General features: G+C 38.8%; 1 protein-coding gene across 1 annotated transcript; it reads left to right on the top strand.

The window, feature by feature from the left end:
* The first annotated feature begins 22,889 nt into the window (after positions 1–22,889).
* Positions 22,890–102,494, top strand: PAFAH1B1 (platelet activating factor acetylhydrolase 1b regulatory subunit 1). Its single transcript, XM_060080704.1, has 11 exons — positions 22,890–23,279; positions 60,977–61,197; positions 85,666–85,750; positions 86,048–86,122; positions 87,032–87,238; positions 93,198–93,366; positions 95,132–95,234; positions 95,947–96,175; positions 97,564–97,665; positions 100,084–100,240; positions 101,153–102,494. Exons 2-11 carry the CDS (start codon positions 61,166–61,168, stop codon positions 101,224–101,226), a joined length of 1,233 nt encoding a protein of 410 aa, XP_059936687.1. The 5' UTR covers positions 22,890–23,279; positions 60,977–61,165; the 3' UTR covers positions 101,227–102,494.
* The last annotated feature ends 6,002 nt before the right edge of the window (positions 102,495–108,496 follow it).

Raw genomic sequence — 108,496 nt, 5'->3', positions numbered from 1 at the left:
CAGAGTACAATTCATACTTCCTCCAGGTATGAAGTGCTTTCCTTCACACATACCCGGCTCTCTAGTCTAAAGTTTATTTAGTTTATTTTCTTGGTTTTTCCAGGAAAATGACCATATAATCTACAAATAATGACTTTAGGGGGGATTTCATTACCAGATGGGCAAAGTGGCAAGAATTATAATATTTCATTGTTGGTGGAAATATGGATAAGTGGATGTTCTCAAACGCTCTGCCTGTAACTTGTTTAGTATTTCTGAAGGATAATTTGAGAGTTTCTGTGAAAAATTTTAAACTGTGTATCCTTTGACCTAGCAATTTCAATTCTAAAAGACTATCCTGCACAAGTGAACAAAGATATATGCATACAGCTATTCATCAAAGCATTTTTTTAACAGCAAAAAATTTTCAAACAACTTACAGTTCATCAGTAGGGTATGGTTAAATAAATTATAGTACATTTATGCTATGAAATACTGATGAAGCCATTAAAGAGAATAAGGTAAATCTCTAGCACCAACCTGGAAATCAGTCCATGCTATTTTGTTATGTTTAAAAAATATTTAGCGGGCCTCCCTGGTGGCGCAAGTGGTTGAGAGTCCGCCTGCCGATGCAGGGAACACGGGTTCGTGCCCCGGTCTGGGAGGATCCCATATGCCGCGGAGCGGCTGGGCCCGTGAGCCATGGCCGCTGGGCCTGCGCATCCGGAGCCTGTGCTCCGCAACGGGAGAGGCCACAACAGTGAGAGGCCCACATACCGCAAAAAAAAAAAAAAAAAAAGAAAAAAAAATATTTAGCAAGGTATTGATATATTATTTTTTTAATAAATTTATTTTTTTATTTTTTGGCTGCGTTGGGTCTTTGTTGCTGTGCGTGGGCTTTCTCTAGTTGCCATGAGCGGGGGGCCACTCTTCATTGCGGCGCGCCGGCTCCTCACTGCGGTGGCTTCTCGTTGCAGAGCATGATCTCTAGGCACATGGGCTTCAGTAGTTGTGGCATGTGGGCTCGGTAGTTGTGGCTTGTGGGTCTGGAGCACAGGCTCAGTAGTTGTGGTGCACGGGCTTAGTTGCTCTGTGGCATGTGCAATCTTCCTGGACCAGGGCTCGAACCCGTGTCCCCTGCATTGGCAGGCAGATTCTTAACCACTGCACTACCAGGGAAGTCCTAAGATATTAATAGATCATGGTCCCAATTTTATTTTTCAAAATCCAAGTATATAGCTCAGAAATATACATAGAAAAGGGTCTATTGAAGGTGATTACCTCTAAATAACAGAATTGACAGAATAATGAGTAACATTTACTTTTTTACCTTACACGTTGTTTAAATATTTTAGTGAGCATTTGTTCCTCTAAAAAAGGGGGAAATTAATTTGTCTCCTCTTTCTCTGTTTGTGTACATCTTTTCTTATCTTATTAAATTAGCTTATTTTTAAATTATTTATTTATTTATTTATTTTGGAACTTTAATTTTTATTTATTTATTTTTTGGCTGCACTGCGTGGCATATGGGATCTTAGTTCCCCAACCAAGGATGGAACCCACGCCCCCTGCAGTGGAAATACAGAGTCTTAACCACTGGGCTGCCAGGGAAGTCCCTGCATTAGCTTAGAATTTTAAGAACAGTTGTAACTAAAGTAGTAACAAATGACATCCTTGTCTTGTTCCAGACTTTAATAGTAATTTTTTTTTTTTGCGGTACGCGGGCCTCTCACTGCTGTGGCCTCTCCCGTTGCGGAGCACAGGCTCTGGACGCACAGGCTCAGCGGCCATGGCTCACGTGCCCAGCCGCTCTGCGGCATGTGGGATCTTCCCAGACCGGGGCACGAACCCACGTCCCCTGCATCTGCAGGCAGACTCTCAACCACTGCGCCACCAGGGAAGCCCTAATAGTAATTTCTTTAATATTTTTCAATTAATATTGGCTGTTGTTTTCTGACATTCTCATTCAATTGGATATTTTTACTGTGTTTGTTGAATTTTATTAAAGGCATCCACTGGGATGATCATATAGTTTTTCGTTTTAGTTCAATTAGTGTGATGAATTATATTAATACATCTTCAAATGTCAAACAAGTCTAACATCCCTAGAATAAATCATTCTTGGTCATAGTGTTATTATTTTAATGAGCTTTCTAGATTTGATATGCTAATGTTTTTATTGTGGTAAAAAACATATAACAGGGCTTCCCTGGTGGCGCAGTGGTTGAGAGTCCGCCTGCCAATGCAGGGGACACGGGTTCGTGCCCCGGTCCAGGAAGATCCCACATGCCGCGGAGCGGCTGGGCCCGTGAGCCATGGCCGCTGAGCCTGCGTGTCTGGAGCCTGTGCTCCGCAATGGGAGAGGCCTGCGTACCGCAAAAAACAAAAACAAAAACAAAAACATATAACAAAATTTCCATGTTAACCATTTTTAAGTATATAGTTCAAAAGTGTTAAGTATATTCACATTGTTGTGAAACAGACCTTCGGAACTTTTTTATTTTGCAAAACTTAAACTCTATATACCCATTAAGGTACTATTCTCCTTTTCTCCTTCCCCCTAGACCCTGGTAAACGCCATTCTACTTTCTGTTTTTATGAATTTGACTGTTTTAGGATGTTTGACAGTATTTGTGTTCTTGTGATTGGCTTATTTCACTTAGCACAATGTCCTCATGCTTCATCCATATTGTAGCATGTGACAGTATTTCCTTCCTTTATTAAGCCTGAATAATACATCATTGTATGTATATATCACATATTCTTTATTCATTCATCCTGCCATGGACATCTTGGTTGCTTCCACCTCTTGGCTATTGTGAATAGTGCTGCTGTGAACATGGGTGTGCAAATATCTCTTCAAGACCCTGTTTTCAATTTTTTCGGATACCCAGAAGTGGGATTTCTGGATCATATGGAACTTCTATTTTTAATTTTTTGAGGAACCACTATACTGTTTTCTATAGTGGTTGCACCATACAATCCCACCAACAGTGCACAATTTCCAGGTTCCAATTTTCCACAGCCTTGACAACACTTATTATTTCCTATTTTTTTTGTTTTTGATAGCAGCCATTCTAATAGGTGTGAGATGATATCTCATTGTGGTTTTGATTTGCATTTCTCTGATGATTAGTGATGTTGCCCATTTTTTCATATGCTTCTTGGCCATTTGTATATCATCTTTGGAGAATGTCTATGCAAGTCCTTTGTCCATTTTTAAATCAAGTTATCTGATTTTGTATTGCTGAGTTGTAGGAGTTCTTTATATATTTTGGATGTCAAACCCTTATCAAATATATGATTTGTAGATATTTTCTCCCATTTCATAGGTTAACTTTTCACTGTATATTTACAATTTTTAACTATATGGTATTGGCCTGTTTTTTTTTAATGTTATTTTTGACAAGCTTATTTGCTACTGTGGTTATACAAATATCATTGATATCTTTCCTTACTCCCACTTGCAATTCTTTCAATTGCAAGTCAAATTCAAACTAATTTAAGAAAAAATGGGGTGGGGAGGATTTAGTGGCTCACACTTCTAAATCTTAAAAAGGGAAGGTTTAGAAGTGCCCTCAAGCATGACTGGACCCAGGGTGTAGAGCCCATCAGGTTCTTTCTTCTCTTTATTTCTTGGCTCTGCCATTTTTCCTGTGTGAGGCTCATTGTCTAATATTGGCATTTGTCATGGACTGGAGCCACAGGCAGCTCTGGCCCCAGTCAGCACAGAGAGCACAAGAATACATTCTGCTATAACAAAATTCAGATAACATAGAAACTCAAAAGTAACTATTGTAAATCTGCTTTCCACAGCAGCTGAATTGCACAAATCCAGGGGGTGCCATTTCATCATAGTTTATGTGAAAGGCTATGCACTCCCCAGAGAAAAGTGTGTATTTGTATACCAAAGAGATCATCTTGTTTTTGCCTGTACAAATAGCCCTCGAATTTTACCATCCATATTAGATATAGTCTCTTGGGTTGTCAGCCAAAGGGTGGGCATGTGCATGACCCCAAGCTAGGCCGATCAAAACTCTCTTTCCCTGTAATTTGAATATTGGTTTGGAAAATGAAAGCATTATATGAGTGTGTTCATTCTAAGGGTGGTAACATGAGGAGCCTACCACAGGTTTGCTTCTTGCCGGCTCTCTAGGGCTGTTTCTGTTTTTTCTGAGACCTGATTCTTCACATTTTCCTTAAGTCTCTGGGGGATCCCTAATTACTCAATAAACTCTTCCTGTTGTTGTTTTCTTAAATTAGCCAATCAGTTTGTGTTGCTTGCCAGCAAAGAACCCTGACACACAAAACTGTATATTTATATACAGTATTTTTTTTGTGTTTGTTTTGCCATAAATGGGATTATACTATATGTACTGTCCTGCAACTTGATTTTTTTTTTCACATAATCATATGGCTGGTAGATTTCTCCATGTCAGTATTTCTATTTATCTACCTCAATCTTCTAGATCTCTTTCTTGGTGTGTGTGTGTATGTGTTTAAAAACTGGGGTCACTCTACACATATGGTTTGTTACCTTCTTTTTAAGTTGGTAAGCTATCTTAATCATATTTCTATGCTCATATATGGACATAAGTTATGAGTTTTAATGGCCGACTACTATGCCATTGCCTGAGTATAAATTAATCTATTTACCACTTCCTTAATGGTGACTATTGGGTTGTTTATAATTTTTTGATAGTATTAAAAAAAAAGGCAACAATGAACATCCTTGAATAGACACATGCTTGTGCATTTGTCCTGTTTTTCCTTAGGGTAAATGCCCAGAACTAGCCCTGCTCATTTACAGTTGTATACATTAAAATTTTTTTAAGTGATTAATTTTTAATAAATATATATGCACATGGTAAAAAGTTCAAACAAAACAAAATATTTAGAGTACCAAGTGGTGTTCATACTAGGAATGCAACACTGGTTTAACATTTAAAAAAGTAATCAATGTAATTCACCTCATTAGCAAAATAAAGGAGAAAATATGATCAAATCAATAGATTAAAAAAAAGCATTGATGGGGCTTTCCTGGTGGCGCAGTGGTTGAAAGTCCGCCTGCCTATGCAGGGGACACAGGTTCGTGCCCCGGTCCGGGAAGATCCCACATGCTGCAGAGCGGCTGGGCCCGTGAGCCATGGCCACTGAGCCTGCGCGTCCGAAGCCTGTGCTGTGCAACGGGAGAGGCCACGGCAGTGAGAGGCCCGCGTACCGCAAAAAAAAAAAAAAAAAAAGCATTGACAAAATTTGAAACTATATATTTATAATATTTTTTTTTTTTTTTTTTTTTTGCGGTACGTGGGCCTCTCACCGTTGCGGCCTCTCCCGTTGCGGAGCACGGGCTCCGGACGCGCAGGCCCAGCGGCCATGGCCCACGGGCCCAGCCGCTCCGCGGCACGTGGGATCCTCCCGGACCGGGGCACGAACCCGCGTCCCCTGCATCGGCAGGCGGACTCTCAACCACTGTGCCACCAGGGAAGCCCTATATTTATAATTTTGAAAAACCTCAGCAAATCAGAAACGGAAGGGAACTTTTTCAATCTGCTACAGAGCATCTAAAACAAACCTCAGTTGGGACTTCCCTGGTGCCACAGTGGTTAAGAATCCGCCTGCCAATGCAGGGGACACGGGTTCGAGCCCTGGACCGTGAAGATCCCACATGCCACGAAGCAACTAAGCCCGTGCGCCACAACTACTGAGCCTGTGCACCTAGAAGCCTGTGCTCTACAACAAGAGAAGCCACTGCAATGAGAAGCCCATGCGCCGCAACTTGAGAAAGCCCGTGTGCAGCAATGAAGACCCAACACAGCCAAAAATAAATAAATAAATAAATCTAAAGCAAACTTCAGCTGACATTGTACTTAATGGTGAACTATTTTCTCCTAATAGTGGAAACAAGGCATAATGATTAGACAGAAGAAGTAAAACTGTTATTATTTGCAGATGACATGATTGTGCATGTAGAAAACACTATGGAATCTACCCAAAAAAGCCCTATTAGAGCTAATACATGAATTAGCTAAATGAATGAACTAATAAATGAAGATCATAAAATACAAGGTCAATATACACAAATCAATTCTATTTCTGTATACTCACATTAAGCAATTGCAAAACAAAAACAGCCTTTACAACAGCGTCAAAAACACCATATGGAGGAAGAAATCTAATGAAAGATATGTAATTTCTTCTAACTGAAAACTACTGAGAGAAGTTAAAGAAGATACAAATATATAGAGAGATATGTACCATTTTAAATAGATTGGAAGGCTAAAATTAAGATATCAATTCTTCCAAATTTTAGGTATATATTTGATGAAATCCCAATCAAAATCCCAGCTAAGATTTATTTTATTTTTTTTAAATTTATTTATTTTATTTTTGGCTGCGTTGGGTTTTTGTTGCTGTGCGTGGGCTTTCTCTAGTTGCGGCGAGCAGGGGCCCCCCTTCATTGCGGTGTGCCAGCTTCTCATTGTGGTGGCTTCTCTTGTTGCGGAGCATGGGCTCTAGGTGCATGGGCTTCAGTAGTTGCAGCACACGGGCTCGGTAGCTGTGGCTCACAGGCTCTAGGGCGCAGGCTCAGCAGCTGTGGCACACAGGCCCAGTTGTTCCACGGCATGTGGGATCCTTCTGGACCAAGGCTCGAACCTGTGTCCCCCGCATTGGCAGGCAGATCCCCAAACACTGTACCACTAGGGAAGTCCCTAAGATTTATTTAAAATATGAGTCTACTCTATATAATTCTATGTCAAAATTTTGAAAATCTGATGAAGAGAGAAAAATATTTACGAAAAGAAAAAGAGACTCTAGGAAAAGATGAAAACCTAAAATACTGGGAATTCCCTGATGGTCCAGTGGTTAGGACTTAATGTTTTCATTGCCAGGGGCACAGGTTCAATCCCTGGTCAGGGAACTAAGATCCCACAAGCCGTGCAGCACAACCAAAAAACAAAACAAAACAAAACAAAATAAAAAAAACCTAAAACACCAATGATCACAGGAGAAATTGAGGTCCTTGTCAAAGAACTACTCAAAAAAGTGCTATGTACAGATAGCTTCATGAAAAAATTCTTTCTAACTTTCAAGGAATCAATCATTCCTGTGCTATGTTTAAATTTTTTCAAGTATAAAAATGTATGAGTTGGGTTGTCTCTTTATTGTTGGTTTGTAGAAGTTCTTAATATATTACTGGATATCCATGTATTAAAGTACAATCATGGGCTTCCCTGGTGGTGCAGTGGTTAAGAATCTGCCTGCCAATTCAGGGGACACGGGTTCGAGCCCTGGTCCAGGAAGATCGCACATGCGGTGGAGCAGCTAAACCCGTGTGCCACTACTGAGCCTGCACTCAAGAGCCCGCAAGCCACAGCTACTGAAGCCTGTGCACCTAGAGTCCATGCTCCGCAACAAGAGAAGCCACTGCAATGAGAAGCCCACGCACCACAACGAAGAGTAGCCCTGGCTCGCCGCGACTAGAGAAAGCCTGTGTGTAGCAACAAAGACCCTACGCAGCCAAAAATAAAATAAATTAAATAAAAATTTTTTAAAAAGTACAATCATGTAGTGGAACATTTACGATGGGTAGGAGCATAGGCACTATGGGTTGCCATTTCTCCAAATGTTTTGAAGAAGCCAATCTGAGAGAATGGATTGGACACACAGAAAGAGGCACTGACAAGAGGCTGAAGAGTGAATTCTGGAAAAACTCACATCTATCGTTCTAGTCCTTCATTCCTACCTTTTCTATGGTTGGTTATGCGAGCCAATACGTCCCTCTTTTTGCCTCAGTTATTTCAATTTGTATTTGTCCCTTGCAACCAGAAGAGTACTAGTATAACAGTTATTTGAAACGGTACTGTATGGCCCCAGCTGACATTTTGATTGCAGCCTTTTGAGAGACCCCAAGCCAGAACTGCCCAGACAACCTGCTTTCAAATTCCTGATTCACAGGAACTATAAGATAGTAATGTTTGTTTTAAAAAGATAATGTTGGGCTTCCCTGGTGGCGTAGTGGTTGGGAGTACGCCTGCCGATGCAGGGGACGTGGGTTCGTGCCCCGGTCCGGGAGTATCCCGCATGCTGCGGAAAGGCTGGGTCCGTGAGCCATGGCCGCTGAGCCTGAGCGTCCGGAGCCTGTGCTCCGCAACGGGAGAGGCCACAGCAGTGAGAGGCCCGTGTACCGCAAAAAAATAAATTAAAAAATAAATAAATAAATAAATAAAATAAAAAGATAATGTTGGGAAAAAAAAAAGAAAGAAAGAAAGATAATGTTGGGAGTTTCCTGGTGGCCTAGTGGTTAGAATTCCAGGCTTTTACTGCCGTGGCCTGAGTTCAATCCCTGGTCCTGGAACTGAGATCCCGCAAGCTATGCAGCACAGCCAAAAAATATATATATATGTTGTAGAAATTTGTCTATTGACATAGAAAGATAGTTATGATATATTGCTGAATTGAAAAAGCAGGCTACAAAACAGCATATGTGGTATGATTAAATTTTTTTAAAAATAAAATATATATGCAAATGTAACTATATAACTACAATGAAAAGCTCATGGATGGCACCGTGGTTAAGAATATGCCTGCCAATACAGGGGTCACGGGTACGATCCCTGGTCCAGGAAGATCCCACATGCCACAGAGCAACTAAGCCCGTGCGCCACAACTACCGAGCCCAGTTGCTGCAGATACTGAAGCCCGCGTGCCTAGAGCCTGTGCTCTGCAACAAGAGAAGCCACCGCAATGAGAAGCCCGCGCACCACAATGAAGAGTAGCCCCCGCTCGCCGCAACTAGAGAAAGCCCGTGCACAGCAACGAAGACCCAACACAGCCAAAAATAAAAACAAACAAACAAACAAAAAAGTTTATGGAAAGATAGATACCAAGACAGAAAAAGGTGTTGTCCCTGTGTGAGAGGGTTTATTTTCATGTTGCTTGTCTTTTTATTTGTTTACATGTTTGTTTCCTGATTATTCTGTAATGAATGAAAGATAATCTTTTTTTCAGAAAGAAATTGATAATGCTCAGTGTTTTAAGGGGGAGTGAAGCCACTGGCACTGCCTTTCTACAAAGTAACTTTACATGTGCATTAAGAGTCTTAAAAAAAGTATGCACTTTTTGGCTTAGTAATCCTAATCTTTGGATTAGAATAAGATATTTCCTGTCTTAAGGAAATAACTAGTGCAATGCAGCAAAGATTTATGTTCAAGAATTTTCATCATATTTTATGTTTTAATGAAATATTAGAAATAATCTTAATGCACAGTGAAAGAATAATTGTAATTCCAATCAGAGCATCTTGAGCTACAGTGACTGAGGAGTACTGGGCATTAATGCCCAGGGACCAGGGACATGACACATCCTTCATAAAAAAGGATTGTCCCAACTTTCATTTCTGGAAAAATGGAATAAGCGTACTTTTCCCTGTTCTTTCTAAGTACAACTGGAAACCCTGAACATTGTGAACAAACATAAGAAACACTTCCAGGGCTTCTCTGGTGGCACAGTGGTTGAGAGTCTGCCTGCCGATGCAGGGGACGCGGGTTCGTGCCCCGGTCGGGAAGGATCCCATATGCTGTGGGGCGGCTGGGCCCGTGAGCCATGGCCGCTGGGCCTGCGCATCCGGAGCCTGTGCTCCGTGGCAGGAGAGGCCACGGCAGTGAGAGGCCCATGTACCGCAAAAAAAAAAAAAGCACTTGACAAAATTCAATATCCTTTCATGAGAAAACACTCAACAAATTATGAATGAAAAGAAACTTCCTCAACATGGTAATGACCATAATGTAAAATCCACAGCTGACATCATACTCAGTGGTGAAAGACTAAAAGCTTTTCCCTTAAGATAAGGAAAAAGACAAGGATGCCTGCTTTCACTACTTCTATTTCAACTTAGGACCCGAAGTCTTAGCCAGAACAATTAGATAAGAAAAAGAAATAGAAAGCATTGAAATTGGACAGGAAAAAGTAAAAATATCTCTATTTGCAGATGATATGGTCTTAAATGTAGAAAACTCTAAAGATTATACATGCATGCATGTGCACGCACACACACACACACATGCAAACCTGTTAGAGCTAATAAGCTCAGCAAAGTTGCAGAAGAAAAAAATCAGTGCATTAAAATCAGTTGCATTCTATACACTAAAAGTTAACAACCAGAAAAGGAAATTAAGAAAACAATTCCAGGGCTTCCCTGGTGGCGCAGTGGTTAAGAATCTGCCTGCCAATGCAGGGGACATGGGTTCGAGCCCTGGTCCAGGAAGATCCCACATGCCTTGGAGCAACTAAACCCATGCACCACAACTACTGAGCCTGCGCTCTAGAGCCTGTGAGCCACAACTACTGAGCCCATGAGCCGCAATTACTGAAGCCTGCGTGCCTAGAGCAGGTGCTCTGCAACAAGAGAAGCCAGCGCAACGAGGAGCCTGCGCACCTCAACGAAGCATAGCCCCCGCTTGCCTCAACTAGAGAAAGCCCACGCACAACAACGAAGACACAACGCAGCCAAAAATAAATAAATAAATAAATTAAATTTAAAAAAAAGAAAACAGTTCCATTTACAATAACATCAAAAAGAATAAAATACTTAGGAATAAATTTAACCAAGGTGATGAAAGATTATAAGGAAAATTACAAAACATTGCTGAAAGAAATTAAACAAGACCTAAGTAAATGGAGAGACATCCCATATTCATGGATGGGAAGATTTAACATTGTTAAGATGACAATATTACCCAAAGTAATCTATAGATTCAATACAATCCTTATCAAAATTTCAATGGCATTTTCTGCAGATATAGAAAAACCTACCTAAAATTCATGTGGAATCTTAAAGAAACCCAAGTAGCCAAAAAAGAACAAAGTTGGAGGACTTGCTCTTCCTAATTTCAACACTTAGTACAAAGCCACTGTAATCAAAACTGTGGCACTAGTATAAGGACAGACATATAGACCAGTGGAATAGAAGAAAGAGTCCAGAAATAAACCCTTGCATACATGGTTAACTGATTTTCGTTGTGGGTGCCAAGATCATTCAATGGGGAAAGGACAGTCTTCAACAAATGGTGCTGGGAAAAACGGATATCCACCTGCAGAAGAATTAAGTTGGACCCTTACTTTATACCATATACAAAAATCAACTCAAGGGCTTCCCTGGTGGAGCAGTGGTTGGGAGTCCACCTGCCGACGCAGGGGACACGGTTTCATGCCCTGGTCCGGGAGGATCCCATGTGCCACGGAGTGGCTGGGCCTGTGAGCCATGGCCGCTGAGCCTGTGCATCCGGAGCCTGTGCTCCGCAACAGGAGAGACCACAATGGTGAAAGGCCCGCGTACCGCAAAAAAAAAAAAATCAAAATAGATCAAAGACCGTTTTGGATTGAGTGTTTTAAAATTTGAACTCAATATCCTTAATAGTTACAGGGCTATTAGAATTATTTCATATTGGGTGAACTGGAGTAGTTTGTGGGTTTTTTTTTTTTTTTTTTTTTTTAGCTAATTTGGCCTCTCACTGTTGTGGAGCACAGGCTCTGGACGCGCAGGCTCAGTGGCCATGGCTCACGGGCCCAGCCGCTCTGCGGCATGTGGGATCTTCCCGGACTGGGGCACGAACCCATGTCCCCTGCACTGGCAGGCAGACTCTCAACCACTGCGCCACCAGGGAAGCCCCGTTTGTGGTTTTTGAGGAACGGGTTCATTTCATCTATAAACTGTCGAATTTATGTGCATAGTATATTTCATAATGCTCCTTTATTATCTTTTTTATGTCTGCATTGTCTGTAGTTATATCCCCTTTTTCATTCCTAATATTGGTAAACTGTGTCTTCTCTCTCTCTTTTTTTTTTTTTTTTTTTGCGGTACGTGGGCCGCCTCTCACTGTTGTGGCCTCTCCCGTTGCGGAGCACAGGCTCCGGACGCGCAGGCCCCATGGCCAGGGCTCACGGGCCCAGCCGCTCGGCGGCATGTGGGATTTTCCCGGACTGGGGCACGAACCCGTGTCCCCTGCATCGGCAGGCAGACTCTCAACCACTGCGCCACCAGGGAAGCCCCTCTTCTCTCTTTTTTATAATTTAAAAACTTCCAAAAAAATATTTCCAGGCCCAGATGGAAATCAAACATTTAAAGAAAAATTAACACCAATTCTAGATAATCTCTTTCCTCAAATCCAAGGGGAGAAAACACTTACCAATTAGTTTTATGAAGCTAGTATTATCCTGATACCAAAACCAGAAAAGACAGTGTAAAAAAGAAAACTATAGACCAATATCCCTCATGAGTATATAACAAAAGTCCTTAACAAAATATTAACAAATAGAATTCAGCAATATATAAAAATAATTATAGGTCATGACCCAGTGGAATTTATTCCAGGCATGCAAGGCTGATTTAATATGTGAAAATCAATCAATGTAATCTACCATATTAACAGGTTAAAGAAGAAAAATCACATGATCATAACAATTGCTACAGAAAATCAATAAAGAAATACTCTGTCATGATAAAAACTCACAAAAATAGGAATAGAGGAGAACTTCTTCAACCTGAAAAAGTATCTGCGAAAACTCTACAGCTAACATTGAAAGTCTAAATGGGGAATTGCCTGGCGGTCCAGTGGTTAGGACATAGTGCTTTCACTGCCAGGTCCCAGGTTCAATCTCTGGTCAGGGAACTAAGATCCTGCAAGCCACATGGTGCAGCCAAGACAGACAGAAGGCAAGCAAGCAAGCAAGCAAGTCTGAATGTTTTCCTCCAAATACTGGGAACAAATTAAGAATGTCTGCTCTCATCACTCTTACTCAACATAGGGTTGGAAGGGCAACAGGCAAGAAGAAGAAATAAAAGGCACATAGATTGTAAAAGAAGAAATAAAAATGTCCTGATTTCAGATGACATGATTGTCTGCACAGAAAATACCAAGGATTCTCCAAAGAAAACCTCCTGGAATTGATCAGTGACTTTAGCAAATTTCAGGATAAATGATAAACACACAAAAATCAATTGTATTTCCATATACTAACAATGAACATGTGGTAACCAAAATAAAAAGTACAGTGCATGTATAATCACTCAAAAAACATGAAATACTTAGATGTAAATCTAACAAAATGTGTACAGAACTTATGTACTGAAAACTACAAACTGTTGATAGAAGAAAGACCTAAAGAGGAGAGACATATGGTATTCATTAATTGGAAGATTCAGTGTAGTAAAGATGTCTGTTCTCTTCAACTGATATACAGGCTTGATGCAACTATTGATACTATTAAATTCCATCAAGTTTTTGTGTAGTTATACACAAGATTTTTCTACAAGTTATATGGAAAGGCAGAGGAGCTAGAAGAGCTAAAACAATCTTGAAAAAGTAGAATCAAGTAGGAGGAATCACTCTTCTCAATGCTATGTTTTATCATATAACTGCAGTAATCAAGACTGTATACTGTTGATGGATTGGTGAAGAGATAGACACATAGATCAATGGGGTAGAATAAAGAACCCAGAAATAGACTCACACAAATATGCCCAACTGATTACTGACAAAGGTGGAAAAAACAATTCAGTGGAGGAAAGATAGCCTTTTCAATAAATGGTACTGGAGAAATTGGACATCCATAGTTAAAAAAAAAAAGATTCTCAACCTAAGTCTCACACAAAAATTAACTTGAAATGGATCGCAGATTTAAATGTAAAACTAGTAATATCAGAAAAGAAAAAACCAGGGGAAAATCTTTGAGATCTAGGGGTAAGCAGAGGTCTTGGATTTGACACCAAATATGACACCAAGTTTATAAAAGGGAATATTGATAAATTGAACTTCATCAGAATTAAAAACTTTTTTTTCTGTGAAAGATCCTGTTAAGAGCATGAAAATATAAGCTATGGACTGTGAGAAAATATTTGCAAACCACATGTCCAACAAAGGACTAGTATCTAGAATATAGGAAGAAATCTTAACATTCAACAATAAAAAACAAACAAACCAATTAGAAAGTAGGCAAAAGAGATGAGGAACCATTTTACTAAAAAGGATATACAGATGGCAAATAAGCCCATGAAAAGATGTTCAACATCATTAGCCATTAGGTAATGGCAAATTATAACCACAATGAGATATCACAAAAACTTATAAAAATGAGCTTCCCTGGTGGCACAGTGGTTGAGAATCTGCCTGCCAATGCAGGGTTCGAGCCCTGGTCTGGGAAGATCCCACATGCTGCAGAGCAGCTGGGCCCGTGAGCCACGACTACTGTGCCTGCGCTCTGGAGCCTGTGCTCTGCAACAAGAGAGGCCGCAATAGTGAGAGGCCCGCGTACCGCGATGAAGAGTGGCCCCGCTCGCCGCAACTAGAGAAAGCCCTCGCACAGAAATGAAGACCCAACACAGCCAAAAATAAATTAAAAAAAAAAAACTTATAAAATGGCTAAAATAAAAACTAGTGACAACTCCAAATGCTGGCAAGGATTTGGAAAAATGGATTGCTCATACATTGCTAGTAGGAATATAAAATAGTAGAGCCACTCTGGAAAACAGTCTGGCAGTTTTTTTTGAAACTAGACATGCAATACAGCAATTGCACTCCTGGGCAGTTATCCCAGTGAAATGAAAACAATGAAAATTAAGAGAAATGAAAACATGTTCACAGGAATACATAGACACAAATGTTCATAGCAGCTTAATTAGTAATCACACCAAACTGGAAACAACCAGATGCCCTTTAACAGGTGAATAGTTCAACTATGTTACCTCCATACCATGGAGTAGTACTCAGAAATAAAAAAGAATGAATTATTGAATACATACAACAATTTAGATCAATCTCCAGAGAATTATTCTTTTTATATATATATATTTATTTATTTATTCATTTATTTAATTTTTGGCCGCATTGGGTCTTCGCTGCTGCACGCAGGCTTTCTCTAGTTGCAGTGAGCGGGGGATACTCTTTGTTGCGGGGCGCAGGCTTCTCATTGTGGTGGCTTCTCTTGTTGCAGAGCACAGGCTCTAGGCGCGTGGGCTTCAGTAGTTGTGGCTCGCGGGCTCTAGAGCGCAGGCTCAGTAGTTGTAGCACACGGGCTTAGTTGCTCCGCGGCATGTGGGATCTTCCAGGATCAGGGCTCGAACCCGTGTCCCCTGCATTGGCAGGCGGATTCTTAACCACTGTGCCACCAGGGAAGCCCAGAGAATTATTCTGAGTGAGAAAAAACTCCAGTCTCAAAAGGACTGGATTATATACTACTTGATTCCATTTATGTAACATTCTTAAATTGACAGTTAAGGGAAGTAGCTGTGGCTAAAAAAGAACAACGTGGAGGATCCTCCCATTGATGGAAATGTATCAATGTCAATATCCTAGTTGTGACACTGTACTGTAGTTTTGCAAGATGTTACCATTGGAGTAAGGGGTAATGGTGTAAGGGATCTCTCTATTATTTCTTTTTTCTTTTCTTTTTTTTTTTTTGCGGTACGCGGGCTTCTCACTGTTGTGGCCTCTCCCGTTGCGGAGCACAGGCTCTGGATGCGCAGGCTCAGCGGCCACGGCTCACGGGCCCAGCCGCTCCGCGGCATGTGGGATCTTCTCGGACCGGGGCACGAACCCGTGTTCCCTGCATCGGCAGGCGGACTCTCAACCACTGCGCCACCAGGGAAGCCCTCTCTATTATTTCTTACAACTGTATGTCAATCTACAGTTATCTCAAGGTAAAAAGTTTAATAAAACTTTTTAAAAAAAGGATTGTTCCATCCAAAATGCCAAGTGTGGCCTTGGGAGAAACACTAAAACAAAAGGCTATTTAGCAACCATTAAAAATTGTGTTTCTGAAGAGTACTTAATGACATGGGAAATTGTTGATTTTTAACCTTCAACTAAAAACTATTAAGATTCAAAACTTCATTTAAACTAAGATCTTGATTTTGTGAAAAATATTGACTTAACATCTGCAAAAAAAAAGAAAGGTACATGTGATTTTTTTCACTGTGGTTATATCTGAATTATGGGATTACTTGAGACTTTTCATTTTCTTTTCATGGTTTCTGAATTTTCCAAAATTTTTGCTATGGCATGAGTCATAAATAAATGAAATAAGGAAATAAACATATATCTAGTGAGACGGAAAAGCCATTCTCTAAAATAAGCAGGTGGTAGTTTGTGGGCCAAACGGGCCTTCTGTCCTATATTAATTTCCTATCTCACCTGTCAGAGCGCTCCCACTAAACTGTTTGCAGTCCTAGAAGATGAATAGGTGTTTAAAACGAACTCCAATTTTATAAGGAAGAAGTTTGGAACAAAATTTTATATACTTTTATATATACATGTATCAAAAGTGATTGTAGGGAAAAGAATATTATTTTGTTTATCTAAGTACTGTGCACTGTAGTCCAGGAAGAAATAGAAAATTTTAGATATGCAGCCATAATCTATTCACCTTTAAAGAAGGAAAGAGTTAGTGTACTAAATTTTTTTTAAATGAAGAAATGAATCTCTTGTGAGTTCTTTTTTTTTTTTTTCGGTACGTGGGCCGCTCACTGTTGTGGCCTCTCCCTCTGCGGAGCACAGCCTCCGGACGCGCAGGCCCAGCGGCCATGGCTCACGGGCCCAGCTGCTATGCGACATGTGGGATCTTCCCAGACCGGGGCATGAACCCGTGTCCCCTGCATCGGCAGGCGGACTCTCAACCACTGCGCCACCAGAGAAGCCCTGTTGTGAGTTCTGAATGCTGTCAAAAATGCACAGTGAGATGCTGGTATAGTATGGCAGAGGGGGTGTCAATTTGTGCCCCAAAACTCTATTTCAAACAGGGAAGTTCTGTGTTTGTTTGTTTATATGCACATGGGCGTTCTGTACAGTATATTGTCTGAAAAAAAAAAAGGCTTTGGAAAAAACGAAAGTACAAAAGCCATGATTTAGGTTATGTCTTGATGTAACCTAGCATTAGTGGTTTCTTCTGGACCATCATTTGGAGACCTGGAATTCAGTCCTTCCTTTCTCTGAACAGTCAATAGGGGAAGAAGGGACAGTAGAAACAGCAACTGGGAGGGGGAAAGAGGACACTACTGAAGAGAGTCAGAAAAGTTCTCTTTGGAAGATGGTTTATGGTCTTGCACAAAGACAAATACAAGCAGCCCTTTAGCAAACAGGACAGACTAGTGATCAAGATACTCAAAACCTTCCAGTCCAGATTATCTTTCCAGTCTTAGAGCCCATACATTTCTCCCTTCTTCCCTCTCCAACCCTTCACTCTCTCCACATCCCTCTCTCACATGCATATACACTCCTTTTCATCTACCCTGGAATCACTTTTTTTTTTTTTTTTCTTTTTTTTGCGGTACGCGGGTCTCTCACTGTTGTGGCCTCTCCCGTTGCGGAGCACAGGCTCCAGACGTGCAGGCTCAGCAGCCATGGCTCACGGGCCCAGCCGCTCCGCAGCATGTGGGATCCTCCCGGACCGGGGCACAAACCCGTGTCCCCTACATCAGCAGGCGGACTCTCAACCACTGTGCCACCAGGGAATCCCCTGGAATCACTTCTTGTTTCCAGGACTTGCCTTCCACACTTACAATGTTATGCCTTTGCTTAAACCACTCTTTCCACTTGGATCACCTTTCTTCTAGACCTGTACTGTCCAGTAGGATAGCCACTAAGCCACATGGGCTACTAGAAATAGGGTTAGTGTGGATTGAGATATGCTGTAAGTGTAAGATACACACTGGATTTCAAAGAGTACAAAGAAAAGATAGAAATTAATTTCATCTCTTTTAATTTTTTAAAATGTGGCCACCACAAAATTTAAAAATATATATATATTGATATATATAAATGTATAAGGACATGTTACCTCAGCACTTGTGAATCCTAGTGTTTTAATCATAATTATACCAACTTCAGTGAATTTTTAGAGCAAATGTGTTTATTAGAACAGACTCTAGTCAAATCAATTATTTGATCAATTCTCTATTTTGCAGAGTAAAACCACTTCCAATTTTTCTATTTTCATTTTTATTTTAATGAAATTATTTTCACTGGGGAAACGGTCTTTCCTCTAATACTTTTACAGAGGAAGTTTGATTTACTTATCAGGGTTTTTCTTTCAGTCTCTCTAATTTTTTCTATTCCTGTGAGAACCCTTTCATGGCCATGATTTTCACCACATGCAATTTTCCTCGGTCAAATTTCACTGTGTGCAGTTTTAGCCATTGCTGCTTATATGCTATGCAAATCATTTCTACCAGTAATGTTCATTTTAATTGGATAAAAACCCAATTGTTTATATTAATTTTTAAACTTATTCATGAGAAAATAGTGGGGAGATCTCAAATAACCCAGGATAGTTTTATTGTCCAAGCTTGCTTAACTGCATTGCTTATCCAATTTCTCCAGAACTTCTGATCACTCCATGTCTTTGGTGAGGCAAAAATCAAAGGGCAGGGTCAAAATATCCTAAGGAATTATTGTTATTCCTTCAGGCGTAGTAATGGTATTGTGGTTATGTTTTTTAGAAAAGGCTTTTTTTTTTCTTTTAGAGATACATACTAAACTGTTAATGAATGAAATAGTGTGATATTTAGAATGTGCTTCAAAATAAGAAGGGGGAAATGAGTGAGAATATAAACGAAACAAGATTAGCCATAAGTTTATAATTGTCAAACCTGGTGATGGGTATATAAGCGTTCATTATATCACTCTGTCTTTTATATATTTGAAATTTTACACATTAAAAAGGTAAGATAATAGCATAATTATCTGTTTAAAGTCCTTAAGATCAAAAGACATAGTCAAAATGTGCTCTTTTTTTGGTCCTTACCTTTATCCACAGCTACTAAAATGAAGTCCAACTCCCTACTATGGTCTCAAGGTCCTGTACTATCTGATTCCAGCCTGTCTCTCTGATCTTCTCTCCTGCTTTCTTCTCTGGGCTATTCAGGGAATAAAATGTGAAGGGTGTCCCCCTGGGCCAGTGCAGTCAAGAGGCCTCCTTTCTCACCATCATTTCATTACACCTGCCTGGACTTTCTTTAATTTCCTGGGACACAGCAATCATTTTCCTGCCTCAGGGTCTTTGCACTTGTTCCTTAATCTAGAATCTCTTGGCTACTCAAGTCTCAGCTTAAATGTCACTCGTTCCTCAGAAATGTCTTCTTTTACCACACTCACTCATGTGGTCCTTCCTATTTTTCTCCATCTCAAAACCGTTTATTGCCTTCATAGCTTTGTCCCTTTTTTTCTGTCTTTCACCAGAATATAAACTCTATGAGCTCAGGGATTCTGTTTGTTTTATTCATTGTGTATACTGAGCACTCAGCACAGGGTCTGGTACCTAGAAGATACTCAATTAAATATTTGTTGAATGAATGAATGAAAACTCTAAACGTTTTTTGTTTGTTTGTTTGTTTTGTGTGGTACGCGGGCCTCTCACTGTTGTGGCCTCTCCCGTTGTGGAGCACAGGCCCCGGACGCGCAGGCTCAGCGGCCATGGCTCATGGGCCTAGCCACTCTGTGGCATGTGGGACCTTCCTGGACCGGGGCATGAATCCATGTCCCCTGCATCGGCAGGCGGACTCTCAACCACTGCCCCACCAGGGAAGCCCTCTAGCTGTTTTTAAAAGTCTGCTTTAAATCACCTCCTTCATAAAGCTTTGAGTCCTCTAGGTGAGAATTAATCTTTTACTTTACTGGGCATACAAACAGGCATAAAGGGGAAGAAAGCTTGTTTTACCCTTTGCCTGGTCTACTGAGGTAACATCTAGAATGAATCTGATACATCCTTTTGTATTGTTTCTTTATGTTAGCACTTTAAAAAATTATTTTCTATGTGTATATATATATATATATATATATATATATATGTATGTATATATGTATTTTTTTTAACGTTTCAGATTACAAGATGCTGCTTCTAAATATTTCTTCTATGTCCAGGCTGTGAGTTTCACCTCCTTTAATAGTCTGTAATTTGTTTCTATGGCCTCCCAATGTTCATGACACATGAGGGTGTCATGATGTTGAGATGAAGAATGACTGGTTTAGTTGGACTTGCCCTCACTGACATGTTCATGCTTTGGGGAAATGCAGGTACACAAATTATTTAGCCAAAATCTCCTAGAGTGAGTCTTGCTAGTTGGTTCATGGTTTTCTTTCAAATGGGACATTGATACACATAACTTGTATGCCTGAAAGCTACCTTCTCATCATTTGCTAATTGCTTTCTATCAGGTACACACATACAATGATGTATGTTTGCCTATAAACAGAGGACAGTTTCATTCTCAAAATAATATGTTAACATTTGTGCTCATTGTTAACAGATTTTTGCTCTGGAGCTACTTTTAGAAGATATTTTGTCCACTCCCCAATAGCAATATTTTTAGAGTGCTTCTTCCAGTCAGCTTATTTGCAGAATTGTTTAAACTAACACTAATTTTACTGCAGCAACTGAAACAAATGTTTCCATTTTGAAAATGTCTGCTGGAAAAATAAAGATTTGCAATTCAAATGAATGGGGAGATTGTTAGATTGTGTTAAGTAAAATCGATGTTTATACTTACTTTTTTTCAAGAAACATCACCCAAAATATTCATTATTAAATGTTTCCTGGGTGGATGTAGTAGGTTCTGTATAAGCCCTTATGAATTATGATTAATAGCCTAGATGTCCTAATTCTCCATTCTCAATAGACAAGTGTTTATTAAGATGGATCTTTCATTTTAGCAATTGAAAAGAAAGTGCACAGAACCAGAACACATCGCTCCATATGAAGTTAAGCACATAACACAGTTTTATTTCTTTTCAGAAAAATTATAATCCAGGGAGAAAGCTTTTATGCATTCCTCCCAAGGGAGTCTGTTGTCTTTTGAAGGATTGCTATAGAAATAAAACCTGATCTCAGTTTAATTCATAATTACCTAATACACATTTTAAAGTATTCTGAATACTTGAGTCTATGAGCTCAAGGTTTAGGGGGTTAGTGCTGTTTGTATTAAATCAGTGTTTATCAATGTGATTTTGATTTCTGGGCAATTTTGTTGGCTTTTAGAACATTGATTTAAGAAATAAGAACCGGGGCTTCCCTGGTGGCGCAGTGGTTGAGAGTCCACCTGCCGATGCAGGGGACACGGGTTCGTGCCCCGGTCCGGGAGGATCCCACATGCCGCGGAGCGGCTGGGCCCGTGAGAGCCATGGCCGCTGAGCCTGCGCGTCTGGAGCCTGTGCCCCGCAACGGGAGAGGCCACAACAGTGAGAGGCCCGCGTACCGCAAAAAAAAAAAAAAAAGAAATAAGAACCGATATACTCAGCTGATTAAATCTTAATAGTGTGATGTCAGGCAATAATAAATATTTTAAAAGGTAAAAATGAACCAACTCTTAGAACAGGGGATGTTAATCTATTTCATGTTTATTGACTGTTATGGACGTGGCACAGACCAAACTTCTGTCCTAACCCAGCTAGAGAATCCCAGAACTGTAAACCTGGAAAAAACATTCCAGAGACCTTCTGATTTCCTTCCCTGCCTTCATAAAGGAGAGAACCCAAACCCTCCAGGCAATTCACTCATATTCTTCTTGAACACCTGCAGGGTTAGAGACTTACAATCTTTCTTGATAAAAGGAAACTTGTTTTGGTATCAAGTAACAGTAATTGCTACATGAGTTACCTGTGAGTTACCAGTATATGGTAACCATGAATTACCATATACTGTACACATGCAGCATCTCCTCTCTAATTCTCACGAAAGCCTTACAAGTTACCTATTAGGTCTATTTTATAGAGAAACTGGGGCCAGAGAGAGTAATTTACCCAAGGTCACAGTTACACATACCCAAGTTCTCTCTCTCATTAACCCAGCTGCTTCTCAAAGGCAGTGTATGTATTTACCTACATAAAGGAAAGCAATAAAATCAATAAACACAAGCCTAAACCTATGTTTTAGGAAAAGAGTTTCCTTGGACAATACAAATTAGTGATGAGATAATCACACTAAACAACTCTTACTAAAAGGATATTCCACATTGGATAATTCAGAACCTCAAATCTGGCCGCTTTTAAATCAAATGTCTGTGTGCAAAACACTGACTACAAATCCCCAAGACCTGTCCTCAGTATTTCAACCCATAAATTAGCAAACACACACACACGCGCGCGCGCGCGAGCGCGCTCAAGCCTTGTAGGGATAAAGTTCCAGGTCTTTCTTTGGGCATCAGTTTCGAGACTTCCAGAGTCGCAGATGTGTGTGTGCATGCGTGTGTGTGACTAAGGAAAAGAATAGCCGAATCACATCTAAAAGCGAATCCTCCCAATTAGAAATCTATAATAAAAATGAAGATAATTAGGCATTCCATCAGCCTTTCAACCTCAACAGCTCTTCTCCCCAAGCCAAGGCAACCTTCTCCCCTCTCCTCCCCCCGCCCCCGGCCCCCGGGAAATAACCCCAAAGGCCGGAGGTAGAAGGGGCGACATCCTGGCCCGGGCTCCGCTTTCTGAAGCCTATCGGGGCCCGGAATCCACCGGGGCCAGCTGGTCTCTTCTGTTGGCCGGGGGAAGAGGGGAGAGCGCCGTTCGTGGCCAAGAGCAGGGCGGGGACGTGAAGAGAGCCGGAGTTCGTGAGGGGCCGCAGCAGTCAGACGAGGGTCTAGGAAAAGGGAGCCGAAAGCCTTTTCCCAGGTTACAGAGGCGTGCGGAGGGCGAGAAGAAGCGCCTCGCGCGCAAACTAGTCCGTCTACCCCTCGGTACCGCCAAGCCGCACCGGCAACCCGCCGCCTAAGCGGAAAGCAGCGCGGCTCAGGGCCCGGCCCAGGCCGGCGCATGCGCCGCAGCCCCTCTCCGCTCCGGGACCCCTCCCCTCCCCTCCCCTCCCCTCCCCTCCCCTCCCCTCCCCTCCCTCTTCCCCGCGGGTCTGGGGCGGCGGCGGCGGCGGCGCGGTGACGTCAGGGCGTTGGGGCAGCTCCTGTGACAGACGGAGCTGGAGCGGCGGGGCGGCGGCGGAGTCCGGCGGCCGAGATAGCGAGTGAGCGAGCGAACGAGCAGCGACCCCGGGGTCCAGGGAGCGAGAAGGAGAAGGAGGGGAGCGCTCGGGTGCGAGCGAGAGAAACCACGAGCGCCAGGCTTGGGCTCGAGCTCCGGAACGGCTGAGGAGCCCGCCCGCTCCCCTCCCCTCCCCCTCCCCGGGACAGGGCCCAGCGCGCCATCCTCCCCCTCCCTCCTTCCCTCCCTCCCTCCTTCCTCCCTTCCCTCTCCCTCTCCCCCTCCCCCGCTGGTGGATGGGAGTGAAGGACGGAAGAGGCCCTGCGGAGGCGGCGGTGCAGCGCTCCGGTAAGGCGGCAAGGGTCTGCGCCCTCCCCTCTGTCTTCTCCACCGCGCTCCGGCGGCTGCGGGCCGGGCCCGGCGGCCTGACGATGTGGCTGCGCCGGTCCCCTCCCTCCCATACTCCCCTCCCCCTGCCGCCGCCTCCTCCTTCTTCTTCTCTTCTCGCTCTCAAAATGGCGGCCGCGACGGCCGTTGAGTGAGAGACACGGGAGGAGGGGGGACAGGCCGGGGAGGGCGCTGCCCTCGCTCCCCTCCTCCCTGGCTCGGGTTCGGGGGCTGCCAGGGCCGCCGCGGCTCCACCCGCGGCCCTCCCTGGGAAGGGATCGCCCTCCTCCCTTGGTGACTTAGCAAGAAAAGTATTCTTGGGTAGGAAGGGCGTGGAGAGCAGGTCTCTCTCTGATCTTGGGGAAAGGGTTCGGCCCTCCTCTCCCCCGCCGCGGAAGGCGAGCTCCGCAGTCCCCACCCCACCCGCGGCTGGCGCTCAGGGACCAGGCTCAGCCCCAAGCCGCCTCGGCACCCACAGGCCTTAAGGCGTTCCGTCCCCCACCTGTCCTTAGGATGGGGTTGACCTGAGAATGATGGTCCAGCCCTTTCCTGGTCCCCCTGTGCAGTGGTCCAGCCTCTGCACCCACTGAGGAGGAGCGGCCCGACCCACCGAACCATCCGCAGCACCCACCCACCAAATCAGGCAGGATTTTCTTTTCTGCCACCGGCTCTTTCAACGGGAGTTGCCTTTTGACGTTATAGCACTGAGCTTCGAGGCCCTCAGCCATTCTCCTTCTAATCTAATCTCCCCACTCATTTAGGAAACGCAGTGCCTTCCGTAGCCTCCCAGGTGAGAAAATGCCTTTGAGGTGGTGGGCAAATTTTCACTCTATCTCTCTAGACAGAAGAGTGGAGAGGAGGAGGAGGTTTTCAATGTCTGAGACAAGACAGAAAGGTGCCTTGGCTTTATTTGTGATTCTGCCTTTCTTCGGTGACTTAGCAAGAAACTCCTTGGGAGCAGGGCAGGAGATTTTCTTTTGGGGTTGGGGTTTGGGTCCAATTTATATCAATCCTTTGGTAAAGAAATTGTGCTTTGGAAGCGAAGAACCAGATTTGTGGTTTCGTTCTCAATGGGCGATGTCATGCCAAGGTCCCCCCCTCCCCCTTTCCTTAAGAGGCAGTCGGGAGAGAATAAAGATATTACTGATGTTCCGACCTTTACTTTAACACACAGTCCTTGAGATTTATAACGTTTTAAAGGCTAAACAAAAAATTTGTGCCATTTTTGGTAATTCTGTTTTTGTTGGGAGGTGGGATCGTTTTGTGTGAATTTCATTTTGCGGCTAGGGCGGAGGAGACAGTGCTTGGGCCTTTCATACCAGTAATGTCATCCCTCCCCTTTTGCCACAGTAGTATTTGCTTGATTTTTTTTTTTTTTTTTTCTTCTGCAGCAAGCTTGATTGCTGCAGGGTCCAGTCTTTTAATCGGGAAAATTTCCTGGTTGGGTATGTCGGTAGTGATACAATGTTGAATATATTAAAAGCTGTTACTTAAATTCTGATTTGGGTCTAAGGCATTAGCTAGCTTTTAATCTCTCACGGGTATCTTTCAGGACACAGTTTTGCAAAATAATTGGCAGTTGCAAATTGCAGTTTTTATTAAAGCAGAAGAGTAATCAGTGTTTAGGGTGATTTATTCTTTCATGTTCTATTATAAATGATCATTGTTTGGATTGTTCACAAGGAGAGGATCTCCTAAATGAAACAAAGCTGTTATTTTTATAAATCAGAATGGAACTTAATTTTGCACAAAATATTTCTGTATATCTTGATTTTGTTGGAGTTAGCCCTATTTCGGTGCCTCTCCCACACCTTTTTAAAAAATGGGCTAATATTTGTGGTTGCTGTGAACAGCCATTGAGCCGAGGAGACTGGGTGGAGTAAGAGAGCAGAAGCTGTGAAATGCTAGATTGCCCTTTCATAGCATTTTTCTCTTGCTTATGTTTTGTAAGGTTATTTGATGCAAATTGGTACTACAACAAAGGCGTTTCTCTGTAGTAAATCTTAAAATCGCGTGTTTTTAGTTTCCACCTTTTTTGCAAGGTGCGTGGTTATTGAATGATTGGGGTAAAAAGCAATGTCCCTGCTCTAAAGCAAATACTTATTGTCTCTATGTATCTGTACATGTACATACATACACACATATATATACACACTTCTTAATGTTTTTTATTGTTTTAGTTAAGTAAGTGTAGATTAACGAATGCCAGAAATATTTGGCAAAAAATAGTAGGAATATTGCAAAAATCTAATGAGAACATTGCAGACGTTTTCTTTAACTTTAGTTTGCATTAAAACAGTAAATCTGATTTTTAAATAATGAACATCAAAGTGAGTAAGAAAGGATAAGATAATTTGTGTTAAATGCTCTTTATATAGACCCTTTCTCTTGTGTTGTCCTTTGGAAGAGACCTTTCAGTAAGGTACTACCGTAAGAGAGGGTAGGTCATTTTAATGTCTTGTATCAAGCATTCATGTGAATAGATGTTCTCAGAAGAATGTCAAATTCATGTTGTAAATGTGATTTTCATGGGTCTTATGACTTTGTCAGTGTATGATATATTTTTACATTTTTGTTATTTTTAATATGATTAGAAAGTAGAAGGGTTCATGTGGTGAGGAATGAGGTTAGTATGATAATTCACTGTGTTATGTGTCTAACATATCCCCACCCCTAGTATTTGTAGCTATAGAAGCATACTAAGAGATAAGATTTTTCAGTAGATTATTAGTTGATTAGGAGTTTAAAATAATTTGACTTAAATAAGAGAGCTTTTACTTCCAAATGTATATCTATGTGTGTTTCTGGTACATGTGGCAGAATCTTTTGCTTAATTTGGAGAGCAGTTTTTAAAATTCTTCATAATTCTATACTTATAAAACTTCTAATGAGATTGAGATGGGTTAATTTTTTAGTAGACTTACTTGGTATCTTTTTTTCCAGATACAATTACTCTGGTATATAAAAGATTTAGAGATGTTTTCTGGAAGGGAAAAATAAGTATCTGATAATTTTTGGTTTTCCAGCTAGAATATTCGTGTTTCATTGTCTGTATTTTTTCAGTGTAAATGTTGCTCCCTCTTATGCAATAAATAATACTGTATATATGACTTTACCTTATGGCTCATATTTTCAATGTCCAAGAAAAAATAGGACCTTACTTTTTGTTTATCTGTGGTTCATATTATTCAGAATTTTTCATCTTAATCTCAATAGGTAAGCCAGAGAAACTGTGGCAGTTGTCAGCATTAGGATGGAGATATCTTAAAAAACAAATCCAAAGCAAAATCTTAGGGCAATCAGGGTGAATTTTCCAATTTTTCCCATTGAGTTCTAAAGCAGTGAGTCATGCACTCTTTTGCCAAAGGGACTTGAGGCTCAGTTGGTTTTAAACCACGCCTGTCATGTCCGCTGTGGTCCTAAAAGAGATTTTTTTACTTGGTTGTAAGTTTCTGTTGTGAAAATATTTCGTTATGATGGGTAATCTGTTTTTATGCACTTTAGAGAGAGAGAAATAGCTAAAGTGGGAATTCTTTGCCACTTTTACTATACAACTTTTTTTTACTTTAAAAGTTGCTCTATTTAAAATAAAACTAAACAAAAACAAACAAAAAAATTGATGATAAAGGGACTTCTGAAAAGAAAAAGTAAACCTGTTCTCCTGAAGATGCTTAGCTGTAGAGTGAATCTTAGTTGCTGAAGTCCAAATGTTTTGAGAAATCTGTATTTCATGACGAAAGATGCCATATTACATAAGCCTAACAGGTAACTGCAGTGAAGGCTTTTTGAGTTGTTTTAGCTTTGTTGCTGGTTTGATATGGCATGTTGGCTAGTCATTTAAGTGGAACCTTAGTTTAACTTCTGCTGTGTGTATAATTTTTAACCTTGCCATGGCAGTTACAAATTTTAATTGATATTGGTGAAATGCTTTATAGTCATTGGATGCAGGTATCATAAGGGCTTATTATTTTGATTTATTGTTTTCTCTTTAAAAGTTGGTGGCTTTTAGTTGAAACTTACCTAGTTAGGATTGATTTGTGGATTTGTCAAGGATACTTCTGGAAAAGTATCCTCTAAAGTTATTGTCATCTAACATTGTTGTAAACGTTTTCCTAGAACTTTGTAAATATATTGAACATGGCATTTCATTTGTTCTGTCAGCTACTTTTTGAGATAGAATAGTATTTTTTATGGATGAGAGAACTAAAATTCAGAGAATTTCTTTTCCCAAGGTCACATGTTGGGTTAGTAGCTAGAATGAGGTAAATATTGTAGTCAGTGAATCACTTGGGTATTGCCTTGCATGATCAAACAAACATTCCTTTTTCTTTTGACAAAATGGACTCTTTTCATAACTATTTTTATGTTTGTTAATTTATTTTCTAAAATGGTGAAAACTGGCGACATTTATTGCCTGCATCATTTAAATTGGCATTTATTAACATGGTCTTATATTGTAACTATTTTGCTTGCATAAGGCGTTTGAATAGGGACTTGCAGAAAATGCCTAATACTGCTTTATAGTAATATTAATAAGTAAATAAATACTTGCTGCTTACATACAAGTAGTAGTAATAATAACAGTAAATCAGTATTAAATCTATTTAAATACATACAAGTGGTACTAATAAGTAAATAAATACTTTTTGCATTTGATTGAATATGGGATTATGTGAAAGGAAATGAGATATCCTATAGTTCTTTGTAGTGGCTAACTTCCAGTGATCTCTCTGGAATTAAGGTGAAGGAGGGAAAAGTGTTCATACTTCCTTTACAGAGATTTTATGTTGTCCCAGGAACAGGGTCATACTTATGACAGTTGTTTCAGGGCCACAAAACTCTCACCTATAAGAAATGAATTAACCCAACTGGATAAATTTCATTTGCGTTTCTGTTCTTTGCATTTTGATTAGCTGGTCCTTGAGTGCTTATGTGCTGACAAGAATTACTGACAGTTAACTGAGGCTGTTAAGAAATTTTCTGAGAGACTGTCTTTTGATAACAGTGAAATTAAGAATCTGGGAAATTTTTAAGGAATTTAATTGAAAGCTTATGTTATTAAGGATTTGCATGCTGTGGATTAATTCACTTTTAATCTGCGGCAAAGATAAAAGGATATGTTTTATGGTTTTAGTATTTGGTATGCATAAGGCATATATTTTATCTTTTCATCTTCCCTTCCATAGTTGTTTTTATTTTATCAAAAATATGCTGACTGCAGAAAAAGGGAAAGTGAAGATAAAAGAGTCAATTGTACTGGGAATTCCTTGGCGGTCCAGTGGTTAGGACTCTGCGCTTTCACTACCGAGGACCGACCTGGGTTTGATCCCTGGTGGGGGAACTAAGATCCAACAAGCCATGTGATGTGGCCAAAAAAAAAAAAAAGAGTCAATTGTATTGATTATTATTATTTTTTTTGGTTAACTTATTTTTTAAGGGTGGGAAAAAGCTATACATTTAACATTATCAGAGAAAATTAAATAAAGCTGTTGACTAAAACCAAAAATGAGTATTTTAGATTCTAATCCTAACTCCACAATTTATCAGCTGTGAGCCTTGAGCAATAAGCCTCAGTTTCCTAATCTATAAATGGATAACGTTGACAGTATGTAACTCGTAGGGCGGTTGCTATTATTGGATAAAAGGCCCTTCAGTAGATATTTTTTATTGTTAGAGACTTTTTTTTTTTTTTTGCTGTACGCGGGCCTCTCACTGTTGTGGCCTCTCCCGTTGCGGAGCACAGGCTCCGGACGCGCAGGCTCAGCGGCCATGGCTCACGGGCCCAGCCGCTCTGCGGCATGTGGGATCTTCCTGGACTGGGGCACGAACCCTTGTCCCCTGCATTGGCAGGCGGACTCTAAACCACTGCGCCACCAGGGAAGCCCGAGACTTTTTTTAAGGAAGAGAATTAACATACAATTTAATCATAAATAAGCAGTTATTAATACATTAATATAGCTCTTATAGTTTTAAATGTATTTCTTAAGAATTGGTATTAGGTATTCTTTCCCCTTTATCCATTATGTGTATCTGAAACCAGAGATGGCTTCAGAGTTTCTTAGTAGGGCAAGAAGCGCTATGTAAATCAATGCCAAATGGACTAATTCCTTTTTTTTAATATAAAATTATATTGCTCATAAGCATGTTATTTAAACTGCAAAGTACATTTATATCTTTATTTTAACAAAAATTTTGTTTGTACTTTTAAATATTAATTTAAATAATCCCCAACAGGTTTTCCTGTTTTTCTTTCTAAAAAAACCTTTTTATTTTGGAATAATTTTAGATTTGTAGTCAAGTTGTAAAGATAGTGCAGAGAGTTCTTGTGTATACCCTGCACCCAATTTCCTCCATTGTTAACATCTTACATTTCTGTGCTACATTTGTGAATCTTGGTATTTACTGTTAGCTAAACTCCAGACTTTATTTGGATTTCACTGTTTTTCCATTAATGGCCTCTTTCTGTTGCAGATTTAATCCAGGGTACCACGTTGCATTTGATTGTCTTTTATCCTCACTCTCCTCTGGTCTGTGATAGTTTCTCAGCCTTTCCTTGTTTTCCATGACTTTTACAGTCTTGAGGAGTCCTGGTCAGTTATTCTGTAAAATGTCCTCCACACTGGGTTTGTCTGGTGTTTTTTCATGATTAGATGGGTTATGGGTTTTTGGAAAAAATACCACAGAGGTGAAGTGCATTTCTCATCACATCATGTCAGAGGCTACATGATATTTCATCACTTGGTTAATGTAGTGTTTGCCAGTTTTCTCATAAAGTTATTATTTTACCTTTCTCTTACTTTATCCTTTGGAAGTGACTCCAGTTCCATGTCGGTGGTGGGGGTGTGTGTGGGGGAGTGTCTGTTTACATATATTATTTGGAGTTCTTCTGTAAGGCAGATTCACCTCCTCTTCCACATTTATTAAAACAATTTACATCTTTATTTTAACTATCAGGAAAATTTTGTTTAGAATTTTAAATATTATTAATTTAAATAACCCCCAATTTTTTCTAGCTTTTTAAAAAAATAAAATATTTTAACAGTGGTTTGGAGAATAAAGATCCGAGAAAGCCTTTGAAGGAGCTATGTTTAAGTGAATTATATATCCGTGTAGAAATTACTCTGAGAGTAAAGTTCAGTGTTGGGATTTTAGAGAAGAGCTCCACATTTGGGGGCTTGTTTGGAGGGAGACTGCTGTAATCTGAGAAGCAAAGCAAATGGGGTATCTTATTCATTGGTGCTGTGCTAGTATTTGAATCCTCCTTGTCTTCCCTTTCCCTCAAAAACTTGTAGCAGAAAAGAAAGTATTTTTGACCGATTGGACTCTTATTTTAAAAACAGAACTGGTAGCTCTATGTCCTGAAAGATATTCATTTTACACTAAGGAGAATTTATAACTTGAGTGCAAAGTAATTCTTGAGAATTGCAGTTATTACAGTTCTTTCAGTTGTTTTTTATATCTTGCCCTTCCATTGTATCACTTGTACAGAAAATATCATTGGGCTTCTTTTTTTTTTTTTTTTTTTTAGATGTTGGGGGTAGGAGTTTTTATTAATTAATTAATTTATTTTTGCTGTGTTGGGTCTTTGTTTCTGTGCGAGGGCTTTCTCTAGTTGTGGCAAGTGGGGCCGCTCTTCATCGTGGTGCGCGGGCCTCTCACTATCACGGCCTCTCTTGTCGTGGAGCACACGCTCCAGACGCGCAGGCTCAGTATTTGTGGCTCACGGGCCTAGTTGCTCTGCGGCATGTGGGATCTTCCCAGACCAGGGCTTGAACCCGTGTCCCCTGCATTAGCAGGCAGATTCTCAACCACTGCGCCACCAGGGAAGCCCTGGGCTTCTACTTTTAAAAAAACTTATTCAGTACCATTACATATTTTTGTTTCTCTTTTAAATTTTCATCAATTTTTCTGTCCAGCAAACATTTATTTAGATATATTATATTCTAAGCATTGGGGATACAAACATGATTATTGTCAGCCCTTGCCCTCAGAGATCTTAAAATTTATGAACACATATTTAGCATGCAAAGGTAGCATAATAGTGCTATAATCAAAATATGTACTTGGTGAGATGAGGGCCCAAAGTTTTCTCTTTTTTAAAAATATTTATTTATTTATTTTGGTTGCACCAGGTCTTAGTTGCAGCACGCAGGATCTTTAGTTGCGTTGTGCGGACTTCTTAGTTGCGGCATGCATGCGAGATCTAGTTCCCCAACAGGGATTGAGCCCCGGCCCTCTGCATTGGGAGTGAGGAGTCTTACCCATTGGACCACCAGGGAAGTCCTGAGGGCCCAGCGTTTTCAAGGAGGTCTTCACAAAGATGTTGGTTAAACATTTTTGAAGAAATCTTGTCATGTTGTTTGGGGAGTAATTTGTACCTAGTCTCATAAGTACACCTTGGTTAGTGAGGGAAGTTACATGTAGCTGTAGTTCAGTATGGCTGGAGTGATTGGTGAGTACAGAAGATGAGAACATTACCCTGATCTGGCCTGTAAAGTGGGTTGGCACATGGACCATCTTCGTTTGCAGACTTCATCTTAGACTCATGCAATAAAAAGCAATAAAAATTCCGTGGTGGGGGGCACCAGGGATATCTGCATTGTCAGTAAACTTCCTAGTTGAGAAGCTTACTGAAACCAGTTTTTACCCTTGAGGTGCCAGAGGATGATTTTAAGTTATGATAAGTGACATCATTAGATTTCCCTTTTAAAAAGGCAGCTGTCAGCATTGTGGAAGATGCAGCTGTGGAGTGGATGGAGGTAGATAGACTTGTGGAGACTATTTAAGAGGCAGTGCAGGTTGAAAGAATGGATTCGAAAGGGATTGAGTATGTATAAATTAGTAACCAGTTTGATATGGGAAGTAAGAGAAACCAGGAATGAGGTAGGTGAAGAATTCAGGTGTTTTTTGTTTTGGGCTGTTGAGCAGATATGGGTGTTTGGAAGGAGCAAGAAAGAGTTGAGGAGAACCAAGGTTGAGGGAAGTTTTTTTGGTTGTCGTTTGTGTGTGTTTTAACAGGATAACCGTTAGGTGTATTGGCGACTTGAAGTCTAAGATATTTGGTGTTTTCATGTTTTATATGTCTACCAGTGTAATTAATAGTAGAACATTTTTGTTTATTATTTCTTATGACGCATTAAAAATTCATTCTTTCATCAGAGTGTGTTCAGTGCACTCTGTTATAAGAACTGTGCTGAGGGGCTAGAAAGTACTCCAGACAGGGGACAGCAGTAGTCAAATCATAAAGGTCACAAAATGAGGAGAGGGAGGCAGGCATTACGAGGTGCTCAGTGTTACTGGAGTTTGAGCAAAGTGGGGCTTGGTTAGAAATAAGACTTGAAATGTGAGAAGGGACCAGATACTAGTCAAAGACCTTATAAACTGTGTTAAAGCATGTGGACTTCAGGAAATAGGGAGGCAGCATAGTGCAGTGAATAAGGGCCCCAATTGTGGAGCCCAGACGCCTGTGTGTTCAACTCTGCTGCTTACGTAGCTGTGTTACATTACACACACACACACACACACACACACACACACACACACACACAATATAAAAGCTCGTTATTTAAATTCTCATAGGTAGTTGTGAGGAGTAAATGAACACTTCTAAAACATTTAAAGCAGTGACTAGCATATAGTAAGTGCTATTTAAATATTTGTTAAATAAAAAATAGGGAGCCAATGAAGGGTTGTTTTTAAGTAAGGAAGAGATATGGCCGGATTGTATTTTATTTTTATTTTATTTTATTTTATTTTTTTTGCAGTATGTGGGCCTCTCACTGTTGTGGCCTCTCCCGTTGCAGAGCACAGGCTCCGGACGCACAGGCCCAGCAGCCATGGCTCACGGGCCCAGCCGCTCCGCGGCATGTGGGATCTTCCCAGGCCGGGGCACGAACCCGTGTCCCCTGCATCGGCAGGCGGACTCTCAACCACCGGATTGTATTTTAAATAGATGATTCTGGGGCTGAGTAGAAGATAGATGTTAATAGGCCAAGGCTAGGTTTAAGAAGACCTGTTGAAATTGGTCCAGTCCAGGTGAGAGATGATGGTGTGAACTGTGGTAGTACTGTTAAGGGTAGACAGAGAATAATTCAACAAATATTGAGGCGGTAAACTTGGCAGATCCAGGTAATTGATTGAATATAGAAGAAGAAAGAAAACAGTCAAGGTTGATTCCCACATAAGATATTATTTCTAACATTTTTAAAGCAGTATTCATTTAAAGTACTTTGGATCTTAGATGTCCTCTATGCTAGTTATATTTGAGGCTTTGGTGTATATTATGATGCTTCCATAAAAATGAGAACTAATGGCCTGAGATAGTTTTTAATTTCTCTAAATGTATAGGCCTTTGCTGTTTTTTTCAGTAGGTGGAGAGAAATTTCTCTTTAAAGATCCACTGTTATGTGGAAAACTCTCATTTAGCCCACGTCCAAAGAGCTAGAAAGCTTAAATATTAATTTTTTATGTTGTTTTTATATTAAGATTTGTGATTATAAAAATATAGCACCATAGTAATGCTGTAAAAATTTGAAGTGACTGCTGAATCACTAAAGAGGTTAAAATTTGTTAGTTCTATTATATCTAATTTTTTCATTGCTTATTCATATATGGTAAATAACTTTGATAGGCAGAATATTCATCACCTGTTCATTCCTTTGATAAATCTTAACTCCCCAAATCTAGATTTGTCAAATTTTAAGAATATTTTTTCTTGCCATTCAGTTTTATAAAAAGGGGAAAACTTGGTTGAAGTTAGAACTTTCTTGAATTTGAATTTTCTCTAGATTCTTAATGAAATAATTAAATGGATAGGAAATTCAGTGTCCTTATATAGTATTTTAAATCTGGGTCCTGGGTTGTAGTGGTGTACATAGTGTATGATTATTACGCTATTCAATTACGCTATTGCAGGGCTCATCAAATCTCCCCACTAAAGACAGTTGAGAGGGATGATATTTAAACTGAATCTTGAATGAATAATTGGAGTGGACATGGGAGAAGGTCATTTGAGGTAGAGGGAAGAGCAACATATACAGGTACAAAAGCATGAAAAACTTATGTGTATGCTGGAAAGTAGTTTGCAGAGGGCATTGTAAGGTACATGTGACTATGAGGCTGGAAAGGTACATATGAGCCAGATTGATAGAATTTACAAATTCTGTGTGGTTTGTAGGCAATTTGGAAGACACAATTTTAAGCAAAGGTGAGCATTATGATCAGATGTGTATTTAGGTAGTTTATGTAGGTGGCAGTGAGGAATACAGATTGGAGCTTGAAGGTCACTTAGGAGGCTTTTTCAGGAAAGAATGATTAGTGCTTGAAATAAGACAGTGACGATGAAGGTTGCTGATTGGAGAAAGGTTTAGGAGGTAGAATTGTGAATGAATAGTGTGTGATGAGGAGAGGGAAGTATTAGAAAACATCTCAGATTTGTGGCTTGGGTGTCTGGGTGGAATTGAGAAACTGGGCATCATTAGCCATCCATAGGAGAGATTAAGAGGAGGAATTATGTGTGGGATATTACGTAAAGTGCCAGATTAATTTTCCTGAACCACGTTTCTCAAGTCACTTTCTTGCCAAAAACCCATTGCCAGGTTTTTACTATATTTAATCAGCTTTGTATATGAATAAATGCAAAGGGTACCTTACTAGAAACATGGTATTTAATAGATGTTTGTTTAATCCTAAATGGACACTCAAGGTCTTTTCTTTAGTGTCCTAGCTCACTTGCTTATTCTTTTTCTTCTTGCCTGTCATGTATCCGATGATTCAGCCTTATGAGGATACTTTCTGTTCTTTATGGCATTTTCACTGTTTACCACTCCCTCCCTTCTCTTTTTCTCTGTGTATCTTCTGACCTGTGTATCCTTCAAATCTGCATACCAGGTTCTCCTTTTCCAGGAAACCTTACCTAATTTTTTTTTTTTAGCTGAAAGAAATTTTCTTTGAATTCATAATCTTAAGGTATCTACTATTTTTGTCTCTTGTTATAGCTTATATAAAACTTTATCTGATATATCAAGTGAGTTAATGTGTTTAAAGAGCCTAGAACAGTACCTTGCACATAGTACTCAGTAAATGGTGGTTGTTATTATGGTGATGTTAAGATGATTAAAACAAATTGATGTAATAGTAATAGGGCAGTCTGCCTTTACCTTCTGCCTTCTTGTGATGGCAAAACTGATTCGTTCTCTGTCCTTGGACACTAGGAAAGCAGTGTCTCTTTTACATTGATAATGTATGTAGAAGTGCAAAAGGTACTGTGCCGTATCATCTTCAAAGTGAAGTTATTCTCTTTGTACATCTTCACTATTCTAGAACTCTACTGAGGGAAGTAAGATGGTAGACAAGCCCTTAACACTGATTATCTCGTTAAGCTTCACCACAGTTGTTTGAGTAGGTGGTGGTGTTAGCTCCAGTTATATGTGGGCAAACAGGCTTAGGAAGTTTGAAGATTGCCCACGGTCAGTTTGTAGGTGGCCGAGTTGATATTTGAACTTCCACTATTTGACTCCAAAGTTCTACACAGTAGGACCTCAAAAGTGTAGGATTTATTCCTTCATTGCTTTCATATCATTTACATATTCAGCTTGTTTTAAGAGGGCCTATCATGGGACCTATACATAGGAAAGTACTTTTTGTTTTTTCTTCTAAATTTTATTTTACATATTTATAGTTTGTTTATTTTTGTTATGGAATATGTCAACCATGCAGGAGAAGTACCTGCAGTAATATAACAAAATATCCACATAACTACTACCTGAATTAACAGATGTTAATATTTTATCATATTTGCTTCAGAGTTTTTGTGGGGTTTTTATTTGTTTGTTTTTTAAAGAAATATGGCATTACAGTTAGAGTTGATATCCTCTTTCTAATCCTACCCCCCTCCCTGTTCCCAGTGGTAAAGTTCCTCCTAAAGTTTGTATATATTCTTTTGTTCTGTTTTTATACTTTTACTATACATATATGTATCTATAAACAATGTACAATAATGCTTAGAGTTTACATGAATGTTATACTGTATACTATTCTACAACTTGTTTTTTTCACCTAAGAAATGTTTTCTAGATGTATTGGTATATGTAGATCTAGTTTATTATGTTAAAGAATTTCTTATATATGATCGTACTATAGTTTATACCTACAGTACAGAAATAGGCCTTTAGATTGTTTTCAGATTTTCACTATTACAGACAGTGCTGCAGTGAACATGGGAAAGGTATCTGCAGATAAGATGATAAAATTTGTTTTTTGTTTTTCATTGCAGAGTTTATCTTAAGGTTAATTAAATATTTGTTCTTTAGTAATTTTTATGCTTTGAATTGAATAAATAGAATGAATAATATTGTTGACATCGATTTTAGACCATAAATTCCTAAATTTTGTTCCACTTTCCTCAGTCTGTTCAACTGTTCAAAAACCTGTGTTTAACTCAGTATTGAGCCAGGAGTTGCACACTGGAGGCCTGTAGGACAAACTAAGTGTAAATGCTTGGCCTTGTATCGTTAAAATTTTTTTGAGTCAATATTTTAGAGTTAGGTATTTTGTGTAAAGTCTCTATTTTTGGATTATCCTGAAAAATTAGAAGCGTTGGCAACAGTGGGGCCCACATTTTCCCATGGCAACCGTTGGCCTAAGCTGAGTCACAGCTGCCCTCCTTTATTTTTTTTATTTATTTTTAAAATTATTTATTTATTTATTTGGTTGTGCTGGGTCTTAGTTGCAGCAGGAGGGCTCCTTAGTTGTGGCGTGTGAACACTCAGTTGCGGCATGCATGTGGCATCTAGTTCCCTGACCAGGGATCGAATCTGGGCCGCCTGCATTGGGAGTGTGGAGTCTTAACTACTGCTCCACCAGGGAACTCCCACAGCTGCCCTCCTTTACATGGGCATAAGCTCTCCAGGAAAACAGGTTCCTACCACTTCCTGTTACTGTTTACCCTTGCACTGTTGTTTATAGTGAAGAAATACTTTTCTATTGATGTTTTTATAAAAAATGGGGGGAAAGTGTGGCTAGACAACTGCAATATTCAAGAAAAGTAGAACAGCATATTTCTCTGGAAGTGAAGAATATTGTAATATGATTAATATGCAAACAAAATGAGTCTTGTGTGGAAAGAGCACAGCCTTTCCTGCTTCACTGGTTTATATTACCTGCATTGTTTTGAGTTTGTGATCTCTGCATTTTGTGCACATAGCTGTGAGGGCTGCCACATAGTGAAGTTGAAGATCAAAAGGATATGAAGATGGTTTGTAAATCGTGAAGTTTTGTGCGAATGCAAGATATTTACCTGTTCTTTTAGCTGTTACATACACCCTTGTTCCAGAAAGATTTTAAGCAGAGGGGTTGAAACTGGTTTAATCTTCTCAACCATCCTACCTTTCAGCACTGTATTTATTAAGTACCTTTTTCAGAGGCTACAAATGGATGGTCGAGGATTTGGATCAAAAATGTGTTTTGTCTGCTCAGTGTTTTTGTTTTTAATTCGACTTACTTTAAAAACCCAGTTCTACCACTGTTGCCTTATTTCTAGCTGATTCACACTTTTACCTGCCTAGTCTCTGTAAGTATTTGATTTGTAACCTATTTAAGGCAATTTATAAAGATGTATAAAGTAGAAAATACCACAAATTAAAAACAAAGAGAAAGAAGAAATGAAAACAAAGGGTAAGGATAAAATGGAATGAGAATCTAGGCCAAAAAGGTCTATCACAATGGTCTTGTTGCAGGCAGAGAGCACAGATTTGACTCTGAGCTCTTCTATGAGGTGGCCTTTTTCATAAAGTCCTTAAGATAAAAATAAACAGTTCAGAAAGGTAACTAACTTGATACTGTCAGACTATAATTTCTCATAGGGGTCCTCATAAAGAGGATTATGTGTAATTATCATTTCCCTCATCAACATCTGTAAGGTAGATGGATATCTAGTATTTAACAGCACTCAATATGGGAAGACCAACCACATCACATGAGGGTCAGTCTGAATGAGTGGGTAGATTGTCCTTTGGTGTCTGACCAATGGATATAGTTTCCCTCAATCCAGTTGTTGATATTTATTGAGATTAAGCTCCTTGACAAGTACCTAAAGTGCAGATGTTCCATATATCAAACACAGACCATTCATATGTAGGATTTAAATATTTTTGTGAAAACTTAGTTTTACCCAAATAAAACTGTGGGAGTGCTTGTAGGTTAAGATTCTTCTTAGAATCTGCTGCATTCCTGTCTTGTTTGAAGGTGGACAGAGCAGTATTCTTCCAGAGTATACAAAACTGGTAAAGTCATTAAGAAATAGATTTAAAGAAAAAGGGGGTCAGTACACAACTCTGTTTTATGCTGCTGGAAATTAATTGCTTCAGCAGACCGTTCCTGTGACAATGGACTCCTGGTGGTTTTCAGCACAGATGAAATGTAAGGAGGTGTTGTTTTTATTTCTGTTTGTAATAGATACGGGCTCTTCCATCAGGAAACATACTAATACGTGGCGCTGCCCCTTCTCTCTTTACACGTGCTCGATTCCCCAAGTAAGATTGTTTTGTTCAACCCTACTGGAACTCAGTTGTTTATGTTGTTACCTTCACTACTGAATCTCTTGAATTCAGTGTTTATACCACTCTGTTTTCTTACTGATGACGGCCCTTTGTATTTCTCAGTTTGCCATATGTAGCCTCAACTTTTTAGCAATACTGTATTTTTCAGCTGCTTAAAATAATTTTGCATGTGGTTATTTTGTATTCATGTTATATTCAACATATTATTTTCCCTTCCTCTAAAACCTGCCTCAAAAAACTGCCAGCCAGGGCTTCCCTGGTGGCACAGTGGTTGAGAGTCCGCCTGCTGATGCAGGGGACGCGGGTTCATGCCCCGGTCCTGGAAGATCCCACATGCCGCGGAGCAGCTGGGCCCGTGAGCCATGACCGCTGAGCCTGCGCGTCCGGAGCCTGTGCTCCGCAACGGGAGAGGCCACAACAGGGAGAGGCCCGCGTACCGCAAAAAAAAAAAAACACAACAAAAAGAAACTGCCAGTCATTTCCATCTTTAGCCTTTCAGTTTATAAAGCTGACTCAGTCAGTCCTGGGCTCATGTTATATATACTTTATCACCTCCTTTCCTTTCTCCACTCTCCCATTTTACTCTAACTAGATTGTACATTCTCTTAGGGGAGTGGATTGCATTTTATTCACCTTTATTTATAGTAAAACCTCATATCCCAGAGCCTAGCAGAATAGTCAATGAATGAATTAAAGGATATGTATATATAGCTCACATCTTCAACTATATTGTAAGTTTCTTATGGACAGGGACTATCTCTCAGCAGTGCTTTTAAGTCACATGTAGTTTTCCATAGATGAGACACTTAAGTTACATGGGACACAGACATGTGTTGTTTGATTTGAATACTTGGCACTTGGTAGATCCTTAGTAAATAAATTGAATAACTGACACTGAGAATGTAGTTATTTCTCATTATTTGTTTCAGTGAAGGCAAGCATTGGTGTGGATAGTAGTAAACTAGAAATCAGTTCATTTGAGAGACAATGGAAGTTTTCCAGTTGGATTGTCACAACACCTGGGCAGTGTCTTTGGTTGTAAACAGGGGATCCACTGTTAGGGCCAAGATCATATCCTTGAGAACGCCATCTTTAAGACCAAGAGCAAGTAGTAGCAGACCAGGTCAAAAAACAATTGCACTCTTGCATAATTGCCGTTTGACTCTAAAGCTCTTTTTCTCCCAAATCATTCTCACTGCTTCCATCCTAGTCCAGGCCTCTTTTATCTTCTAATTGTAGCCTTCCCTTGCTCTAATATCTCCTGTACATCTCCAAAAAAATCACCACGAAACATCAATTTTAGAACATTGCTCCCTTGCTTAAGAATTGCAGTGATTTCTGCATTGTCATAATTCCTTTGGGCTCTCTGCATTAATATTCACCACAACTTGTACTTAAAAAAAAAAAAGGTACACAGAACAGTATGTTTTCTGTTATTGTTCGTACGCTTAGAAGTATTAGTAAGCATTTTTCCTCTGATTTGTTTTTGTTTTTGTTTTTGTGGTATGCGGGCCTCTCACTGTTGTGGCCTCTCCCGTTGCAGAGCACAGGCTCCAGATGCGCAGGCTCAGTGGCCATGGCTCACGGGCCTAGCCGCTCCGTGGCACGTGGGATCCTCCCGGACCGGGGCACGAACCCGTTTCCCCTGCATCGGCAGGCGGACTCCCAACCACTGTGCCACCAGGGAAGCCCTTCCTCTGATTTTTAAGGCAGTGGATTTGTGTGTGTGTGACTTAGTTTTGATTAAAAAAAAAAAAAAAGATATACAGGCTGTAGCTATGTTTGTCTAATTGTCACTTGAAAATGTAGCCTTTGTAAGCAAAAACCAAAAGAGTAATATGCATGGTAGAAGGTTAAAAGGCCTTTAAGCTTTAAAGTTTTAGTATTAAGTTTGAGACAGTCAGTTGATTTTCTACAGGATTTTTAAATTGGTATACTTTCTCTGACATATATTAATTAGTGTTAAATCTTTTAAAAGAAAAAAATTACATCGAAACCAGCTCCAAGCAGCTGGACTTTGAATGTATTTTATTGCCCATGTTTCAGAATTTGATTTTTGGGAATTTTAAAAAAGAAAGCTGAGAATAAAGTGATATAGTGCATCTTTAGTTCTGAGAACATGGTAAATCTTTATCTCAGTTTTACTCTGATTCCTGTAGCAGACATTTAGAAACACTTACTCCGTACCTACTGTGTGTTAATTACCATGCTATTTGGTAGAGATATAATGAGGAATATGTCAGGGTTGCAGCTTTGGAGGAGTGTTGTTGAGGAGACATCAAGGCAGATAATTACTGTGTGCCATGAGAAGTGTTAAATATATGTATGTACAAAGAACTATAAAATCACAGAGGAGCGAGTTACTCTGCCTAATTTTTTTGTCAAAACTATGTAAATAAATACTGCAAGTTCTGTTTTTGCTAGCTGCTGAGAGCTTGCTAATGGTGTTTAAACACCATTGATAAGCATTAGGTTGAACCTGTGTAATTGCCATTATTGGCAATTTTATATGGTTTAACTCTAATAGTATTTCAGTATGGCGATTAAAACAAGAAAATGAAACATGCTTAATGTCTTTTGCCAATACTGTTTGACAGTTGTTAGATAATTGATATTTTATTAAAATAAAGCTTTGAATATTGAATAAATGTGCCATTTTTGGAAAACATTTTTTAAAGCTCATTTGGTTTCTCTTTTTTAAAAGATAATATATGAAAGAATTTAGTAACTATAAATTGCTGTGTAGTTATTTTATAATTGCTTGTAACCATGGAAATATAGGTATTTGATTTGGAAAGTTTTGCTTTCATAGCTTGACTCCATACAAACATCTGTTGGGTGCTAGATACTGTACCCGGCACTAGAGAGGCAAAGAAATTCAGTTCAGCGTTTGCCCCAAGGAGATCAGTCTGGTACTAGAGACAGCATGTATATAGTTAAAAAGATTGTGGGAGGCAGCTCAGGGTACAATCAGTGATTTTTCAAATTTATTTTAACAGTGGAAACTTTTCCAAAGAGCTTTTATGCAGAAACCCAATATATAAACAGATAAAAAACAGAATCCTGCCTATTTGGCCTCCTCTCTGTCCTCATTCCTACTGTTTGAAACCATTGGTGTGGAAGTCAGAGACAAATCGGGTTTGCATCCTGGCCCTGCCACTGTTTAGCTGTTTGACCTTGAATACACGCTCTAACCTTAGTGAACTTGTTTCCTCAACTGTTAAATAAGTATATTAGTTTTTTTGCTGGGTGTTGTAAGAATTAAACATTGCAGGAAAAGAGCCCAGCATATAAAGTCATTCAGTAAATGGTAGCTATTAGGATTATATGTACATGACACAGTGAGATTAAAGAAGAGTAGGGAGTAGGCTAGCCAAGGAGGGCTTCACAGAGGTAGTGATGTGCTGCCTTCAGGCTGAATCTTTTTTAAAGTATTTATTTATTTATTTATTTTGGCTGCGCCAGGTCTTAGTTGAGGCATGTGGATTTCTTAGCTGTGGTATGGGTGTGTGGGATCTACTTCCCCTACCAGAGATTGAACCCGGGCCCCCTGCATTGGGAGCGTGGAGTCTCACGCACTGGACCACTAGGGAAGTCCCCTCCAGGCTGAATCTTGAAGGGAAATGGAAAATTACAAAACATATGGGTGAGAGGCATGCACCCAAAATGAAGTATTTCCACAATGAAGACTTCGGTATGTGGAATGCTGCCTCATTATCCCTTTCTGGAGATAAATGGCCTCACCTGAGTTCTACATAGCTTTTCCTTACATTCTTTTACGCACACTTTAGTATTAGGCTAGGTTAAGCCAGGGTGAGAGCCGCTGACCTTCCTTGGTTAATTAAGTTGACTACTTAACTAAAGGAAAAAGCACTCTAAACCTGAATTTGTAAGCCGTGTCTTGGTTATAATGTAATGATGCATTTATAGACAAAGTCCTTCCTAACTGCAGTTGCGTTAGTGTACTGAAAATTAGGACCCCTCTGTCCTCCTTTGAGGTCTTAATATAGATCTTTGTAAATGTTTACTTCAGTAGGTAGGTAAGGGTTTGTTTGTTTTTTTGCCTGAGATTCAGATACATGAGACTACTGCTGTGGATAAATTGCAGGTGGATATATTTATTTTGGATTTTTGAGAAAGAGAACTAGCAAATTAGTTTCTAGAAAAAGCTGATGAAACATCACTGGATGCGTTTTCTACCTCAACAATGATTTTTCTTTTTTAATTTTAGAATTTTATTTTATTTTATTTTTTATTTTATTTTATTTTTTATTTTTTTTGCTTTATAACAAATTTAATCAGTTATACATATACATATGTTCCCATATCCCCTCCCTTTTGCGTCTCCCACCCACCCTCCCTATCCCACCCCTCCAGGCGGTCACAAAGCACCGAGCTGATCTCCCTGTGCTATGCGGCTGCTTCCCACTAGCTATCTACCTTACGTTTGGTAGTGTATATATGTCCATGCCGCTCTTTCACTTTGTCACAGCTTACCCTTCACCCTCCCCATATCCTCAAGTCCATTCTCTAGTAGGTCTGTGTCTTTATTCCTGTCTTACCCCTATGTTCTTCATGACATTTTTTTTCTTAAATTCCATATATATGTGTCAGCATACAGTATTTGTCTTTCTCTTTCTGACTTTCTTCACTCTGTATGACAGACTCTAGGTCCATCCACCTCATTACAAATAGCTCAATTTCATTTCTTTTTATGGCTGAGTAATATTCCATTGTATATATGTGCCACATCTTCTTTACCCATTCATCTGATGATGGACACTTAGGTTGTTTCCATCTCCGGGCTATTGTAAATAGGGCTGCTATGAACATTTTGGTACATGTCTCTTTTTGAATTATGGTTTTCTCAGGGTATATGCCCAGTAGTGGGATTGCTGGGTCATATGGTAGTTCTATTTGTAGTTTTTTAAGGAACCTCCATACCGTTCTCCATAGTGGCTGTACCAATTCACATTCCCACCAGCAGTGCAAGAGTGTTCCTTTTTTTCCACACCCTCTCCAGCATTTATTGTTTCTAGATTTTTTGATGATGGCCATTCTGACTGGTGTGAGATGATATCTCATTGTAGTTTTGATTTGCATTTCTCTAATGAGCAAAGATGTTGAGCATCCTTTCATGTGTTTGTTGGCAGTCTGTATATCTTCTGTGGAGAAATGTCTATTTAGGTCGTCTGCCCATTTTTGGATTGGGTTGTTTGTTTTTTTGTTATTGAGCTGCATGAGCTGCTTATAAATTTTGGAGATTAATCCTTTGTCAGTTGCTTCATTTACAAATATTTTCTCCCATTCTGAGGGTTGTCTTTTGGTCTTGTTTATGGTTTCCTTTGCTGTGCAAAAGCTTTTAAGTTTCATTAGGTCCCATGTGTTTATTTTTGTCTTTATTTCCATTTCTCTAGGAGGTGGGTCAAAAAGGATCTTGCTGTGATTTATGTCATAAGAGTGTTCTGCCTGTGTTTTCCTCTAAGAGTTTGATAGTGTCTGGCCTTACATGTAGGTCTTTAATCCATTTTGAGCTTATTTTTGTGTATGGTGTTAGGGAGTGATCTAATCTCATACTTTTACATGTCCCTATCCAGTTTTCCCAGCACCACTTATTGAAGAGACTGTCCTTTCTCCACTGTACATTCCTGCCTCCTTTATTAAAGATAAGGTGACCATATGTCCGTGGGTTTATCTCTGGGCTTTCTATCCTGTTCCACTGATCTATCTTTCTGTTTTTGTGCCAGTACCATACTGTCTTGATTACTGTAGCTTTGTAGTATAGTCTGAAGTCAGGGAGCCTGATTCCTTCAGCTCCATTTTTCGTTCTCAAGATTGCTTTGGCTATTCGGGGTCTTTTTGTTTCCATACAAATTGTGAAATTTTTTGCTCTAATTCTGTGTTTTTTAAAACGTTTATTTTATTTCTTTATTTTTTGGCTACGTATTTTTTGGTTTTAGTTGTGGCACGTGGGCTTCTCTCTAGTTGTGGTGCACAGGCTCTCTAGTTGAGGCACACGGGCTCAGTAGTTGCAGCGCATGGGCTTAGTTGCCCCGTGGTACATGGGATCTTAGTTTCCTGACCAGGGATTGGTCCCCTTCATTGGAAGGTGGATTCTTAACCACTGGACCACCAGGGAAGTCCCCTGATTTTTCTTTTTTCTTTTTTTTTTTTGTGGTACGCGGGCCTCTCACTGTTGTGGCCTCTCCCGTTGCGGAGCACAGGCTGCGGATGTGCAGGCTCAGCGGCCATGGCTCACAGGCCCAGCCGCTCTGCGGCATGTGGGATCTTCCCAGACCGGGGCACGAACCCTTGTCCCCTGCATCGGCAGGCGGACTCTCAACCACTGCGCCACCAGGGAAGCCCTGATTTTTCTTTTTTATAACAATCAGATTTTAGGCAAAACATTTCAGTGTGATAGGCTAACAAATGGAGGTGTATTAAACAAAATAGCAAAGATATGGAAATATCTATCTTAGTGTCTTTCTGTATCTCCTTTGTGTGTGGGGTGTGTGTGTGTGTGTGTGTGTGTGTAAAATCATACAGCACTTACTGTTCTAAATGTATCAACTCATTTAATCTGCCTGACAACCCTATGAGATATTACTGTTATTAAAAATAGGCTGTATCAGATAACTTCATTTGTCTAGATAAGGGGGCTTGCCATACTATGGCTGGCAAGCCAAATTCTGCCTCCTTCCTATTTTTTTTTTTAATGATGAGAGATTACATCTATTTATTTATTATTTTTGGCTGCATTGGGTCTTCGTTTCTGCGCGTGGGCTTTATCTAGTTGCAGCGAGCGGAAGCTACTCTTCGTTGTGGTGCGCGGGCTTCTCATTGCAGTGGCTTCTCTTGTTGCGGAGCATGGGCTGTAGGCACACGGGCTTCAGTAGTTGTGGCACGCAGCCTCAGTAGTAGCACGCAGGCTCTAGAGCGCAGGCTCAGTAGTTGTGGCACATGGGCTAAGTTGCTCTGCGGCATGTAGGATCTTCCCAGACCAGGCAGGGCTTGAATCCGTGTCCCCTGCATTGGCAAGTGGATTCTTAACCACTGTGCCTTCGTGCTAAGAGTGATTTTTACAGTTTTTAGTGGTTGGAAAGAAGCAAAATAATATTTTGTAAAAATTTTTATACAATTTATTTTCTAAAATAATTTCAATTTTTAATTTTATAAATCAATAATAATTTATTTAAAAGTTACATGAAATTGAAATTTCATTGTCCATAAAGTTTTATTGAAACAGAGACCCACATATTCCACATACATTATTTATTGTTGTTAATTTCTTGCTACAGAAACCATAAGGTCCGAAAGTTTGCTGACCCCTGGTGTAGATACAAAGGAAAGGAGATAGAATCCAGACAAAAAGCAACAAAATAATATAGTTACAAAAGAATGTGTCTTTATTAGAACATACCAGGAATATGAGGACTACACAGAGTTGTATAATGAACAAGCCAGCAGTATTTTCTTGAAGAATTAAAAAAAAATCTTTAATAACAGCTTAACTGTAATGAAAAATGCTTAGTTATTTCAAAGTGTTGTATTGACCTCTTTTTCCTGTTAATATAAAATTTCTCCTATAGATATATCTGAAGGGCTTTGTAAATATTTCTTTGAATTTGGGTGACAGTTGTTGCAGTTACCATTGAAATCTGAGTACCTTGGCCTCCTGATTTGATTTTTGCCCTTGGAACACAGATGAGTTCTGACACTTGATTTCTCTATTTCCCCTTCTTTATAATTTTGCTTTTGGCCCTTTAGGACTGGCTGTAGTCTGTAGTGTTGAGTATACAGTTCTCTGCTGAGGATGTGCATCAGAATCATCTGGAGAAAATTTTTAAATTTAGATGGCGTCTCAGAATCTCTGAGGATAAGGTCTAGCCAAGATTATTTTCAGGATGTTTCTCAGGGGGTTCTAACATACACTCCTGGTTAAAATCCATAGTTACTTCCTTCAACTATTTTAGTAAATCCTATTTGAAAAAAATACATATGTGGCATTTATTATTCTGTGTCCCAGAGGTGTTTTTCAACCTAAAAAATCATTGCCTAAATTTATGTATACTCACAGAGGTCATCAGCATTAGTTTGGTAAATTCATTTTCTCTTCTGATGTCACTCAATAGAATAGTAGAATACAAGTTGGAATTCACATTAGAGAGCAAGTAGTATAATTTAGTATTCTTTATTTTTATGAGATATTTATTTGGCATCATAGAATCCCAGTGAATCTGGAAATAATGGATTTAATGAGGTAGAACACAATTTATATGAGACTCAATATTTTTAGGAGGAGTAGTTCATTTTGTTTTGTCAGTACTATCAGGCTGTATGTCTGTAAAACAACTGTTTAAATAGTAGATCTTGGGCCTCCCTGGTGGCGCAAGTGGTTGAGAGTCCGCCTGCCGATGCAGGGGATACGGGTTCGTGCCCCGGTCTGGGAGGATCCCATATGCCACGGAGAGGCTGGGCCCGTGAGCCATGGCCGCTGGGCCTGCGCATCCGGAGCCTGTGCGTCCGGAGCCTGTGCTCCGCAACGGGGGAGGCCACAACAGTGAGAGGCCCGCATACCGCAAAAAAAAAAAAAAAAAAAAAAAAAAAATAGTAGATCTTTTCCTCTTGTTTTCATTTAAGTGTATTTTGACACCAGAGTGAATTTAAAAGAAAAAAGTGACCTGCAACCTCTAAAAGCATACTAAAACAACATATGTTTGTCTTTTTTCACATTCTATTTCACTGTTTATAGGCATACACAGTTGTATCACACAGAAAACTGATTTGAGATAAAAAGCACTAGAAAGCGATATACAATAAAATCTAAGCAGGTCAGTCAGAATTCCATTTCTTAGGAACCATCAGGTGTTCCAAAAGGCCTCATGCCTTAAGTCAAAGAGAGGGATTTTAATCAACAGAGAAACGATCTTTGGAACTTCCCTGGTGGTGCAGTGGTTAAGAGTCCACCTGCCAGTGCAGGGGACACGGGTTCGATCCCTGGTCCGGGTGGATCCCACATGCCGTGGAGCAGCTGAGTCTGTGTGCCACAACTACTGAGCCTGGGCTCTAGAGCCCACAAGCCACAACTACTGAGCCCACGCGCCACAACTACTGAAGCCTGTGCGCCTGGAGCCCATGCTCCACAACAGGAAAAGCTACTTAAATGAGAAGCCCATGCACCACAACGAAGAGTAGCCCCCGCTTGCCGCAACTAGAGAAAGCCCACATGCAGCAATGAAGACCCAATGCAGCCAAAAAATAAAGAAGAAAAAAAAAGTGATCTTTGAACACCCATCAACAGGTGAACACTGCTGGAGTGAAGATTATATCTAGCATGAGTTTGATGGGTGTGCTGTGAGAATGAGGAGGCATCCTGATTAATGTCCCTAAAGGGAAAGCCAAGAATGATGAGGTAGACTGGCCAAGAAAAAAGAAACAAGGAGGAGAAAGAGAAGAGCTGAAAGGTCAACAGTAATGAGATGGCGCTTGTAAGTTGCAATGGCAGTGAATATCAAAAACTTAGTGGAGAGAGTGATGAAGAAACAGAGGATAGGAGAGTTCTCAGTTATCTGTTTTGTACCTCAGTAGTAGCCCTTTGTTCAGCACATCTCTCTTGTCAGTTTTAAGTGGGACTCAGTATTTTGCATTTGATAACCCTTGAAGGCATTGATTTACCTAGAGAGTATCCAGGGAGTAGGGTTTAAGCAGTATGAGGGGTGAAGAGTATTCATTCCAATAGAGTTTAGTGATAGGCTAAGGCTATAATAATAAAGGCTGCTATATTATTATAACAGAACTGAGGGTTTGGGGGCGTATTATTAGGGTTCTCCAGCAAAACAGAACCAATAGGATTTACGTATAAATTTAAAAGGAAAAAGTGACCACAGTCAATCACCGGGAGAGGGAGAGAAAGGGGAGGGAGAGATTTTAAGAAATTGGCTCATGTGGTTGTGAAGGTTGGTAGGTCCAAAATTTGCAGGGTAGGCTGGCTGGCTGGTGAGCCAGGGAAGAGTTGATGTTGCAGCTCTACGTCCAAAGGCATCTCGGGGGATGTGTAAGTCTTTCTCTTAAGGCCTTCAACAGATTGGATGAGGCCCACCCACATTATGGAGGGTCATCTGCTTTACTCAGAGTCTACTGATTGAAATGTTAATCTCATCTTAAAAATACTTTATCTCCGTTCTTCAGATTTATAATCTAAAGCTGTAGAGCATCTATTTGCAACACTTGCCTTTAATATTAAGAGTTACTAGACTTGAGATTGGTAGGAGTAATTCTCAGTAGAAAAGGTGATATCTTAATCATTGGTCCAAGGCTAATTGAAAAATGCAAAGTATTTTGGATGAGTGACTTAAATCTTGCAAAATGAGATATGGTAGTCAATTGTAACTAATAGGAAAGTGAGGAAATGGTGCAGCTGTTGGAAGAATTTTGCTTTTTCAAAAAGTGAACTATGCCTGAGCTTAGTCTGTCCCTCAATTATGAACCAACCTGGTCTTTTTTTGCTTTAGTTTTTGTTACTGCCTGCCAATAGCAGGTCCTAGTGAATCATGGACCTCCAAGCTGAAGGAGAATAAGAACAAGTAGACATTAAAGCCTAGGTATTTGAGGGACTTCCCTGGTGGTCCAGTGGCTAAGACTCTGTGCTCCAAGTGCAGGCGGCCTGGGTTCGATCCCTGGTCAGCAAACTAGATCCCGCATGCCGCAACTAAGACCCAGTGCAGCCAAATAACTAACTAACTAACTAAATAAAAACAAACCAAAAAAACCCCTAGGTATTTGATTAAAAACTTGCAGTGATCTAACATTTTCAAATTCTGAGGATAGGGGAAATCTAACTTCTTCATGTTAATTGTTCACACAGACCACAAGATACTGCAAGGACAATTAATGTTTTAGTTACTTTTGCCATCTTATTTTTTATTAGAAAACAATTTCAGGACTCTAGAAGCTTATCTCTGTAGGTGGGAGAGTGAGGAAATGACAAAAATTGATTTAAGGAAATGAAGTTACTTTCGGGGATACTTTGTTGTCTGATGTAATCTTACAGAATTAAACTGTAAATTTAAAAATTCAAATTCGGGGTATTTTTCAGAATATGCAATGCATTGATTTCATAGGTAAGTGTACCTATTTTTTTTTCATTATTTGACTGCATTGCAGTATGGCACTAATGACGTAGTTTTAAACATTGTTTTGACCTAGAGTAATAGTCAAAGTCAAATATTGAGAACTTAGAGAAACCTGTAACCTCATGTCTGATGCCATGATAAGGAGCATCATCTGAAGTGATGAAGAATTTGCTGGCACACCCAAAATACCCACCACTATTTACACGGATGAGTCCGTACAGTGAGGACTGTGCAAATCAAAACACATGTGTATGTTCTGTTGGGTTAGTTGTATGGAAATCAGAATGATTTGGATGTTGCAGACAATTTGGGGATGGTGAGAGGAAGAGAAGACAGCACAAGTGAAAAAACATTTCTCATCCGGGGGCCAGCACCATGTTTTGGGAGATGACTGCTTCAGTTTTCATTTCTCATGAAGCGCACAGTTTATGAAGAAACGGGAGATTCTATTTAACTCTAGAAAACTAGTATGAAAAGGTACTCAATAATTCTTCTGCCTTGCCTCATAGCTGTATCTGGAATATATTATTTGGATTAGGGTTATGAGCTATAATATAATATGTGCTATTCAAGGAAGGTAGATAATTTGCTGACCCTCTATTTTACTTTTAAAAAAAATATACCTTGTTCGCTTAGCTGTCATCATTCATTCATTCATTTACGGCTGCGTTGAATCTTCGTTGCTGCGCAAGGGTATTCTCTAGTTGCAGTGAGTGGGGGCTACTCTTGGTTGCGGTGCGTGGGCTTCTCATTGCGGTGGCTTTTCTTGTTGCAGAGCATGGGCTCTAGAAGTGCGGGCTTCATTAGTGGCACGTGGGCTTAGCTGCTCCACGGCATGTGGGATCTTTCTGGACCAGGTCTCAAACCCGTGTCCCCTGCATTGGCAGGCAGATTCTTAACCACTGCACCACAAGGGAAGCCATGCTGACCCTCTTTAAATAAGGCATTGTTGAGTGACAATTTCATGAGAGCAGGAACCATTGGCAATCACTTAATGTACATCTAATAATAAGTAAATCTGACAGTTTCCATTTTTTATGTCACCTCTACTATTACCATATAATTGCTGTTTATGTTTTCCGTCAGACACATCCTTTATTTTCTGTATTATTTTCCCCTATTTCATAAACTCCTGGTTAGCAAAGAACAATGTAGATTATTAGTGAAATAATAGTTTATAAAGGTGTTGTGTGTGTGTGTGTGTGTGTGTGTGTGTGTGTGTGTGTTGAAATAGGATTTATTTAAAATAGTTTTTCGTTTGGGCTCCCTGGTGGCACAGTGGTTAAGAATCCACCTGCCAATGCAGGGGACCCGGGTTTGAGCCCTGGTCCGGGAAGATCCCACATGCCGGGGAGCAACTAAGCCCGCAAGCCACAACTGCTGAGCCTGCGCTCTAGAGCCCGTGAGCCACAGCTACTGAGCCCACGTGCCACAGCTGCTGAAGCCTGCGCGCCTAGAGCCTGTGCTGTGCAACAAGAGAAGCCACTGCAATGAGAAGCCCGTGCACCACAACAAAGAGTAACCCCCGCTCGCCGCAACTAAAGAAAGCCTGCGCGCAGCAACGAACACCCAACACAGCCAAAAAAAAAAAAAAAAAGTTCTTTGTTTAAAAGTTTGGCTTTCAGCACATATCCAAGTCACTGTAATGGCCTTCAGAAATATTAAAATCATAAACATCAGTGAACACTCTAAGTCTTCCTTAAACATAATATGACAAGTTCCAGTCTAGTACTCTCTAAGGCAAAGTTGTGTCAGTCCTCATAATTTTGACATTTTGTAGTGTTCATAATTTGAGATCAATGTAACATTCCCCCAAAATGCTGTTGTGTAAGCATCATTACTTCAAAACTGTATGTAATACTGTGTTACCAGGAAGAGAGAGAAGAATACAGAAGAATTCTGGAGAAGAATTCTGCATTGCATAGAAATAAAACTCTGCTAAAATAAAACTGTAAAAAACTCTGCTAAAAGCCTTTCATAAAAAAATGTAACAACCTTCTGCTTTAGTTTCCTTGAAGCTGGAAACTGATCTCAAAATTTGAAGCCTTGGGCTTCCCTGGTGGCGCAGTGATTGAGAGTCCGCCTGCCGATGCAGGGGACACGGGTTCGTGCCCCGGTCCGGGAAGATCCCACACGCCGTGGAATGGCTGGGCCCGTGAGCCATGGCCGCTGAGCCTGTGCGTCCGGAGCCTGTGCTCCGAAACGGGAGAGGCCAGCATACCGCAAAAAAAATAAAAAAATAAAAAAAAAAATTGAAGCCTTAACATCACAATGCCTCAAATTCTAGGGTATTCTTTTGATTTACACCAATTTTACATGAGGCTGATTGTCCCATTTTAAGAATGGTCCAAGTATTGTGATTTTCTTCTTTTTAATAAATATTCAATTGGAAAATCGCTGGGTAAGACCTTACCAATCAATATTTTAATATTGAAGGCTTTAGCGTTTAAAACAATATTGTTTGAGCAGAAAATTCCCATTAGCCTTGAAGCTTTAAGTCCCTAACTTTCGGACCAAAAGCTCTCATTGCAATGGGGTGAAATTGAGAGCTGTGTTGGTGGACTTTATTTCCCACCTTGGTAAAACCAGACTTCTGCAGATCTTGTAGCTGTGTCCTGTCCGTGTAGTCTCTTTCAGTGTGTTACCACTTTCTATTGTAGTTTTCCAGGTAATTTTTAACGTAACTATTGATACACAGCCTAATACAAAAGAAGTTGACAGGAGAAAAATTTCAAATCGTTTGCTCAGAGATTATAGGATGGTATTATTGTTGTTGAAATGTCTGTCTCAAGTGTGAATCCGTTAGTAGTGAGCCTTGGTGTCCTTGGGAAGTCCATGGGAGATAAAAGAACTTGCAAACTTGGCTAAGTGTGAAACCTTAGCCAGTGTTTTTAACGCATTGAAACAAAATGAGAGGAACTTTAATAATTCACTCACCATCCTGATTTGTAAGATTATTTTTTAATATTCTCTTACTTCTCTTTTCTTTTTTACTTTTCTCCTTTCTCCTTTCTCTTTCTGTGGTGAGGTACTTATCCAAATCATAAACATTGTTGTCTAGGAGAGCTGCACTGGTGTAGCAGAAAAGTGGATATAGTATTAGAATACAGAATACTTAAGAATTCTGCATTCCAGAAAGCATACTGAAGAAGCCTCTGTTTCTAGTGCTCAGGCAACACGGATCTGATCTCTTAAGAACGTCTGGATATTGACATGCAAATGAACAAACCAAACTCTTCTTTGAAATATGTTTGTGATATATACAAGTAGCTTAGAGGGGATTATTGAAGTACTGCCAAAATACATTTCAAAAATGATAAGTCTTTTCATTCATTATGTTGACTTTGGAAGGATTTGTGAACCCCCTTAAAATGCATGTATGTAATATTTTGTTTATCTTCATATGTCCTTTTTTGAGGCAAGAGGTCTTGGCTTTCATCACATTCTCAAAGGAGTCCAGTGACCCCCAAAAAGATTTAGAACTCCTCCACTAGGTGGTATGAAAATACTGCCTGGTTTATTTGTATTGTTGGTTATAAATATAGATTGTTCATTGCAAAGTACTCTAAACTCTGTCTTTTGCTCCATTTGAGAACCATTTATTTTTGTTGTTATGGGATATTTTGCAATTATATATTAAAATATTAAGCTAAAAGGTAACTGGAAAGGTAAATCTGAGAAATACTGTACCTTGTCTATATTAAATTCTTAAGTATGATACTTGGGCTTTCTGGTAACCAATATGTATGTTAAATAAAGGGAAGAAAGTTTAAAGCTAGGAAATTAATAGAGGATAAAATAATCTGAGTTAAAAGGAACCTTAGATATTATCTTCTTTCCAGAAAAGTTAGATGAATTACTCAGATTTATAGAGTTGATGACTGGCTCGAACCCATATCTTCTTTCTTAATCTGCATTTAGGGCTCATCATACCTATTGTCTCTCTCTACCATTTGTCATCAATACTTAGCTAGTTGTAATAAAAACATTATTAACCTATAGTAGTAAATAATATCACAATTAATTATAATTAGCAAATTGAGACGTTTTAAATTTAATCATCCCACTCTCTTACTACAGCCTTTCAAGTGTTCGTCTCCCATGTTATCACTTTCTGCACAAGGTAGTTTAGGCTCTTTGATCCATTGTTTCAACTCCCTTCATTATGCATTCATCTCACATATCCTGTAAACCCTCAACCCAATCCTAGATCTCTAATGTATGACTTTTCTGTTTCTGTAGCCAGACGACTATACATACTTGCTACAGAAAAATCACATCTTTGTAGATTGGCACCAGCAAAAATTCATGGTCTCCAATCTTAAAAATGTCCTTCCTGTACTTCCTGTTGTGTTCCTTTGCCCTCATTCTTCATAGCAGCTCTTTCAAGCCTCTTATTGCCTTCTTCCTTTCTCCCCCAGCCAGCAAATGACCTTACTTCCTGTTTTCCCAGAATATAAAAATTTTTGCATCTTTTTCTCCTTTCTAATACAGTAGAAGAGGTAAGCCAACTTTATATCTGGATCCCTCATTCCTTTTTCTTCCTCCTCCTTCCATTGAGTATTTCCCTATTCTGATTTTTTAAAAAGACTTTTTATTATGGAAAACATCAGATTCATAAACAAAAGTAGAGAATAATAACCATTCATGTACCCATTATCCCTCTTCAACAGTTATCAACTCAAAGCTAATATTGTTTCATATATGTCCCTCCATCCACACTTCCAAATTTTTTTGAAGCAAATCCCAGACACGTTATTCCACTGATAAAATTTTCATTGTATATTTCTAAACGACTTTAAAAAATAATCACGATACCATTATCCCTTGAAAAACTCAGTTATTCTTTAATATCATCAGACATCCAGTCAATGTTCACATTTCCCCAAATGTTTGTTAATTGCTTTGTTTTACAAAAATTATTTATTTTACACTTTCTAAAAGTTCAGATCTAAGTAAGGTCAATGAAGTCCAATGGTTATATCACTTATCTCTTTTAATCTATAGGTTTCCCTTTCCAACTCTTTTTTTAATTTCCTTGGAATTTATTTGAAGAAACTGGGTCATTTATTTTATAGGGCTTTTCACAATCTGGATTTTGCTGGTTATATCCCCGTGGTGTCTTTAACATATTCTTCTGCCCTCTATACTTCTTGCAAATTGATAGTTGGAGCCAGAGACTTGAACAGATTCAGATTCGATTTTGTGGCAAGAATACTTTATAGGGCTTCCCTGGTGGCGCAGTGGTTGAGAGTCTGCCTGCCGATGCAGGGGACACGGGTTCGTGCCCCGGTCTGGGAGGATCCCACGTGCCGCGGAGCGGCTGGGCCCGTGAGCCATGGCCGCTAAGCCTGCGCGGCCGGAGCCTGTGCTCCGCAACGGGAGAGGCCACAGCAGTGAGAGGCCCGCATACCGCAAAAAAATAAAAAAATAAAATAAAATAAAAGAATACTTTATAGGTGGCGTGTTGTTATTCTCTCAGGGGATATATCATGTCTGGTTGTTTCATTGTTTGCCTTTGGTTAATTAGGGGGTGAAAATGGTCATATTAAAATTATTCATTCCTTTATTTCTCTTGAGTCTTTTTTTTCTCCACCATTAGCATTTAAGCATCTCGCTTGGTTGAGAAAAACAACAACCCAGAAAAACTGCTTTTTAACATTTCCATCTGTTTCTAAGATTTTTATTCATGGTACCATCTTTACTTCATCTTCTTGCACTCATCAGCCCATTTGGATGTGGGTTTTGCGGTGTTGAACCATGCCCTTACCATTTTACTGAAACCATTCTCATCAAGGTTATCAGTAGGAGCTCTATACTGAATGGAACAGACCCATTTCAGACCTTATTTTACTTGACAGTTGGGTAACTTTGGGTATTGTTGGTTGCCTCTCCTTGAAATACTTCCTTGACTTGTGACATATTCTCTCTTCTTTTTACTTTTACCTCTTTAATTGCTTCCTCTCAGCCTCTGTTGTAGACTCTTAAGTGTTGGTGTTGCTCTGCCTGGCTCTAGCCTAGGGCTTCTGCTCATCGTACTGTACACATTCTCCATAGGTCATGTCATCCTTTGTCATGGCTTCAGTTATACCATCTCTTAGCTGGTAAGTACCAGACCTTATTTTTTCCCCCCCATAGGTTGGTTCTTTTCAGAACTGACTTGGTTGTACAGCTTCTGACTAGAAATCTCACAGGCACCTTGGATTCAGTGTATCTAAAGATGGAATGAGTCACACTTACTTCTTCATCCCCTCACACATAGTTCTACTTCGTTCAACTTATTTCTAATCTAGAAATCTAGAAGTTTTTTGAGTCGACTCCTTGACTGACCTTTTACTCTCACCTTTCTAGTTCTCTTTATTTACTGCTGCTATTCTAGTGTAGATCTCCATCATCTATCACCTTCATTACTGCAAACCTTCTATCTGGTTTCTTCCTTTCCCGTCCTCATGGTCCATTCTTCACTATATAAATGAGAATGATTTTTCTAAAAAACTTATCTAATGGTTTACCATTGTCCGATAAATTATAAAGACCAGTGCTTGTTTTGTGACCTAGCCTGTGCTTACCTCTTCAGCTTTATCTTTTTAAAAATGTATTTATTCATTCATTCATTCATTTATTTAGTCTGTGTTGGGTCTTCGTTGCTGTACGTGGGCTTTCTGTAGCTGCTGCGAGTGGGGGTTACTCTTCATTGTGGTGCATGGGCTTCTCATTGTGGTGGCTTCTCTTGTTGCGGAGCACGGGCTCTAGGTGCGTGGGCTTCAATAGTTGTGGCACACAGGCTCAGTAGCTGTGGCTTGCGGGCTGTAGAGCGCAGGCTCAGTAGTTGTGGCGCAAGGACTCCGTTGCTCCGCGGCATGTGGGATCTTCCTGGGCCAGGGCTCGAACCCCTGTCCCCTGCATTAACAGGCGGACCCTCAACCACTGTGCCACCAGGGAGGTCCCCTTCAGCTTTATCTTGAATCATCACCCGCTATGTGGAAGTACTTGTCACACTTTTCACGCAGTTTTAATTGCCTGTTTCTTGGCTGACTCTTCCAGTAGACTGCAACTTCTTCAGTGTAAAGACCAAGTCTTTTCTTTTCCCTCATTAAACCTGATGCCTGGCTCATAGTAACTGTTTTGTGTATGTTTGTTGAATGAATAAATTTGTGCATTACACTACTATACATTCAGTGATTTATGCATGCCTTGGTTTTATCGTTATTAGATCATGCTAGTATTCCAGTACTATTGTAATTCTCGTACATTAATTTGCTTTTTTGTCTAGAGGCAGTCTCTCCATAATTAAATTGGACCCTGTAATGTACCTAATACAGTAGAGTTATTTCCTGATTAAAACAGGGATTTTTGCTATGTTTCTTTTTTACTCTGATTTATATGATTAATTCTCTGTCAGTGGATTACCATTGTCCCAGATAATGGAAATCTGTAGACAGTTCACATAGTCACAACATCAGATAATCCTTACCCTACTGTAACCTTCGTTAGAGTGTATGAGTTCCAAGATAGTTTGGCATGGCATGACTAGTGAGATTTAGAAAAATGAGGCTTAAATAATTAAGAGATGTTAAATACCAAAGATGGTTGGTTTTCTCAGTTGTCCATTGTGCTTGGTTCTCAATCCACAATTTATTACTCACATTAGTCATATTTCTCTGGATTTAGACATAGTGGTAGTGGTGGCTTTCAGCTATTATTTTGAGGTAACTGGGCTACAGGTCAGAAGAATAATTCAAGATTATAAAATAAATCCCTGATTATATTTACTAGTATTGCTCAGTGGAGAAGGATCTCCATTGAAATCAGCAGCTGCCATTGGGAACATATGAGTACTCACTCTTTGACTCAGGGCTCCTATTTAAAAGCAGGGTCTGCTCTCTCATTTTTCCTCCTTGACTGGCTTATTCACCACTCTCTATCCCCAGTGCCTGGAATCGTGCCTGACATGGCATGGAAAGGGTACTCAAGAAATGGTCTTTGACAGCATAGTGGTTACCAGAGGGGAAGGGATGGGTAAAGGGAATCAACTGTATGGTGACAGATGGAACCTAAACTTTTGGTGGTAAGCACGCTGTGGGGTACATAGAAGTAGAAATACAATGCTGTATACATGAAACTAAAATAATGTTATAAACCAGTGTTACCACAATAAAAAATAAAAATTGAAAAAAAGGTACAAACTTGCAATGAGTAGTGAAGAAGTCCTAGAAATCTAAGGCACAGTATAGTGAGTGTAGACAACAGTAATGTATTATAATCATCAAACTTGCTCAACAAAAGACTAGAACTTAATTATTCCAACCACTTTTTAAAAAATTATGTAATATGATAGAGGTACTAATTATCACTACAAAGGCAATGATAATATTATAATCTATAAATGTATCAAATTAACATATACCTTAAATTTACACAATGTTATATGTCAAATATATTTCAGTTTTTTAAAAGATATCATATATTTATTTTTTAAAGGGTTATTTTTTTTTAAGTCTTTATTGAATTTGTTATGATGTGGCTTCTGTTTTTTTTTTTTTTTTTTTTTTTTTTTGCGGTACGCGGGCCTCTCACTGTTGTGGCCTCTCCTGTTGTGGAGCACAGGCTGCGGACACGCAGGCTCAGCAGCCATGGCTCACGGGCCTAGCCGCTCTGCAGCATGTGGGATCTTCCTGGACTGGGGCACGAACCCATGTCCCCTGCATGGGCAGGCAGGCTCTCAACCACTGTGCCACCAGGGAAGTCCATGGCTTCTGTTTTTTAAGTTTTGGTTTTTTGGCTGTGAGGCACGTGGGATCTTAGCTCCCTGACCAGGGATCGAACCCGCACCCCCTGCATTGGAAGGCAAAGTCTTAACCATGGGCTGCCAGGGACGTCCAAGATGTGATGTATTTAAAACAAAAAGAAATAGTCTTTGTCTCCTCTGTCCGTGATGTGTCTCTTAGTAGGTGGTTCTACATGCCCTTCACTAGACATTAATTTCATTTGGAAGATGATTTCCTATTCCTTTGAAGTGTCCCTTCCAATTGAATTTTGTAGGTACCAATAGTCTGCATTTTAAGTAAGACTTACTCAGATATATAGTTTACCCTTGAACAGTGTGGGGCTAGGAGCGTCAAACTTCCGCACAGTCAAAAATCTGCGTATAATTTTACAGTTGGCTGACTCTTCGTATCCACAGTTTCAGATTGTGTAGTCCCATAGTACATATTTATTGAAAAAAAAATTCACTTATAAGTGGACCCATGCAGTTCAAACCTGTGTTGTTCAAGGGTCAACTGTATTTTCTAATTACAGTGGACGTTCTGTCTAGCTATTTTTATACAGTGTGATAAGACATGCTAATATTAAACTTTTGTAAGTTTATACAGGAGATTTGGAGAATATATATATATATATATATTTTTTTTTTTTTTGTTACGCGGGCCTCTCACTGTTGTGGCCTCTCCCCTTGCGGAGCACAGGCTCCGGATGCACAGGCTCAACGGCCATGGCTCACGGGCCCAGCCACTCCGCGGCATGTGGGATCTTCCCAGACCGGGGCACGAACCCGTGTCCCCTGCATCGGCAGGCGGACTCTCAACCACTGTGCCACCAGGGAAGCCCTTGGAGAATAATTTTTTTAAAAAATATTTATTTATTTGGCTGTGCTGGGTCTTAGTTGTGGCATGTGGGATCTTCGCTGCGGCATGTGGGATCTAGTTCCCCAACAAGGGATCGAACCCGGGCCCCCTGCATTGGGAGCTCGGAGTCTTAACCACTGGACCACCGGGGAAGTCCCTGAAGAATAATTCTTTAAGAAACAATTCTTGATTTTTCTTTTACCTACATTTACTCTCATTGAGCTGATCACAGTACTTTTTAGATACTGTATGGAAATTGGCTTTATAGTGTTGCAAGTGTAAAGAAAGGGCTCTGAAATATTAGGTAATGGGGTTACAGAATTGGATTACTGTGTGAGCACAAAGAAGATGTACTTCATTCAGTTTTTAATTTTTTTTTAAACACATACTTCTTAAGTACACAATAAATTGAAACAATGCTAAATTACCTCTTCTTTAAAAAAATTTATTTTATCTTTGGCTGCGTCGGGTCTTTGTTGCTGCACACGGGCTTTCTCTAATTGCGGTGAGCAGGGGCTACTCTTCGTTGCGGTGCGCAGGCTTCTCATTGCAGTGGCTTCTCTTGTTGCGGAGCATGGGCTCTAGGTACGTGGGCTTCAGTAGTTGTGGCACGCGGGCTCATGTGGCTCCCAGGCTCTAGAGCGCAGGCTCAGTAGTTGTGGCGCACGGGCTTAGTTGCTCTGCGGCATGTGGGATCTTCCCAGACCAGGGATCGAACCCGTGTCCCCTGCATTGGCAGGTGGATTCTTAACCACTGTGCCGCTGGGGAAGTTCCTAAATTATTTCTTGATTAAATGCATTGGTTAAGAGGGCATGAGATTGCTAAATGGCTTGTTTACATTATAAGTAATATCAGCTATTCTAAGATCACTAGTAACTAATATTCAGTCTTGAAGGTTACTTCAGTTATGGTTGGAACCTTTGGCTTGTGGACAGTTTCTGAAGTACTTATCTTTGTTACTTTTTTCAGGTAATGCTTCTTTTTGTAAATTAGAAAATTTGTTTTTTTATCATTAAGGGAAAATTATTGTCTTCTCTAGAAGTTGTATGTTAATATTCAAAATTTAATAAAATTGATATCAATATATCTAGCAGGTGTCATGGTTGTGAGTGGGTAAATTTTAAAATAGTGTTCTTTTTGCTCAGTAAACTATTAAAGATAATTTAAAATTCGTAAAATGACTATTTTGGCATTGATTTTCACAGTACATTAAAAAACATCATCTGATATTCATATTACCATCATAGTAAACCTCACCTTTGAAAGTGTATACTGCAAATAATAATTTAGAAATAATTTAAGTTCTAAGTGAAAGAAATAATCTTTCTCTCTTTCTTCTTAGGTGGAATGAACCTTACTTGTTGAATATCTCCTGGTTACTTGTTGGATTCACTTGTGGAAGAATCATTTTCCCCTGCGTGGAAGCCACTTAGTGGCATATTTAATTATAAATCCAGGGATTGCAAAGTTTTTTGATTTCCCAAAGGAGGGACATACCACTATATCAAATAAGCTTGACATTACAGCCAAAATGGTGCTGTCCCAGAGACAACGAGATGAACTGTAAGTTTCTCTGTTTTGTGATTTTTTTAAAATCCTCTCATAAAGGACAAAGTAGTAAATTAAAATACAGCTTTGGGAGACATATTCTAAATTAAAACTATTGTTGTGAGAGTTCAAATATTGGTTTGGGCTATTTGGTCTGATTTTAAAACTGGGTCTTATTTTGACATAGTATTATTTACCCGTTTGACATAAACGTGTGTATGTTTAAAGCAGAGCAAACAAGTAAGTTAGTTGGGTTAAATTCTATCCTAAGCATGTCTTAACTATCTTATGTTCAATAGGAAGGTAGGTGCTTCAAAGCTCTTCAAAATTTTTTTGTCTGGAATCCATGTATTAGAAAAATGAAAGCTTTTTTGTTGTTTTTACTGCTAATGCCTTTCCTTTTTGTCTTACTGTGTTATCTTTTATCATCCAATCACTATTGTATTTGAACTTTATGAGGTGGCTAGTATAGTTAATGCAAGTGCGTTAATGAAAGAAGCATGAAATGATTTGACTACTGCTATTTTATAGTATCTTATAGCATCTGATATTTTATAATATTCTATTTTTGTAGGTGAGGAATATAGGGGGAACATTTAACTTCATGTTCTAGGTATTTAAAAGATTTTCTGTGGGTTTTAAAAAACTTCATTTGGAAATAATTTAAAATTTATAGAGAAGTTGTAAGATTAGTACAAAGAATACTCATACATTTTATCCAAATTCACCTATTGTTATTTTTTACCATTTGCTCTATCTTTTGCACTCTAGCTGTGTGTGTACAGTATTTTTTTTTTCCCCCCTGCGGCACGCGGGCCTCTCACTGCTGTGGCCCCCCCCCCCGCCGTGGAGCACAGGCTCCGGACATGCAGGCTCAGCGGCCATGGCTCACGGGCCCAGCCGCTCCGCGGTATGTGGGATCTTCCCAGACCGGGGCACGAACCCGCATCCCCTGCATCGGCAGGCGGACTCTCAACCACTGCGCCACCAGGGAAGCCCCAGTATTTTTTTTTTAATTGGAGTATAATTGCTTTAAAATGTTGTGTTAGTTTCTGCTGTACAATGAAGTGAATAAGCTATATGTATACCTCCATCTCCTCCCTCTTGGACCTCCCTCCCACGCCCTGCCCATTCCACCCATCTGGGTCATCACAGAGCACCAAGCTGAGCTCCCTGTGCTATATACAGCAGGTTCCCACTAGCTATCTATTTTATACATGGTAGTATATATATGTCAATCCTAATTTCCCAATTCGTCCCAACCTCCCCTTCCCCCAACCCGTGTCCACATGTCAGTTCTCTACGTCTGCATCTCTATTCCTTCCCTGGATATAGGTTCATCTGTACCATTTTTCTAGCTTCCACATATATGAGTTAATATACGATATTTGTTTTTCTCTTTCTGACTTACTTCACTCCACAGTATTTTTTTTAAAACCATCTGAGAGTAAGTTGCATGCATGAACGACCTTTCCCCCAGGTACTTCATTGTGCAGTTCCTAAGAATAACTATATTCTTTTATAAAACCACAGTACAGTTAGCAATTTCAGTAAAATTTAACACTGTCACAATACTTTTTATTTAATCTACATCAGTCTTGTTAATTGGGCCAATAATGTCCTTTATAGCATTTTTTTCCCCCTCTCTGGTACAGCATCCAGTCTAGGATTTGGTATATTTAGTTGTCATGTCACTTTAGTCTTATTTAACCTGGAACATTTCCTCAACATTTCTTTGTCTTTTATGACATTAATATTTTTGAATAGTCTGGAAAAAAATCTTTTTATTGAATGATTCTTTAAATTCTATAGTGCTTTACAATTTTCAGAAGCTTCACACATGATTTCATATAATCCCATAATAACTCCTTTTTCCTCCCTACCCCTATGTTGCCCCTTCCCCACTTCCATCACCCCACTGGTAACTAACCACTGGCTTGTTCTCTATATCTGTGAGTCTGCTTCTTTTTTGTTTTATCCACTAGTTGTATTTTTTTTAGATTCCACATATAGTGATATCATACAGTATTTGTCTTTCTCTATCTGACTTAGGTCACTTAGCATAATGCCCTCCAAGTCCATCCACGTTGCTGCAAATGGCAAGATTTTCTTTCTTTTTTTTGGCTGAGTAGTATTCCATTGTATATATATCACATCTTCTTTACCCATCCATCTGTTGGCAGACACTTAGGTTGCTTCCATACTTTGGCAATTGTAAGTAATGCTGCTATGAACATTGGGGTGCATGTATCTTTTCAAATTAGTGTTTTTGTTTCTTTCGATATGTACACAGGAGCAGAATTGCTGGGTCATAAGGTAGCTCTATTTTTAGTTTTTTGAGAAATCTCCATACCTTTTTCCACAGTGGCTGCACCAATTTACATTCCCACCAACAGTGTATGAGGGTTCCCTTTTCTTGCCAGCATTTGTTATTTGTGAGTCTTTTTTTTTTTTTAGTAGAGTATTTCTCATTTTATGTTTGTCTGTTTCCTCATGATCAGATCCAGTTTATGCATTCTTGGACAGAATACTACATAAATAATTTTATATTCTTTTCAGGATATCATATCTAGGGACACAGAATGTCCATCTGTCCCTCAATGATGATGTTAATTTTGATCACTCAGTCTAAATGTCTCCACTATACAGTTTCTTTTATTTCCTTTTCAGCAGATAAGTGGGGAGATACTTTAAGATCATGCAAACATTTTTCTTTCCTGTCGATAATTTCTCCCCTAGATTTAACATCCATTGATGATTCTTGCTTGCATGATTCTATACTACAGTGGTGGCAAAGTGATGATTTTCTAACCCCACTACTCATTCTGTATTTGTTAGCACTCAGCATTTTACTGTAATCAGTGGACCTTCTTTTTCTCCTTTTTATATACTTCTCTTTTCATTATTGGTATTAACTCATGGGTTCTTATATTTTCAGTTATCATTCATTACTATTGTACTGTTTTGGCGCTTGAATTGTCCCAGATTGTCCCACAGGAGCCTCTTCAGTTGGCTCTTATCTATGCCCCTGTCATTTTTTGTGAGCACCTCCTTACTTTCTAGGATAACAGGATATTCCAAGCTTATTGTTCACCTATCCTGTCTTAACCTTAGAATCAGCCGTTGCTCTAGAAAGCCCTGGTTCCTCTTAGTGGGGAATGGTATTTGAGACCAAGATATGGGCACTAAGTGTACTCGTTACTACTGGGATGTCTTTGCTTCTGGGCCCTTTAAGTAGACGGAACTAGGACATACATGTGTGTATTAACACATATACAGACACCCTAGCTCATATGTATACTAAGGTTTCTCAGTCTTTGCACAGTTGACGTTTTGCGCTGAATAATTATTTGCTGTGGGGGCTGTCCTGTACACTCTTGGTTGTTTAGCAACATCCCTAGCTTCTACCCACTGGGTGCCACAACCAAAAATATCTCCAGATGTTGCCACTGTCCTCTAGGAGGGCTGTCATACTTCCAAAATAGTTTTAAAATTATTACGCTCATACCACTACAAAAAACAAATCTCCTGGAAAGGGTCCAGAGTTTGTATGCAGTTCTCCCCCCATCCATCCTGCCCAAGACTGAGAGTATATAATCAAATACTGTGTTGTATTTGTTTTGTACTGTTTTTTCCTCTCACTCTTCATGTAGTTATATCATTCATTTGAAATACAGTTGGGTTCATGTGTTCTAGTGTTTCAGTTTCTGTGTTTTGCATCACATCCCCTTCCTATCTTCTCTAGTTGTGGCGAGCCAGGGCTACTCTTCGTTGCGGTACACGGACTTATTGCGATGGCTTCTCTTGTTGCAGAGCACGGGCTCTAGGTGCACAGGCTTAGTAGTTGTGGCTCGCGGGCTCTAGAGCACAGGCTCAGTAGTTGTGGCACATGGGCTTAGTTGCTCCGCGGCATGTGGGATCTTCCTAGACCAGGGCTTGGACCCGGGTCTCCTGTGTTGGCAGGAAGATTCTTAACCACTGCACCACCAGGGAAGCCTGCAAATGTACTTTTATAAGCCTGCAAATGTACTTTTATATTATTGAAGGCATGTCTGGTTTTTAATGTCTTATTTCTAAGTCACTTCAGATCCTTTTCTTCTAGATACCTTGTGTGAGCTGACTGCAAGTCATGCTTATTACCCTCATAATCAGGATGAATATTTAAACATTATGGCCAAGAATAGAGCTTTTATATATATGTGTGTGTGTATGTATGTATGTATATATATATATATATAATTTATTTATTTTTGGCTGTGTTGGGTCTCTGTTGCTGTACACGGGCTTTCTCTAGTTGCCGCGAGCGGGGGCTACTCTTTGTTGCAGTGCGCGGGCTTCTCATTGTGGTGGCTTCTCTTGTGGTAGGCACGCTGGCTTCAGTAGTTGTGGCTCACAGGCTCTAGAGCTCAGGCTCAGTAGTTGTGGCGCATGGGCTTAGTTGCTCCGCGGCATGTGGGATCTTCCCAGACCAGGGCTCGAACCCATGTCCCCTGCATTGGCAGGTGAATTCTTAACCACTGCGCCACCGGGGAAGGCCCAAGAATAGAGCTTTTAATTTGACTAAAAATCAGTTGAGAAGGGGAGAACCTGATTTCAGGTGGCCAAGTTTTTATAGAATTTGAGATAAGAATTGACTTAAAAGTGCTCATCAAGCAAAAAAAAATTGTCTTACAGATCTAAATGTAAATTTGGGAAGTAGATTTAGTGTCTCCCAATTTTTAGTAAGGAAATAAAATGAAGGGATTTGCTTTTTCTCCTATTTTTGAAAATGATGTGAACATATATTTACTATGATAGCAAGAAACAAATGTTTATGTACCTCTTACAAGTAAGATATTTTTTGGCACCTCTTTTAGCCTTTGTAACATTTTAGCATTTCTGAAGGTTGGATAGCAGTTAGGCTATAAAATTCTTTGAGGTAGTTTTGGAAAAGAAATGAAATAAATTTTAACAAACTTGAAACAGGTAATTTGTGATTCAGCTCAGCAAATGTGTATTGCCTGCCTTCTGTGTTCTTACTACTCTAGGGCATATAAACATGAATAATAACATGAAAACATTTTTGTGGATATGACAAACATCTTTATTTTATAGATAAATCGAGGATAGGAGAGATTAAAATTATCCAATTTTATGACACTAATAGAGGCAGTTTTCTGACTTTAAGTTCACTATTCATTAAACAAAATTCCATTACCAAAATTAATATATGTCAAAAGTAAACATAACCCCCTACTTTCTCAGTCCCACTTTCCAGAAGTGGCCACCATCACCTCTGTATATTATAATTTTTTCACATATTTTCATGTTTTTACAAAACTTACATGAACATCTTTTTTTCCTTAAGATTTATAAGATAGAATTATACTTTACAACCTGTTTTTAATATTTTTTGTCACCCTTTCTTTGAGTTTGGAAATGGTACTATCTGTTGTTAGTTCATCTAATAGCTACTTATAGCAAAATAAACTTATACCTCTATTTTTTTAAATCAAATTTTACACATTGATTTCCCCCCATGAAAGATGAAGGGAGTCTGTTACTTTTATGTTGTCCTGGTTGATAATATTTGTACTGTTTGATTTGATGTTCACCCCTAGTTCCTTTGTGCCACACTTTCCCATTCTTTTTTTTTTTTTTTTTTTGAGGTATGCGGGCCTCTCACTGTTGTGGCCTCTCCCGTTGCGGAGCACAGGCTCCGGATGCGCAGGCCCAGCGGCCGTGGCTCACGGGCCCAGCCGCTCCGCGGCATATGGGATCCTCCCAGGCCGGGGCACGAACCCGTATCCCCTGCATCGGCAGGCGGACTCTCAACCACTGCGCCACCAGGGAGGCCCACTTTCCCATTCTTGTATTTTTTAACAGCTGTAATGAAGTATAGTTGATATACAAATAACTGTACATATTTAATGTGTACAATTTGATGAGTTTGGACCATTCTTGTATTCTTATTTTGATTCCTCTATTGTTGGGTAGATTTTGTCATTATGTACCTTTTTGAAGATGGACTCATGAATAGACTTCTGTGGGTCTTTGCATGCTAGAGACTAATTTTTTCTTTCTCCCAAAATGAATGACAAGTGAAAAGTGAACAATTTTTATATTACACATTTTTCCCAATCAGAGTTATAAATATTAAGGAAAAAAATTGCCATGCATTAGACTGCAAAGAAAATCTCAAATCCCAAAAAAGCAGAAATCACGTAGGCCTCATTTGCTGACCATAATGCAATAAAAATACAAATTAATAGCAAAAGGAGAGAAAAGAGAAGTCTATTCATGTGAACATTTAAAAATATACTTCTAAATAACTGTGGAATAAAGAGAGCAAAATAAAACTTATGAAGTGAAGAAATCAGTAATGAGGGTACTCACCTCTGGGATATAGCCCACATAGCATACAGAAAATTAGATGGTCTTTACTCTTTTAAGAAAAAAAAAACAAAGATGAGAAATGAACATTCAATTCAAGAAAAAAGGAAAATAAGGTTAAAGGAAGCAGAGGGAAGGAATTAATAATAAGAGCAGAAATTAATTAAATAGAAAATATAACTTGGTAACTTGATTGGTAAAATTAAAAACTAGCTTTAAAAATAGACAAAACTGGGCTTCCCTGGTGGCGCAGTGGTTGAGAGTCCACCTGCCGATGCAGGGGACACAGGTTCGTGCCCCGGTCCGGGAAGATCCCCCATGCAGCACAGCAGCTGGGCCCATGAGCCATTGCCGCTGAGCCTGCGCGTCCGGAGCCTGTGCTCCGCAACGGGAGAGGCCACAACAGTGAGAGGCCCACGTACCACAAAAAAAAAAAAAAAAAAAAAAAAAAAAGAATCCACTTGCCAATGCAGGGGACACGGGTTCGAGCCCTGGTCCAGAAAGTATCCCACATGCTGCAGAGCAACTAAGCCCGTGCGCCACAACTACTGAAGCCCACATGCCTAGAGCCCGTGCTCCGCAACAAGAGAAACCACCGCAATGAGAAGCCTGCGTGCCGCAACGAAGAGTAGCCCCCACTCACCACAGCTAAAGAATGCCTGCGCGTAGCAACAAAGACCCAATGCAGCTAAAAATTAATTAATTAAAAAATTGATAGTAGGGGAAATTGCAGTGGGTCTGGGAGAATATGGGAATGCTGCACTACCTACTCAATTTGTTTCTGTAAATCTAAAATTGTTCTAAAAAATAAAGTCTAAAAAAAGGATGTTACAGAGTATGTAAATATGAAAAGATTTTTAAAAAAATAGACAAAACTGAAAGAAAAAAGACACAAATGAACAATATAGTAATGAAAAAGGCAGCATAAAATGAACTCAGGTGCTTTTCAAAATTATGAGAATGTTCTGTCCTGTTAGATTTGAAAATCTAAATGACCCGAGTGATTTTCTAGGAAAATATATATGATAAAATTTGTTCAGGAAGAGGTGGAAAACTTGAATAGATAATTGACTGTAGAGGAAATGGTAAAAATAGTTATAGATTTCAAGTCCAGATGATTTTCAAGCCTAGACTTTCTGTCAAGTCTTTAAGGACCAGTAACTTCCCAGATTATGTTGTCTCTTCCAGAACATAGAAAAAGGTGGAAAACTTAGGAGCTCATTTTATAAGGGTAGAATAACCCTGATAGTGAGACTAGGCAAAAGGAAAATAACAACGAACATTACACACTAATTTTTTACATGAACTCAGATATAAAGCTACTAAATAATATAACAACTGAATCCAGTAGCATATGAGAAAAGTTAATAATGGCCAAGTATGATTTATCCCAGGAATGCAAAGGTTTTTCAATATTTAGAAACCTGTTAGTGTAATTATTATATTAATAGGAGAAAAAATGTGATCAATCCAGGAAATACAGAAATAGTATTTTTAATAATCCTGATTGTTAGAAGTTTCTGAGAAAATAAGGAATAGGATATTTTCTTAACTTGATTAAGGCTCGTTGCCAGAAATTTACAGCAAACATTAGAAATATCAAGTGCATTTCCATTAAAGTCTAGAAGAAGTTCAGAATTCCTACGTTCCTGCTACCATTTAAACTTATATTTGAGATTCTAGCCAATGCAGTGAGGCAACAAAAAGAATTAGATAAAACTATAGGAAAGGAAAAGACCAAATATATTTGTAGGTGATAGCATCTACGTAGGAAATCCAACAGAATCAACTATAGAATGATTGGGTTTAGTATGGTGGCCATAAACAAGATGGCATTCAGAAATAAATTGTTTTTGTTATCAGGTAATATAGTAGAAAAGATTACTTTGCCCTGTTTCTAGTGAAAAACGTGAATAATGGGAAGGTGTCAGAATTTTCATATTATTAATAAAATTAAATAGAATCCCAATCAAAATTCAAACAGAATTTTTCATGAATTTGACCAGCTTGATTTGAAAAGTCATCTGGAAGAGAAAAATGGTTATGAAAAAATTATAAAGGATTAATGAGAAAGCAACTAATTGTACCAGATATCCAAACATTACTACAAAGGTAGTAAGTAAAATATTTGTGGACTAGGCAAATAGGTTAAGGGGACAGATAAAGTTCAGAGACAGGCCCATTTATCCATAGAAATTCAGCATATGGTAAAAGTGGCTTTTCACATCAATAGAGAAAAGATGTACTGTTCAGCAAATAGTGTTAGTACAGCACATTGTTAAGATAAACTTGAATTCAGATGAAGTAAAAGCCCAAATGTTGTTAAACACATAAAAATTACAGTGTAGAGGACTTGCCTGGTGGCACAGTGGTTGAGAATCCGCCTGCCAGTGCAGGGGACACGGGTTCAAACCCTGGTCTGGGAAGATCCCACGTGCCGTGGAGCAACTAAGGCTGTGTGCCACAACTACTAAGCCTGCACTTTAGAGCCTGCGAGCCACAACTACTGAGCCTGCGTGCCACAACTACTGAAGCCCGTGCGCCTAGAGCCCGTGCTCCGCAACAAGAGAAGCCACTGCAATGAGAAGTCCGTGCACTGCAACGAAGAGTAGTCCCAGCTTGCCGCAACTAGAGAAAGTCTGTGCGCAGCAACGAAGACCCAACGCAGCCATAAATAAATAAGTAAGTAAGTAAGTAAGGTATAGAAATGGTAGAAGAAAATACAGTCTTTTGGTAGGAAAAGACTTCCTAAAGATACCAAATGTGGAAAACAAAAGAAGTGGTAAATCTGACTATATCGAATTATAAAATTTTTGTAAGAAGAAAGACCTAAAACAAAATTAAAATACAAGCGACCTGCTGTGGAAAATATTTGCAACACGTATAACAACGGAATGGCATCTAGAGTATATAAAGAAGTCCTAAAAATTGATAAACAATTATCACAAACAACCAGTAGAAAAAAGAAAAAAATATTACTAAGGCCATTCACAAACAAAACAAATTTTAAAATTGGCCAGTAAACATGTGACATAGTGTTTAACATCCGTAAACAAAACAAGATACATTTTGTTCTTTAAACAATTGTCCAAAATGAAAATGATGATAACCTTGGCTAGCAAGGGTGTAGGGAAATGGGTTCTCTCAGGTACTGGATGGATGTATACATTGTTATAATTTCTTTAAAGGTCAGTTTGACAGTATCTTTTAAAATATGTTCTTTGATCTAATAGTTTTCTTTATAAAGAGCTCTTTTTAGCACATATGCAAATATTTCTGTATGGATAGCTATGTAAAATTATGTATGTTTATTGCATTGTTTTCAGTGGTAAGAAACTGGTAACAACCTAAAACGGTCTATCATTAGGGTCATGTTAAATATGGTACATCCATTCTATGGGATACTGTATATCAGCTTAAAAATGTGGTATATTTATGTGTATGTACACGTAAAGAGGTGTAAAATCTATTGTTCAGTCAAATAATGTGGTTGTTAAATAAGATGGTATGATACGTTTCTGTTAAACACCCACACACACAACTAAGCATTTCTTTTGTGCCTTTATCTGTGTAGATGCACAGATAAAGGCCTGAAAGGATATGCACTAAACTGTTAACAGTGGTTACCTCTGAAGAGAAAAGTGAAATTGGATAAAGGTAGAACGAAGATTTCTGACAGTATTGTTTCAGTATTTTAGAAAGCAAATATATTTATTTTTTGTGTAAATAAAATAAAAATTTAATGGATTTTCTTTTAAACAAAAAAAGTATAGATAATTAATCTTCTCTGGCATTATAGGTTGCAATGGAGAAGCTTTAGGTCAGCCTGTTTCTCCTTGCTTTTCTGCCTAGGGTATCCATAGTATTTGTTCACTTATCTTCATGTTCACCAAGGTAGGTTTTAGATAGTCTTTATTTTAAGAACATTTGCTCTTATTATATCAGTATTTGGTTATATTGTATTGTGTCTTTTTGGATTCCTTTTGTTTTGATTTTGTTTTATGTTACCTTAGATTTTTTTGAAAGTATAGAGTGTTCACCTTTAATTTTCTGCTGCTTCCAGGGGTTATTCTTCCTCTCTAAAGCATGATTTTCTCTCTATTTTACTTGCTTTGATACTTTTCCTCTTCTCCTCTTAAAAAAGTTTGCACGGGTCCTTTGTAGCATTTTTTTTTTTAACTTTTTTTTTTTTTTTTTTTTTCTGTGGTACGCGGGCCTCTCACTGCTGTGGCCTCTCCCGTTGAGGAGCACAGGCTCCGGACACGCAGGCTCAGTGGCCATGGCCCACGGGCCCAGCCGCTCCGCGGCACGCGGGATCCTCACGGACCGGGGCACAAACCCACGTCCCCTGCATCGGCAGGCGGACTCTCAACCACTGCGCCACCAGGGAAGCCCCTTTGTAGCATTTTTGAGGGCAGTTCTGTTCGTGGGAAAAAGTGAGACAAAGCTGGCATAGCTTAACATTGAGTGTGGTGTCTTAGTAACACACCCTTCTACTGTATTAGTACAGTCCTTTGCCCTTGGGGCATTTTACGTCAGCTTTCCATGACCTTCCCAGGTGAGCTAATCTTCCTCAAGTGATCTCAAGGCTTTTTTGGATAATTTATTGTTTGTCTCTGTTAGCTAATTCTCGATGGCTCGTGTAAAGCTAATTCTCTTTACTCTTCTCTTAAATCCTGCTTTACCTGTAGACAGCTTCACTGCCCTAAAAATCCCCTTTGCTTGCATATTTGTCCATCATCCCTCCTTCCTCTCTCCAAAACCCCTGGCAACCACTGATCTTTTTACTCTCTCTGTAGTTTTGCCATTTCCAAAAGTTGAAATCACGTGGTATGAGGCTTTTCAGAATGACTTCTTTCACTTAGCAGTGTGCATTTAAGGTTCCTTCATGTCTTTTTGTTACTCTAATATATTTATAAGCTTTGTTTTGCTTTAAAAAACTAACCTCTTCAGTTAGTTGAGGTGTTCAAGTTTCTCTTCTGCATACATTTGAACATTGTATATATTTAGTATCAAAGAGTGGTTCTGTCCTGGCCTTTAAAAAAAAATGAAGATCTGTACTTCCCTACACACTTAAAGTTGTACATGGGAGTACACTACTACCTCTGTGAATTAGAATCTTCTTAATACTGGGCAAGAAAAGTAAAATACATGAATTGGGTGCTGGGACTGAAATGAGACTGTAACTAATTCATATCCTCTCGGTTTCAAATTTTTATTTTAAAAAGCTATGTATTTTCTTTGACTAAAAATAAGTATATATTTAAACATAAACTTCTTAATATATTGCTTTCATCTGGCTTATGTTTTGAGGTTCTGCTGCTTTTTAAACTTTAAAAGGTTGATAATAATGAAACCTGTAACCATATTTCCTTGGGGTGAAAGAGTATGAGGCCTTCTTGAGTCTTCAAAGGAAGATTAAAGTATTCTCAGTTTGTGTTATATTTAATCTTTTTATTCTTTGTAAGTTTTTAATTGAAATATTTCATTCAGTAGAATCCATCATATTCTGATAATTCCAGATAACAAATAATGACTTACTATAATTTAGGAGTACTGGTATTTTCTCCTGTTGTTATCAAAACAATAACCTAGTAAACAAAAACACATACTTCATTTGTGAAATTAAACCAAAATTATAAAATTGCTGAATGTTTCAAAAACTGTATTTTGACATTTGTAGAGAAGAGTGAAATGTAGGCATCTCTAAAGATAATAAAGATGTGGTCATCAATTTCTAAATTGTTGATTTTTCTATAGAACTCATACAAAGCTTTTATTGTGTCATATGACATTTCATTTCACTGAAATTTTTTATTGTATTTTAGAGGATTGTATTAGAAGAGAAGTCATACTGTAAAAGAGAGAAAGGCAGTGCCACAAATACTATTAAGGAAGTTGAGAAAGTTATATGCTGAGTGGATCCTATTGTCTGTGTGAGATTGAAGGTCAACTGAAAGGTGGGATGCAATTAGGTATTTGAGTGTGCGAAAAGGAGACCAGGGACAAGTGAATGATTCATCAGGCAGCACTGGAATGACAACCACTTGACCCATACCAGTTCTAAAAATATAAATCCATTATTAGCTGTATTGTAGATCATTGACTATCTTGCTGTTCAGTGCAGAATTAAAATTATGCTCCGTCAGCAAATGGAACTTGTATTTAGCCAGGTAATTCTGAGGATGCTTGTTGTGACTATGACTTGATTTTAAGGGATCTTTACTTTTTACTTTTATGCTTTAGGGCTTGGCTTACTTATGATGCTCTTCCTTTATTTAGTTGGTATCCCATCTAATCTTCTTATATGCTTCTGATAAGTAAGTCTTAAAAATATCACTTAAATTAAACTACCTTTTCTTTTTTTTTTTCTTTTTTTTTTGCGGTACGCGGGTCTCTCACTGTTGTGGCCTCTCCCCTTGCGGAGCACAGGCTCTGGATGCACAGGCTCAGCGGCCACGGCTCATGGGCCCAGCCGCTCCGCGGCATGTGGGATCTTCCCGGACCGGGGCACGAACCCGTGTCCCCTGCATCGGCAGGCGGACTCTCAACCACTGCACCACCAGGGAAACCCAAACTACCTTTTCTTGCCTTGCATGTCCTTCATAATCTGTTTCTGTCCTGTCTTTCAGCCATTTCTCTCATATCTTAATCTCATTTCCAATATTTACATCTATTATTTAGATAGATCACTTTTGAGCAATTTTAAGTAAAAGTGATTATAGGCATTCTTTTCTTGTTCTCAACTTTAATGCAAATATTTCTAGTGCTTTACCATTAACTATAACATTTGTTGGTTGAAGGTTTGAGGGGTTTCTTTTTAAAATATATTTTTAAAAATAGTTATTTATTTGCCTGGGCCAGGTCTTTAGTTGAGGCATGCGGGATCTTTAGTTGCAGCATGTGGACTCTTAGTTGTGGCAGGCAAGCAGGATCTAGTTCCCTGACCAGGGATCAAACCCAGGCCCCCTGCATTGGGAGCGTGGAGTCTTAACTACTTGACCACCAGGGAAATCCCTAAAATATTAATAAGAGATGTCTTTTTTTTTTTTTGAGTTTGAGCTTTTTTTTTTTTTAACATCTTTATTGGAGTATAGTTGCTTTGCAATGGTGTATTAGTTTCTGCTTTATAACAAAGTGAATCAGCTGTACATATACATATATCCCCATATCTCCTCCCTCTTGCGTCTCCCTCCCACCCTCCCTATCCAACCCCTCTAGGTGGTCACAAAGCACCAAGCTGATCTCCCTGTGCTATGCAGCTACTTCCCAGTAGCTATCTATTTTACATTTGGTAGTATATATAAGTCCATGCCACTCTCTCACTTCGTCCCAGCTTACCCTTCCCCCTCCCCGTGTCCTCAAGTCCATTCTCTACGTCTGCGTCTTTATTCCTGTCCTGCCCCTAGGTTCTTCATAACCTTTTTTTGTTTTAGATTCCATACATATGTGTTAGCATACAGTATTTGTTTTTCTCTTTCTGACTTACTTCACTCTGTATGACAGACTCTAGGTCCATTCACCTCACTACAAATAACTCAATTTTGTTTCTTTTTATGGCTGAGTAATATTCCATTGTATATATGTGCCACATCTTCTTTATCCATTCATCTGTCAGTGGACGCTTAGGTTGCTTCCATGTCCTGGCTATTGTAAATAGAGTTTCAGTGAACATTGTGGTACATGACTTTTTGAATTATGGTTTTCTCAGGATATATGCCCAGTAGTGGGACTGCTGGGTCATATGGTACTTCTATTTTTAGTTTTTTAAGGAACCTCCATACTGTTCTCCACAGTGGCTGTGTCAATTTACATTCCCACCAACAGTGCAAGAGGGTTCCCTTTTCTCCACACCCACTCCAGCATTTATTGTTTGTAGATCTTTTGATGATGGCCGTTCTGACTGGTGTGAGGTTTTTGTAGTTTTGATTTGCATTTCTCTAATGATTAGTGATGTTGAGCATTCTTTCATGTGTTTGTTGGCAGTCTGTATATCTTCTTTGGAGAAATGTCTATTTAGGTCTTCTGCCCATTTTTGGATTGGGTTGTTTGTTTTTTTTGATATGGGGCTGCATGAGCTGCTTGTAAATTTTGGAGATGAATTAATCCTTTGTCAGTTGCTTCATTTGCAAATATTTTCTCCCATTCTGAGGGTTGTCTTTTCATCTTATGGTTTCCTTTGCTGTGCAAAAGCTTTTAAGTTTCATTAGGTCCCATTTGTTTATTTTTGTTTTTATTTCCATTTCTCTAGGAGGTGGGTCAAAAAGGATCTTGCTGTGATTTATGTCATAGAGTGTTCTGCCTATGTTTTCCTCTAAGAGTTTTGTAGTGTCTGGCCTTACATTTAGGTCTTTAATCCATTTTGAGTTTATTTTTTTTTTATTTTTATTTTTTTTTGCGGTACGCGGGCCTCTCACTGTTGTGGCCTCTCCCGTTGCGGAGCACAGGCTCCGGACGCACAGGCTCAGTGGCCGTGGCTCACGGGCCTAGTCGCTTCGCAGCATGTGGGATCTTCCCGGACCGGGGCACGAACCCGTGTCCCCTGCATCAGCAGGCGGACTCTCAACCACTGCACCACCAGGGAAGCCCTTGAGTTTATTTTTGTGTATGGTGTTAGGCAGTGTTCTCATTTCATTTTTTCACATGTAGCTGTCCAGTTTTCCCAGCACCATTTGTAGAAGAGGCTGTATTTCTCCATTGTATATTCCTGCCTCCTTTATCAAAGATAAGGTGACCATATGTGCATGGGTTTATCTCTGGGCTTTCTATCCTGCTCCATTGATCTATATTTCTGTTTTTGTGCCAGTATCATACTGTTTTGATTACTGTAGCTTTGTAGTAGTGTCTGAAGTCCAGGAGCCTGATTCCTCCAGCTCTGTTTTTCTTCCTCAAGATTGCTTTGGCTATTCGGGGTCTTTTGTGTTTTCATACAAATTGTGAAATTTTTTGTTCTAGTTCTGTGTAAAATGCCATTGGTAGTTTAATAGGGATTGCATTGAATCTGTAGATTGCTTTGGGTAGTATAGTCATTTTTACAATGTTGATTCTTCCAATCCAAGAACATGGTATATCTCTCCATCTGTTTGTATCATCTTTAATTTCTTTCATCAGTATCTTGTAGTTTTCTGCATACAGGTCTTTTGTCTCCTTAGGTAGGTTTAGTCCTAGGTATTTTATCTTTTTGTTGCAGTGGTAAATGGGAGTGTTTCCTTAATTTCTCTTTCAGATTTTTCATCACTAGTGTATAGGAATGCAAGAGATTTCTGTGCATTAATTTTGTATCCTGCTACTTTACCAAATTCATTAGCTCTAGTTTAGAGCTAATAGATTAGCTCTAGTAGTTTTCTGGTAGCATCTTTAGGATTCTCTGTGTATGGTATCATGTCATCTGTAAACAGTGACAGCTTTACTTCTTCTTTTCCAATTTGGATTCCTTTTATTTCTTTTTCTTCTCTGATTGCTGTGGCTAAAACTTCCAAAACTATGTTGAGTAATAGTGGTAAGAGTGGGCAACCTTGTCTTGTTCCTGATCTTAGTGGAAATGGTTTCAGTTTTTCACCATTGAGAACGATGTTGGCTGTGGGTTTGTCATATATGGCCTTTATTATGTTGAGGTAAGTTCTCTCTATGCCTGCTTTCTGGAGGGTTTTTATCATAAATGGGTGTTGAATTTTGTCAAAAGAATAAGAGATATCTTTTGTAATGTTAATGAAGACCTTTCCATTTTTAAGGAATGTTTTAAAATCAAGAATGTTGAAGAATTTGGTCAGATATACATTGAGATCTTCGTCATGTACCATTCTCATTCCCTTTCTCCTCCTCAGTCCCCTGCCTATAATGCTTATTCCTTTAAGGCCCAACTCATATCTTGCCTTTATAAAAAGATTCTTCTATTCAGTCTCATTTGTCTCTTTTTTGAAATAGTTTTCACACCCTTTGGTAACTTTGGTTTTGCTCCTCAGATAGATTTATAAGTCCCTGGAAGGCAAGGAACCACAACCTAATCCTCTTTTATATTCCCTAGTATGAAGCTGGGAATATAACAGACACTCATCTCTTCCTGCATTCCCTTTTTTTCTTTCCTCCCTTGTTTTATAGTGAAATTTTGCTTTACATTTAAAAATGTAAACATTTCAAACTTTTCAACATATGACAGTTATATTGGCTATTCTTATCGTACAGCCCGACTTCTCCATACAGGTTTCTTAAGTATGCAAAATAATTTTTTACAGTAATGGATCTAAATGGATCTCACAGTTAAATAAAATAAATATCTACAATTACTATAGACTTTAAAGTTAGAGGAAAAGGGAGAAGATGTTTTTAAAGTTGTGAGTTGTATCGAAGAACTGAGGCAAAATATCCCCCCTGTGGAGACGTTGCTGACCTCTTTTATACTAGGCCATGCAACTTCTTTTTTTTTTTAAATAAATTTATTTATTTTATTTATTTTTGGCTGTGTTGGATGTTCGTTGCTGCACACGGGCTCAGTAGTTGTGGCTCACGGGCTCTAGAGTGCAGGCTCAGTAGTTGTGGCGCATGGGCTTTGTTGCTCTGCGGCATGTGGGATCTTCCCAGACCAGGAATCGAACCCGTGTCCCCTGCATTGGTAGGCAGATTCTCAACCACTGCGCCACCAGGGAAGCCCGCAACTTCTTTTTAATGTCAGTCAGTAATACACATGTGTATCACTAATTTGAAACAACATAATTGGGAGGCTGGCCCAGTTAGTGTGAAGTGATGTCATAATCACACCTTCATTTACGTTATTGTAAGGTTACTTTTTTTAACAGATTAAAAGAGTAAAGAAGAAGACATAAACAAGGGGGAGGATCAAAACTGAACTGTTCAGTGGTGCCTTCTGCTTTGTCGTTCCATTACTCAAAAAATTTTGTCTAAATATGAGAATGAAAAGTAATAATGCTTTTTTGTGTGTTCATGTTTTTGGTTTTGCCTTTTTAAAAGAAATCCAACATGGTATACTTATATACCATTTTATTGCTGCTGTGGTATGGAGAGTGAGGGGTGGATGTTACCTCAGACCCAGATCTCTGCTGAAGGGAAATGGTAACTGACAGGCTAGTATACCAGGTGCATATTCTTTTGCTTAATGATGAAGATAAAGGTCCACTCACCCTGGCTCACCCAAATTTTATTTTCCTTTACTTCATCACTGCCAGAATAAGGTCTCATTGTAACCTCTTGCTGTGCTTATACTTGTCCCAAGACTGGTAGTAGTTGAATCCTGGACTACCCTTTGGGAGTAAGTATCTTCAAGTGATACTTGAAGGATGATGAAGGATGATCATTGTAACCCTTTGTCAGGGCCCATAAGATTGGATAGGTGTAAGACCTATGGCCAGGAGCTCATCATATCAGTGCTCCCCTTTCCCCAGAGATTCAGTGGGTGGCTGTAGCATATTTAAGAAGTCATGTTACCGGGCTTCCCTGGTGGCGCAGTGGTTGAGAGTCCGCCTGCCAATGCAGGGGACACGGGTTCGTGCCCCGGTCCGGGAGGATCCCACATGCCGCGGAGTGGCTGGGCCCGTGAGCCATGGCCGCTGAGCCTGCGCATCTGGAGCCCGTGCTCCGCAACGGGAGAGACCACAAAAGTGAGAGGCCCGCATACCGCAAAAAAAAAAAGAAGTCATGTTACCTACCTGTCTAAGACTTGGTTAATATCCTACGGCAGCAGCTTATGGAATGACCTGCAGTAGTGTCTCTGCACTTGAAATGAACTTTATTCACATCTTCCCCAGGATTATGTAGTTCATCTTGGTGTTTGTCTAAAATGGCATAGCCTGGGGTGTTGTGAGGGTTGTCTTCTGGAACAGGGCTAAAGATGATAATGTACTTCTGGGGGTGTGAACTTGTATGCTTGATCCTGCTGGGTCTTCTCATTATCTTAGTGGTGTGCCCTCCTAACCCTGCAGACATCCCAGTCATTGGGCCACTGCAGACTTTTAGAACAGTGCACATTAACTCCATTGCTTTCCTTATTCTTGAGTATGTGAGATCACTGCATCTTTTCTAATGAGCCTGGTGAGAAAACATCTGTTTGTCAGCTACTGACTTAACCTTGTTTCTCCTCGTATAAACAATAAAATTTAACTATTTATAGAATTCCTAGAACATTTTTATTCAACCTTAGAATGCTAGAGTACACAGTTTGAAGAAATACTGTTATTGTCATTTTGGTTTCAAAAGGCCGAATTTTTGATTCTCAGCTTCACCATTTATTAGCCAAAAAAATCAGTTAAGCTCTGTGAGCCTCAGTTTCTTTACCTGTGAAAAACAGCTTCCATCTCAGTCTCCTGTAACGCATGCTCTGTAATTCCCTCTGCTTCAATTTATATTTGTAAGAGATGCAGGGGACCCCAAAGTATTCTGCTTTTATTGTTGGTGCTATCCAATCTTTTTAGAGTTGTTTTTGTTTAACTAGCAGTTCATAGCATTTAGAAAAACTTTTGAAACTCTTATCTCCCTTTATAAGAGTGTGAGGGTGTGTATGGATTGGTAGTGTGGCGTATTATGTTATGACTGATACCACAGCTACAAAAATTATCCTAGAGATATAAGAACAATGAAGATAGTGTAAGAAGTCAGCTAAAATGCTTAGAATATAATCCTTGCATTTTAATAAACTTGAAATAGTTTAGAAAAACAAACACAATCTCATTTGTTATTGTAATAGTTTCAAAGGACAGCAGTAGAATATGTCCAGTGTGGTACTATTCCATATGTAAGCCTAAACTCTGTCTAACCAATTCTGTTTGTTCATACATAAAAGTCCTTCATCTCAGTTCGTTCTTTTGATTTTAACCATTTTCTCTGATTCTGCATGGGGTTATTGGTTTTGGTTCTACTCAGAATGACCTGTTGCACTTCTGCATGAATTTTTCTTTGATCCTAGTGATAGTTGTTTTTCTTCATCTCCTAAGGCTTAGTAGATTTATTTAACTCATGTGTATGAAGTTTCTTTGAGAGATTATTATAAACTTGTGCTTTGATGTCCACTTGTTTCCAAGGGGATAAATCTTCCATCCTAATAAAACTGATGAAAATCAACTCTAGGTCAACAACTGAAATTAGTAGCAAACTCTAGAAGTACCTTTTAGGCTCTTAGAACCAAGAGATTCTTCAGTCTTATTTATTCTTACTTTAAGTGATGGTGGTACACCTTGCCTGAGTTAGAGGTTCCACATTCTCTGGATCAGATAGTTAGCTTAGATATTGAGTGATGAAGTAACAGGGGCAGTAGTGCCAAAGTTATCTGGCCATGGGAACCTGACTTAAGTTTTTTGACTCTGTCAACACCACTCACCTGACATTGTGGTTAGAAGTGTGACTAAGAGGTCTGACTAAATTGTACTTGATGCCGAAATAAAATTGGCTAGACTCTTCTGGGACCGGGTTGTAGACTTTGTACATCATCAGTATGTTGTACTACCCCTAATGGTATCATACTTGCTTAAATTTCAGTTTTAATTTGCCATATTTTTGTATATATCCCTTGCTCTCTGGTAGTTCAGTATTATGATATTTTAATGCTACGTAATAGCTCTTTTTCTAAACTCTTAACAAGTAATACTGTTAACATTTAACCTTCATTAGATAGAAAGAGAATGCATCCCTGATATTCTCAAATCTCACTGCTCCTCCCCAACTCCAGTATTTTACAGTGCTCATGTGAAGCCTGACTGTGGAGTGGAATACTGAGGCTACTTTAAGTTCTGGAACTGCACGTGCTAAAGTCAGCAGGGACCTCTTGGTAGCCAGATTATTTGGACACTTTTTAGACTTTACTTGACCTCTCTCAGATCTTTGTCATTGATAGCCATTTCCATTTCTTTGAAACTCCCTTCTCCATTGGCTTGCTGACATCTCTTAATTCTCATACTAGGCTTCTTCACTCCCTAATGGCTTCTTAATTATTGGTATCTGTCAAGGTTCCATCATTTACTTTCTAGTCTCCTTTTTTCTTCCCATTATATACCTTCGTCCAAAGTGTCTTTCACCACTTACATGGTTTGAATCACTACTACCTGTTTACTAATTTCCTAAATCCTTTCCTTACGTCAGATCGATCTTTTAAGCTTCTGACCTGTATATTCAGTTACCTCCTATATCACATATCTTTACTTAAATATCTTATAGCTACTTCAAGTCAAAAGGTTTAAAACTGAACTAATTATATTCTTGCCCCCCCTTTTTTCCTTCCTCCTCTTCTCCTGTTTCCTGTCCAAGTAAATGTTATTACCATCTACCAGAAACTTGTAAATCAACTGTTTTCTCCCATCTCCCAGATCTAGTCAGTTACCCAAACAAAAACTTAGTGGTTAAAAGTATGAGTCATTCTTGGTTTCAAGAATTTGTGTGTAGGCTGCTCAGAATGCCCATCATTAAAAGCTCTGCAAATAACCAATGCTGGAGAGGGTGTGGCGAAAAGGGAACCTTCCTACACTGTTGGTGGGAATGTAAGATGGTGCAGCCACTATGGAAAACAGTATGGAGGTTCCTTAAAAAACTAAAAATAGAATTACCATATGATCCAGCAATCCTACTCTTGGGCATATACCTGGACAAAACTATAATTCAAAAAGATACATGCACCCCTATGTTCATAGCAACACTCTTCACAAAAGCCAAACATGGAAACAACCTAAATGTCCGTCAACAGATGAATGGATAAAGAAGATGTACATATATACAATGGAATACTACTCAGCCATAAAAAAGAATGAAATAGTGCCATTTGCAGCAACATGGATGCAACTAGAGATTATCAAACTAAGTGAAATAAGTCAGAAAGAGAAAGACAAATACCATATGATATCACTTGTATGTGGAATCTAAAATACGGCACAAATGAACCTATCTACAAAACAGAAACAGACTCACAGACATAGAGATCAAGCTTGTAGTTGCCATGGGCGGGGGGGAGGGAAAGGGATGGATTGGGAGTCTGGGGTTGGTAGATGCAAACTATTATGTTTAGAACGGATAAACAGCACTTCCCTGGTGGCTCAGTGGTTAAGAATCTGCCTGCCAGTGCAGGGGACATGGGTTCGAGCCCTGGTCTGGGAAGATCCCACATGCTGCGGAGCAACTAAGCCCATGCGCCACAGCTACTAAGCCTGTGCTCTAGAGCCTGCGAGCCACAGCTACTGAGCCTGTGTGCCACAACTCCTGAAGCCCGCATGCCTAGAGCCTGTGTTCCGCAACAAGAGAAGCCACCGCAGTGAGAAACACGTGCACCGCAGTGAAGAGTAGCCCCCACTCGCTGCAGTAACGAAAACCCAACACAGCCAGAAAATAAATAAAGAAAGAAATTTTTAAAAAATAGAATGGATAAACAACAAAGTTCTACTATATAGCACAGGGAACTATATCCAGTCTCCTGGGATAAACCATAATGGAAAAGAATATTTAAAAAAAGAATGTGTGTGTGTGTGTGTGTGTGTGTGTGTGTGTGTGTGTGTGTGTGTGTGTATAACTGAGTCACTTTGCTGTATGGCAGAGATTGGCACAGCATTGTAAACCAGCTCTACTTCAATAAAAAAATTTTGAGTGTCAGGCTTTTTGAATTGCAGTATAGATCCACTTTTAAAACACTTATGAAGAAATACAATATATGGAAGTATATGAAAATGAAACAATTCTAGTTAAAGGAGGAAGGTTTTGCATTCCACCTACTTAGCCAGTTTCTTCCCCACCTACCTAATGAATGTTGATTGGAATTATTATCCTAAATTATTTCACTTCATCTTAGGTTTGTGACCTTGGATAAATCAGTCTGTCAGTTATATAGTATAGGGGTAATATACTTTTCTACAGGATGGTTTTAGGATCAAAAGAGACAGTGAATATTGTTTTTTAAATTAGATTTAACATTTTATAAAAAGTATAAATGTAACATACAACTCTTCTGAGGTGCTGTTTTATGCACATTTGGAATTACCTATATCTTTCTAATTAATCGCATTTACCACACAGCATCTTTTTAAAAATATAGATGTTGGGTTAGGCCACATAGAATTTGGAAATATTGCAGAATCTTAAAAATTTAACATCTACACTTTCATAAAAGCTATATAAGCAGAATCAAAGGGCATCAACTGTTTGTTTTAAGTCAGTAAATGCTAACCCAAATGTTTGAAAAGTAAAGGTGGTAAAGGGATGACATTTGCAACTGCTGGTAGGAGTATAAACTGGTTACAACTCTCAGAAGCAACAGCTATCAGAATGTCCTAAAAAATGTATATCTTTTTTGTCTTAGTCTGTTCTTAGACTGCTCTAACAAAATATCGTAAACTGGGTGGCTTATAAACAACAAAGATTTGTTTCTCACAGTTTAGAGGCTAGGAAGTCCAAGACCAAGGAACTGGCAGATTCGGTGTCTGGTGAGGGCTCACTTCCTGGTTCCTAGTCTCTCCATAAGGACATTAACCCCATTTGTGACCTCCTCACATAGGCCCCACTTCCAAATACCATCACTTGGGGGATTAGGCCCCTCCACTAGTTACTGTACTTTTTTAAAAAAATAAATAAATTTATCTATTTATTTATTTGGTTTTGGCTCTGTTAGGTCTTCGTTGCTGTGCGGGGGCTACTCTTCATTGTGGCGCGCGGGCTTCTCATTGCAGTGGCTTCTCTTGTTGTGGAGCATGGGCTCTAGGCGCGCGTGCTTCAGTAGTTGTGGCACGTGGCTTCAGTAGTTGTGGCTCACGGGCTCTAGAGCACAGGCTCAGGAGTTGTGGCGCACAGGCTTAGTTGCTCCGTGGCACGTGGGATCTTCCTGGACCAGTGCTTGAACCCGTCTCCCCTGCATTGGCAAGTGGATTCTTAACCACTGAGCCACTAGGGAAGTCCCTAGTTATTGTACTTTAATCTTTGGTATGCTAATAATTACCTGGAACATGAAGTGTTTGCTCGAATTCCATATTATCTTTCTCCATTGTTTGTTTTTAACATGCCATTGAATTAAAACTTAGTCCCACCAATTCTACAGTACTGCTAGAGTGTTTTATTTCCTAAAGCATTAGATGGGCAGTAGCATTGACATTTATACAAGGATAGTCGTAGCAGCATTGTTTGTAGTAGTAAAAGCATATGTCTCTCTGTAATGGAATACAATATTTTTTTTAAAGAGGCAGATTTACATGTGATAAAGAATGATTGCTGAGATTAAATGAGTTTATGTGACATTGTGTGTAAGACATTATCTGTAGTGTACTGCAGTTTGTTTTAAAGACACGTATTAATTAACTCTAGAAGACTATGCAAGGATATGTAGTTATAGGTAGATTATCACTGGAAGAATACACAAAACACTGGTAAAGTGGTTGCCTCTGGGATGGAATATTGGAGGTCAGTGGTGGAAACCACACTTTATTGTGTACTTAAATATTTAAAGTTTGTTTAACCTTGTGTATGTATAAACTTTTAAATTATTTAAATTAATTTGAAATATTTTAAAGGCAATACCAAGGAAACAAACTATTTCTATCACAGTGGGACTTAGGCTCAAAAAAATTGAGAGACTTTGGAATAGGTTGCCTTAGGAGACAGGTAGCTGATTTTTGCCTTCAAAGAATATAAGGAGAGCATGAAATTCATTTGCTAATTCAGCTTCTCTAACCTTTGAATTCTTTCTAAATTAATTTCTCATTCTATGATAATATACTAAGTTTGTAGCTTATGCCTTTTTTTCACCCACTCTCATGGTTTAAAGTTGTCTCTAAAATTAAAATACTTATTAATTGTAATTTATCAGAACAATTCTCCCTACAAAACTAAATTTCATTACTGTCACAAGTGATAATTATATAAGTCACATCTTGATCTTACAGCTTGTGAGGCAAGCAACACATTAGAAACATAACTAAAAACTCAAAAACAGTGTTATAATCTTAAGGATGTACTATGACAGGGTTAGCTGTTTTAGAGGCTTTTGGGAGGGGTTCCTTTTCTTGTGAAATACTTGTATGATTTGGAAGGTAATACTCTTAAAAGAGTGTCTTAAGATTTGTGAGATTTTAAATAAAATATTCTTTCTTCAAAATAGAAATGAGAGTTTATTAGGAGTCATTTGAATTTGTTTTCTTTCAGAAATCGAGCTATAGCAGATTATCTTCGTTCAAATGGCTATGAAGAAGCATATTCAGTTTTTAAAAAGGAAGCTGAATTAGATATGGTATGTTTGACTTTTTACAATTATTCATAGTATATATGAGTGGACTTTACTTAGGTATCCCTAGTTAACAGTCACCTGAGTTATTCACAAATCTTGTCATTTGTTATTGTGGTTTACTTGGCACTAAACCTAGTATTCACCCTCCCCCCCCCTTTTTTGGTATAATCAGATGGCTTTATTTATTTATTTAATCAGAATATTTTTCGTAACGTTTGAACCTAGTGAATGGTTTGTATGGCTTGAACTATTGTATTTTTGCCTTTTTTTTTTTTAATGTTCTCATTTTTTTTTCTCTAGAATGAAGAATTAGATAAGAAATACGCTGGTCTTTTGGAAAAAAAATGGACATCTGTTATTAGATTACAAAAGAAGGTAACTAAGTCTTTTTTCTTTTAAGTTAGTTGTATTCAAAGTATTATATAAACTGAAAATATCAACATAACATAAATTATTCTTTTACATTAATAATTATATTTAAGCTTGAAAAGGCAAATAAAAATACATTTCTATGCATTATTATTTCTATGCATTATGACCTATACAGATCATTGCTGGTAAATGGTAATTTATGCAACCAGGGCTACTGGCTGAGTTGAATCTAACACAACCCTGACTTCAAGGAATTGGTACTGAAGAACCCATTTATGCACTTAGATGGGAAGAACACATGGAGCCGATATGATGCTGGGGAAAGAGCACTAAAGTGTGCTCTTAGACAAGTCATTTTCATCTCTGACCTTTTATTTTTATCTATAAAGTGAAGGCAATAGGTAATATTCTGGTCCTAAAATTTATACTTTTAGTAGGCAAAATTAGAATAAATAATATTGTTATAACGTGAGTTAATCCATTAAAAGCCCTTAGAAAAGTGCCTAGCCACACAGATGCTCAGTAATGTTAGCTTTTAATATGAATATTCTGATTAGCATGTACAATGTAAACTATGGTTTGGAAAGAATTTACTAAGAGTGGCAGAATTAGAAAGGATCAAGATAGGTTCCCTACTCTTCTTCTAATTTGTGTCCTGGCACCTTCCAAATTTTTCTTTGAGTTAAGGAGGTAAGACACAATTGTATTGCATTTTTCTCAATTTTTAGTTTTGTCACACTAAGATTTTAGTGATATATTTAATATAGATCATTTTCAATTAAATCTGACAAATGCTTTGTAAATTACTGAAATTTTATTCTGTGTATATGGATGCAAAATAAAGGCAGGTTTGTAAAAATATACAATTTTTATCAGAATTTATCTGTACATAACTATGTGTTCCTTCTTAAGGTTATGGAATTAGAATCAAAACTAAATGAAGCAAAAGAAGAATTTACGTCGGGTGGACCTCTTGGTCAAAAAAGAGACCCAAAAGAATGGATTCCCCGTCCACCAGAAAAATATGCATTGAGTGGTCATAGGAGTCCAGTCACTCGAGTCATTTTCCATCCTGTGTTCAGTGTTATGGTCTCTGCTTCAGAGGATGCTACAATTAAGGTAGTAATTTCAAAATTGAAAGACATACAATAGGATAATTGTTAGAAGCAACTTTAATGTTAATTGAGTGAAAGAAATGAAAAGATCCTGAAATGAGGGCCTACGCAGAGGAACAGGAGGGCCTCTTGGAAACTGTGTGATTGATTCTAAACCTTAAAAGACAGAATAAAATTTCATTGTAGCTCCTGAGAGACAAGCTGCCAAATAAGTTCACTGATGAGTTTGAGAAAATTGGGTGTCACTAATGTAACACTGGACAAATATAGGTCACCCAGTGCTCGAATAACTTTTGTTCTTGAAGAATTAAAGTATAAGTATGTGCCTTACTTAATAGCAGAGGTGATAGATGAAAATACAGGATTACAAAACTAGTAATTCCGGGGGTGAATATGTTCCACAAAAAAATTCAATGGAGGATTTATTTAAATTGCACTCTCCTTGGGCCTCCCTGGTGGCGCAGTGGTTGAGAGTCCGCCTGCCGATGCAGGGGATACGGGTTCGTGCCCCGGTCTGGGAGGATCCCATATGCCGCGGAGTGGCTGGGCCTGTGAGCCATGGCCGCTGAGCCTGCGCATCCGGAGCCTGTGCTCCGCAACGGGAGAGGCCACAGCAGTGAGAGGCCCGCTTACGGCAAAGAAAAAAAATAAAAATAAAAAAAAATAAATTGCACTCTCCTTGACGGTTTTGATTCCAAACCAAACAGTAATTCTCTCTAGGGGTATGGAAATATAGCAGCTTTCCTTTTTTTTTTTTTTTTTTTTTTCTTCTTTTTGCGGTATGTGGGCCTCTCACTGTTGTGGCCTCTCCCGTTGCGGAGCACAGGCTCCGGATGCGCAGGCCCAGCGGCCATGGCTCACGGGCCCAGCCGCTCTGCGGCATATGGGATCCTCCCAGACCGGGGCACGAACCCGTATCCCCTGCATCGGCAGGCGGACTCTTAACCACTGCGCCACCAGGGAGGCCCGCAGCTTTCCATTTTATAAGTTATTTATTTCTCTCATTTTTAAAAATTTTCATGATAAGCATATACATTTTAATATTTTTTAATCAGGAAAATTGTTTTTATAATTTGCTTTGATTCAGACACAATACAGTGATAGTTGTATAAACCACGTACAGAAAGATAAGTAAAATGTAGTTTTAAAAATTTAAGTAGGTTTCTCCATCTCAAGCTTATTTCAGATTAAGTTCTAGGTTTTAAGTTTCATTTGTAGAGGTATAAATAAAAAAATGTGAGTAGATTGCTAAGATTGTATTTATCACATAGCAGCAGTCAGCATAAAACGCAGGCATGACTTAAATGTGTATACTTAACCTGTTCTTTAAACATGATTGTATGTTTTCCTTTTGTGGATTCTTTAGTTTCTAAATCAGTGGCTTACTTTCATCCTGTGGGTTGGTGATCCATGGGTCGGGCTGCAAAGTAATTGGAAGAGAGTCTTAAATTCTATTTGCATCACATATTTCTGTAGGCTGAGATGATTGCCTAATACACTAATATATTGTTGTCTTTCAAATTATGTAGACGTATTTAGTTTATTAATTTCATGATGGTCTTGTCTACTAAAAACTGCACTGCTGTCATGAAGCATGGGGGTAAAGATAGATTTATCAAATGGAAAACTCAGTCTTAACTACTGATTTTGCAGCAGTGGTCTAAAAGTGTAAATAAAACTCCTAATATGCCATCTTAAAATTAGCTATTGGTTCAACTTTAAAATATTACAAATGGAAGTTTTAAAAGTTTTATCTGTAACCATACCACGTATGTCAACAACTAGTAAAAGTTCTCCCTTCCATTTAGTCTTTAATGTGCACACATACGAAAAGCATTTGTATTTAGTTTTGCTTCCTTCTTTGATTAAACTTACTTTAGAAATACTTTTCTGGGCCTCCCTGGTGGCGCAGTGGTTGAGAGTCCGCCTGCCGATGCAGGGGACGCGGGTTCGTGCCCCGGTCCGGGAGGATCCCACATGCCGCGGAGCGGCTGGGCCCGTGAGCCATGGCTGCTGGGCCTGCGCGTCCGGAGCCTGTGCCCCGCAGCGGGAGAGGCCACAGCAGTGAGAGGCCCGCGTACCGCCAAAAAAAAAAAAAAAAAAAAGAAATACTTTTCTTTGTTTCTAATGAATCATCATTTTTAATGATTTTAAAGTGATCTTTTTACTTATATGAGGAGACTTTATAGTTAATGGTCAAGAGCACAAGCTCTGGGTTCAAGTTCTGACCCCCCCACTTAATGATTTATGTGATATGAGCAAATTAACTTTTTGTCCTTCTCTTTTCTCATCTGTAAAATGAAGATAATTAGTGCCTGTGTCCCAGGACTTTGGGGAAGATTAAACAATACAGGGAAGCTGCTTAAAATACTGAAGGAGCACTCAGTGTCAGCAGCGTCTCAGCACCATTAACAAATCTCCCACTGGATTTTTATTTCCGGTCATCTACTATCTTAAGTAATACTGTTCTATTTTATACATAAGTCTTTCTCATTTCGTTGGGTATTTTGTGGAATGAAAAGAAACTTGTTTCTACCAGTGGTTTTCATTCTTCAATTACGGTAAAGCTAGGGGATTCCTAAATGATGATTGTGACAGAACTACCTTCCAAAAAACTCAGAGGAGCACAGAGACAGAATTTTCTGTAATTTTGTGACTCTCTTGGGCAAAGTGCTTGATATGTTTAAGGCTCAAATTTCTCATTTGTTGGAAGGGGGATTAAAAATATCTATAAGATTCTTTGGCTTAAAATGAAGTAATGTATACATAATGTATATAACAGTACAGTGTTTGGTGGATGGATGGTAAGTCCCCAATAAACTGTAGATAATATTATAGTTATAACAAAATTAAAATTTTATTATATAATTTCTCTTGTGCAGCTAGTAAATATAACACGTTCCTTTTAGAGTCATTCATTTACATTATCAACATTTGAACTACAATAATTTAAGAAAAATGATAGAGGATGGATATTTGGAATAGCTCATGACCTTTTAATTGCGTCATTTAAATTTTTTTTTTTTTTTTTTTTTTTTTGTGGTACGCGGGCCTCTCACTGTTGTGGCCTCCCCCGTTGCGGAGCACAGGCTCCGGAAGCGCAGGCTCAGCGGCCATGGCTCACGGGCCCAGCCGCTCCGCGGCATGTGGGATCTTCCCAGACCGGGGCACGAACCCGTTTCCCCTGCATCGGCAGGCGGACTCTCAACCACTGCGCCACCAGGGAAGCCCCGTCATTTAAATTTTTGAAACATTATTTCTGGTTGTCATTTAGAATTAGTTCTTAAATGTTAAGAAAAATGAACAGCAAACAAAACTGAAAAATATGTTCAACTAATAAAGCAGATCAAGGATTGCCAACTTTAATATTTAGAGTTCAAACAAATATGGAAAACAGTAACACCTCAACAGAAAAATGGACTATAGGACATGAACAGACAATTCAGAGGAAGAAAAAGTGGCTAACCAACAACAATAGAGCTTTGGCGTCACTACTAATAGAAGAAGAAATGCAGGTTAAAATATGTATCAAATCTGCCAAGATTTTTACTTTTTAAATGAGAATTCCCAGAGGTGATAAGAATTTGATGAAGCAGGCATTCTCATTACATTTGATATAATCTTACTGGAGAACAATTTAGCAGAATATATGAAGGGCTAAAAAGCTTACACTTTCTGACTCAAAATTCTTCACCATCACTGTCTGACCTAACTATTGCAGAATGAGGACAGATACTTTTCACTATTCAGAGGTTTTCACTATAATGTTTTCTATAATAATGTTTTTCCTTTTGTTTAGAAAATATTAGGAATTAGTATTAAAAGAATGTTTGCTAATAAGTTTTTAATGGCATGGAGAAATTCTTATGATGAGATGCAAAGGGAAAACAGGATAATGAAGTATACGCGGTCACCATACTTTTTTAAAAGGAGCATAGAAAAAATGGAAAAACCATGCCATTGGTAGGATAATGGATATTTTTTATTGCCTTTATATCAGTACGTTATATTTTTTATCAGCATTTATTTTATAATCATACAAAAGGTAAATATCAAGTAAAGAAAAAATTCTCATTAATTCCTGACATTTATAAACACTAAAATGCTCTGTTTGTTTACCATTTATGAGGAGACACAGTTCATATTCTGGGTATATTTATTTTAGAGGAGGATGCTTCAGTGTTCTTTAATGAATGCATGGAAAGAAAATTAACTTAAATGGAAGTGAACTTCAAGGTCACACCTTATTTATTTTCAGTATGTAAAGTATTCATCTGAACTCTTGGTGTTGAAATGAAACAAAGAGATATCAAAATGAGTAAAGATATTACCAAAAAAAAGAAAACTATAGACCGATATAATACCATTTATGAACATAAATGCAAAATCCTTAATAAATTATAAGCAAATTGAATCCAGCAGTTCATAAAAAGGACAGTTAATATGTCATAAGCAAATAGGGTTTATTCCAGAATGCAAGATTGGTTCCACATTTGAAAATCAATCCGTGTGATATACCATATCAACCAAAAAAACATAGTAGGTTCAGAAGCATTTGACAAAATTCCAACATCCATGCATGATAAAAACTCTCAACAAGCTGGGAAGGGAGCTTCCTCAGCCTGATAAAAGGTAAAGGTATCTGGGAAACCTAGAGTGGACATAATACTTAATGGTGGAAAGCAGTGCTTCCCCCCTGAGTTCAGGAATCAGGGCCAGGATGACCAGTCTCAACCACTTAAATTCACCTTTGTATTAGAGTGCCTAGCCAGTGCAGTAAAGAAGAAATAAAAGGCATATAGATTGGAAAGGAAAGAATGGAACTTGCCTTTATTTGCAGACAACATGATCTTCTATATAGAAAATCCCAAAGAATCTACAAAAACCTGGAATTATGACAGTGTAACAGAATGATGAGATACAAGGTCAATATATAAAAAATAATTGTATTTCTATAAACTAGAATAATTGAAAATCGAAATTTAAAAATGCCACAGTAGCATCAAAAAACTCCAGAATACTTCAAGATACATCTAACAAAATATGAACAAAACTAAACATAAAGTAATCACTTCCATGTAGAAATACTTGAACATTTAAATGGTAAAATTTTAATATGTTTATTTTGGGAAGGCTACGTAAGTTTACTGTAAAAGAAATGTTTTTAGAGGATAGTTTATTTTTCTTATGTGCATTTTTTAATGTAGTTGTAATCGTGTGTAATTTTGTGTTTTTTATATAACATTATTGTATACATGCCATAAATTCCTTACAGTAGCAAATTTTATATCTGCGTAGCCATTTCCCTAATATTGGATGTTTAGATTGTTTCCATATTTTCAAAATACATCTTCTAAGTTTGTCTAAATTGGGTGAAATACACCCTACATTTGAACTTACTATGGAAAGAATGAAATCAGTCACTTGATTTTAGAGCATGTAATTAGTGTTGGTTAAAGACTTAACTTCAGACTGGTATTTGGCCACCAGGATAGAAGTTTAGTATGTTCTTGAGATCTGTTTCTAATAGTAATTATTCGTGATAGATTATTATTTTTATTTTTTTAGAAAAATTATCTTTAAGAATGTGACTGTGGCTCATGTCATAGGCCTCTGAAACCCTTTTTTTTTTTTTTCCTGGTACTTATATTTACTTTTTAACATGTCTGTTGCCTGCTGTCAGACTGGGATGGGACTCTGTCCTATAGCATTATATACCTAATCACTAGCATGGTTAGCTATATGGTAGATGCTTAGTAAATGTGGTTTTAGAGGTCTATTTAATAATCGATTTTCTCTATAGAGAAAAGTCCAATTATACTTGAAGGTGTGCTGTTTCTAAGAGAGTTACCCTTTGTTACTTGTTCAGTTAGTCAATATAGTGCCAGACTGGCCTGCCGAGTGCAGGTGTGAACTGAGAAAGGAGTGATGTGATGCTAACCAATTTTCTGTTCACTTGACAGGTGTGGGATTATGAGACTGGAGATTTTGAACGAACTCTTAAGGGGCATACAGACTCTGTACAGGATATTTCATTCGACCATAGTGGCAAGCTTCTGGCTTCATGTTCTGCGGATATGACCATTAAACTATGGGATTTTCAGGGCTTCGAATGCATCAGAACCATGCATGGTAAGGGGTGGAGGATAGCATTTTGATATTGGTTTCTAACATGGTATTCCAGAGAGAAGGATAATGTTTTCTAACAGTGTGCAAGTTCCCTACATTGTTTTTTTTTTTTTTTTTACTCTTTACTAGGTTTTAATTTTACAGTGTAACAGTAGTCAAACACAGAAATCTTAATGGTTCTAGAACAGACTGTGGTTTTTTTTTTTTTTTTTTTTTATTCACATTACTCTGTTATTGGTCAAATCAGTCATGCAATCAACTGGGTACCTACATTCAATTCTTACTGTCTATAGTGGAGGAGCATATGATGTAGATAGTCCATGGATAATCATGGTAATTGAGAGTTGTTTTCTGTTACGAGGTTTTAAGTATCTCTTAGTGGTTATAAAGTATTTGTTTTCACAAATATTTTTGAATGAGAAAAACTGCTAGGACATCTATCTGTTCTTGAGAAGAAGAGAAAATGAATTTATTGGGGTTGTTTTGTTGTTGTTTCTCATTTTTTGCAGTTGGGAAACTGAAGTCAAAGAGAGTAGATGTAGTAAAAGCTGGAACCCATATTCCTTTGCTTACTTTTTAATACTCCACATATACTGTAGTCTCACTGTTAAGTTGTTTACCCAGCCCTTGTCATGGAGACTGTTTTCTGAAGCAGTTTGGCTTTATAGAAAGAGCATGGGCTTTGGAATCAGATATCTGGGTTCCGATTCCTACTTGTTTACTTAACGGCATTAGGAAATTGTAAGTTCTAATCTATAAGATGAATAATACTTAAGTATTGAACTAAGAATTGAAGTCATAGGGTTGTGAGGATAGAATGAGATTGTATACTCAAATCATCTGGTTTAGTACCTGGTACATAGGAGGTGCTCACTAAATAAGGATTTTTGTTGTTTTTTTAAACATGATGAAATATGAATGTTTGGGTTTTATTTAAGGAACACATACTATGTTAATACAAATTTTTTTTTAATGATTATCCAGTGATGTTAGCACTTGAGTAAGCTGTGTGACTACACAGATGGTGTAATTTGAATGGTATGCTCCCCTGCCCCACTCCCCCAAATTAAGTGCATTAGGGAAGCTTACAGATCAGGGGAATTCTATTGAATCCTTTTGTAAGATCTGTATTTGTTTCTTTAAGTAGCCTGTATCTTATTGCTCTAACTTAAAAGAGTTCTTTCCAACCATTTTATGTTCCTTAAAATAATGTGATACTTATGAGGATTCTCTGAGGCTTTTTTTGCAAAGGATAGCTAACTAGCATTGTGAATAATGCATTTTATTTTTCTTACCCCTATGAATATCAACAACCACAAAAAGCATTTTTAACAACTATTTTAAATATGGAACCAAATCCCCATTTTTCTTATCCATTCTGTTCATCTCTGTAAATCTTATTTCTATCTTATATCTTAGAATAACAACCATGGAAAATTTTGTGTTTTTTTAGTGTTCATAAACATTCAGTGTATTAATATATTCAAATGCTGATACTGATTCCCTGTGATTTTAAAACAGGTGTACAGGTTGAAATGTAATTATAAATTGAGCTGGCTGCTTGTTTCATTGTGGATTATTTTATTAAGTTCTTAATCCCTTAACTTTTTTGTGTAAATCCAGGTTTCTTATCACATTTATATAAAACTCCATTGTATTTAAAGTTGCTGTGATATTTGAAATCCCATGATGAAATCTCATGGTGAACTGAGGTTTAATTGCTCTTGATGATGTATCACTTAATATGTTACTGTGTTTTGTGTTTTAGGCCATGACCACAATGTTTCTTCAGTAGCCATCATGCCCAATGGAGATCATATAGTATCCGCCTCAAGGGATAAAACTATAAAAATGTGGGAAGTGCAAACTGGGTAAGTAGATTTAGTTGAAAAGGCGTCAGCTTAAAGAGATAATATTCAACAAAAACCCCAAAATTATATTCTGATTTTTCCAGTAAATTTGGCTGTAACCCAGAATGATCACCATGACAGTTATATTTTAAAACTTAAGTTTCGATCTCTAAATGTCTACCCAAAAGGAACAGAAATTATGAAAGAAACTATATCCTTGAGAGCCATTTTCTGTGTAATGGCTTATTTTCTCTGTGGTCTTCTTTTAGGTTATCTCTCTGGGTTGAATTAAAATGTAAATAACATTTGTGCAGGTATGCCCCTATTAGGCTTAATTTGGTTGTGCTTAGAATTACATGATTGTTATAATAAAACCTTAACCTACTGGTTTTGTCCAGATTAGTAAGAGCATGCCTTTTCCCCAACATGGCTAGAAATATTTTTGTTAGGTTTACTGTGTGTGCTTAGTTAAAAGATTTTATTTCTCTCTATTTTTTACCTTGTAGATTTTGATTTGGTTAGCTCCTTAATGATACTTCCATCAGCTTATTTTAACTGATGTTTGACTTTCCAGCCTGTCCCCATCTTTTATTAACCAGGAATGTACGTGTATTCTGTTGACTTGCATATGATGCCATTCTCTTCATTCCAGTGCATAGCTAGTTTTGTATCGCTTCTGGGAAGGGTCCCAATGATTGCCATTCACGATGCAAACTATTACTTATTTTGATAGCTACTGTGTGAAGACATTCACAGGACACAGAGAATGGGTACGTATGGTGCGGCCAAATCAAGACGGCACTCTGATAGCCAGCTGTTCCAACGACCAGACTGTGCGCGTGTGGGTCGTAGCAACAAAGGAATGCAAGGCTGAGCTTCGAGAACACGAGCATGTGGTAGAATGCATTTCCTGGGCTCCAGAAAGCTCCTATTCTTGCATCTCTGAAGCAACAGGATCTGAGGTACTGTATGATATAATGTTATTTCATGATTTTGTTGCTATTATCTCAGAACTTCAAATAACCTTCCTGATTCTCTATTTCATGCCATTAATGCATTTAAAAATCTGTATCCCGGAATCCTGAATCTTGAAACTCTTTACTGTTCCAACTTACAGATAGATGTGTTTATATTTTTTAACCAGTGGTTACTGTTGCTGTCAGCTGACCCGTGATGTGTGCTGGGATGGGGGTTCTCCTGAAGAGTAAAAGTGGTCATTTAAATTAGTCAGAAATGTCATTGTTATAAGAGTATACCAATGCAAAAAATAAAACTTATGGGAGGGGTTAAAGTTATCTTTTAGAAGAATAATGTTCCTTAATGAACATAATTATTTTATTTATAAATTTATGGTGAAATGCAGTTCAGCATTTAAATATTTGTTTTAAATGAAGAATATTTCATATGGAGGCCTCTGATACTCTTGATCATTAGAAACACTAGCTGAATCTGGAGTTGTATTATTTTTTTATGATTCTTAATTTGTGCTCTTCATGATTTCATTCTTTGTAATTAATACCTTAAAATTACAGAATAATTAATTCTGTGAATAAGTTGTATGAGCCAAAATTGACCACATTTCGTTTTTATAGAGACATTCCTATCATGGGTTTCTTAAAATTACATTTTAATAAATGAAGGAGGATTCCCCATCCCTCCACCCCCCAGTTATTTTTCAAAATGAAGCTTCTATTGTAATCTCTATTTGGCTGGCTGGCTGGTTGCATTTTCAGATTTTTTTTTTTTACTGCCACCTGGTGGTGATTATGTACCATATGTCATAAATTCGTTGTGGCTGGACTTTGTATAAAGGATAAATTAAATAGTTTTTAAATTTTTTGTGATTACAGAAGTCTTGAGCAGTAAATTTACCATCCATTGGTGTTGTAGAAACTGAATCTTAATCTAAGTGGAAATTTTCTATTTTTATATTATCTAGGTCCTTCCTGTGTAACCTAGGTATGTCAAAAGACTTCTGTATTTCAGTAGAGAAAAACAAGATGAATAAGTCCTGGATATCTGATGTACAGCCTGGTGACTATAGTTAACAGTACTGTATTGTATACTTGAAATGTGCTAAGAGGGTAGATCTTCAGTGTTCTCATCACACACACAAAAACGTAGTTTTGTGAGGTGATGGTTACGTTAATTAGCTTGATTGTAGTAACCATTCTACATTGTATACATGTCTCAGAACATGAAGTTGTATACCTTGAACAGATACAATTTTTATTTGTCAGAAAATAGTTTTTACAAAATTAGAAATATAGATCATTGCTAGGTAGTTGTCATTTAAAGTCCTTACCTAACTTCTTGCCTGGGAAACTTAATTTTTATATGTTTTCTATAGACTAAAAAAAGTGGCAAGCCTGGACCATTCTTACTGTCTGGATCCAGAGACAAGACTATCAAGATGTGGGACGTCAGTACTGGCATGTGCCTTATGACCCTTGTAAGTTGGCATAATCTTACTGCTGCTTTTGCATTTTTACTGTGTGCATATCTTTTTGGGTCAGATGCCTTGTGATATCTTATTAAATATCTGAGTTATTTGAGGTTTTAAAATAACTTCTTTATAAATAGACTTCTTGTTGTCCTTAAGTCCATGGTTGCAGTGATATAGAGGTCATTCCTGTAGAATATTATGTTATACAAAGGGTCTGCAAAGCCAGTCAGTGCTAGGAGGGAGAGTCTAGCCACTGTACCTCTAAAAATTATATGACATCTCCTGCGGAGGGGAAACAGTAATATTACAGACTCATTCATTTCTTGAAGCTGTTTGCTTTTCGATTTCATTATATTTAATTTTAATATGAATCCTTTTAATTATTACCTATATATTTGCATGTTGGAGTTCATTTGGTTTATTTTATTATTCTGAAATTAATGGTGTTAGCTTTATGACTTGGAAATGTTTATTTCATTTAGGAGCCGATTTCATCTAGATTTTAGTATGAGGATATATGAATGATAGTAGGGGATCTGTGGACATTAATCCAGTAGCAGTTTTTCTAATTTGGTATCCATGTTGTTTAGAGACTCTTTAAGTGCTAATCATAGCTTGAAGTGATTGTCTCTCTGTAGCATATGAGAGACACATATGGAAGTATCATCAAGAACTGATTAGAAAATTAAACTCTCCTCTTAGTATTCTGAGCTGAGTTCAGGTATGCTATGTTGCTGTTAGAAAACATGCTCTACATTTAAAATCAGAAAGCACGTGCTCTCTTCTGTAACAACACAGGTCACCATTAATTTCCCTGGAGGTTTCTGGCTCCTGTTTTTCAACTGAAGGAGGATTCTTTTTTCTGCTTTATTTTGGTGTGGCCACAAGAAATGTGATTTGATTTTTGTTGAAGCTTCTACAACTCCAGTGATTGGTGGCTCTAACAGATAACAAAGTTTTTTTTTTGTTTTTTTTTTGTTTTTTTTTTTTGCTGTACGCGGGCCTCTCACTGTTGTGGCCTCTCCCGTTGCGGAGCACAGGCTCCGGACGCGCGGGCTCAGCGGCCATGGCTCACGGGCCCAGCCGCTCCGCGGCACGTGGGATCTTCCCGGACCGGGGCACGAACCCGTGTCCCCTGCATCAGCAGGCGGACTCTCAACCACTGCGCCACCAGGGAAGCCCAACAAAGTATTTTTTTAAGTAAGGGCAAAGGCAAAAAAAGTAAACCAAGGCAAAAGATAGGTCACCTTGGCTGTCTCTTTTCTTTTTCATTTTTTTAGTTCTTTGGGAGGGAGGTTCTTTTACAAAAGCAATATAGCTATTTACATTTTAGAAAATTTGAGAAATAGAAAAGTTAAAAGAAAATAAAAATCACCCTCAGATCACTTTACCATACCTAATAATATACCTACCAAGTGTATTTTCGTAGACTAGAGCTGTCCAGTAGAGCTTTCTGTGATGATATTCTGTGTCTGCACTATCCAGCATGGTAGCGACTAGCCACGGGCAGCTGTTGAGGTCTTGAAATGTGGCTAGTGAGACTGAAGGACTGAATTGTTGATTGTATTTAATTTTAGTTTATATTTAAATAGCCACACGTGACTAATGGCTATCCTGTTGGACTGTGCAGTTCTAAACCTTTTTCTTAAATTACTATGTAGATGAATATGGTGGGGGGTTTTCTATGTAAAAATGGTATACCATACGTACTGCTTTTCAGCAGACTTTTAATTTAGAAGGTATGTGGCACTTGCTCATATCATTAGATACACTTATTACATATAGTGCTTTGCTGAACGTCTTTGTTAACCAAGTCATCTAGACACATTCTTAATTATTTCTTAGGATAGATTGCAAGAAATGAAACTGCTGGACAGGGGATATAGATAGATGAATGGATGAAAAAAGATATGCAGTAAATACCTATATATCCTTCACCTAGAGTCACCAGTTGTCAACACTTTCTTTTCTCTATGTGTGTATATGTAGATTTTGCTGAACAGTTTGAAAGTTACTTGTAGACATCATGACACTTGACCCCAGATATTTTAACATGTATCCCTAAAAACAAGGGGTATTCTATATGACAATAATAAAATTATCACACTGAAGAAATTTAACATTAATACACTACGTATTTAAATTTTCTCCATTTACCCCAGTAGTGTCCTTTATAACTTTATTTTAGCCTCTGTCCAGGAGCCAATCAAGTATTACGTGTTGCATTTACTGGTCATATATTGTTAGTTTCCACTTTCCTTTAATCTAGAGTTCCTTAGACTTTTTCCCCCTTTTGTCTTTTTTGGCATTGATGTTTTTAGTGTATGTAGTTCCAATCCACTTTGAGTAATGACTTACTGTTTTCGTAGATGCTTTTTAAACTACTTATCCCTTTATTAAGTCAAATACCTTTTTGTTTTTAAGGTGGGTCATGATAACTGGGTACGTGGAGTTCTGTTCCATTCTGGGGGGAAGTTTATCTTGAGTTGCGCTGATGACAAGACCCTGCGTGTGTGGGATTACAAGAACAAGCGATGCATGAAGACCCTCAACGCGCATGAACACTTTGTTACCTCCTTGGGTATGTACAAGTTACGAGGTTTCTGAGCAGTTAGGTTTTGGGGTGCCAGACCTAACAGTTTTATGTAACCATGTGGATGTTTCCAGGTAAGAAATGAACATGTTCTTTCAGGGCAGAATAGAGAAGACAGGTTAAAAACTTTATGGATTCCTGCCGTTTGTTTTAAATTCTCCTTTCTTAACTCTCTCTTTCCATCATCAGCCTTATAATAAAAAAAAATTATTTTCTCCATTGCACAACATTGGTTTGGAAACTAGAATTATGAAGAGGATGCTTACTGAGCACTATGATGGGTAATTTTTCTTCCCTACTAGTTTGTAAGTTTCTCAAAGGAAATCTTACTCAACCTTCTTACTCTGGCAGATACGTACTGTTGTAAACTCAGGGAACTGTATTTACACTTAATAAACATCCTCAGTATCCTCTGGACCTGAATCTAGAATTTAAGATAGTGAATAAAGTAAAAGACAATACACTAGGGTATGATGGATCTAATAATGAAGGTATAGCCTCAGTAGAATAGGGCTAATGCTTAACCTTACAGGGTCATTAGAAGGATCAAATGTGAATATAAAGCATTAGTACTAAGCCTAGAACATAGTAAGTGTTCAATAAATGGATACATTGAGGCTGTCCTTGTTGTTAGAATTCAGTGTTTATTCAGCCTCAGTTGGGATGAGGATAGTGGGGGAAGTTTTTTTTTAGGGTGTTAGTAGTATAGGATTTAATCATTAAGGCTCAGCTTCCCTTACCTAGTTGATAAGCTTGATATACCTGCTAGGGGTAGATGTGTGGCTGTATAGAGAAAAAGAATGAGTATTCCTGGCACTTGGATGTGCTTATTTTGTGGCTTATTAAAAATTGTATTTGGCTCAGTCTGATTTTAAAATTAGCCTTCTCTTTTTCTTTCAGATTTCCATAAGACGGCACCATATGTGGTTACTGGCAGTGTAGATCAAACAGTAAAGGTGTGGGAGTGCCGTTGATTGAGTTTCATTTGGCCCCTCCTCCCTTGTTTCCTCTGGATGCACTCTGATGATACCATGGTTACCCCATTGAGCTCTGTTTAAATAAATATTGTCCTTTCATGTAAATTATTCTGGATGTAGATTGAGCTTATTAAATGTTACACACAAAGTATTCATGCATGGTGAATCCAAATTGTATACTGTAAATTTACATACGTTGTCTAGAAGTACCATAGGGTTTAAAAACCTGGGCTGGCATTGGTCACACCAGGCCTAAGAAGGCAGAAGTTGAATAAATTGAACTAGGGCACTAAACTGAATAGTTGACAGTGTCATTTTATGTTGGATTATTAATTCCTGTTTTTCTTTCTGCTATCTGTTGGTGCCTGACTTGATGGCCTCATTTGGGGGAAAGTGGTGGTTATTAGGGCTTTTTCTGAAATGTGTATCTATGTAACATCACTTAAGTGTGCTTAATAAATCTTCTTTAAGGATGTTAGGTAATAAGGCTACAATTCAGAATCTTCTGAACCATCTATGTAATTAATGGGGATTACACATTGGAATTTTTGTCATGACACATTTGCCAAATCAGTAGGATACATTTGTTTTGGCAGCCTATCAAGCCAAGGCTAGTGGTATATTTATGTAAGAAAATGACTGTAAATCTGAAATAAGAAAAATCTCAGCAGCTAATAACAAATCATTTATTTCATTTGGGTCTTAATGCTTTGTAAACAGGTTTAAAAAACACTGTAATACTCTAAGCTTCTATTTTCCACACTAGACACACTTCTAGTTGTATTCTCCATACTGTTAGACTGTATAGTGATGTGACTTCCAAGTAGAGTTTAATCTTCCCATTGAGTGTGTCATGGTACAAATCACTATTTGTTTTTGATGTTTTTTAGGGATGTGCAATGTGCATAACATAATGACAAAGAAATATTGAAAAGGTTAGGTTTGCCCATTTTAAGGGAGTGGGAGAAATACAGCAGTTTGTTTTTCAACATGAATCTGATATCGATTTGAACTGTGTTTAACTTACAAGTTTATAAAAAGACAGGGTTTAATGGAACGTGCATAAAAATGTACTGTGTTTTCACCTTTTGTTTATGTATAAATGTTTATGAGTATATGGGCCTATCTATAAGTGGATAAGTCTGTATATGTATGTATATCACACACATAAAACCTCCATGTCCTTGGGTCCTGGGTTTTTGAAGAAGTGCTAAAACATATAAATAGAATAAATCTTGCTGTGGAATACCATGCTTTAGAACAAATCCTTTTTGATCCTAATGCTTCTGAAAACCAGGTCTGACTCTGTGGGAATTTTTCCCAGCTAAAGGAAAATCACTTCCGTTATCCGCCACCTCCACCCCCAGTTTGGCTGTTGAGCATTTTACACATCCCTGATATATTGTATATTGTGGTCCAAAGTTACTACAAGTAGGTTTAAGAAAATTTTTATCTATGACTTTGGAAACAATATTCCATTGCACATTATTAATAAATAATCCCATTGCTTAGCTAACCAACATTTTTTAAAAGGTCATTTGAAAAGTTAACAGAACAATGAAATAACAAAGATAGTTTAACAAAGAAATTTATCCTGGATTGCATTTATTCATTTGTGTAATATGTGATTTAAAAAAAAAAAAATATCCCTTTTAGTATTCAGTGGAAATTTGGTTCCTGAAAAAGACAAAGGGTTAGAGTTAATGTCCTGTAGATACACACACAGAGAATAGGCCATATATTTACTAGAAGCAGCTTTATGTCTAGCTTTTGTCTTTTTGTTTGTTTGCTTGTTTGTTTTTAATAACTCCTGAGAGATGTCTCTGGAAGGAAAAGTGTTTTGAAAACTAATGGCTATTTTTGAGGACAAAAATTACAACTTAAACTAATTTCTTAAATACAGTAGAATAACTTTCAGGACAATATTGCCTCACAACCCTGCTCACATTGAGAAGTCTTTTTTTGTTTCCCCTTAGCTGTTCTGACTGGATTTTTCTACAGAAGCTATGGAAGATATCTTTGTTCTTGTTTGCTGCTATTTCCTGTCCTATTTTAAGAAATATAAATACATAGAAATGGTGCATCTTTAACATTTGTTTGTACATGTATAAATGTCTTGTATTTTAATTCATTTTTATCATGTAGCAACACGAATTGTTTAAGGGTAAGCCACAACATCTAGAAATCACTCCTAGATACGAACAATAAAGGAAAAAAATGGTACCGATTTAGGAGGAAACAAAGCCACTGTCGCTGCGTTTTCCCTGCAGCCTGCAGTGACTTCCACTGACAAGGAGAAACTATCACTCTGTAAACAAAGTCATCCTTATTGGGAGATTGCCACAGCCCGCTGCTTAGTTGAGTTACCAGACATCCTCCATTTACGAAGCAGCGAACGTTGAATCTCAGGGATGGTCCTCAACTGGATCCAAGTGTAACGAGCCCTGTTTGAATAATGAAGGGGGTGGGGAGAGTGATCCATCCACAATCCGGAAGCAGATTTGCAGAGGTTTCCTGCACTGTTGTTTGACACTGCCCTGTTGATGCCCTTTCTTCCTGTTTCCTGCGTTTTCTCTGTCTGCTGTCTAACCCTGTGCCTTGCCTGGGATAAGTACAATGATGAGGTTACTGGTTTGGATTGTAAGTAGAGGAATTTATTGATTGGTTTAGAGGTTCACTGCTGCTTTGTCACTGTCTCAATCAAATTGGCCACTTATTTAAGAAATAAAAAGCTGATAGAATTGCATCCTCAGATGATGATTGACCTTTTGTGTGTGTGAAAACAGACATTCCATTGCCACCCTAATATAACGTGCCCAACAAGTCCTAGCTGCACTCTTGAAAGTGCAAGCCACGGAAACTGGTTTAGACATGGCTTGGAGAATAGTTGCTTTTTGACATGGCCTCTTGCACTTTAGGAGACTGAGACTGTCCTGTTTTGTCCATTGTGGTGTGACCAATGGTGTGCCCAGAGCACTGCTCTAAAACTCACTAGTGTTAGCACGTCATCAGGGCTGTGGGCGCTCGCTGTAGCCTTCGGAAGCTTTGGCTCTAGATCACTAAGCCCAGTCTCCTTACTGTCAGTGCCCTGCTCTCCTGTTTGCCTCTTTCTGTTTCTATGTGAACTTCCAGATAATATCACTCATTAAATAGTTTTTTTTTTAAATTTATTTAAAGAAAAACTATTTAGAAGTAAAGGATATTTTGTTTTGTTGACAGTGGTGGCTTGATAATCCTTAAGCAACTGAAGATAAAATTGTTGAAGGAAAAGGCACTTAAAATGGTTCCTCTCTGTCCAGCTGTATATAAGTCCAATGTGTTAACTAACCTAGATGATGCAAAGAAGAATCTCCTGGTAGAGAAGCAACATGTACGAAATCGGTGAAAAAGGTTTTGGTTTTTTTCAGTGGGGTAGGGGGAGGGCAAGCTGGATTTACAAGTCACAACTGGACCGAACTGGCCTTTTTATCTTTCCACTATATCATGTAAGTGGCTGCTTTCTTGTCCTGCCTATCCTTCAAGCATCCCTAAAGCTCACTCTGAAGATGGTAGAAACAAAACACACAATCTTCGAGTTAGAAATTGATCCTGACACTGACATGAAGGCGAACGTTGATTTCATATGAACGAACAGTTACAGAGGTGGTGATTGGAGAAAACAGTTCCCCAGATTGTAAGAGTTAACTGAAGATATTGACACAATTTTAAAAAATCAGTAAAGGAATGTATATAATATTGCTCTTGTGTTTTACAGTAAGATTTGTTGCTCTCAGACTGTGTAAAACAAGATTTATTCATGTTTTCTGCATATTAAAAAAATCTTATTGTACCAATTGGTAAACTATTAAATGCCTATAAAACTAGATGTGTTTTTTTTTTTTGTTTTTTTTTTTTTGTCTTTTTGTGCACAGATGTAAAACCTTTTGAATTGAGTCCTAATAGGAAGCAGGGTTGTGTTCAGCACCAGTCATATGGAGAGTAAGATGCACGTTGCTAGCAGGGCCTGGATGGAAGGCCTTCAGGGCAGCGCCAGCACTGCCTTTGCTGTCTTGCTTCCTTCACCCTGTTTGCAGGAGAGAACTAGGAGCACAGCTGCAGGGGTTCTTGCCTGAGGGGCTTGCACAACCCACTGGGTCAGGCAGCTCCAGACTGTTTTCCAAGGCTCCGCCCTGCCCTCCAGCAGCCCTTTCTGACAGTGACTACAGCTGAGGCCAGGAAGGACCTGTTACAGCCTCAGGGCCCCGGGAGAAGTGACCCTACTGCCTTTGTTCTGTGAATGAATAAGCCTTTTAATTCTGCCCAGTGGTCTTGGATTCTTGGAGATTATTAATACTGTTTTAAGTTTTGGTTGAAATGTACCAAGAATCTTCACCCTTTTCTCAGAAGCCCCATGGCTTTCTATGTGCTTTACATGTGTCAGCCATGTTTCATCCCTGGACTACTGCCCAGCTAGCATGCGTGTTTTTAGGGCACCCGTGAGGTCTCCCGCAAAGGACAAGCTGAATGATGTGGTGGCTCTTTTCTTACAGCCCACCTGTCATCCTGCCATTTAGAAGGTAGCTTCTCTACCCACCCACCCCCTCCAAATGGGAAGCTGGGCCAAGAGCACCAAAGTAATGCTTGAAGTTACAGTTTCCTGCATTTTGCAGCTTTTCCATTTCTTTGCAGAGCTCCTCTTTTCCCCTAGGCTGAGATCCAGATGATGAGCCTAATCACTTTCCCTAAGAGTGGAGATTTCCAGCTTTAGTATCACTATCCAGAAGTGCACTTAGCTCTTCAAAACCTGTTGGTTTGTCACACACATCAAGCTTCCTTCTAAGACTCATGGTTGCGTCTTTCCCTGGTGTAGGACAAGGACTGGAACATGGAAGACTTGGAGAAATGGTGCTGCATCCTGGGTGAGGCAGCTCTCTCCTTGTTAGTCTTTGGTGGAACTTGTCTTGCCCGTAGACAGACGGTTCTCCACTGCTGACATACCAGAACCCTCTAGGAAAGTGATTCTCAATGTGCTCCCCGTGCCAGCATCAGCATCACCTGGGAGCTCATTAGAAATGGAAGTCCTTGGGCTCTAGCTCAGACCTGCTGTTATCTGTCACAGAGTGGGACCCAGCAAATCCATTTTAACAAACCATCCAGATGATTCTGATTCAGGCTCAAGTTTGAGAACCACTGATCTAAATGAACTAACTTTTCACTGAAGGAAAAAATTTAGACAAGTCACTGGGCCCTGGGCCCTCCAGCTGGGGTTTGAACTCAAACCTCTCTCTTTCATAAATGGAGTTTGTTCCTTTGTGAATATTTTTCTTCCACTCACATCTCCGGTTTATTATTTCTTATGTAAACATACAGGATAGTTACATCCAGGGAAGAAGGGCAAGGATTTTTCTCTTGCACCGAAGTAACTGCCTTTCCAAGATCTTTTATACATAAATCCAGTAAATGAAAAGGCTGAACTGAAACACTGCATTTTTTTCCCCATCATATCAGAAACAAACAACTAAAAGTGAATGTTATAAATGAATAAATTCAGCACTTTGCCACACCTGCATTTAAAAAAAGATTTCATTTTCCTGCAGTTGTTTAGACACATCATGCAAACACTCTCCTAGGAGTGTTTTGAGATCACTGTTTGCTTCTGAACAAGAATAAATAATAATAAATAACCATCACTTTCACAAAACACCATTTTGTTGTCATTCCCGCTTGGTCACCAGCCCTCTTAAGTAAAAGCGGCTGGTGCGGGGACTAAAGGAAGGAAAATACCCAACATTTGAACGCCTGTCAGGCCAACACCCTTATTCTCAACATACCGTCTTCCTCACATACATCCCCTGCTGGTGGATATTAGCACATTTTTACAGACAAGAAAACAGGCTCACTTAAGGTGAGGTCATATGCCAAGGGTATTGAGCTAATTAAAGAGTGAGCTGGGACTTGAACCCAAATGCACTAGCTCTTTCCCTTATCTGGTTCTGCCTGTATTTAGCATCTAATTAGCTATTTAAGTATAAGGAGGGCCTTCTGACATCTCTGAAACAATCATTTAACCTACTTTTAGTCATACAGGAAAGACCCTCATCCCATCCCCAAGCCCCTCTCTGTCACCACACTGTCAACTCCACTGTGGGGTGACCATGAGGAATGGGGTAGAGGCTGGGAATGGATAAGAATTAACGTTGCCCACACTTGCAACATAGGAAGGCTCCTCACTCATTCTATACGAAATGACTATTCTAAGGGCAACTGTGTCCTGAATGGCCTGCATCTCAGTGTCTGAGTTCTTTTTTTTAATCAGTGGATTTCCCTGTTTAATGGGGGTATTTCTTTCCACTTGAGGAGGCCCTCCTGTCCTCTGTAAGGTGTCCTGATCATGCATGCCTTGTTTGATTGCTAGTGTAGATACTGGGAGTTGGGGGAGGAAATACTCTGGGCCACATCAGGATACCTCATTCTCACCTTTAGGATATGTAGGAATTCCTCAACTAAGTCTAACAGTTCTCTCAATATTCATGTTTAACAATGCAAATGATGCCACCGACAAGGGCTCAATTTCCAAAATATGCAAACAGCTCATTCAACTCAATTACAAAAAGAAACAACCCAATCAAATGGGCAGAAGACCTAAACAGACATTTCTTCACATGCAGATGGCCAATAGGCACAGGAAAAGATGCTCAACAGTGCTAATTGTTAGAGAAACGCAAATCAAAACTACAATGCAGTATCCCCTCACACTGGTCAGAATGGCCATCATTAAAAAGACTACAGGGCCTCCCTGGTGGCGCAGTGGTTGAGAGTCCGCCTGCCGATGCAGGGGACACGGGTTCGGGACACGGGTTCGTGCCCCGGTCCGGGAGGATCCCACATGCTGCGGAGCAGCTGGGCCCGTGAGCCTGCGCGTCCGGAGCCTGTGCTCCGCAACGGGAGAGGCCACAACAGTGAGAGGCCCGCGTACCGCAAAAAAAAAAAAAAAAAAAAGACTACAAATAATAAATGCTGGACAGGGTGTGGAGAAAAGAGAACCCTCCTACACTGTTGGTGGGAATGTAAACTGATACAGCCACTATGGAAAACAGTATGGAGGTTCCTTAAAAAACTAAAAATAGTGATCCAGCAATCCCACTCCCAGGCATATATCCAGAGAAAACTCTAATCCAGAAAGACACACCAGTGTTCACAGCAGCACAATACAGTAGCCAAGACATGGAAGCAATCTAAATGTCCATCAAGAGATGAATGGATAAAGATGTGGTACATATATAATATG

Source organism: Mesoplodon densirostris, chromosome 18, assembly GCF_025265405.1.
Source record: "Mesoplodon densirostris isolate mMesDen1 chromosome 18, mMesDen1 primary haplotype, whole genome shotgun sequence".
NCBI classification, from domain to species: Eukaryota; Metazoa; Chordata; class Mammalia; order Artiodactyla; family Ziphiidae; genus Mesoplodon; species Mesoplodon densirostris.
The sequence above is the reverse complement of the archived record's forward strand: the minus strand, read 5'-3'. Positions and strand labels throughout refer to the sequence as shown.

Bases quoted from the DNA above. Each gene is read 5' to 3' on its own strand.
- PAFAH1B1 (XM_060080704.1), top strand. From the start codon at position 61,166: ATGGTGCTGTCCCAGAGACAACGAGATGAACT. The intron at 97,666-100,083 runs GTAAGTTGGCAT...TTTGTTTTTAAG, and splicing joins GCATGTGCCTTATGACCCTT to GTGGGTCATGATAACTGGGT. The intron at 100,241-101,152 runs GTATGTACAAGT...TTTTTCTTTCAG, and splicing joins ACACTTTGTTACCTCCTTGG to ATTTCCATAAGACGGCACCA.